The following is a 121,896-nucleotide window of genomic DNA, read 5'->3' as shown; positions in this document are numbered from 1 at the left end:
CAGAATTGCGCACTATTTCATTGATGGTGGTGACCCCACTGTTACCAGATGACTTATATGCCTGGATAGCTCGGCTGGCTACAGCGAGGGGCTGATAACGCCAAGGTTGCAGGTTCGATCCTCATATGGGATCCCCAAGCTACATATTCCTGCACTGCAGGGGGTTGGACTAGATCATCAAGATCCCTTCCATTCTGTGATCAGGACGTGCCACATTAGTGGGTCCTCCTAAACCAGCAGCTGAAGACAAGGAAAGATCGACCTCTCCGTGGCCATTTAAAGTACGGTGCCTGCGAGGGAATGAGGCAGGGGATCCTAGACGTGCGGCGGGAGAGGAAGCCGGGCTGGCTTTGAAGCTGGATAGACGGTCACGTCTGTATGGGGTGCGGAGAAGGACCTGGCATCGGTTGCGGAGGGGGGGAGGTCTCATCTCCCCACATACACGCTCTCTCCAGATCCTGGGAGCGCAAGAAGAGTTTCTCTCCCCTAACAGCCGCCTCCTCGCCCCTTCCGTCGAAGAAAACTGCCTCTCGGCAACGCTGCGCAGGGGCGCGCGGAGTGGGGCGTGAATCGCTTCTGAATAAACGTCTCTATTAATGACTTATTAGCTCGGCTCTCCTGACCTTAAAAGTGGGATGAAGAGGCGCCCAGGGCAAGAAAGGAAAGCTGCTGGAGCCTTTATCGGTCTCCTGTCAGAGGCGCCCGACCATTTGTCTTCCCCCTCAGATCGCGAGAATTAATTAATATGAAAGGAAACTTTTTTAATTGTGTGTCAAACGAAATCAGATAGGGTCTCCGCCCCTCCCAGATTCAATATATATTCTTTAGGGTCTTCGCTTCTTCCAGCTTATCCCCCCCCCCTTTCTTTCACAAGGAGAAAGTGTAAGAAGCAAAGGGGTGATGTCGGGGGCGGCGGGGGCGGTATGTATGTAATATTCCCAAGGAGGGAAAAAATGATGGATTTGGGGGTAGATAATTTATCGATCCTGGCTCCTCTTCCCGCTTGTTTTATTTTAGAGGTCATTAATCAATGAAGAAAAACACACCACCGCGTCTCACCTTTTTGCATGTAATACAAACACCTTCCCCTTCCTTATTTATTTCTCTGGGAATGGATTCCTAACAAATATTCGCGGATCGATCCGGTGGAGGGGGCGATGGATTTTTATCAAAGTTTGACCGCTCGCGAAACCGATCGATTTGATTTGTTTCCAGCGTTCGTCCTATAAATAATAATCTTTTTTTCTTTCTTTTAGGGGAGGGAAAAATCAGATGAGGAAGACAGCGCGAGGAGGCCAGGTGTGTGCGTTCGTGTGCGTGTTGTGGGCGGGTGTTCATAGGATATAAGCTTTTGCTGCCTCTTTAAACGCAGGAACTAGCGAGAAAGTAAGAGCACGCGCTGAGAAGAGGCACATTTAAAGGAAATCAAGAAGAGGAAAGCGAGGCACAACGCGGGCTGGCGCGCACCAAACAGTCTGGCGAGGCAAGCGCAGAGAGAAAGGGTCAAGCTCTTTGCTCGCGCGCCTGTCGCTGAGCATCCGGACGCAGAACCGGCCTCCTGTTAAAATGCGCGTGCACCGCCAGGCACTCTCGCTTCTGCGCTGACCCTAACAATCCTAAGCAGCAGTGTGTGTGTGTGTGTGTGTGTGTGTGTGTGTTTCACCTTGTCTCCCCAATTCTTGGGGTGGTAATTCTTGCGGATCTTATTTGGGCCATTATATTTCATGGCTATTCCTTGCCCACTTTTAAGAAACGTGGATCACCACACCGATTGAATTATGTACCTCTCTGTGCAAAGAAAGAGGAAAAGCAATCCCCTGGGTAAAGGGGAATCGATCTCCTTGTCCCTCGCTGCATGAATGACAGCGGGAAAGTAGGGAAGGTTGGCTCGGGAACCGAGAGACGTCATCGGGGTGCTGGAAGGGACACACGTGGCCGGTGCAGGACAGATCCAAAGCGGCCGCAAACTTTCGCGAGAGAGAGCGGAAAGACCTACACAAATCATAGTAAGCGCCGTCGGTTCCGCAACGTCCGAGGCCTTAATTCATAAGGAAATTGGGAGGAGGAGCGAAGGGTAGGTTTGCACTAATCCGGCATAAACCCCTATTTAAAGTTCGGGTTTAATGGTGCGGGATCTCCGCGGGAACCCTGATCTCCGGCTAGGAGAGCGGATTGCATCCCGAAAGGATCCGTTTGATTCGTTCTCGCAAATTGCCTCTCTCCCTCCTGCAAACAGCCTGTAAGACTAATGCAGCTATTGACAATGCATTTAAGCGCAAGGAAGGGAGGTGAACAATCCTAGTTGGTGGTTTGTTTCCCCCTCCCTCCTCCCGCTTTTTTCCCTTCGCATCTGAAGGGCTATTAGCAAAAAAAAAAAAAAAAAAGGTATTTATGGAAGGAGAAGGCCAATAGTTGGAATCAGAGAACTGGACCCGGACCTAGAGACCACCTAAGGGCCTGTCGCCATTCTTAACGCGTTAAATTATAAGTGATTGAAAGCGATACAGTTACAAAGGAAATTCAGGCAAAATAAAAGTTGCTGAGAGTTCAAACTTGCGCAAGAAGTCCCATCCTGCTTCTTCAGTCACTATGCCTAGGATCGTAGCCTAATAGCGGCGACAGAGTTTAGATCAACGCAGTAATTTTGCAGGAGCTCTTCGAATTGTATTCCTGGTTTTGTAGCGCATCATCGACCGTCTTACACTCAAGAGTTTTAGAAAACTTGTTTTCGCGGGTCCCCTCTCCCTTTCCTCCACCCGCGTGCTTAAAAGAGCAACAGAACTTTTTCTTTTTAGAAAATGACGACTTAGAAGGGTGGTAGGAGTGGAAATTCGTAATATTCGAGGCGATCGAATTGATCAAGGGCAGCGAAAGGACTTTGACAATCAGCCAGCTTTAAATTTCAGAAATCAGAGGCGCTGGTTCCTTCTCCGTCCCTCCCTCCGTCCGCCCCCCTTTAGTTGCGTGCTTGCCTTTAACTTAGGTGTTATCAATCTGTTCCGAAAAATGACGAATGACCTTGTCACAGTGACGCCAGTCAAAACATTCTCTCGCTCTGCCCCGCCGCCGCCTTTTGTCCTAGCAGTTCTGTTCAGATTTGTGTGAAAGTGTCTTGCCTTGGACGGAGACGAAAACTAAACAGCATCGGCGTTTCCCAGGCTCTCTAAAAAAAGCAAGGAGTGTGGAGCAGTGCGGGAAGGGTGGGGGGGCAGGAGGAGACACGGGCTCCGCAAACACTTGCCTGCGTGGGCTATTATTCATTGCTAAACGAGGAGCGTGGAACATGCGTCCTCGGACACGCGTGGCGCAGGGAAGCGGGTCTAGAAGCGGAACCATTCATTTCTGTCTGAGCAGAAGCGCTTTTTGACAGGCTGTGCGCGCTAAAGCAGATCAATGCCCCGCGCAATCTATCCGCCTTGCAAAGGAAGCACGGCAGAAGTTGGTTGGGGGAAGTTTGTCATATGTATTCTTTTTTTCCTGGGTTAGGTTTACACGCTACACGCAGTGTGCTCATGCTCCGAAAGGAAAGGAAAGCGCGGGCTGGTTGGGCTACAGCAAAATGGTTCAAACGTTGACCTCGCCTGAAGTCCCATCGTGTTTAATTTAGCCAATGAGACTTTAAGGGGGCAGAAGCTCGTTCGTCGGTGCACACGACCGCCAGTTCCTAACTGCTAGGCGTTTATGTGTCGTTTTGAGCAGAGGCCGGCGACTGCGCCTCAAACGCTCTGCACGAGTTATTCTGTAAAAACTGTTTCATCCTGGGGACAGGAGGAATGGATAAATGGATGAATAGATTAGCACCTTCCATTTGGAGCTGCTCTTGCCCAAGGGATAGAATAACAGAATTTCAGAGTTGGAAGGGACCTTGAGGATCATCTAGTCCAACCCCCTGCAACGTCAACATAATGACGGAATCCACAAGGCGCTTCCTTAGGTCTTGAAGCGGTTCCGTGCACGTTCTCCTGGCACCGACCCAAGTGGCTTGTGAATCGCAAAAAAAGAGCTACAAAGCGATTTGGCTTTGAAAGAGGACCGTGTTTAATTCCCTGTTTCCAACAAGGGGAAAGTTATGAGCCAATGGTTTTATTCGGCAGCTAAGACCTGGGGGATGGAGGGTGGAAGATGGGGAAAGGTGGGACGTGACGTCTAGAGGCCAGCAAGGCCGATCTGTGGGGTGGGAGGTGGGGACTCCGAAGCGTTTTGCTCGGTGGAGCCTGGGCTCGGAAGGGGCTCGCCTTGGCGGACTTTCAGGGGTGCCAACTTGAATCAAATACGGAGGGAGGGGCAAATAAGTCGCGCCCCACATAATCGATCACAAGACACGGCACACCATTTGAATGGACACTGACCATCCACTGGGGGACGGACGGACCACCCCCTCAAATATTTTATTGGGGGGCGAAGGGACCTCGACCCCTAGCAGTTGGCTCCTGGGGACGTTTCACCCTCTTCCGGAATCCAGAAGTCCACCAGTGACCCCCCAACCCTGCCCCTAAGGCAGATTCCGCCCCTTCCCTCCAGCCGTCTGGCAAACGACGGAATCAGCAGCAGCAGCCTTCTCGCCCTGTTCAAGAACCAGGCTGCTCTGAACTTAACCTACGCGAGGTTGCGCGCGGCGGGGAGGGCGGGGGTTGTGTTGCGAGTTTAAGCCTGCTCCGACCCGCCGCTCTTTCCCCCTCCCTCTCCTCCCTCTCCCTCCTGCCTCCCTCACACGCTTGTGTTTAGTGCTGTCGTAAAACCCACGTGTCTCGCCCGGAGGCTGCCAGAGCGCCGAGCGCAGCGGAGCCCCGCCGCTCCTGCCGTAGAGCGCCGCGGCGAGAGCCAGCGAGGAAGACGCTGGAGATCTCCACGCGGGACAGCCTCCCCACGTCCCTGCCGTCCGAAGCCCGCTCGGACGCCTCTCCCGCTGCTTGAGCGGAGCTTTCCGGGAGCATCATCTCTCCAGCCCCCCCCCTTCCCCACCGCCCCCATTTTCCTTCCCCTCCACGACCCTGGATCTCCTCGGGGAGAGAAGAGCCTTGCGCGCCTTCAGATCCGGGTAGCCCACAAAGAGATCCAGGTAAAGGAGAGGCGGGCGGGAGGATAGATCAGGGTAAGAGATCTGACGGGCTCCTTCGCCTCCTGCTCAAGTTGCCTCGCCGCGCGCCAACTTCTCTCCGGGACGCTGGGGAGAAAAGTGGCCTGGCGCGTTTTGCTGGCGGCGCGTTTCCCCTTTCGCTTTGCGATCTTCGGTCCCTGGAAGTCCGTGGGACTTCCCTCGGCCCAGAACTTGGCAGGATGGGACGGTCCGGGGTGGGGCGGCGGAAGGAGGTGGGTAGTTCAAACGCGATCCAGAATGTTACTCGCCTGGGAGCAATTTGGGAATGGGGTGGGGAGGCCAGAGGGGCCCTGGGTGCCCCGGGGTCGCGACCCCCCCCCGAAACTCAGGATTGCGGCAGACGCTGAGCCGTTGGGGGGCACCAAATGCGCCTCCTCTCCCTTGCGGAGCGGCTGCTGAGAGGGTCGAAGTCCGTCGGGTGTAGCATCCTTCAGACTCTGAGCCCCTCACCGCCGGACGCCTTGCGGAGCGCAAAGTCCCGACGCCACCTCTCACGGCTCTTTCTCTCCCTCTCCTCCTTCCTCTCCTCCAGGCTCGCAGAGATGCTGAAGCCCGGCGATCCCGGCGGATCGGCTTTCCTCAAGGTGGATCCCGCGTACCTCCAGCACTGGCAGCAGCTGTTCCCGCACAGCAGCCAGCAGCTCAAAGGCGGCGCCGGGCTGCTAGGGCACCTCCAGGCGCCCGAGAGAGCCGTCGAGCCCCAGGCTGACAGCCTCCGCCCGCTGCCGGCCTCTCTCTCGTCGGCGGCGTCCTCGTCCTCTTCCTTGTCCTCTTCTTCGTCGTCTTCCTCCTCCTCCTCCTCCACACCGTCGTCCGCCCCGTCTTCGTGCGCCGTCGCCTCCCTCGCCAGCTTGACTGCGCTGCCGGTGGCGCAGATCCCCGTCTTTGGACCGATTCAGAGCTCCGAGTCCCCGACGGGAGCCCCGGTCGCCCTCCTGCAGACCAAGGACCTGGGCGGAGGCAGCGGGGTGGCCAAGGGCGGCGAGAGGGCGCCGGCCCGGTTTCGCTGCACCGCCGAGGAGTTGGACTATTACCTGTATGGGCAGCAGCGCATGGAGATCATCCCGCTCAACCAGCACACCGGGGACCCCAACAACCGTATGTACCCCCACCCAACCTTCCCGACGCGCGGCAGGGCACAGCCACTTTGGCTAAAGTTTGGGGTGCAAATATTTAATATTGGGGGGGGGGGGAGAAAGAAGGACCCGCTCTCAAAAGTGAGAGAGCCACTGAACTCAGAGCTTATGGAAGAAGGAGCTTACGTCAAGGAGATGAGTAACCCTCTAACTTTTAGAAGGCAGCCCTATAGGGAAGTTTTTAACGTGCAATGTTTTATTATGTTTTTATATGTGCTGGAAGCCGCCCAGAGTGGCTGGGGCAACCCAGTCAGATGGGCGTGGTACGAATAATAATAATAAAATAATTAAGCCCTTGACTCAAAACTAAGCCCTGCAGTGGGGCTTAGTCCCAGAGATTTTGTGTGCGTGAGATTGCAGCCTAAATTAAGGGCACCCCGAGCAGAATTGGTCATCCAGCGCACGCAGACTCTCCTAGAATTACTACTTGGAACTAAATAAAACACTTCGAGATGCGGCCTTTAGACGCCTCCTCGTTGCAGAATGCCCCTAAATGATCGCTGGGAAACTTTGTAACTCCCCCCAAAGTCTCAAGAGCGCATACTCCGAAATAAGTCCCACTCCCAACAACGGGGCATTGCCAAGGCAGGACTTTGTGGTCGTCTGAAACACTTAGCGCTATAGCAGGACTGGAGAGTGACCGGCTGCATACCAAATGTTTTCTAGAACTTTACTGAAAATAGGGTGGTGGTTGTTGTTCTAAAAAAAATGAATATGTTTTATTTAAATATTGTATGGAAAGCTAAAATGTGTGGAAGATGTTTTTCCTACATTGAGAACAAACAAACAAAAGTTTTGCTTTTTATAAGGGAACTCCTTTTTTTTTGACCCTTTAAAAATACTGTATCCTTTCCCCTTCGGCCCTTGTTCATGCCAGTAGCACCACGCAGCTGGGTTTGCCTTCTCAGCGTCAAAGGCGAGGCACGTTCGTTCCATAGGAAGTTTGTTTTCAAAAGTATAAATGTCAAAAGCCTAATTGGGTGTCAAAACCAATATGCTATGGGGGATTTCAGAATTACTGAGACCGCCACATTGACCTTAAAACAAAACAAAACCGGGGAGTCGAAAAGCCCCCCTCCGTGAGATTTAGGCTGCAACCCCAGGCACACTTACACTGGTGTAAGTTTAAACGGAGTAGGGCTTACTTTTGAGTAGACACACCTAGGATTGCCCTTTTCTAGGATTACTTTTCTTTTCTGAAGTGTGGATTTGACCAAATACCCTTTTCTCAATTACAGCATGTTCCTTTACTTGCACGCCTTTGGAATTGCTTAAAATCTTTTCAGCTGTCTTAAATACATTATGTATTATTATTGGCATAGTTAGGAGCAATCAACCTTATCAATGGCACATGTGTAGCTTTTAAACGCTATTTCTCCTGTTGAAATAAGGGTTTTTTGTTTTTTAAGTATTTTTGTAGTTTCACGAACTACGGTTAAACAATATTTGCACTTGGGTGAATTTACAACCGATCCTCACAACATTTGCATGAAAACAAATGCTATCAAAACGAGGAGATTTGGAGTAAATGTGCTCTGGGCTGAAAGAGGCAAGCTCAGAGACTTTGCAAGGACTGGCGGAAAGAAGCCCGCAACTTGTTTAAGAAGAGTGCTTGCATTCTAAACCTTGCTGAATCTGGACGTAAATGGGATGGAAATCGGTTTAAACATAAATAGTCCGGTTTAACTGGTCAGTGGAGCAGGAAAAACGCAATTTCAATGTAACTTAGAAAGTTTGTATATATATTTTTTCCAACGAGTTGAGGAAACTTCCCAGTGCTGACGGTAACGCGGGTGGTTCTTTTTAATTAAAACAATGTCACGATACACACAGTTCCTTAGCAATAAGCCGCACTGAATTTACTTCAATGTATTTTGAATCTGGCGAGGATCCGTCCGATCCTATGCACTTTTACTCGGAAGTAAGCCCCACTGGTTTCAGTGCGGATTAAGCCCAGGTAAGTATTCATAGGACCGGAGCCCTGCATCAATATCCTCCTGCTTATTGGGCCCCAGGAACCATAAACGGTGCTACCAAGATCTAGCGGGTACAGGATTGCAACCTTACAGCGCAATCCTGTATGCATGTTTCCCCAGATGTGAGCCCCATGGGGTTCAATGGGGCTTACTCTCCAGTTGCAAGCGTGTTTAGGATTGCAGCCGGAACCTTGCACATTAAATGTGACGTTTTAACCGCAAAGTGGGTTTTCGGTTCGCGCCGGTGTCGCAAAGCGCACAGGTTTCGCGATCCCGATCATGGGCTGTGGGAAACCTGAGCATTTCAGCGCATCGTTTGCCTCCAGAGGCGACGCAGCCCGTGTTTTCTCGGGCGGAGAGAGAGAGAAAATCTGCTCCCATAAATTACAGACTCATAAATTAATGGGCTCTGAAACGCGCTTTTAATGGCCTACAGTACGCGGCTTACTTTTCAGAGACAGAGCTCGGTAAATCTAGAAGATAAAGGGCTTGCAAGAGAGAAGAAAGGTAAAACAAAGGGTGACCTCAGAAAGGGCAGGGCTGCTGAGCCAATTCGTGCTTCCCTCGCCAGCACTTAGAGAAAGAGCTTTGGAAAGGCCAGCGGTACTTGATGAAAAATACTCCACGTGGTCCACGCGGGATCGCGACGCGGCTCAGGAACCGTCGGATTTGCTGGCGAGCGCAGATCCGCGCGGGTTCAAGCCCTGGGCGTGCCAGGGAACTGGAGCGCGCCTAGTTCTAGGCTGGGTTCCCAATCCGCTCTCTAATCCAAATCCCAATGCGCTGATCCCTCTTTACTCATCCTTAACTATGAGCCCGTTCTGATTTCTTTGGAAGCAACTCCGAACTGAGATCCTTCCTAGTTTCAAACGCACAACCTCAGGGTTTGGCCAGACCATCTCGGGGCTGTGTCGAGGGGTGGTGGATCGAGCCCGTTGTTAGTGAGCCCGTCTGTTTCTCCCCCCCCCCCCCCCCGCCCAGTGTGCCACAAAACCCTCTTCCCACGCGCCTCGTGGTCTGGTATCTCTCGTTTCTGTCGAAGATCAGAAGTGGTGCCTTTCCAGAGTTCACAAATATGGAGAGGAGGACCTCCATTTTCAGAGGATATGGGGACGGTCAAAAGATAAAGGAATTTTCGGCACGGGAAGGTGGAGATCCTTGGCCAGAGAGCGGTGGACTGTCTTTGGTTTGGGACTAGTTTTGATTTGCAGCGGGGATCGCTGGGCTATGGAAGCAGTTGTTGGGCCAGGGAAGACTGCAGCAAAGGCTAAAGAGAATCACAGAACGGTAGTCCAGCCCACATTAATGCGCCTTTGGAGTTCTTTTCACAGGCTGCTGGTTGTGGAGAGTTGGTTTTGCTTTGCAATTTCGCGCGCCTCCCGTTTGGAATGTGCCCATTGGCTAGCTGTACACGCGACGTGCCCGCCGTAACAGCATGCACAAGTGACGCATTCCACACTAAAGCGAGCTCTTAGCCCTCATCTTGTGAAAGCCCACTGGTTTTTGGAACGGGTTCCCGAAATTCTGAAGTTCTGCGCCAGAAATATATAGCAGATCTGCAAGGATGGGCGGTCATCGTACGGAACACGATGACCTGTTGGAGTTGATTTTAGCTCTATTTATCCGACCTCGCCTCCCATTAATTTCATGTTGATTGACCAGAAACTCTCTTACATTCTTTAAAAAGTGGAGAGTCCAGTAAATTAAAAATGCAGAGTTTGCCCTTGTAATCGAATTACGGCAGGTTATTGGATTTTGCACTCTTATCTGAAGCACATTTACACATTTCGATGGGTCTCTTGTCCACTGGAGGTTTCAAGTAAGGATAGCAGACTCAGCCTCATTGAGTCCAAGTCGTTTGGCTTAACTGGGACACCTAACCCGATGCTGGTAAACCTTGTTCAGTCCAGATGCCCTGTGGTCCGAATATGTACCATAATTTTAAAGGATAATGAGGTTTGTGTCGGGGAAATAAAGCTTGCTGCATTGTATCTCACATAACCAGATTCCGTCAACCTTTGACTATGATTATGATTAATATCGACATATGCTAATTGCAAATGGCATAATGCAGAAGACTCTTAGTTTCACCTGAATATCTTTTATTGTATAGTACTGTTTTAAAAGTCATAAACTAGAGATGATGAGGATCCCAGTGTGAGAATACCTGTGGACATTCCGATATGTACCACGAATGGCTAATTTTTCTCAATTGAAATCGTGCCTAAATGTAAAGCAAAATATTCTACTTTTTCACTGTGTGTTCTGTTTGGGTAGATGAGGTTTAACAATCCTGGAGGCGCCAAACAACATTGAACTGAATGGGGCTTACTTCTGAGTAGACGTGCAAAGTATTGCCTCGTTAGAGCGCCATCATGCATACTCAGAAGTAAGTTCCACGGAGTTCGGTAGAACTTACTCCCAGGTAAATGGGAGGAGGTTTTAACTAATTTAGGGCTCCTCAATCACAGATATAGATTATTTGAGAGACTATTCAATAGGTACTAGCCAGGAGTCAATTTTCAAAGAGGATCTGTTTGAGGGTATTTTTTTAAGGGAAAAAAAAGGAAAAGTGATTTATGTTATTGTTTCAAGTGGAGACATTTCTAGCTAATAAATTGTCACAGTCTGCCTCATTACGATTGGAAATCAAATGGGATTTTGCTTAAATAAAGCGGCAGTTGTGCATTTTAATGTCTAGATTCACGCCCATGATCCTGAGCAACTTAGGGCGTTTTCACGCCTGAAGCTTGTATTGGTCTTAAAGGCGACTGCTAAATAAATCTGTCTTGGTCAGAAAGCGCCTTCCACTTGAAACCTCTTTTTAAGCTTCTATTTTGTATGAACAAACTTCACACGAGGCGCAAAAAGAGGCTCAAAAGGCTTTTTCTGGCCATGTGTGATATGCCAGAATTTTTTTTTTACTGAAGGCTGACATTCAAATCAAATAACTCCAGTTGGGATTTGACGTCAAAGTCTTTGAAATGTCCTCGCTCCTACTCACTTTAGGGGGGTAAATGTTTTGATGTTTCGATTCTTACCTATGGAAGAAACGGGGCTTTTAATTCATTTTTAATTATCGTGACGTGCAGAAGAAAGGATTAAAAACCTACTCCGCATTAATTAATCCCGAATGGAAGACAGTGATTTTGGGTTTGAGGCGACATGGTCTTTAGGATCGCAACAGAGATCTGTGTTTTATGTCCTTGCGTTGCAGCTTTCGGAACTGGAGGTGGCGCGGCTCTTCTTCCTCCCTTGCACTGAAACGCCGACAACAAAGAAAGGGATCTTTCTGACCCCAGCTGCTCTGAATCGTGTCAAACTAATGCAAGAGAGCAGTTGCATTGTCCGTCCTACTGGATCGAACGGCAGGAGCGTTTGCCCGCAGCAACGCTCTGCGGAATGTGGACCGTCCCCTGCCTTTTACGTTTTAAATCCGCATTTTCCCAAATTGCTACTAACGCCTCTGATTTAGCTACTTTCCATCATCATCCGTTTCGCCGGCGGCGGCGGCAGCAGCAGCAGCAGCAGCACCCTTAAAGAGAGTAGCTCGCGGCCCATATATTAGATTGAGGTTAGAAAAGGTGGTGACTGTTTATTTAAGGTGATAAAATGGTCCATCAGCAGTAATCTCCATCGATATGTGCCACAAGGAGATGAAGGATGAGGGGACAAGGCACAATTAATTGCCCTATAGTTTTGTAGGAGAGAGTGGAGGCAATGCGGCCCTCGCTTCGATCTCCTCTCCCAAAGCCCATTCATCATCTGCACATTGTATATGGGGCTCCCCCAGGGCCAAGGGGGTGGCAAGGTTTATCTACACACAATATTCTCCTAACCTTCTGATACCTGACACCGAAATTTAATTCATTCATACGCGCGATCGAAGGAGGCGAGATACACTCACACACACACAAAATACACACGCGCTCTATACACACGCATTTTCCCAGCATATCACATGGCTTCGCACAAAAGCCGCTTGAATCGTGGTCTCTCCTCTTCTCATTCATTTCCCTGCCCTCCCCCCATAAAACAACTAAGGTAAGAAACTCACCAGATGGTTCCGTATATATGCACACACTTAAACGGAGGCAGTGGCGTGGCAAGCGTGCAATGGACACCCCAACCCCCGCTAAGCATAATGATTTAATTTCCTGAAATGGAAAGGCTTAGCTATGTTAAAATGGCTCCTCTACATTGGAAATCATCAACATTTATTTTGATATGCATAACAGTGCCCACCAAAACTTCTCCCGAGTGAGCTGCACGGATTTGGAGAGAACCCGTCTAATCCCGCATCTGCTCAGATCCAGATGCCCCGGATTAACCGGTGTGCATGTACGGATCCTGGGGCTGCGAGAACTCGAGATGGGCAGCCCGATCCTGTGCGGGCTCTCCAAGCAGCGCGCAAGTCTGTCCGGCGGAGGAGGCTCATAATAAAACAGGTCCTCGGAGTGCAGATAACTTCCCGCTAGATAACCGATCTCTTCAGCTCAGGGATGCTAACTTGAATAAAATATTTGGGGGGTGGTAATAATCACATAATCAAATATGGGGGGGAGAGGGGATAATCGCTCCGCATAATCGATCACAAGAGGCGGCGCGTGCACACTATTTGAATCAACTTTTTCGAGGGGGGGGCTCACATATTTCATGGGGGGGGGCCTCCTATGGATCTCTTCCTCCTTTCCTGGGATCATTTGAGTTCTGCATCGCCCTTCAGATTTAGGGATCGCTTTAGGATTAGATCGCCACCTCCTGCGCTCTCCCCTCCCTTGCCTGCGCGCTGCTTCCGCGGAAGCACCTGGGACTCAGGTGGCCGAGAGCATCTTGACCAATAGGATCCCCTGCCGCCGCCTCGCGCGTGGTCTGAGGGAGACGCCGAGCCGCCTCCCAGGGTCGCTTCTTCGCCCACAGGCCGCTGAGCCGGGCGGCAGAGTTTCCCCTCTGAGGGCGTTTCTTCGGGCCGAGGGCACAAGGGCGTCCCCAAGAGGAGCCCGAAGGAAGGCCTGTTTCCCTCGAAAACGCGGGCCTTGCTTGCCTTTGGGCCTCGGAAGAGGCCTAGTCACTCGCTTTCCTGCCTGTGTTTCAGGTAATGGTTCCTTAGACGGGCCTCCCTGTCCTGGCTATGTGGGGCGACACATTGGGGTGCCTCTTTGCTCCCCCCAATCTTTTTATTATTTTTATTTCCCCTCGCCCTCTTTTTTCACATCAGTACAACAGCACCAGGCGCAAAATGGAGACGGCTTTTTAAACCACAGGTACATTTTCTTTGGAATAGACCTGTTCTAAGGTTTGTGTAGGATAATTGCTTTTTTTAGACGTTCAGGGGATGTTGGCCAACTTTGGGCCCCTTCAGAGTAACTTGAATATCGAATTATAAATAAATATCAAACCCACCCCAAGTGCAAAATATTAAAGAACAAGAACATTTTGGGTTCCTGTAGTTATTAGCTTGTAATGCATTATTGCATTGCCGTCTGACGGTATCCAAAAACTTTGGGTGGTTTGTAACTGCTAAAAACAAAATTTTGGTGTGTTCCTATTGTTTGTTGTTGTTGTATGTAGTTATTAGTCAAGTCATGTATAGGAAAAAGGGGGGGGAAAACCCACCCTGGATCACAAAATACTTTTGAAACTTCCTCAGTTTCAGAAGTTGGTTGGTGATAATGATATTCAGGGTGGGGACTCCTGTTTGAGAAATAATAATTTAAAAAAGAAGCTTCCTTGAAGGCTTGTTGTTGTTTTTTTTTTTCATTTACAAGTGATTCATTGTGATTTTTGGAGTCATGGTTTTTCAACCAAATATTAGCAAGTGAAAAATACCCTAGAGGTATGAATTGCAAATTAAAGCCCTATAATTGTCTTGCCGGTTTTGACTACAGTACACTTTTCTGGAGATAATTTTGAGTTAACACAGCTAGTACAGAAAACTATGTTGTTTATTAATAAATCAAAAGGCAGTCTAGCCTCAAAGTATACCTCTTATATAGGGCAGGACTTTGGGAGAGGGGGAAGTTTGGTTTAAGAATTGGACAGTTTGTGGCAAATTATTGTCAACTTGGCTGTTCAGAGGAGTTGTACCTACAATCAGGAGTATGTGTTTGAAGTTGGGGAGCGCTGAGTACAATTCGTAAAAAATAAATGAACTCATGACACTCTGGCTGCTATTTTTGGGTGGGGTTCAGTCACATTCAGGTTGTGAAGTTATAGTTGATGGTTATAGTCTCAGCAACAGCTTCCCCAAAGGATCAGACTTTAAGAATAAGGAAATTGACACCAAGGTTACAGGTTCGATCGCCGTATGGGACAGCTGCATATTCCTGCATTGCAGGGGGTCAGATTAGATGATGCTCAGGATCCCTTCCAACTCTACAATTCTATGACAAGAAAATATACTGGAGTAACACTTTTTGATTGCAACATCAGTTTACTGCCCTGCAAACTAGTCAGAACATATTCTCAATTAACAAGTTGTCAGTTGCATGAATATGAAGTGCTAGGTATTTGCTTTCTGTGACTAGTGAATGGCAACTTCTTCATCAACACATTTTAGCAAAATGATCCAGGCTAAAGGAATATGCATGCTATCAACAAGGGGAAAATGCACAAAAGAATACATTAGTGACCGTCGGTCAAAGATTTACGGTATCCTGGACCTAAGGCTACCTATGCATTTCTTACTTTTTAAAGACGTATTCAAATTTCTTTTGAGCAACATAACATGACACATTATCAGGAGGAAACTGGAACGCTGTTTTCTTGTTTTCATTTTTTATGGCTTTCACTTACCGTATTTTTCACCCCATAGGACACACTTTTTCCCCTCCAAAAATGAAGGGGAGATGTGTTTGCGTCCTATGGGGCGAATGCAGGCTTTCGCTGCAGCCTGGAGAGCGAGAGGCATCGGTGCGCACTGACCCCTCTCGCTCTCCAGGCTTCAGAAAGCTATCCGCAAGCCTTGCAAGCCCTGCGGGAGTTCCCGCGGGCTCACAAGGCTTGTGGGCAGCAGCCTGCAGCCCGAAGCACGGGGCGCCCTCCGGAGGGCGCCCCGTGCTTCAGGCGGGTGTCTGCAAGCCTTGCGCGCCCGGCGGGAGGTCCCGCCGGGCGTGCGAGGCTTGGAGTGGCAGCCGCAGCTGGGGGGGGGGGAATAATTTTTAAAAATTCATTTCCCCCCCCCCAAAAAAACGAGGTGCGTCCTATGGGCCGGTGCGCCCTATAGGACGAAAAATACGGTATTTGCTTTCACCCCTTAGTATTGTATTTATGTTTAGTATTGTGTTAAAGTTCAGCTAGTGAAAATCTGATTGCCCAATTCGGGCAGAGCTAGATGATACTTGAAATGTGTGGTTGCATTTCATATCTTGGTTTTTTTGTTAGCTTGTTTTGAAAAAGAAAGAATAGACAAGGGGTCAGATCAGCTGAAAAACTGTAGGAAGATAGGTCACCAAGAAAGAAACAGCTCAAGTGAGAAGGTCTAAATCTGGCATGGGGAACCTGTGAGCCCTCCAGATACTCCAACTCGCAGCCCAGCCAGGATGGCCAATGGTGAGGGATGATTGGAGTAGAAATCCAGTACTATCTGGGGGGAGGTTCTCCATCCTTACTCTATAGCGGGCATAGGCACACTCGGCCCTCCAGATGTTCTGGGACGACAACTCCCATCATCCCTAGTTAACAGGACCAGTGGTCAGGGATGATGGGAGCTGTAGTCCAAAAACATCTGGAGGGCCGCGTTTGCCTATGCTTGCTCTACGGCTATGTTAGGAACAGACACTTCTTGTCTAACACAGTTCACAATGCAGTTTTGTCTTACAAAAATGCATACTTGTGAAAACTAAAGGAGGAATGGCTGATTATCTGATCCTATTGATGCCTTATATAAAAATAACAAGGTTTTTTTGGGAGGCATGATTGAAGGTTTCATTTTGTTTCAGAAGCTCTCTTGCCTCAGACGTCTGACCCTGAATGTTTCCAAAAAGTTGTGTACCCTGTTTTATTAAAAGTAGGAATGTTCGTACCCCAAGATGTGACATTGTATTATTTGTATATCTCGTGTAGTTTTAGCTTCATATTTTATGTAGTTTTAAGAACTCCTGGCTTTTTTATGATGAAAAATCTTGACCATCTTTTGCTCAAGGTTTGTGTGAGTTAGAATTTAAGTAAATATATAGATTTCAACCAACCCTTTAGTGTCGAGCAGTTATACTAACTGTGCCAGTGTCTATTAAAAAGGTAGATATTTCTCCATAAAATTCACTTAAACTTCATGGATGGGACTAAATTGTATTTGCTTAAATCAATACGTAATATACCGTATATTCCCGTGTATAAGACACCCCCATGTATAAGATGCCCCCTACTTTTGGGGACCCCAAATTTAGAAATGGGCATATGCACTATCCGTGTATAAGACACCTCCAGATTTTTAACCTTATTTTAAAGTAAAAAAACCTAGTCTTTCACATGGAAAAGTATGGTAAATATAAAATACACACTTAGTAAAAATGTGTGTTTGATTTTGCTTGCTTTCTTACACTGGCAACATTCAAACATGGCACACATAGTATGAATGAAACTCGCCTTTTTTTGAAATTTTTGTGTAGTGTGTGAAAATGCTTGATTGTATGTTGCCATAGATTAGCTGACTTTTGTATGATGCAACCTTAGATGCCAAACTCTTTAAGATTTAGTGAGTGGTCGAGCCGGCTCGTTGCATAGCAGTATCACAAGTATTTTCCAAAGGCAGATTGGGTGCTGGTTTCCCCACACTGAACTGAGGGGTGACTGCAGGGCATCACAGCTATGATGTAGTGCACATGCAGAACAGAAGGCGAGAGGTCGGAGGGGAGGGCGCCTAATTTAGGCCTCGCACAGGGAGCTGCTGAAAATTAAGACCAAAGTCTGTCCCTGTATTTTCATTAGGTGTTTTTATTGTATGATGGTAGTGTTTATGTACTGTTGAAAATTGACTGTTGGATTTAAGACTATTATACTGCTATTTATTTGTGCAGGTATGTTCAAACAGTTAAATAACAGATGACACAAGGCATTCCTTGTTTGTAAAATTGGGACGGTAGATATAACCATGCACATTTTAAGACGGAAGGGATTAAACTGTTAATGGAAAAGAGAAGTTAACATATTTTATTAGTAGCCAATTCAGTGATTTCTAGTGTTGTTGGTTTTTTTTAAATAAAAAGCACTGGCCAACAATAATGACTTCTACAGTGTTGATGGTGTGATATATCTATTCTTATTGTAAAAACTTGCAGATGGGAAGCTCAGTGGAGAGCCTTGCGTGCAGAAGGTCTCAAATTCAATTCCTAGTATCTCTAGGTAAGGCTGGAAGAGAACCCTGCCTGAAACCCTGGAGAGCTACTGGCAGTTGGTGCAAACAGCACTGAGCTAGATGGACCAATGGGTCTGACTCATATTTATGTGGGGTCCAATCCACCTATTGCTTTTTATTCTGGCATAGTTGTTATGCTGCTTTTCCAAGCAGTAAAGTATGTTATATGTAGCACAAAAGTTTGTATGTTTACTCAGAAGTAACTTCCGCTGAGTTCAGTGAGACTTGGATTTGGTGGATTGCAGCAGTCCTAAGCACACTTTCTTAGAAGTAAAGCCTGCTGAACTCCATGGGATTTACTTCTGAGTAATCATGCTCGGAATCATTGTGTGTATCAAGAAAAAATGTTATTGTCATCAACTGCTATGATCTCTGTTGAGGAAGTGTAATGTTTACTGCATCCAGTTAATTAATTGATTAATTGGTAAAAAAACACGACACTTAATCGACTACAAACCTCTAATTCACTGACAACCCTAATGTATTTGGGGTTTTTTTGTTTTGTTTACAACTGATTCTTCCTAAGAGGATCATGTAAGAAACCTTTGTTAACAGTTCCCCCAGGAAATGATACATTTTCTCTCTCTTTTTCATTCTCCTGTTGACACAATGTGGGGATTTAAGGAAGAATGATGTGAATTCCTTTTGAACATTTTTGGATACTCCGCACCACCACCAAGTGATCCTCAATCAAAATCCCCATTTGTTTATGTCAGTAATGCCAATTCACACCAACAAAATTACTCTTGAATTAAATATATAGTGGCTCATGGCTTTAGTCAACCCTGCAATTCTATACACACTTACTCGGGAGTAAGCTCCATTGACCTCAGTGGGACTTACTTTTGAGTAGATATGAATAGAACTGTGCTGTAAGTGTAAATTCTTGCATGAGACTTTTGCAGTGCAATTCTGTACATGTCTACTCAAAAGTGAGTCTCATTCAGTTTAATGGGAACTTATCCCTAGGAAAGTATGTGTATAGGATCGCAGCCTTAAAATGCACCATGAACCCCATTCAAATGCTTTTACTGCAACTTATTTCTTAATTTACAGAATAAATTTTCCTTGAAATAAAAGTTGCCACTATTTTATTGTCTATCCAATATAGTGTGACAATCTTCTACAGTTTCCTCTTGCTGATTAGGAGCCTGTTCAAAAAGCCTACTGAAGTAAACAGAACAGCTCCTTCTAGTTTCAAGAGTTAATTCTGTGGTCAAAAATGTAGGGAAGAAGCAGTTCCTCATGTCTCCGACTCTTTGTTGCCCTTCATGACAGATCTTCTGAAAATATCAGACTTGTTCTGTTACTTATGTCAAAGTCACAGTAGTAGTTTCACATGCACCATAAGGAACCTCAATTAAAATCTTCTGGTTTCAAGATTCTTGGATTTCTCTACAGCAAGTTCGGACTACAGTATTAAAATTTTCTCTTGATAAATGCAGTAATCAGAATGTGGCCTATGTTGCAGTTTTCTCTTTATAACTGATTATTCATACAAATAGATTGCTGATCTCTTCCTTTGTATCACTTTGTTTGCTTTGAAATGTAGGTTCCCCCATTCCTATTCCTTGGAAATGAGTGGTTTCTCCCTTCTTCTTTTTTTAAAAAGGGAAATACTAATCTCTGTCCTGAGCAGTGTATAACATGTGTAAATTCTAGTTTCTTGTAAACGGACCAGGGAGCAGATAAATTGCACATCTTTCTGATCTGTATAGCTGTAGCCAAAAGGCTAATTGCACCATTTACATTTTATCAAGTTTTTTTATTATTTTTTTGAAACAAATATTCACATTGCGAAATGCAGCCTTTATACATCAGGTAACCAGACTGATTTCAGTGGAACAGACTTATACACTGTGTGCATTAGATTTAGATGCACATCTGTATAGTTTCAAAGTCCACACGGCTTAGAAGTAGTGTTAACTAAAATTAATACAATTTGTATCCATGTTATGAATTGTATGATGCAAATTCTACTGAAGCCAATAGGAGTTACTTCTTCACACTGAGTGGGACTGGGGCACCTTACATTTAGTTTTCAATTAATCTGAATAAAATTTATGTATAAACTCATTTAGAGGTATGCTTGACTCCTAAATACTTGAGCAGAACTATTTCAGTTACTTCCAAATAATGAGTTTAGGATTTGAATGGTACGCTTTTTTTAAAAAAATGGAACATTGTGGTCAGCATTTAAACAGCATTATAAATACTGGGGACACAATAAAAATATTGTAAAATTCAGTTTTACAGACCTACTCTGAAATCAAGGCAAACATATATTCAGAAGATAATTATGTACTCAGATAATCTTGTAATTCCTTTTGGACTATAATAGAATTCAGCAAATTGTAAAGTTGGGTTTATATTACATCATGAATAATGCTTGTAGCTTAGATAGTGTTCAGAGTAAACAGCCAAAACATTTATAATAATTTTATGACTATATACGCTAGCAGTTCTGGCTACAGAAACTGTTGTCAGTCTTTCTGGATATGCAGTTTCAGTATAAATAAGGAAAATGCATAAAGCAAGCACATTCTTTACATAAGTCAAGCAGATTGTTTATTTGTCTGTTAGCATAGTTTCCACAGGTGGAATCTACTCTTAGAGCTGGGAAACAATTGGCATTTATGTAGTCTACATCCCACCCCCCCAAATTTTTGTAGTACAGTACTCATTTTTATTTCTTGTACAGGAAAGGAGCACAGAGTCCCCCCCTCAAAAGCTATTGATTCCAGCATGTATGCCTATCTCATATTTTTATGTTTTATCAGAGGTTCTAAAACCCTCATGTATGTGTAAAAGTGAGTGATGTTACATATCTAGTGGCAGAGTGCAGAAGTTTGAGCTTAAAGCTGCCTGGCTGGAGTAAAAAAGATGCTTTGGCTTCATTTAATTGAAGCTGTTCAGTAGACATGGTGTCTCCAAGAGAGCCATTAATAATCAGGAAGCTGGGAGGAGGTTACACATCTAAAAGATTGTCAGCAGGGAACAAATTATTCCAGAATCAAGGGTCTGCTCTGAAAAGTAACTGAAATCTTGATCAGTCGTTTCCTAAATCTTAAGACTTTCCAACAAGATCCCCCCCCCCCCGATTCATACAGAAAAAGAAATCTTAAAGAGGCTATAATGAAAGGTTTGAGGGAGGGTTTTTTTTGGTGGGGGGGGAGAGAATGGTTGCAAGTTTAGTTTTGGGGCTAGCCAGCATGAGTTCATTCTTTATAAGAAACAATCAATTGGGTTTATTATTGATTTTGCTTAAAGAAGATTAGTATAAATCAAATGATAGTGCCAAGCTTTCCCTGACCCATGAAACCAGGCTCTGTTTTTATTTGTTTGAATTCCCTGAAACTCTGTTTATGTGCTTTTACTGGTTCTTTTATGTTCTTTTACTAGTTTTATGTTATATTTTTGTTTTAATGGTATTGTTTATTGCTCTTATGTTGTACACTGATTAGAGATTTTAAAAAAATACTCAGTGGTTCATAAATGCTTTCAAACAAATACTGTAAAATTGCACCCCCCCCCCATGGAGTAGGCTTCCTTGAATTTCCACCCCTTTGTAGTGGGAAACATGTTGTTGAGCTATTTTCCTATCTAGGATGGTGTCCACTCTAGGCTGCATCTTTCTCATCTCACATTTCAATTACAGTGCAGTCCACAAAACACTTAATTTTTTGCATGTGCTCCTCTGTCTTACACATACTTACTCAAAAGTAAATTGTATTGTTTTCAGAGATGTAAGGATTGACGTAACCAAGTGGTATAGTTTATAGAAGGTTATGGAACTAAACCAGGGTTCAAAGATCCTGGTTTAATTGATTTCAGGATTGTGGTCTGGCATGTAGTAATAATACCACTATCAAACAATTGTCCTTGGAACCAGGGCGGGTGATATCATTAGGCAAACTAGGCAGCTGAGTAGAGTACAGACCTCAGAGGAGCGCAGTACTGACCTTGCGGACACAGTTTTATACAGATTATTTTTTGTTATATAACAAAAAAAGGCTAACTTCAATTTTCAGAAACACATGGCTTGCAAAAATGATAAAATTATTCAAAATACAAAAATAAAATATTAGAAATTTATATTTTGAATAATGTTATCATTTCTACACGACATCAGTTTTTGAAAATTGTAGTTAGCAGTATTTTTTTGGTGGTGTAAGCCTTGCCTAGGGTGCAAAATAGCTTGGCACCGGCACTGCTTGGAACATTTCCATGTCCGTGTGCTTTTTCAAATATATTTGTGTCATACCTGAAAAGGGGTTTAACAAAAGCAATGCATATATGTAGTGTTTATATGATATTCTCCAAACCACATCCTATATAATAGGCTTCCAAAATAAAAGTAATGGTCCATAGTTTGAACGTGTATGCGAATATTCAGTAGTGAGAAATTTTAGTTTTACACCTGTAAAACCATATCTACTCTATGAAATGAAAGGAAAAGGGAAATAGGAAGAAAGTGTAGACAACAGCCTATCTCTTCTTCACAAAACATTAAAGAAATGCATGGAGCCTTTATGCCACTTTTATCAGCATTAGCTTCTGTAGTTTTCTACAGCACTAGGGAATATATCTGCCTGTATTAACAGGAATTATCATCCTGATCCAAAATAATTTCTGGGTACAAATAAAAGGATTTAAGTAAGCTTAAATTGCATTGAAGCCAACAGAATTAAAGTGATTTCAAGTATTTCATCTGAGGATGGGATAGGATTGTATATAGGATTTATAATCCTTTTGACCACAGCCAAAATGTCCTGTATCTTTGTGGGTTGGTTCATACATAATGTTTCTAGTCCAACAGATTATAGTTTGTTAGAGTGGGCGGAAAGCAATGAGTCTGAACGCTCTTTTTATCTTCCGCTTTCATACACCTGGCTGCAGAAGTGACTTCATGATTTGTTAAATCACAGTTCGCTCAGGGTGTCTTGACCAGGAATAGTGTTTAAGTGCTGCCTGCAATCCAAGATTGCAGAACAGTTTTAGCTGCAGGCAGTGCTTAAACTAGAGTTTGTCAGTTTGGATGCCTTGGGGAAATGATTGTTTCGTAAACCAGAAAAGTCTCCTCAGCTGGACATGAAAAGGAAGGAGGAAAGGAGGGAACACTTGAGCTCATCACTCATTCCTTCTTCAACTGACCATCGTTTGTTGGGTCAGCAATATTACACCTGAACCTGGCTTTTAGCAGGAATCCCTAACGTACTCACTTGTAAGTATGTAGCACTCCAAGAAGACCTAATACAGTACCAAGTGATTTTCCTGAATCTAAATAACTATGTCATAGAATCTTAGAATTGGAAGGTAACTAGTTGTTTGTGCCCAAGAATCATAGAATTGTAGAGTTGGAAGGGAACACAAAGGTGATCTAGTGTATCCCCTGCAATGCAGGAATCCTTTGCCCAACGTGGGGCTCAAACCCACAACCCTGAGATTAAGAGTCTTGTGCTCTACTAGCTGAGCTGTCCCAGCTTTGGGTTCACGTTTCTCAAACACTAGCATCCAGTGTTTCATGGCAAACTGCTGTTGAAACCTAGGACCTTAAAAAAGTAATATGTGTAGAGATCGGCTGTTCAAAGAAAAAGTCAAAAATCCCATTTTGTACGCTGCAGTGCACTTCAATCAGTTTTTTTGGCAAAGGTGCTTAACAGCTGGAGGATAACTGTTTTACTTTGCTGCTTAATGCTGTATTCCTTACAGCCTTGCATTTTTAAAGGAATCTTCAAATTAATTATATTTTAGTATATATATTCTGATTTACTGTTCATCTAGATGATTGTAAAAAAAGGCATGTACCGTATATACTCGAGTATAAGCTGACCCGAATATAAGCCGAGGCACCTAATTTTACCACAAAAAACTGGGAAAACTTATTGACTCAAGTATAAGCCTAGGGTGGGAAATGCTGACAGCGACAAGGCGGCAGCGGAGGAAGGAGCAGCGTGAAAGAGCTGCTTTCGGGTTGCTCGTTCTTCCTCCTCTGCCAACAACAGCCTCTGCCGCTCGCAAGGGCAGGCACAGGAGCTGTGCTTGGCAGAGCGGCGGTGGCATGAGTGGCGGCAGCAAACAGTAAGTGGGACCCTCACTCGAGTATCAGCCGAGGGGGCTTTTTCAGCATAAAAAATGTGCTGAAAAAATTGGCTTATACTCGAGTATATACGGTAATTAATTATGAGCCTTTGAACAGTGATAAATTAACCTGAGCAGTGATAAATTGCACCTAGGTGCCATAATATACGTGTGTAAGGTATCAACTGCAGAAATAAGAGGCTGCATTTTAGTTATGTGACTCATAATCACATTGAATAGGTAGAAACTTTTTGTGCTTCTCTGAAAGATTCTTACACAGTATACTGTATTGAAGTTTATCTAATATAGGAGGCAAGAAGGCCGTGACAGTCCTGCTGGGTTTATAACCTGTGGTTTTAGGCTGCTTACTTATTCCAGATTTGTGGTTTAGACCACCAAATCCCTAACCAACTGGTGAATATTTTTGTTTTATTTTTAGCTGCTGGATGTGTATGATGCAGAATTATCAGGGGGGAAGTAATTGCTGTGTAAATAATGTAGAACAAGTACTACTTTTTGAAAATATTTCTGGAAAAGAGTTGTCTGAAACCTTTAATTGTGTTACAATGTACAAAATGTGCCAGGAACTGTAATTGATTCAAAGGGTTTCATTTTTATTTTAGTTGCAAAACATATTTCTGAGCATGAACTGTTCTCTTGAAAGTCCAGAACCTTCATGTAAAGAATATGGAAACCATTAACATGAAACAGAATAAAATGAAAACTTCTGAAGTCCTTTTTATTCATATAAGGGGGGAAAATAGTAACATTTTAATGTATCATAAGGATGCTGTGCATTAGTTACTGTATGTACATAACGTTTTCTGCTGTCAGTAAAGATTAGAAACTTATTATAATACTGAACTGAAATTGAAGGGGCTGGTAATGGCACTATAAGTGGGGCATGCACATGGGGAACGAGCTCTGCTTGCACTACAAGACTTGTTCCTCACACTCCTCCCCATGTGTGCCCCCAAAACCTGTTATAGGGGTTCCCCGAGTCCTCCAGGGCAGGAAGAAACTCCCATTGCATGAGCAGGTCTCATTCCGTGCACACAGCTTAGTAGACTCCCACCCTGAAATAAGAACGGGCAAAGGTGTAGTTTCATGAATAGCTTGCCACTCATAAAGTTGGCATAAACATAACATGCATTTACATTTTACTGTGGAAACGAGTAAACATTTCTTCAGAAATAATTGTGTGAAAATTATTTGACTAAAAGCCTTAAGTGAAATCATGGCTAGCGAAAACTTGGGAGATTCGTATTTCTGTACCCTACCACAGTCACTACACATCTTATTTTCATGATAATTTCAATTAGTCATCATCGGTTTACTTTGTGCGCTACTTTTCCCACGGAAGACTGTGCCGAAAGTACCGTATTTTTCTGTGTATAAAACTAGGTTTTTCCCCTTTTAAAAAGTCCAAAATTTGGGGGTGTCTTATACATGGATAGACCCCCCATTTTCTTAAATCGGGGTCCCCAAAAATAGGGGGTGTCTTATACATGGGGGCGTCTTATAGATGGAAAAATACGGGATCTTACTTAGAATACATAAGAAGCAAACAAATAATGAAAACAAGCAGATAGTAAAATATAAATGTTGGCATATCAAGACAGTTTACTGTGTCTCATATCAGGACAAGAGTATAGCAACAACATATCAAACATATTAACAAATGCAAAAACACTTCTCATATCAACAACATATTTAAATATTTATGCGAAAGGATGCAGTGTAATCCAACACCCCCACAATATGGATTGCTGAGGGGATGTGTTGAATGGCATGTAGTTGCTTTCTCACAAGCCTTCATTGGTGTCAGGATTGGCACCAGTTGGAGTGGTGGAAGCACCAGCAGTGCCCATTCAAGTGAAAGCTACAATTTGTGGTCTCCTCAATGGCAGTAGCCAGTAGAAAACCCTAAAATGACACGTTTCAGTGTAGTGGCAGGGCACCAGTGGGTTTAGATCTGCTGGATCCAAAGTCATCAAGATCCCACAAGGGGCTGGGTCCTCAGCACCCTCAGGTACACCAGCCTGGAGCTAGTGTAGCGAAATATGAAGAAAATAAACAAATATCCTCCAACCTTCTGCTTTTGTTGGCGTGGTCCAGCATGCGTTTGAATGCGGTGGTGGGTCTACTGTTTGCCCCAGTTAGGATTCCTCTGTCCATGAACTGATAATAACAATAAGACAACAAAACATAGCAAACCCTAACAAATGTTTGAAACCATGTAAAAATAATGCATTTAAAGCATTATTAACTAATTTAACGAATTATAATTCGTTTATTTTTTTAAAAGGATAAAAATAGTTTCAAACATAAATGGATGAATACATAGCTTATAAAAAACGCAATGCTTATGTCATCAAAGACATCTGTAGTAAATGTAGCTAGAAATTGCCAAGCTGAAGGACAGTCCAGTGACTTCAGGATAATGCAGTTTATGCAGATAAAGGGAAATAGAATATGTATGTTAGATATTGAAGCAGTGATGAAGCAAAGTAAAATAGGGTGCTTTAAACAATTGTAGTAAAAAGTAGCACAAAATACTGCCATCACCAGAGAGCCAGTCCACAGGTATGAGAATAGCAGTGAGAGGGAAGATCAGGAAGGAACAACTGCTGCAGGGGGCCAGAGGATGCTTCAAGTCAGTATAGCATGGCCTGACTCATCCTTTTGCCTAATGGCAGGGCTGGCCCTGTGTCGATTGACGTCTTGGTCATTGTGAGCAACTGAACAGAACAGAAAAGTACCTTAAAGTGGCCAGAATGTGAACCTAAGCCAACTCTTTAAAATAATAGCTTTAAAAGCTTATAAATGCATGTGAATGGTTCAGGCTTCACCTGAATGAACCTTCTGTACACCTTCTAATGTCCCAAATAGGTTTACCTTGGGAATATGATGCTGTTTATGCATATATGTATTATAACAGTGGTTGAGATATGAAAGATGGGCATACAACAAGAGTATGTTTATGTTCCTATTTTAAAAAATGGTGGATTAATCCACATATCTCGACCATGAGATCTGATGGCAGTAACCTATCTGTGACCAGCTAAATCCTTTTTGTTTTTTGTCTTTGCTCTGTAGGATGTGACATGTGTGCAGATAATCGTAATGGAGAGTGCCCCATGCACGGCCCTTTGCACTCTTTACGCCGTCTGGTGGGCACTAGTAGTGCCGCCGCCGCCGCCCCTCCACCTGAGATTCCTGAGTGGCTTCGGGATCTGCCCCGGGAAGTGTGTCTGTGCACCAGCACTGTGCCTGGTTTGGCCTATGGCATCTGTGCTGCTCAAAGGATTCAGCAGGGCACCTGGATCGGGCCTTTCCAGGGAGTTCTCCTTCTGCCAGAAAAGGTGCAAGCAGGAGCAACCAGGAACACCCAGCACCTCTGGGAAGTAAGTCACAGTTCAAAGCATTTTGGTTTTTAATGTCTGATAATGCATTCAATATTTGTTTCATGAGATTTTCAAAAGACCTTTTTTTCACTATCAAAAGCTCCCGCTATAGATTTGAAAATATATACTGTATATATAGCAATGCAGGCATATAAATGTTCCTCACATCTTTTCTGTTTGGATATGTCATTAGTAGCAAGAAGCTGCAACTTCCAGTATATATATTTTTAATAAAACAGATGTTAAGAAAGATGTACAGTATTGTTTTTAGTTCTGCAAAACAGCTGGAAGTAAGTTTAGCTGAAATTAGTAGGACTCCAAACATGATTATAGGGATAACAATCCCTTAAATCCTAAAAGTCATAATTTTTGTAGAGTTTTGCAAATTATTTTGTTATTGGGCTGCTTTTTACTTTCTCTTCTGACATAGTGTGAACCATCTGCAGCTAATTCAAAAAGTGAAAAAAGAGAGCAATTTTTCTATTAGCTTCTGTATTAGCTGCCAAAGCAGGTACTAATCCTCTGTTGTTCGATGAAAGAAAAGTCAGCTTAGTTTATAAGCCTGTTTTAAATAACAAAGGGTTTTACAGGGCCTTTTAAAAATGTAACATTTCTAGCTTTGTAAAATATAAAGCTGTGAATCAGGCCAGCTCTTTCTTCCCCACCTCTCTAATATGCTGATTATGGTCTGGATTCCTCGGCTTTTAAAACCACAGTTTCCTGCTTCATTCCAAACAAATAACTGTGTATTAATGTTGGTTTATTAGGCAGCACAGGATCTTAAACCATGTTTTTTCCTGATTAGTAAACCAACATGAAACCACAGATCCCCCATTACAGTGGTGCCTCGCAAGACGAAATTAATTCGTTCTGCAAGTCTCTTCGTCTAGCGGTTTTTTCGTCTTGCAAAGCAACCCTATTAGCCGATTAGCACTATTAGCGGTTTAGCGGCTATTAGCGGCTATTAAAGGCTTAAGGGATTAGCGGATTAGCTGCTAAAAGGCTATTAGCGGTTTAGCGGCTTAGAAAAAGGGTGTGGGGAGCGAAAAAAAATCTCAAGACTCGCAAGACATTTTCGTCTTGCGAAGCAAGCCCATAGGGAAATTCGTCCTGCGAAGCGCATCGAAAAACGGAAAACCCTTTCGTCTAGCGGGTTTTCCGTCTTGCGAGGCATTCGTCTTGCGGGGTACCACTGTACTTTTGAAATGGAGAACCGTGGTTTAAAGAGCCTCTTGGAAAGCACACACTTAGTACTCTAATCAGTTGACTGGTGCAGAAAGCATGTTTCAAAGAAAGTTGCTGTAACCATTGATCAGCTGAATTGATCAGCTGATCAGCTGTTACAGCCACTGCCTATGAACTTTCACTGGTGTCAAACACTTGATGTTATTATCCCATCTGTTGATTGACAGGTCAGTGATCTGCCCACCTGTTAAGTTGTCCCACAAGGAGTGGGGAAGGATCTGGTGATCCATCTAAACCGAGTTCCCCACTTCTGCTGTTGCTGATTTGAAAGCTACTCAGTTATCTTAGGTGCTCACTAAGTGACAGAAAGTGTTGGGCCATGGTTCCCCACATGGGGTACCTCCCCCCCCCACAGGGGGGCAATTTGATTTTTAAGGGGGCAATTTGGGAACGAGTTATTAACAGTTAAGCCTTTTAGGCTTCCTCCACGTGAATAGGAGTTCACTTTTTGAGTAGTAAGAATTATATGTCACGGGGGGGAGGGGTGGATCAGGATTTTAGAGATGCTTAGGTGGAGCATGGCCAAAAAAAGGTTGGGAACCACTGGTGTAGGGGAAAAGACCTATGCACAGGGAACACTCCTGATTTGTCTTCACACATGTCACATCTTACGAAGTGCTAAGTACAGAAGCAAATAGGGAAGCAAATAGGAAGCCATTGTAGCAATTAAAAGAGGAGAGTCTCGTGATCTGAATTAAAAGAGTTGAATTTTTAAAAGGGAGTAGGCTGAGGTGTGACAACAAAATTAGAGAGACAATTGCAGTACTAAAGGCCAGGCAGTTTACCAAGGGGGAGGGGGTATAAGAGGAACAGCTGTATTTTCGCAATGTGGTATAGAAAGAATCACATGACTTCAAAATGGACTGTATGTAGCAAAGAAGAGGAGGCAACCAAAGATAAATTCAAAGCTTTGTGCCTGATTTACTAAATGGATTTTGAAGATGGCCAATGAATGTAGAGAGCAAGGGAAAAGAGGAAGAATTGGGAAGAAAAATGAAGGGTTTGTTCTTAAATGTACTAAGTTTGAGATGCCAATGCAAGAAATATTAGGCAGGCAGTTAATGTATTGGATGGAAAGAGAATGTTCTCAGTCAGAGAAATGGAGCTAGATACCATCAGCATAAAACACAAGATTTTTGTGTGTAGAGAGAATAGCAAAGAGCCAAGAATAGGTCCCTGAAGCCCCACAACAGGGAGGAGGAAGGCAGAGGAAAAAGGTGCCCTGGGTTGAAATACTGAATGAGTGATGTTGGAAAAGCGGTTGATGAGAACAGAATCGTGGACACCAAGGTATAAAGGGAGTTAACCAGAATAGAAGCAGCCCAAGGTAGACAAGCAGGATGAATATAGTTTCAGTGCAGTGCAGATGATGGAAGCCAGCTTGTAGTGGGTCTAAAGAGGATTTTGAGAAAATACAGGGGAAGCAGTCGGAGTTTGTGGCAGTGGTTTGGAGGCAAATGGAAGGAGTGAAATTCTAGAGTATAGGAAGGGACAGAATAGATCAAAGGCTATATTTTAAAAATGAGGGTCATTGTTTCAATACAGTACATGTAGAAGACACCAGAGGGGAGAAAATGGCAGCCCAGTTGTATTTATGCTATACAAACCGCTCTGTAGCAAAATCCGTTAAGATTCTCAGAATGAGGATGTTCAACATAATTGGCACACTAAATGCGCATCCAGCTTCCTAATCATAGTGCTGTTCATGCACTCTGAAAATGCTGATTCTGAATGGTCCCATAGTAGTTTCCAGCATGAATAAAAAACATTGAAGGACCATTGCAAAGACAATTAAACACCAGTCCAGATGTGGTGCTTTTTTATTTGCTTTGCTTTGGCAAACATCTGGATTATTGCATTTGATGTATAGTTGGACACTTTGGAGATATTTTTTGGCATGCCTGTGTTAGAGCTCCTGCCACACATTCAGTGTTTGCTTTGTATGTAATCCATACAGTTCAATGTACAGCAGTTTGAAGTAAATTAAACACCATTCCATTACCTCACGACATGGCCTGACACCTATGGGTGTTCATTGGGAAATTATACAGTTCTTTATCAATCAGCCAAGTCCTTTTTATAGCTTACAGAAAAGATCATCTCTTTTGAAAGCCAAACATATGAATCATTTTACTTGTGACTCCTTTAATTTTTCCTTTGGCCATTTTTTTTAACCAATGCAGAATTTGCTTGTGTATTATGAAAATACAATAAACACTGATTTATTTTAAAGCAAAAAAAATATTGCTGGGTTTAGCAAGTAAACACTGTTCTTTCTAAGACATAAATTGATTCCATCCGAATTCAATAATATTTCTAGAGTTTGTTCATTCCGAGTTAATGAAAACAATTCTTTCCTAACCTTGTTGCAAAGAAAGTAACCCTTTTAAAAAAGAAATTGGGGCTTATTGATGAGAATGAGATAATTTTCTCTTAATGTGTTTTCTAATAAAGAAGTGAAACTGCACTCGCTTCCAACATATATGAAAAGATTATCTCAGTTATTAATGTGTCTTTATTCCCAGGAGAAAAATTAATCTAGTTGCGTAAGGTTTCCACTTTCTGTTTAACATCAAATTGTAATAAGACTAGACTTAAGGAATGCGTAGAGGCCACACTTTAAATTCCATTGGAATATAATGCAGACATTTTAAAGGCTTGAATGTTCTTGTTATTGAAGTTTTTTAGACTTTAAGATTTTAGTAAAATAAAGGTCTGGAAAGCTGTGGACGGCAATTTGCCCCCCCCCCCCCCCCCCCAGTATTGAGGTAGGGAATTGTAACTGTTTAGAGCACAGAGATGAAAACGTTTGCTGAAGTTCCATTGACAGATCTATGGAAGTATAAGATTCTATCGACTCTTAATTTTTATCGTCATAAATTGTTCACCTAAGTCTTTGTGCACCAGAAATGAGTTAACGCTTTCCCTCTCTGTGAGATATTTAAGAATCTCTTGTAACGTGTGGCACTTTATTAGATTGCAAGTTTGCAGTCAAGATCTACGTTATATTTAGTCTTTGTACAGCTCCCAGGAAACTTGTTATAGTAGTAGTAGTTTTAGTAATTATAACAACAGCAGCAATAATTTGGAATGTTGGAAAGAACATTTTCCGATACGTTCTTTAAAAAGATTATATAGTATGTTTTGTCACCTAAAAAAAGGAAAGATGCCTTTACATGGCTGTCTCAGATTTTATAGCTTGGATCCCCAGATAGCTTGACTTACGTGAAAGTACACCTCTGCTTGCGTAAGGCAGCTTCACTGAATTATCCCAGTTTCCTAGTTGCTCTTCATTTCCATGCGTCCCATTAAATGTAATTCCAAAAGGTCCCTTAACTCAGGAGGTGGGTGGGGCAGCCAGGAAAGCTCTGCTGTGTGAGTAGAATTCCGCTTGTCTGTCTCTGGGTCCAACCAAATGGAAATTAAATCAGTGGAATTGTGTTTAAGATCTTAACCTGGCACTTGGAATTTAAAATTCAGAGGGAGCTCTCGTTATTTCTGCGACAATTAGTTGTGCTTAATCCCTGCTGAAATCCGTGAAGCTAGTTTTCACAACTAACAAATCTTTTCAATTTCAAAGGCACTTAAATACTATTAAAGGCGGACCCTTGTAGTCCCATCCAACAACTAGGGGGCGGGGGAGACACAGAGAACATTTTAAGCATATCAGTAGTAGCATGAACACAAATTTGTGTTCTCATTATCTCCACTACACTTAAAATATATACATATTTTATTTTTTATGTATTACATTAATATCCTAGCTTTCACTTTCTCCCCATTTTATCCTCACAACAACCCTGTGTGGTAGGTTAGGCTGAGAGACTTATGACGGGCCCAGGGTCACCCCGTGAGCTTCATGGCTGAGCAGCTTTTTCATCCACATTCTATACATGTGAATATTAAGAGAAGGTGCCTTATTTTGATCAGGGTGCATCGCTCATTTAATGAGTGAAAGCAGTTGAATACAATAGAAATAAGATCAGCTGAGGGCAGGGGTCATAAAAAGACACTTAAATTCTAGGGAGCCTACACATTTGACTGTACTGTAATTAAAATGGCCAAGGGTCCATTTACAGGAGACATTTTGAATCTGCTTATGGGAAATTTGAGGGCACGTTTCTCGTGGATACAAAAAAGAGCTACAATCTTTACCTTTTTCCCCTAGTAAGGAGCAAGTTCCAGTTGTACTGATAGATTTGCCTCAGGATTCCCTAAGCTGCATTTAAGTCTAGGTTTTTGATGCAGGAAAGCACAAGGGGATAAAATTATGTGCAAACCATAGCTTTATTAAGATGAAAATTATGTTTCTCAGCAATCCATCATCTAGAATTCTAGACTGCTTGTCAGCTCTGTTTCAAATATGTCATGTTCATGAAATTCAAATAATTTTGCCCTGAAAATAAACCTTAGTAATGTTATCATTACAGTTCTCAATATGGAGAGTAAAAGAGCTATACTTTATGCCTAATATAGTGGGAAAATATAGTCTTACACGAGACTCCTCTTTTATTACATTTTTTTTTTAAATGTCTGAGTATTTTGGACTTTTATGTAGATTGTAAAACTGATTCTGCTAGAAACATTTCTGTTCTCTAACTTGTTGGGAAATTAGTTAGAGTTGGGATGCAAATTTGGTCTAATCTATAGTCTTAACACTGTTTACTCAGAAGTAAGTCTCACAGAATTCAGTGGGGTTTATTCCCAAGAAAATGCATATAGGATTTCAGCTAAAGTACCATTTCCCGTTCAACGTCTCTGCAGGAAAGTAAGTGTAGAAGTAAATTTCTGTAACGCGGTTTGCTCCACAACCATTTTAGGGATTGTTGGAATTCTGTTGACTAGCTACGATGAGTATTGTAGTTCTCTTGCTTATCTGCTACTAAATGAACCCTATCTTATTAATAGTGCAATTTTATGCATGTTTACTCAGAAGTAACTCTTACTGGCTTGGATCCTAAGTTGCTGCTTGGTTCATGTAAAGGAGGATGTGATTTTTACCAACAACCCTCCATTGCCAGTCCTGTCTCCCACATTCCATATCATTTTTCATTGATCTGTATCACCAAGGAGCAGATTTTTAGGGGCACAAGGGACTGCAGAGGGGAGAGGGAAGGTCCTGCTCCATCTATGTAAACGGTTCAATTTGTGTAGGGAAAGCTACACTGCAAGCCCAATGTGTTGAATGGGACTTGCAAGTTCCCAAGTAAGCCTGTAAAGGATTGCCTGCTTCACTTGTTTGTGTACGTTTGTTGTTAGCATGCAGTTTGAGTTAACCATATTTCTGGTTCTAGTCCAGAAATATACATGTATCCATGAACAGCGCATCACTTTGTGCATACACCTGCACACACCCAGTTACTTAAAAGATGCTTGACACTGTCAACTGTACCAACAATGGTCACTCGTTGCAGAGGAATGGATCGGCCCCACTCCTGTTACCAGAGATCAGCTTTGAGAAAGTTTACTATTATCAGCCATATGCTCAGTACTCCATGTGCAGGGGCCAGTCCAGTTTGCTGCAACATATGGACCACCTTTGTTTGGATAAAATGTGTGTATAAGAGAATTCTATTTAATTAAGTTTAATGTTGAATTTAAATGAAAAAGAAAGCATTGATACATAAATTTATATTTGTGTTTTATTCGGATATTAATGTGATTTAAAATATAGGGTATTTTATTTGAAATAAGTAAAGTTATTTTCAGAGATAATGCACTGCCTCTGTATCTGAAAGAGACAGTACTAATTTATATTCACTTTATTTTTACTTCAGTTTCATCTCTATCAAACATCTAATTGCATTCTTTTAACAGTTGAAATATATAATACAACTGTGGATCTCTTTCATTTTTCATTCTAACCAGTGGGTGATCTTGCATCAGTCATGTAAACAGAAGCAAGATTGAGTCCCCCTAAAATCTATTTCCAAAATAAATAATTTATTTCTTCATTGAAATCCCATTTTTCGAACAAGCATGTTTTACTTATATGGGTACTGCAATGCTAATATACAATTCTGTATGTCATACAGTGGTACCTCGGGTTAAGAACTTAATTCGTTCCGGAGGTCCGTTCTTAACCTGAAACTGTTCTTAACCTGAGGTACCACTTTAGCTAATGGGGCCTCCCGCTGCCACTGTACCGCGACCGTGCGATTTCTGTTCTTACCCTGAAGCAAAGTTCTTAACCCGAGGTACTATTTCTGGGTTAGCGGAGTCTGTAACCTGAAGCGTCTGTAACCCAAGGTACCACTGTATAGGTGAACTGTCATCCCAAAATTATAATCAGTATTTCAGCAGCCCATGACTCCTCTCATTTATATACAATTCTCTTTTTGGCATATCTCTTTTAAAGTCTTGAAACAATGTTGTTCTGCAAAATATTATTGCTCATAAATATGAGTCTTTATACTGAATAAAACCTGGCTTCAAAAGCTTAGACTTATCCCCCACCCCCAAATACCTCATTGAATTTTTTTGATTTCATCTGAAAGACTAAAGGCGGCACTTTAATAAGATGTATTAATGCCTAAAATAGAGTGCACATCTGATGTCAGTATGATATTGATGCGATATGCTGATAAAAACCTGATTATTGTGCTGAAATGCCATATAAAACCTGCCATGCTGGAAACATTTCAGAGAGTTTTCTTGCTCATTTGTTATCCACTTTTACATCGTGGGATTTTATGGCCTGCAGATATTTCTTGCGTGGTGAATTTGAATGCATATGCTCTTGCAGAACAACTTACACACACACACACGTGTGCACACGCAGAAATACAGTCCAATATTTGCTTTGCTTCTAAGCCAATGCCACCTCCCATCCCCCCGATAAGTTACAGAATTCCATTATCCAAATTGTTACACATGTGTGACAGAGGTTGACCTTTAGTCATGTCAATCCTTTTTGTGTAGGCCTCAGGCTCCAGCTTAATAGCTCAAAGCCTGATTTACTCACTGTAATAGGGGCAGAAGGTCGAGCAATTGTCAGCCTGCCTGCTCATACCCTTCTCAGAGCCTGGTTGAAGGCTGTTAACACAAAGCTTTTCAAAGTGAATTTACAACCACCACCACTGACAGAGGCCAATCAGTACACCATAAATGTCAGGTTAGTGAGATTGAGCAGTAAGTAAAGTACTGACAGCCCACCATTGGCTGAAATCAATTGCTTAAGATTTAACTGAGAATAGCAATCTACGTATAACCATGTCTAAATATGTAGTGAGAGTTCAATAGCAGATTTACATATTGGCAATACAAAGGATACCATCAGCTGTAACCTACTTTACAGTTTTTGTCTTATTTCAAGGGAAATCTTCTCATTCCAAGGTATTGCACCTTTGCAGAACATAAAATGTGGGTGCCAGAATATATCAGATCTGTAGGACAAATGCCATAGTGTAGCTCCACGGTGCCTCTTAGATTTTTGTATTTTTATCTAGAAACCCTGTTTACTGAGCTTTTATAATAGCACCATCACCTGTTTGTGATGGGGAAACAGTTCATAGCTTGGCTGTTATATTTCCTCCCTGTACTCCTTCCACTTTTTCTTCTCCTCCTAATTTAGTACATGGCTGAAGAAGGGTGAAGGAAAACAGATACAGCACTGCCAGAGAAAATATATGATGGTTTTTATCTTGCATCAGTAAAGCTTAATAATTTTCATCTATTAAGTGATACACTCAAAGCCTGTAATTTAATTCACTGATTTGGTCTAAGCTTCATTTGGAAGGAAACTGTGACTCTTCATCCTGCTATTCTGTAATGGAAGACTATCATGAAAGTCACTAATGAGTGATTACATTCTGAGGGTTTGAATATCCATGAGATGTAGTAACTAACAAGACTGAATGTTTTTATCATTTTGTGCAATGACAGCTTGGACAACAATTCATTTAGCTTTGATGGCATCAGCATTAAAATGTAAGAATCCATTAAAATGCTGTATGCAAGGATTTATAAATTAGGCAATTTCCTTGATTATTGCAACCATTTACAAAATTGATTGTCCCAGTGTGGCATAGGCAGATTCCAACAATGATCATTGACAAGAGGCATGTACTTGAATATCTATATTCATTGTTCACTAAAATAGGATGCCTCTCTACTATTGCACTTCTCTCCATCTCAAGGTCAATCATGCACTGAAATAAGTCTCTTAATGTAAGAGATCACACATCTTTAAAGAAGGCTCACATGCTATTTATAGACTAGTCAAGATAGCTAGAAAGCTTTTTTTCTTTCACCCTTAATTTGCTTACAGTCTTAGACATTCGATACCATCTGTACTGAATATTCTCTTTGCAGCCTGTTATTGAGAGGTAAATAATTTTTGTAAATTGCAGTAGTAAATATTTATTTGATTAAAGATATAAAAGTCAATAAAGTGTTTTATTTGTTTCTTCCTAAAGTTCTAATTAACCAATAGATATACTGTATGGTAACTTGATCTCAGTCAATTTTTCCCGAGAAGACATAATAAGGATGTTATGTCACAAAGTGAATATGTTCTTGAGTTAAGTTCCCTATTTCAGAACCAGTAAAATAAATCATCTAACTGCATAGGCATTAACCACAAAACCACAATTTTCCTTTAAATATGAAAAATCAGATGTGTGCATAATAATATTTTCGGGTGGAAACAGTTTTTAAATATCAAACATAAAGTCAGGCTTTTTCCGAAAAAAAAAATATTATTTTCAGACACATGTGGCAGGCAGTAAATGAATATGAGCCAGACTCCAATCACCTTATGGTCATGATTTGGACCACTGTTGCAGCTGTGGTCTAGGCAAAATTCTTGTACAGGATGATGCTACGATCTGGAATGGGCGCTTACCCAGTCTCCAGGTGAGCTGCAGTTGTGGCCCATTGTGGCAGTCCCTTGGCTCCACAGAGCAAAAGACCTTCCCATCACGTGACCAGCATTTGGGGAATCCCCCCAGCTGGCCACAAGGGAGGGTGGTATAGCCCACTATCTGCTTGGTTGCAAACTGGCTAATAAGGGGCTAGAGGGCCTGGCTATAAAGGACAGCTGCACCCAAACTAATAACAGGTCAGGATGAAATGGTTCATCATCCCTAACTCAAACAGGTACGATCCCAAGGTACCCCGTTAGAGAGATCTATTGGGAAGACTCTGTCCAGAAGCAAAGTGTGAGGGCCGACAGGCCATAGAATTTCTGGCAGTGGCTTCAGGGGGCCACCAAGGCAGACGCGTGTCTTGAGGAGGTCCCCTAATCCCTTGAGATATTCCTGAACTCCTGACTCCCATTGTGCTGGACCATTGGCCCTGCTTAGCTGTGGCTGATGGGAGTTGTAGTCAGTCAACATCAGAAGGGTCACAGGTTCCCCACTCTTGATCTAGAGAGAGATCCTTTCAGGATATGGAGATGAATTTTTCTGCACTGCTTGAGCCACCTTAGCTTGTTTTTTTGACACTTCTCATGTGCTTAATTTTCAAAATCTGTGACTTGCTGGTGAAATTGGTAGAGCATTGAGCTTTAGTACTCTCTTTATCTTTTTACAAGTTTCACATTGCTTAATGCATTGCTCTTGAAAACACTGTATCGAAGGCGACTTAAATATACATGTATTGCAAAAAACGTTTCACTAAAGTTTGTGGATGCAAATAGTGTGTTTCAAAGGAAACACGTTATTTTGCCCAAATTTTACTTTTAAACATCCCCCTTCTCTCCCTGATGCTGATGAAATCTTTAACCAATGTCATGACAGCACATAACATAAGGGCTAAATTTTTTAAAAAGTTCATCATTTTAGCAGTTAATTCAATTTGAATTATGTCACCTTCAGAAAAATGACTCATGCAGGTATTATCAAATTTGTATTTTAAAGAATGATGGATGAGAGCTAATTCTCTAAACATGGTTTTGATAATGTTGAAAAGTTTTCATAACAGGAAGGTTGTTTTATATCTTGGCCACATCTTGTGTTCATCTCCAACAAGCCAGGTTCAGAATAGCAGATGATATTTAATTAGCCACTTAGAATGTTTGCTAAGATCTTGGGCCCTCTAAAGTGATTTTTTTAAAAGATGGAAATGCATATAAAATGCTCCAGCTATGTGTAAATGGTAATTAAAAATTACTGCACAATAAAGAAGATTAATTTGTATTTCAGCTTCTTTTTTTTGAAAACAGAAATAACATACGAAAGAGGCAATTCTGATCTGAGTACATAACTTCTGATCAAAGAAGTTCCTCTTGGTTGTCTCAGTCCTGAATATTTCATACAGGTGAAGCTTCTGTGTTCACATGGAATAACCCCATCAGATGTTAATGGAGAAACAGATCCAGATTTACATTATTTAGGGAGGTCATGCACAGAAGTCTCTGACTCTGGTGTTTAGAATCAGGCTGTGAAGCTTCAGCTTCTGGAAACATCATAACTCTCTGTGTGCTTTTTTACCCATGACTCTCTTTCTGTAAGTGCTACCCACATGAGTGTCACAAAAAGATATATACTGTCATATCAGATAGAAATTGAGTAACTTAAGTTCTGTTATCAGATAAGGGTTGACACTATTGCTTTCGTGCTTTCCAGTCTTAAATGTATTGTCCAAACCTGATCCAGAAATATTGTGTGTTTTTCTGAATATATGGTCCTGTAGTATATATGCTTCTGTGGCTTTCATGTACCTTGTTCAGTCTAAGAGCAATTCCATGTGCACATTCTTCCTCTATTAGAGTGAATGGAGAAGCTGTTGTGACCAAAGGAGCTATCCTAAAGTTTGTCCTACTCCTCTTCATATGAATCATTTGCAGAACGTGGAGATAATTACATTTGGGATAGAGATTTCATGTTGCAGTTTGTTGAGTATATTTGAGCATAGATTGTTCCTGCCATTAAAATTGATCTTCTTTTAACACAAAGTTTAGGGGTAGAACTTTTTTTTTAACTGGGATTTATTGGCATACATAATGCACCTCCCAAACACATTGCTCACCAATATAGAGTTCCCCCTTCCCCTGTTCTTCAGTCTTTCTATTTCCATTTCCTGAAACTTGGGAACAGTTCAGTTGAAACCAATGAGATTTGCTTCAAATAACGTAGTACAGACCTGGGGGTACACCTCTGTTGGAATTTTAATGATCCTCTTTTAATTTTTGTTTTCCATTTTGTACCTCTTTATTTTCCTACCATTGCTTTTAAAGCAAGCAATGATGCCCCCATTATTATGTTAATTCTACTGTTGTAGCTGTAAATTGGGTTGCAATTTTTAGTAGTTTGAGTGGTACTAGGAATAGTTGAAGTCTTTAACATTTGCGCATGCAGTCATAAAAGTGTCTGCTTCTTCTTCAGCCATGCAGGTATGGCTATAAGACTAATTATGGCACCAGGCCAGGTGGAATTACATTTGCTGCATGGCAGATCTACCAAAGTCAGTGGGAGTTTTAGTATACAGCAGGTGATTGACTTGTTCAATAACCATAAGAGAATTCATGGTTATCCGATACGCAACACAGTTTTGTATTTTGTCCAATAGATGGCAGTGACCCGTGTGCACATATGCCTGAACTCACCCACATATGGTCAAGTTGCCATTTAAATTTGATAAATCCATATGATTAATGAATGCTGGAAATTGGATACTGTGTCAAGAAATTGATTCCCAAAGTCCTAGTAACCACACTGTTTAAAACAATCAATGGCAGTACCAGCTTCTGATCAATAGGATTATCTTTCTCCGCTGCACATGAAAGATATAAATAGTATATGGATATGGCCTGATCTTATATAGAACCAGTGCCCCTTTCCTTGTGCTGAGCCTTTAGCTATTTCCATTGACTTCTGCTAGGCTCTTCATAGTAACTTACATACATTGTGCAGTTCTTAAGATTTAGATATTAATTCAGATTCTCACAGAGCTTTATATTACCACTGAAAAGCAGAAGTGCATTGCATTGAACAGTGCATATATTGGGAAACAATAAAACCAAAAACTATGCAAGGTCTTCATAGGCTGCCTTTCTGTACCCACTTCCCTGTGAGTAAGCACCATTGAATTCACTGGGTCTTACTTCTGAGTAGGCATGTATATGCTTGTGCTGTTAAGTGGGGAAGGGCCATGGCTCAGTGGTAGAACATCTACTTTGCATGCAGAAGACTCCAGGTTCAATCCCTGGCATGTCCAAATCGGGCTGAGAGAGATGCCCATCATTCAGCCATACTGAGCTAGGTGGCCCATCAGCTATGCAAGAGCACATTCATCAACTGTGCCATCTCTGCCACACCTCCGGCTCTTGCGAACCAGAGGAACAGAAGGACTTTGTTGACCAGGTGTTCCCCATTTCCAAGTACCTGGCACACGTAAATGTAGTGTTGCCTGTTAATTTTTTTTTTTTGTAATTTTCTAAGACTTTATTCAAAAGATAACATGCCCATCCACACATTTATGTTGCATTTGATACTAGTAATTTACAGCAGCTAATTAGGAAAAATACTGTTTTATTCTTAGTTCCTTCAAAACAGAGGCAACATATTTTGATATGTGAACAACTCACTGTATTATGTACAAATCTGAATAATGTCTCACTTGTGGTTTACTTGGCAGAGCACTGAGAAAGGAAGACAAGACTTGGAAGCCTGTTTTGGCTTCAGTTTTGTTTTGACTTAACTGTGTCAGTTTCCCAGTATCCTAATTGTATTTTACTGAGAAGGAGCTTACAGTTTTATGAAGGGCTTTACTGTAGGGTAGTAATCATAATAAAAAATGACTTGATTGCATTTCTTGAAGTTTGTTGTTGACTGTTTGTTGTTGATCATGCTTTAAGAACAATTAACGCATTGGAATGTCACTATCGCTTTTGATAACTGAAAGCTCACTTTTGATCACGATTTAAATGAAAAATGTGAAATATTTCAGAATGTGGAATCAGAGTATAGCAAAAATTATTTTATAAACAAGTGGGCAGATCTTTCTTATCCAATCTTCAGGTATTTGTAGCTCTGTAATAGAATTCACAGCATGTATCTAACAATTTGGATAAAATGCTTAAATTAACTAGAATTTATTTATTTATTTATCCACTTAAGAATTCTGTCCTGCTCTAATTGCCTCCTTATGGTAAAGAACATGTAATTTGATTTCATTTTATCACATTATTTTAAAGACTAGTTGATGCAATAATATATAACATTCCACCACTCCATGTCTTGTTATATATAAATAACATTCTAATCTCAGCAAACTTTAAAACAGGGGATAGTATATAAATAATGGTAGAGTTGTAAATTTAAATGTGTGTAACTGTCTTAATGGCCTAGAGGAAAGATAAGATAGTTCTGCAGCTATCTGCTAAAGGGATTACTCCTTAGGTTAAGTGATAAAGGTCCATGATTTTGGGATCAGTCTCTATGGATAACACATATGTACCCTTTAGAACATATTTAAGTTGTGTTACATGGAAATAATATAGGTTCCATATTAAATACATAACTGTTTTTAATAGGGAGAGGAATTCTGGGATCCATAAGTCAATATGGCAAAATAGATGTGTATTAAAATCAATAATATTAAAATGTTCAAAAGCAAATTCTCCAAAACTCTACCAGTGCAACCCAAATAGTAACAAATCAGCTTGAAGATATTTTGAGGGGTGGATCTTGTATTTCTGTACCTACAGATTCCTTTATGTAACATCACATTTGGATGGGGGGGGGGGATTAATTGATCAGTTTGAGTCCAAGGTTTCTACCTAGAATTAAGTTCCTTGTTAATGTTGTGTGTAAATACATATTTGGCTAGTAATAGTTGACCTTCAGTACCAGTATCAGAATAAAAAAATGCAATGCCTTTTTTAGAGCAGTAGTAAATTGTTCTTTTTATTACTATATTTCCATTGAAATAACAGTGTGAATGAACTGTGCAGCTATTATTCAGCAGCTGCCACAGCTGTCACTTTGGTGAACCACTTGATAAATTGGATCCTGATATTTACAAAATCTATTAAAATATGACCCATCATGTGTTTGTTTATATGTTGACAAGATGATATACACACTGCAGGTCAAGGGTGAGGTGAATTGTTATGGTGTACTTGTCAAGGCAGCTTTTAAAATAAAGAGCATTTAAATAATTTGTGGAGAATAGCTGCTCAGAAAACAGTTGAATGGCAACCTACCGAATACTTATTTAGAAAACAAAACACCTCTGCGGATCTGACACAAAAACCTGTGATAGTTATCAATCAGAATATTTCTATAATATGTTTGACAATTGGCATTTCAGATAGAGAAAATAAACAGCAATATTAAACAGAAGGTTATTGATTTAACTACCTGGGTGGTTTCCCCAGGACCACAAAGAACTTTCCATTCTGCCTTGTCACTTGCATTCCTTCCCTTATCTTTCTTTCACCAAACCTTTATTAGGCATTACAGATGTAGACCATCTTAAAACATCCATATACAAAAAGTTTAAAACATATACAAAGAAACAGCCATATAAGATATATAGTAACAGGAATTTGCATTGGAGTGCCTTCCCGCTAAACCGTGCCATTCACCACTGTAAGAGATACTATTGACAGGAACTCAGCCACCCTTGCAGCTATCTCTGGGGTAATGTCAGACAGGTAGAATCTGATATTTTCATTGCGCCATGATGTTAAAGGTAAAGGTCAAGGGACCCCTGACTGTTAAGTCCAGTCACCGACGACTCTGGGGTTGCGGTGCTCATCTCGCTTTACTGGCTGAGGGAGCTGGTGTTTGTCTGCAGACAGCTTCTGGGTCATGTGGCCAGCATGACTAAGTCGCTTCTGGCGAACCAGATCAGCACACAGAAACAGTGTTTACCTTCCTGCCAGAGTGGTACCTATTTATCTACTTGCACTTTGACATGCTTTTGAACTGCTAGGTTGGCAGGAGCAAGGACCAAGCTCACCCTGTTGCGGGAATTTGAACCACCGACCTTCTGATCGGCAAGCCCTAGGCTCTGTTGGTTAGACCACAGTGCCACCACGCCCCGCAAAGATGTTAAACTACCCCCCTAAAAGGGGGTTAACACGTGTTTACTTAGCTGGTTGTACAGTGGGCGGTAGAAAAGAATTTGTCTGTCACATGTGTCCGGCACATTCAGATAACATCTGCAATGTCTAACATTTCTAGGGATGTTTAACTATCTGCCCTTAACAAAAGCTGATGGGAAAACTTCATCCTGGCTAACATAAATGCCCTGCACTTTACACCTTCCCTTTTCAACTAGGCTTGTCAACAACACAAGTTTGAGATTAGTCTGCAATAGCAGCATCTAATTCAGAGTCAGTGTATCTGCTTATAAAGTAGGCTGGGTGGATGGATGGTTGTGTGCTCTTGATGGGCTTACCCTCACTCAGAAGGAGCGGGTACATAAGAGTACTTCTGTATCCTTTGCTGTCACTTGAGGATTTGGTGGCCTCAGTGCTGCAGTGTCTTTCATCCATTTCAGCTGGTGGCCCAGCTGTGTCCCTGTTTGGACAGGGACATGGGTGTAGCCTAACTTCTGTCATCGGTATTCTGGTAAACTCTGGGTTAAATTACTGCAATGTGTTATATGTAGAGCTGCCTCTGAAGACAGTTTGGAAACTTCAGCTGGTGCAGAATTCGGTGGACAGGCTGCTTTTGGGGGCTAGATGGTTTGAGCATTTCACATTAATCCTAGCCCAACTTCACTGACTGCCAGTTGGTTTCCAGGCCCGATTCAAAGAGCTGGTTTTGAGCTATAAATCCTTAAATGGCTAAGGACTGTAACATCTCAAGGACTGCCTCTCCTCATATGAACCAATTTGGATCATGCAATCATCATCTGAGGCCCTTCTGAGGCGGAAACACAAGAACTGGCCTTTTCTGCAGTAGCTCCCCGTTTGTGGAATGCTCTCCCCAAGGAGCCTTGCCTAGTACCTTCATTACATAATTTTAGGCACCAGGTGAAAATGACCAGGCTTTTGGCTGATAAACATGCCATGGCCTTTTAAATGTGTTTGTAGTGGGGGTTTATTGGTTTGTTTTTGTTTTTGTTTCATTTTGTATTTTGAGTTCTCATTGTGTATTTTTATGTTCTGAACAGCCCTGTGATCTATGGATGAAGGGCGGTGTGCAAATCTAATAAATAAAAATAATAAATAAAATGTATGTTTATACAGTGGTACCTCAGGTTACATACGCGTCAGATTACAGACTCCGCTAACCCAGAAATAGTGCTTCAGGTTAAGAACTTCGCTTCAGGATGAGAACAGAAATCGTGCTCCGGCGGCACGGCAGCAGCAGGAGGCCCCATTAGCTAAAGTGGTGCTTCAGGTTAAGAACAGTTTCAGGTTCAGAACGGACCTCCAGAACAAATTAAGTACTTAACCCCGAGGTACCACTGTATATATCTTATCCATTTGTGTGTGTGTGTTTGGTTTTAGTTTCCTTTAAAAGAGCAGCAAAGCTGTGAGATTTATATGTTAATGCACCAACTAGCTAACAATCAGTTAAGAGTCTTAACTGCCTATGAAGTTCTGTAGGATTTATAACTGAAGTATATACACCACAGAACAAAGAGCACATTTTAAGTAAAATGTCCTTGTTGGCACCAAATTCTCAGGGAATAGCACATGGTTAGAAGAAAACAACAAGGCAGCAGGACTAGTATAGTGGGTGTTAACCTTGTTCAACTGTATATGCTTTTTATGAAGAACACTTAGATAATGTTCAAAAAAGCACTAGTCATATATTTTGAAAAATTGATATTTAATCAATCTAGTAATATGATTTTACTCAAGAGGGGGAAAAATCATGTATAAACCAAACAGAAAACTAATTTTAGAAAAAACCTAAGTTCCACAAAGGTTTTTATCAAATGGAAAGAAGGTGGTGTGGAAAATCTCATGTTATCTGTGCCTAATTTTGCTGTTTTACTTTAGAAGCTAATCTCATTATCCTGAATAAGAATTGGACAGGGGATACAAACAAAGTGAGAAACAATGTTTATAAATGTTTTCTGGACTCTGGGCAAGAAGATGTATTGTGGGCAGGGATAAGGGATAAATTTCTTTGCATTTAAAGGTGAAACTATGAAATCTACACTCTCCAAACAAATACTCAAACTAGAACACCAAAATCCTTTAAAATATGCACTTTTCCTAATATTTTGATGCAGTTTCTTAACCAATAATTGTATACAGAAATATTAGTGTAAAGTGTGCATAAGAATGTGTATATTAGTGAAAATAACAAAAGCTGCCCAATATTAAGGAAAATGTGTACCGTAAATACTGCACAGTACAAAACTGTATTAAAAATGTGTATATTAGGAAAAATTCACACTAAAATGTGGAAGTTTCATGAGGATTCCTTTTTAAAAACAAAAAACAAAACCGTTGCAGTGGAAATGTGGAGAACTCAATTTAAGACTGAAGAAATGAGAATCAGAAAGAACCAAACTTGACAGATGCATTCATCCTTAGTTGCAAGTCAGGGTATTATGTTCCTAAAACTTTATTCTGGGTCCAGTCTCATGGTAGAATCACAGCACTTCAAAATTGAACTTGTAGTGAATACTGTGAATCTCATAGATCCAGAAAATTCAAAGTGGAGTTTTGGAGTGAAACATGACAGGAGATCTCCATTACCTTATTTAAATGGAAAATATTGTTCCAATTCTGCTATAATGTCAGTAAACTGAGTTCACATACCAGATTTCACTCCTTACTTAACAATTTCTCCCATGAGTTTCTCATACTTTGACTGTTTCTTGGACTTTGTATTTTGTGGTTTGGTAATAAATTATTATAATATGATACCGTGAGCAAGGCTTTGAATGTATTTTTTGGCAGGGGCAGTGCATTGTACAGAACTCTACAGCTCTGAAAGAAGAGAATACATGAATTTGATCTGTTGTTTAAAAAGTAACTTGAATGAAAAAAATTCAGGCTTCTTACATAGAAGTTTGGATGCAAAGGTTCTTTGCAGTAGTGGCAGGGCACTTATGCTCATGCAAGGTGCGGGCTGTATTCTCCCTGTTTCTCCCTTTCACTATAGCTTTCCCTGACCATCAAGACTAGGTTAGAATATTAAGTTCAAACCATTGCGGGATAATGGCTGTTTTCCCCTTTCCTGAGTGGGAGGCAGTTGGGGCCGCCCGCGATTGATTGCTATCCCCAGCAGCTGGAGCACACAGGCTCAGCTGACCATTGAGAATCTTTTCAGCTGGCTGTGCTGCAGGACGGGGTTGCCTGCCAAAAGATCTCCCATATCATTTTCTATAACCATAGCAGGCACTGTACCTCTCCAACTGAAGGTGCACCTCTTCCACTGTCTCCTGAGACAGACGGATGCAACCAACTTTCAGTTAAACGTATTTAGGACTGGTGTGTGATGGATCAATTATAACCACAAGTACTTGGAAGTAAGTTTGACAACTTTGAGAGGAACTTACTTCCAAGACAAGAGTACTTAGAAATGCAGATCCCTTTTTGTAACTTTAACATTTTTAGTATTGGTTGAACAATTGTCAGCAAGTTCTAAATAGTCTCAGTATCTCACTGCTTACACTTGAAGGGTCTTATAACTGAAATTAAAATATACATAGTATACATTTTAGGTTTTATTTGTGGTTTAAATAAAAGCACATGGCTAATGAATACGTTTTCCAGCACATATGCTCTTGTGAAGTGTATGTTTGTGTTATTTGAGATTACACTGCTGGAGTCTGTGTTGGCTTATTAAAGCAAAAACATCACTTCGGCACTTTGACTAACACATTAATTGTGGCTTAAGGTGGCAGACCTCAGCTACATTTTTAAAAATGTGACACAGGATCCTTTTAAGTTTGTACGGGCAATGAATTCCTGGGAGATGTCTCAGTCTAGTATATATACGTATTTTATTAAAATAATTTATATGCTTTCATTTGGAAAAGGCATACAAAGGTGTTTCACAAATAAATATAACACTGTCACAAAAACAGATCAATAAAATGGAAATTTTGTATGTAATCATATTTATATCCTGCTTTTCAGCCAAAATTGACTGAGGTTATACCAGTAAACATTCCATGAGCTTGTTTGAAGGTTCTAGCTATCATATAGTTTGACCAAAGAACAGTACCCTCCTTCTGTCTCCAGTGTCACCCTCCTTCATTGAGCAGTTTCATGAGGGATGCAAATGGAGTGGGCAAGCAGGGAGGGGACGCCCATCTTCCTACGCCCATCTGCCGAACCAGTGATAAATGGGGTAAACCAGAACTTTCCAAACTTTTCATTTTGGTGACACACGTTTTAGACATGCATCATTTTGCAACACAGTAATTCAGTTTTACTAGCAAACCAGAGGTTAAACTAACCCATTTCCAGCCCCAGGAGGAGCGTGGAGAGCGTTAGCATGACACACCTACACACTGCAGCTGACATGCCAACGTGTCGCAACAGACAGCTTTGAAAGCTCTGGGGTAAACAGTGTCTCAGCTACATGATACTGCCGGTTAAAATCCAACGCAAAGATATAAGATGTTAGAATCAACTTGGAGTTAACATGGGGTGAGGGTGGAGGGGGACACATACTTACATGAACTACAGAGCTCTTTGTATTAACAGAGTTGTGTTTTGTTACTTCGAAAGTGCTGGACAAGCAAGGTTTTGAAATGAGTATTTCTGTTGTATCAGAATCATCAGAGAATATGATAGCAAAATGACTACCACAGTCTCTGAATCTTGCTGCCGTCTAAATTTGAAGTGATGGCCTATGGTTATTCAGATTTAAACTAACGTACAAATAGCATTTTATGTTTTCTGATATTTCAGTGCTATCGTTGATGTGAGCCACACACTCCCGTCAGTTTGTGCTGGTATAAATAAAGAGTATTAATGTACAGCAACAATTAAAGTTGGTTTTACAGCAGCATATGCAAGAGTAGAATGAGGTCTGATATCTACCTTTGATGATGCATACAACATGTCCACTAGAATAAATTTGTATAATTTAAACAGTCTCTGTTTTACAAATCTGAAGTCACAAATATTTTCCTTACAAAACATTTGTTCCCAATTTTAGCCTTTTTTTATGCAATAAGGTCAGAAAAAGTTCAAAATGACATGATGGAGTATATCTGTCTATTTGGAAAAGCGATCTCGCCAATAATATAGGAAAGACACACTAAACTCTTTTTGCCTGTAGCAGTTTTTTTATTATTAGAATTCTTAAGGCAGCTACAGAATGCTTGAACTTTGATTTCCATTTTACAAGTCATGGGCTAGATCCTGATTTAAGTGTGCATATGGGGTTGGCACAAGTTGATTTTTCATATCAGTCCCCTACAAACATTCCTCCAAAGGTCAGGAACTCTGCTGAATGGAGTGGGCTGTGGTATGGCAATGGGGGGGGGGGAGAGATAAGGGGAGACCCCTGTAAATTGGGTAGAGGCAACTTCCAGCTTCACTTATGGAGGATGCTGCTACTGATTTTTGTGTTCTCCCTCAACGCCCATGCCACAGCTACTCCATTCAGCGGGGTCCCCTGACCTTTGGTAGAGTTTTTGCAGAGGACTGATATGGGAAAGTAGAAGTAGGAAAGTCAACTTGTACCAGCCCTACTATGTACACTTTCTTTAACACATGGATTGTAAAATGAAGTCCTCTGTCATTCAGTGGAGTATTGGGGGAGTATTTTTCCATGGAAATAAAGACCAAGGAAGGAAGCTTGCACCCCTCACATTATGCACGAAACTCTGGATCCAACCCTATATCGTTGTAGATTTTCATTTGATATACCAGCACATATTTAGTTGACGTTTTAAACTGAAAAAGTAGGAATAGATGGACTGTTCTCACAAAGCAGTGTGTACCACCAAGCTGTATGAGAAGTGGGATCCTCCAAGGATCTGTAATAGGGCTAGAGCTTCTTAACTTGTCCATAAATGGCCTAGAATCAGGGGTGAGCAGGGGTGGTGAAGTTTAGTGGCAGCAGGGAATTATTTAGAATGATGAAAACAAATAGTGAAGGGGCTCCAAAAGGATCTGTACAAAATGAATGGAAAAGAACATGGTAAATGTGGTTCAGTGTAAGTAACTATATAGTGATATACACTGTGAAAAAAATCCTCACATATATGATGCATGGATGGGATCTGAGCTGATGGTGACTGACTGTAGCATGTGGATTCAGGATGCTGAATTTCAGAAGTTTCTTTTTTGTGGGGATGGGGAAGAGAGTTCCTAATTTGTGTCCTCCCTCTACACAAATGAAAAATGAGTCATTGTATTTTTGTCATGAAATGTAACATACATAAAATAAGGTTGTGGGGAAAAGTAATCAATAATGTAAATATTATTAAAAGCAAATGTAGCTATGTTAGTCCATAAGAAAAAGATCCATAGTTCACAGCTGAGAAATACCTTTGTTGGAATTATACAAATTCTCACAAAATCATGGCAAGTTTTTGAGATGTTAGGCAAGATGTTAGCTCTTGGAATCATCTTTTAGGGGTTCTTGCTTTCCCCTGTTTGTTCCACAAATCAATACGATTATTTTGCAAAGGTTTAATTATTATTATTTCATTTTATAATTTACATGAAACAGAAGGGCAGTTATAACGACAGACAAACAGCAAAAGATGAAAAAAGGATCTAATAAAATAGGCATGCAGAATGAGTAGTTGCACATGAGTTAAAATGAGAAAGTCCAAGTAAAGACTATGAACATTCTCAGATCAAGTACAGTTCCAGATTGCCAAGCTTGTGATGAGGGTTGTCTTGAAAATGGTGGTTCCACTGCGTATGTCACAAAATAATTATGATATAAAAAGTGTCTGGAGGTTCTAGTCCTTGTTGAAATCTCAAATTTTGTGTCATTTTCTCTGTTCTAGCAAGATTCCAGGGTGAGCCGTAATAAGCACCCACAGTGTTAGATTTTGGGCTGTTTTCCATTGAGTTGCAATTACTATTCGGGCTGCCAAGATCGTGTATAAGACCAGTTCTTTTGACGATATATTTACATTGGTATCATCAAAAATATTCAGTAACATTAATTTTCTTTTGTAATATTTCTTATTTCTATCAATATTAAATTCCAAAAATATTGCACTAATTGACATTCCTATCTTAAATGATATTATGTACAAATTTTATTGCAACTCTTCCAACAATTAGGTTATATAGAAGAAAGCATTTTTGACTATTGCAAAGGAGTGAGATACTATCTGTGTAGTAATTTTAAGTTTCCCCTAAAAAAACTGGAAACAGATTTTTAAGATTGAGACTCCCAAATTTTATTCTAATCCTTAGGAAGAATTTATGTTCCAATATCTAGTTCCCATATCTTTTTAAGGGGTTCCATAAATCCATAAGCTACATCAAGCAATATAGAATAAAATTTAGAAACTAAACCTTCCCCTCCCTTACCCATAAATTTGTGTTAAGGGTCTCAAAGCTTGTGCTTTTACAAATAAAACAATGAATCTGATTAAAATGGATCCAGTTTGTGTTAAGATTTGACAAGGTCCATTTTATTTGGTTAATAGATATAGGTTGGCTATTGGTATAGAAATCTCATAATGGATTCCTGATGTTCAAATTGTTTCTATCTTTCTTGCTGGAAAAAATCTGGGTGATGTGATCTTCCCTCACCCATCAACATTGATGCAGTGGGGGGAGGGGGAAGGAAAACTAGGATTGCTACTTCAGGATCTGTTTAACCCCATGAAAAATTTGGGATGTGCTTTAGTCTTCTAGGCCACATTGGCTTTAAATGGAGAGGAATTTTTCACATGATTTTTGGAGTCTAGCACTATGCTTCATGTGAATTGCACTTGTAAACAAGCTGTAGCTCTGAGACAAAATAGGAAGAAGCAATAGGAGCCCTCCTGCTATAATTGGTTTTATTTCTGCATATTCATAAGTTGAGCTAAAAAGGTGGATATACTGTTAAAACCTAGATCAATTGCTAGTAAAACAGGCTAGGATTTTTACAAGTAGCTTAATGGGTTAATATCCCTAAATATTCATTTGAATAAATGAATAAAAAACAGAAAAATGCTACCCCATTAATAAGTTGATTTTGCCATCTTTTTTTTTTTGCTCTTATTTTGGATAATTGTATTGGGGGGGGGGAGATACAAAACATATTCCTGATATTTATTTATCAACATTAAAACTCCTTGCATCTATGTGTTATTGTATAGTCAATTGTTTTGGCAAAATAATTTACAGTGTACATCCTGTTTTACGTCATTTTGTTGCCATTTGATCAATTCATAAAACAAGCAAAGAGGATTAAGGGTTTGTTAATTTTTGTGGTAACAGTATAATGTATTACAATACATTATACAATACTATAAATTGGATTATAAGGAAAGATGTATTGCTACAAGATCACTTGCTTACATAATACAGTCGTACCTTGGAAGTCAAATGGAATCCGTTCTGGAAGTCTGTTCGACTTCCAAAACGTTTGGAAACCAAAGTGCGGCTTCTGATTGGCTGCAGGAAGCTCCTGCAGGCAATTGGAAGCCGCAAAAGCGCTGTCGGACGTTTGGGTTCTAAAGTATGTTCGCAAACGGGAACACTCACTACTGGGTTTGCGGCCAAAACGTCCGAGTACCAAGGCATTCGGGATCGAAGGTAAGACTATATTCAGCTATACAGAATACTACAGATATCGTGATACATTAATTTGATGCATTATTATTCAAGCAATGATAATTTTTTTGGGGAAAGGAACAAAGTGATTTCTATTGTGAAATGAAGTCATATCTACTCCATATAGGGCAACCCATGACATGCTGATCTACTATTTGTTCATTAGCACCCAAGTCTCTTAGACTGTGGTTAAACAAATTTTAGCTGTCCAAAACGATAGACTGGGGGGCAGCAGCAGCAGCAGCTGTGCAGTGGGCTGCTGTCCCAACAGTATCTTATCTAAGCTGGCTGTGACTCTTGTAATAATCAGGGACTCCTTGGGACTGGGACTTCTTCACAGTATCCTCTCGCCTTCTCTTGAGATCCTGACAGCTGTCTTTAGGTTTAGTTTATTCTTGCTGGATGGAGTAAGCTGAAAAGGCTACCAAAAATAAAGTTTACAAGTGTTTCTAGAATAACTTTCAAATGTTAAATTTATGCTATTCATAACCTATTGGAGGTCAGTTTGCCCCAGATACAACCCAATGTGCTTTGTAGGGGGTTAGAAAGAGAATGTAGTAGACTTAGGAAAACATCATAATTTTAAAAGTGACACATTTCAACAACGAAATAAAACTGTAGGCAGTACAGAAAAGAAGTAAGATCCTTGAAAACCATTACTTCATTAGGGCAAATGTTTAATGTGTGGTGGTGTGGGTTCCCCCCCATTTTTTTAAACAACTCCTTATTGAAAAAAGTTCCAGGACATTTCTCTAGGCTTCCTCCCCCCTTTTTGAAGCTATAAAAATGTTACTTAAGAACTAGAGGTGGCACATTATTTATGACCAGAATGATTTCTGTTTTGTTGGTCTTTGAAAAAAAAGAGATGGAGGGAGAGAAAGAGAGCAGTAGGCTTGTAAAAGGGGACCTTCTTCCATATTTGTTTATGAATCTGATTTGAAAGGATGAGTCTCATATCTATCCAGTGGACTTGAAAAAAGGTCTGAGCGATGTCTTTATATTATTGATGAGGATCATTTTGGAACATAAATTCATGGAAATGATTAACGCCAGTCATCTAGCCTGTATTGCATGGTAGACACATGTGAGAAAACAAGTCAAATGCTGATTGGTCAACATGCATTTAATTAATTTTTTACATTTCTAATTTTTGTAATATATGTATATTTAAACAGACTTGGTACACAAATCTGGTACAGACTCACATCCAGCGTGAATGAGAAGTTATTTGAAACTAAAATTCAAAAGGAATGCAAATACAGTTTGTATATCTAGTTGTTGCAAGTGAGCCCCCTACTGTGTTGTGTCTAGCACACATAAAAACAGATTAAAAATATCCATAGCTAGGGATGAAAGGATCTGTCAATTTTTCTCTCAGCTTCTCATTTTTGCAGATTTAAGTTCAGTTCTCTACATTTCTGCAGCAATTTGTGACTTTAAAAAAAACACCTCATGAAAATTCTTCAACATTTTCCTGCAAATTTCTCCTAATAAGCACATTTTGTATGTACTTTTGACTAATGTACACTTTTGAAGCAATTTCTCTTAATAACATACATTATTGTATGTTGCTTTCACTAAAATGCATGTTTTCCTGTAAAGACTCTCCTCCCTGGAAGGGAGGGGAGTGGTTGTGGGCGGGAGCCCGAGCACCGCCCCTAACAGGGGGCAGCCGCCCCCTGCTTTCCCTGTTACCTGGCTGGCGCCCCGCCCACTGATCGGCACCCAATCGGGAGCCGGCGGGGGGCGTGCCCAGGTAACTTCAAGTTACCGCGCCAGCCCTCTCCCCGGCCTCATTTTCTCTTCGTCCGCCGAGAGTTCTCTTAATAACATACATTGTTGTATGTTGCTTTCACTAAAATGCATGTTTTCCTGTAATATATGCATTTTGGAAAACCTCATCACAAGGTTTAAATAAGTGAGCATTTTGAAGGTTGGTTGTGTTTTGGTTCTCATTGTTTTGGAAAGTAAATGCAAACTGAATTGAATTTCTGAATTCAACTGTTTGTTTAAACCTTTATTTGTGTTAAACATAAAAGAAGAGTAGAAATAATAATACAACTATAGAAACAGGTCAATGCTGTTTTTTCAACTGCTCAAACCATTCATTAGTTATGTCTGATGCTTCTAAAAGTATGTGTAGCCAGTCCTACTCTTACTGCCACACCTTTCCTTAGTTCTGTCTAAAGTTGCTGGATTTTCTTCACCCCAGCTCTGCCCATGGAATCATCTCATATCAGTCATGATTTAAATCCCAATGTTTATCTCCCAGTTGCATATGCTTCTGACAAACAGAAGAACAGTGCTTTCCTCCTGCCCTTCTTTACGCTTTCTGGAGATATTTGGTTGATCACAGCTGGAAACAGAGTTCTAGACTAAATTGGAACCAGTCATTTATACAAGACCACAAACTTAAGTATAAGGCAGAGGTGGCGCTCTGAATTGTGGGAGTCTTTTAACAGATAAAAGGAAGCACTTATCCACACAGGGTGACTGAAATTTGTTCCTGAAGATGGCCACCACCAGCTTATTTTTAAAGGGAATCAGACAAATTATTCCTGCATTGCAGGGGGTTGAACTCGATGAGCCTTGGGGTACCTTCCAACTCTACAGTTGTATAAAATTCATGGAGGATAAAGTGACCAGTGACTACCAATCATGATGGTTATACTAACTCCAGCATCAGAGATGGTATAGCTCCAAATACCAGTTGTCAAATATCCAGGCCACCCCTGATTCCATTTTGGTTTTTTGCATTGTATTAGAAGAATGAGTACGAGAGAATTTATTCCGAATTGTTCTCATTACTCTTAAGATAAATTACAGGACAGAAATAAAGTGAATATCTCATGGCCTATGTAGCAGTGATCAATATGAGTAAACCTCAAAGCAAGAGGGAAGAGAGACAAATAAAGCTGAAAAAGAAATTGGAACCTGTTGTGTCTTCTTCACCTCAATAGATGGGAAAACACTGTAATGATGTGGCCTATCCTTAATTTACAGTATACACAACTTGTGACAGGAGTTTTTATAACTCTAAAAATTGCACTTAATAAATATGAGAAGATACAGGTTTTCTTGATTACTTAAACCTAAATGTTTACTCAAGCTTTCATGAGAAGTTCATCTTAATTTAAACAGAACTGGGTCCTGCTGAACTAGAGCCATTTTTTTGATGTGGACTCAAGTGCACATGAAACAGTCTTAATAACATCCAAACGCGTTTCATTTGTAAACGAAGTCTGCACAGGCTTCACTTTGTGGTTAGGGTACTGTAATCAGAACTAAAGTGTAGTTCATTTTTCTTAGGTAGATTTTTTTTTTTTAAACTCCTTATATTTCATTTCATGTAACATGAAATGTTCAAAACAGTTTCTGGTTTAGATATTTTCTAACAGCCTAACACACGCATTCACACAAGAGGAACATGTGTAAATATTTGTAGTACAGTCCGTGGATATAAAAAGTATTACTTGTATTTTCCTTTTTGTGTTGATGTTATATAGTGATGTTGGACACATTGTGGGCATCATTGCTGAGAAGAAGGGAAAAAGATAGATTTGAAACACAGCCTGAAAGGTGGCACTTAGCCAGGATACTGAAAAATGGCAAACATGTCACATTTTAACAGCTGGATGCAGAAATATTTCTCTTTAATTTGGACGGATAACATTTTTTTCACAGTAGGGCACTCTCAAAAGACTACAAGATCAAAGAGGGTGGGTCTCACCAGTCAAACATCATCTGGTTCCAGGATGGAGCAAAATGAATGAACTGTCAGACCTTTTTTCCTGGTGTATACACTTTGGCCAAGTAAAAAGTAAAATGTTCAGTGACTTATTCTAATCACAGACCAAATTCTAAAAATGGAAAGTGAATCTCCCAAAGTCTTACTCTGATGTCTGAAGAAGACTCTGGATTGATTGATGGTTTACATTGTATTGATGCCCTCTGCCACTTTTAGAGATTAGATAGGCCAATTGTTGAAAAACTCCTGCAGTTTGAGGATTCCTGCAGTTTGAGCATGGACTAATCTGACATTCTGCAGAAAAAAACAAAATCACCAGTCTTTATAAACTTTGCATGATGCTTAGCAATATGTAACCTAAATATATATTGATAAGGGATGGAGGGCGGGAAATCCTTTCATAGGTAAACATCATTAAGGGAATATGGACTTCTTTTTTAATGACAACTTTGGTTCTAAAAAACCCCAGGAAGCATATTTAAGGGTTAGCTGTATATGGAAACATTAGCATGCTGATTTTCTAGTCCTAAAATCTAATGAATGTGAACTGTTGAAACACTATGGCCATTTATCAGTATGAAAACATGACTCTAGCTTTTACAATCATTACTCATTTGTTTTATGGAGAATCTCAAGCATAGTTTGTCATACACTTTATTACTTGAACTTTTAATCATCAACTGGGGAACTTGGCATTTCACCCATTTCAAAATACTCAAAATGTTTTTTTTTTATGTGCTTCATTTTGGAACACTTGCATAAAGAAAGAAATATAATTCAATTCGTTGATGACTTAGCTGTTGATGCAGTGATACAATTGGGTAATTTTAGCTTCTTGAACTTCTAAATTCAAAGTGTGGTAAGCCAACTGTTCTGTGTTTGGAGGCCCTCCAACTCATTCTGGACTTCTCTCCCAAAGTTCTGTTTTGATGGAACACTGCTTGGATGACTAGAAATATGAATACTCCCTTCAAAATTATTGCCTAAAAGAGGCTTAAAATATTGAGTGATATCCAATGTTTGTTAGAGTTGTGGGCATCTATCTGTCTTGAGAGAAAATGGAAGAGTGCATCATTGGGGGATAAAGTCAGTCTGTTGGAAGTTACAGTGCCTGCTGTGGCTGTGGTGTCCATTTCAGAAGAGACATGTTTGATTGTAGCTGGGTCAGATGAAGGTGTCCTATTTTGCTGCTACAGATGCACCGTGATGTTTCTTCTCTCTGAGCTTCTCCCAGCGGTCATTTCTCCTCTGGATACATGGCCTGTCTGTCAGTTACTTAGAGTAGACCCATTGAAAACAGTGGACTTAGTCCATTGGATGTCACCCATGAATTATTAGAGTAAAGCAAAAGAAATCTAGGCTTCACTAGGCTGAATACTTCATAAGCCAAATAATATCATTTAAGATTTCAGATTAAATTATTTCACAATGTAGTGTATTCCGGAAGAGTTCAGAAAGTCTGTTCAGAAAATCTGCAGGCTGCTCATAGTTGACAGTAGTCCCCATTTGAGTGCTTTGGACTTGTGTGTGAACCCTAAGCTGTTCTCAAATAGAGATCCATTTGTGTGATCTGGTATCTCTGTATGCAGACTGTGTATGAGCTGCTGAAATTTGCATGATGATCCCAGCTTGAATAAGCTCTACAACAATGTAGGCTCCGAATGAAAGGGTCAGTACACACCAGTGTATTGCATTGTAGTGCTTATAAACATGAGCTACTGGATGGAAAGTTCTCAAGTCTGAAATTTCTGGGATGTCACAGGCAAGCTTCTTTCATCTTAGTCCACCTACTGCACCACAGTAATAAATACTGTTGGCTTAACTTTATTGTTAACTGTGTTATTATTTTATTGTTTAACTGTTTTAATACATTTTGAGCACTATGTAAATGTTGAGTATTACTATTATAGTAGCAATAATGCAAACTTCTGATCAAGTTAAAGGCTCACCTTTCCCAGTGATAGGTTGGTGGCAAAGGGAAGCTGAGCCACTCAGTCTCCATGCACTCCTAAAATGGCACTAGGGGATGAGTTGGGCTTCAAGGAAGTGCTTCCTTTGAGGCTGAACAAAACTGGTGAACTGATAAAGGGACAAAGCGTAGGTGAGCATGCTCTGATTAACTCTGTCCTCCTCCAGTCAGATGAGGTTTGTAGTAGTCATAGGGGAAGCATATTTCCCAGCATCCCAGCAAGATGGAGGCACAAACATGTCACATGTGCAATGAATCAGAATCAGTGTTAACCACAGCTAGCTCACAACTGTGTCAGAAGTCGTAAATTTTCCTCAGGAGGTTTACAACTGCTACCCTCTTTGTATTGAAACGTCTTAGACAGGAGGTGCCTCAGGAAATACAAGTTATCTTTGAGCCAAGGTGGAAGCAACTGAGGGCTGGAATTCCTTCTTCACCATAGGTGAACCTTGTCCTAGAGCCAGTGTGGTGGAGTGGTTAAGAGCGGTAGACTCGTAATCTGGTGAACCGGGTTTGCGTCTCCGCTCCTCCACATGCAGCTGCTGGGTGACCTTGGGCTAGTCACACTTCTCTGAAGTCTCTCAGCCTCACTCACCTCACAGAGTGTTTGTTGTGGGGGAGAAAGGGAAAGGAGAATGTTAGCCGCTTTGAGACTCCTTCGGGTAGTGATAAAGCGGGATATCAAATCCAAACTCTTCTTCTCTTCCTTGGCCTTTGTTTAAGTATTCCTCATGTGGAGCCAACAACCCTTGGACTGTCAAGCACTCCCCTGCCGTGTAAAAGTAAAATAAAAGCAGTGCTCATGTAGTCTTTAAGGGTCCGCTCCCTCTCCTCATCCCTACCTGAAGACACACAGCAGTGCCTCACTTTTGAGTTCCCAGGATTCTTTTGGGAATCCATCTGCTTTAAATGTATGGTGTGTCTGCAGTCAGCTATATATTTCATACTTACAAGCAGAGAATGCATGGGCCACTTCAAAAAACAATTGTTTTTCAGAGTCTTGAAATCTTGAATTTGGAAGGGGCAGAGTGATGAGCTACAAATTTGGAAGGAAGAAGCACGAAAGAGCTTACTGTCCAAGAGAAGGGAATCTTTCTATAGTCTGGCTGGTGGCACTACCTTTGGGGGCACAGCTTTGACACCTGTGCTTGAACCTGTTCTGCACTTATATACCCTTTACATATGGAAAATTATCAGTTGGCACCTTCCAAGTATCAAAGAAGGTGGGAATTAAATGTTGCTTTGTTTTCCTTCTGGTTTACAGATCAATTTGGAGGGAGGTTTCTGTCTCTGTATGGGGAGGAAAGAGTGCCTGTACATGCTTAAGGCAAGAAGGAAGATGGGAGCAAACAGGGCATCTGACAGGAAAATGGAAATTCTTAAATAGGCAGGCTCTGAGGCCAAGACGTTTTCTGTACATCTCAGACTTTAGTGGGTTTGCGAATATATTTGTAGGGGGGGGGTAGGGATGGGCATTTTACTCTTCCTGATCCCTGGTTTGTAATCCTGCATGTCCACATCTGAACATGCAGTTTCTTCCTGACATCAATAGATTTTAAATGGTGTTTGTAGGTAGCATCTTCACATGTAGTATAGCAGTTGAAGGACAGGTAGAGAAGGGGCCCAGACATATAAATGTGTCCTAATTAAACCCAAATATGTACAGACTGGAGATAAAAAAATCAGATTATTATGTCTCTCTGCTGGAAGTCCTTGTCATTGGGAATTACTTGAGATATATTATTTGAAAAAAATCAGATGTAAGTAGTTATGGGATTTCTGAACCTCCTTGCTATTGCCGTTGGCATCAATCACTAGTGAGAATATTTGTAAGACTATCAGAGAAGGATTACTCAGTAAGAAGCTGTTAAATAACCTCTGTCCTGCTCTTTAAGAGATGCGCAGCAAAAGACTGCCATAGTTTCCCTCTTTTAAAAAGACTTAGTTGAAGTCAAGTCTGAAATCAGTTGTGTTTCTAATGAATGAATGAATGAATGTGTAATGAATTGGTATAGTATAACTTATTTGTGTCAGTAGAGAGTAGCTAATTATCAGATGCATGACTATGCTGAAATAGAGAAAGATGGAAAAATTTCAGTAAAGACAGAAACTGGTATTAAATCATTTCCTGATGCAAGGGCCGTGCTTATAAAAATATGCATGTGTTGCTGTTTTTAAAAGTTAGGGAGCTGACTTTGGCCTATTTGTCTTCCTGTTGTGATTCTACTTATGTTAGAATCTCTGAACCATCCAGTTGTTAGCACTCTTCACACATTTGCTAAATATGTGGAGGGAAGGGAATGGGTTCATGCATGCTCTTCCTCTTCCTAATCTTTTATTCAGTGGATGATGTGAACAGGCTATCAAGCAGTTAGGAACCCTGCTTTTTCAGGTTCCTGCTAACTCAGAGCAAACCCTATATATTGCATGCAAATGTTGTACAAACATGCGCTAGTCTGCTGCCATGATCTCAGAGTCTCCAGTCTGCGTTATGTAGGCGGGGGGGGGGGGGGGGGAGCCTTAGAGCCATAGAGTAATGTGGCCCTCCAGGCCTCTCTGTCTGGCTCCAGCCACAGCTCTTTTCCCAGGCCATACCCTCCACTACCCCTGCTTTGCACCCTGCCGGTGTGTTTTTGCCTGGCTGGAATGTGTGTTTGAACTCTGATAATGGCTCTTGCTTGCCTAGATAGAGTATTTAGACGGGTATGTGAGTGTGTGTAGAAACTAGCTTACAAAGGGGAGTAAAAATAGCTCAGTTGGTTAGAGCAAGATGCTGATAATGCCACGGTTTCAGGTTCGATCCCTGTATGGGGCAGCTGCATATTCCTGCATTGCAGGGGGTTGGGATTGATGATCCTCAGGGTCCCTTCAAACTCTACAGTTCTATGATTCTAAAGCTAAAATTCACATTAGTTGGCTCTGCTTATTTTTGCCTCTAGGCCTGTCCACAACTGGAAAGTGGCCCCCAGAAGGCTGGCTACATATTAGAATAAGAACTTTTGAAATGCATTTTCTGGTAGGATTTGGTGTGCAACATTCTTGATATATTCTGGAACCTGCCTCTTCTACCAGGCTTCTCTTGGTAGTGTTACTGGATAGTTCATCTACTCTGTATCATCCTATTTTAGTATATTCAATTCCCCTAGAGACAGTGAACTTAATTTATATTTTTTTCCTATGTCGTGCACAGTTAACCTCTAGAACTCTCTTCAACAGCAGTAGCAATTGCCAATTGCTTAATGAAGTTCAAAAAAGCACTAGAAAATTTCTTAGACGACTGAAAGAATATCAACAGCTATTGCACAAGATGCTAAGGGCATCCATCGTAATACCTAAGGTGCTCCTAATACTATAATACTTTAAACAAAGTGACTTGTAACATACTACAGGGACTCTATTAACAGCCGATGTGGTTAAAACTTTCTGAAGCATCTGCATCTGGCCATTAGTGGAGACAGAATACTGGGCTAGATGGTCATTAGTTTGACCCAGAATAGCTGCATTTATATTCTCATTTAGTGTAGCTTAATATTTGCAGTGTGCAGTGGTTTAGATAAATGAAAGTGGGAAACAGCTTCCACAAGGATGTAACTGCCTCATCATACTCCATCCAAGTGCTCTTGTGACTGGTATGTAGGGTACATTACCATCTTCAAATAAATAAACTAAACTAGGAGCATCTTTCACTGCTCAGAGATTGGAATTACTGAGTCTGTGAACCACAAAGCCTGTTAAACCTATGGAAAAGGGAAAACATACAGGTGCAACAACCTTGCATTTGTTAGCCATTAACTAAAGACAAAAGCAATTTCCACAAACAGATCCTATGGTTTGAGCAGGTTAGAAAATTCTGTAAATCCCTCACCGCCAGGTGTTTTGTTGGTAGTAAGCCCCCAGAGAAGTTGTTTTGAGTGAGAGTAGGGCGGATCAGAGGAGGCCTAGTATCTGTGAGGCTCAAGCTCCTCCATTTCTCTGATAGATGCTGGAATCAGCTTTGTTAGGTATACCAGCCTGGAGCTGATATAGTTAATTGTCTCCACATTAAAGCAGATGAGAGGGAAAACAAAAACTTCCAAGATGAAGGAAAGACACCCTCCTAAATCTTGGTGTAACCCAGCAGGGCTGTGGAATTGGCATACACACACACCCCAATATAGGATTTCACAGTTAGTCTTCAACTGAAAAAGTCAACTTATTGCCCAAACAGTGATGATTCAGGAGACTGATAATCCTTTCCTTGTGTGCCATTTCCCTGTCAACCTCCACCCCCCCACCCCCAGTTCTGTTATCAGCCCCATTAGGAGGGGAAATCCAGGTACCTGCTTGGTTTATATCAGATAGGAGATGACACAGGGGTGGGAGAATTAAAAACCTCCTTCTCTATAGTAGCTTTACTGAGCAAACTAGAAGCTCCATAAAGCTGTTCAAAGTAAAGAAAAAGATGTGGAGAGATCTAATTTGATCTGTTTTGATCTCCATACTGGAAAGAATGGTTGTGTGAACTCACTGTAAATTAAAAACAAAGCATTTCTGAAAAACAAACATTTGTAGTGGTTAGCAATTTGTTTTGGTTGTGGAGTTTCTGATATATACTCTGAAACTGTTGCCCCATTTGTTCCAGTTCAGCTGACAACCTGCAGCTCTTTCAGCTGTAATGGATCGGTCAGCTTACACAATCAAATTCATTTATGATTTTGAGATGATAACAAAATCCATTACATTTTATTTTCTAGTACAAAAGGTAAGAAATTAAGAGTGCAATTGCATGCAGAATTATAATAACATAGTTTGTTTTCTATTTATTAAAATTCTATACTGCCCTAAATCTGATGATCACAGGCTGGTTTACAATATAAAAACGCAAAAACACATAACATGTAACAAAAAAACCCAACAGTAACCCCCCTCAGTTTCAAAGACCCTTTGCATTTTCCAAAAACAAAAAGCCCTAATAAAATTATCATTTTAGTATGGTTTTTTTCTAATATATACACATTTTTTGGAATACAAAAACCATGATTTAAAAAGTTTTTTCGCTAATATATACATTTTTGCGCACACTTCCAGTACAAGCATTTTTGTGTTTATTGCTTGGGTGGAGAATAGCATTAAGTTCATCAACGTGGCTTTTGAAGAATAGCTGTGTTTTAGTTCATATATATTTTTCAAACAGTGAATTATGTAGGTTTGCACTAAAATCCGAATTGAACTGAATTTCTGTTCTATCCCAAGTGATTTCCTATTATAAAACTAAGTTCTCTAAATTTTCAAGTGGAATAGCATCTGACGTGCTCTAAGAAACGTTAAAGGATTATTCAGTATAAAAGACTTCTTCATTCCCACAATCCTCATCATTTCAGTCATTGTGGCCTGTCATGTTTACATAAAATAGTAATTAAAAATATTTTAAACATTATTATTTTTTAATGTTTGGAAATATTTGGAGTACACTATTAAGAACAGGTTTTACTTAGCAGCGTAGCAAAACTTTTAATATAGTTGGAACCCACAATATTTATTCAAAAAGCATTAAACCTTAAAAGTGTTGAAATTAAGTAGTCCAGTACTCATGAAAGCACCAGGTCTGTATTCAGTTGCGCACAGTTAATTTAAAAGGGTTATAAGCACATGTAATTGGAGACAGAATTTAAGCCTAAGCATTTAAATTACATCTGTCAACCAATTACAGTTTGGTGTTTGCTTTTATTGTTAGTCCTTCAATATTTATGCATGATCTGATTAAAACAATTATACTAGCACTAGATTCTCTACAGAAATGAAAGGAGCATTTTCTGTGGATAAGCTGTGGTCCAATTCACATGTGATGTAGAAGTTCCATAACTGGATATCTTTTTAAAAAATACTCCAAAACAGGCATTGGGGTCTTCGATGCGGTCAAAGCAATGGCACTGATTAAAGTGATATTCAATTTTTCCCTCCCTGTACGAGTTTCCTGATTTACCAGTGCTTTGATCAAAAGTTGATAGATCTGTTGATGGATCTACCATGTCTTGTGTGGTTTGGCTAAGGATTTATAATTTCTGGAAATTTTGAAGCCATGGGCGGGGGTGGGGAAGGAAATTCTGCCTTTTCCCTATCCCGGGGTTTTGGAGGTAAATGGAATTTTGGGGGAGAATTGAAATACATCCCAACTTTATACTATTTGGCATGGTTAATTGGTATATTTAAAGAGCACCCCATTTCCTGAGAAATAAGACCTTACCCTGAGATTGGGGGGGGGGGGGACTCAGACAGGAACACTGAAACAACTATGAGATATCTCATACATTTTATGGTGTTAAAGTTAGATAACTTTAGGTTTGATAAGAAATCAAATATTGCATATGTTTCTTTTCTTCCCCTTACATAATAAGCATAGCACACATTATGAGAGAGTAAAAAGTATTTCTTTCATTCCAAAAGACCAAAATAATTCACAAGAGGGGTTTTTTCAGTATTTCCCAAAATTTTGAGTTTTTCCATTGGAAAAATGGGGCAGGGGGAGTCCTTGTGGAAATATTGGGTCCTCTCCCAGTTTGCCCTCACCCCTGGGCCTTCACATCTCTTTGTCTCATATTGCTGGACTAAAACTCCTGCCATCCTGCCCTTTGGCTAAGCTGGCCAGCTGGGGCTGATGTTAGTCCAAAAACGTGGAGGTCACAGGCTCCTCATCCCTGATTCATATGAGTATGAAGTTAAGCTTTCTTACTGATAACACGATAATATTAAGCTACACAGAGCTGTGTAGTTTCATTTTGTTGAATGCTCTAGATATTTTTCAACTGAGTATCAGGGGGCTTCACCATTGCTTTTTGAGTTAACTGTTGACCCAAAGCTACCACACGTAGCTTTTCAATGAACAGGCATGGTGTGGTCAGTTCTGAACAGGTTTGGGAGCTTTACTTTCTCTGATTTAAGGGATAAGTGCATTTTCCGCTTTTTCCAAACTGGAACAATGAGCCCTAAAGAATACTTTGGTTTTGTTTTTTTGTTTAGCTCTTCTGTTTCTAATTCCCTCGAGAACCAAAAGCACATGAAATAATCATGAGAGTCACAAAAAGAAAGTATGAAACATTCACAACCCTCATAAAGATTTGATTCTTTGACCTTGGTAAAAGAGCAAGGCTCAAAAGAAAAGGTGTTAGTTAAAAATATAGTAACCTTTAAACTGTGGTTCTCTTATCCCCATAAAGAATGTCTTATTTTAAAAAGTACACTTACTGTTAAATAGACTGTTCATTCTTCATTTGAAGAAAAATAAAGAAACCCCTGTACAGATGAAGGATCTAAAAATAGTTGTTTTTCATTCATTATAATTAACTTAGAAGTATGGATTTGCTCCCCACACACCACAATCTTGGGAACATGGTTTCAGTGTAATATCACATGTTTTGCATGCAGAAAACCCCAGCTTTAATCTCTGGGTTCTCTAGAGAGAAGTAAAAAAGACTTTTGCCTGAAACTCCGGAAAGCTGATGCCGGTTGATGTGTAGATAGACTAATGGACTGGTTTGGTATAAGACAACTTCCTATGTAGTAATGCTTAGTCCATCACAGAGGTATGTTGTTGTTTAGTCGTTTAGTCGTGTCCGACTCTTCGTGACCCCATGGACCAGAGCACGCCAGGCACCTCTGTCTTCCACTGCCTCCTGCAGTTTGGTCAAACTCATGCTGGTAGCTTCGAGAACACTGTCCAACCATCTCGTCCTCTGTCGTCCCCTTCTCCTTGTGCCCTCCATCTTTCCCAACATCAGGGTCTTTTCCAGGGAGTCTTCTCTTCTCATGAGGTGGCCAAAGTATTGGAGCCTCAGCTTCACGATCTGTCCTTTCAGTGAGCACTCCTTTTGTCAAGTTGATTTCTACATGAGTATCTTTGCCACCAGATAGTCGGGCTGAAAACCCAGTATAGTATAGTATTCAGCATTTCCTGCACAGATTGACATTCGATTTTTAAGTTGTCTGTTTTATTTACATGTTCAATTAGGTTTGCAGTTCTGTACAAAATGGCAAACATTTCTCCCAGCATGGTTGTTCCTTACATTCCTTTCCCATTTAGTATTATGCAAATAACTTTTTTGGGAAATATTTGGTCAGTGAGAGGTTTTGGTGCAACAACAACAACAGAAGAATACTTGCTTAGAGAATGTTGATCCTTGTCCAGCCGTTCCACTGCAGTTCTTGCATCCAGATTTCTTGATGTTTGTTTATCTCACAGTTCATTATTTAAGGCTGGTCTGTCAAAGTAGGTTAAATATTCTTTGGGAAACATGGTTACCTCTTTGATATACCAACAGTCTGTTAAATATAGGAAAGATTGGCCTGATAAGAGAGACATGATAAACTTCCATCACTAAAAATATTTTGTTCTTTGTTCCGTTTGGGTTTCTAAAAGCATCAATAAGCTGTGAAATCTCATTGCTATAAATTTCTGGAACACACGCACAGAAACACTGGCAAAGCAGTGAAAATGATTGCTGATGATTCATTCTAACTACTTGACCTTCTGACCTCTTTTACAGATATATGACCAAGATGGGACACTACAGCACTTTATTGATGGTGGGGAACCCAGTAAGTCAAGCTGGATGAGGTATATTCGATGTGCAAGGCACTGTGGGGAGCAGAACTTAACCGTAGTCCAGTACAGGTAAAGTGTGTTTCAGTTTATTCTCCGAATATCTGTTTATTTTACAAAACTGTAAGGAGCTGAACTTACTGGGGTGGATCTAAACATGCCCTTTGAAAAAGGGAGGGCTTCCTCTGATGTAGCACTAGATGGTTTTGTGAGAATAGGCAACTGAATCCCAGTGATGAGCTTCTGTTTGTAGAACACATTACAATATCTACAACCACAAGGGTTTGTACAACATTTCAAAATGGGAACTTCTGCTAAGTTGTGCCAAGTCTTCTGCTAGTTCCATTTTGCAGAGCAGTGCCCCTGCAATCAATTTCTTCTTTTGGTATATCTCTGGCATATGTCCATTGTCCACTTTACATAAAAAGGTCTGGCCTGGTCTTATTTAGACAGAGGAATTCACATTTAAGCCACAAGCATAACAACATAAAATGACCTAAAGTTCATTTAATCTAACTTCCTGTTTCCCACTGCGGCCCATCATATATTTCTAGGAAGCCCATAAGCCTAAAGGCAACTGATTTGCTCCTCATTACTAGCGGGAAGGTAAACGGCGTTTCCGTGTGCGGCTCTGGCTCGCCAGAGCAGCGATGTCATGCTGGCCACGTGACCCGGAAGTGTCTCCGGACAGCGCTGGCCCCTGGCCTCTTGAGTGAGATGGGCGCACAACCCTAGAGTCTGTCAAGACTGGCCCGTACGGGCAGGGGTACCTTTACCTTTAACTCTCTCAGAAACTGGAGCTAGCATTTAGCTATCATGGCTAATCCTTACTAAAGGATTTGTACCCCCAAAATGTGTCTCATTCCCTTTTATAGTCCTTTGTAAGAGTAACTCCTTGCCATCAACTAACTGGTTTCACATAATATGCTTTTCTTACTTGCTTTCTCAAAATGAATACAGTGAAGTGGCAAGAAAACAACATGTGTGACTTCTGAGACACATGTGTTCCTGAGCTCTCTTATTGCAAACTGACACCACACCCTCCAGAGTGCTGTGGATGTTGGAGGACTGATACCTGCAATATATGTCCCTTCTGTACAGCTTTTAAAGGCATAGTACCACTCACCCGGCTGCCAAAGTTTACCTTGAAATCTGGAGCCAAAAGCCCAATTTTCCAAAAACAGTGCATGCTGCTTATTCATCTTTCAAATGCTACGACCACTTTGGTCTGAAAATATTGGAGCAGTCAACTTTATCCACAGATAATCAGATATTTTGTGGGATAGCACCTGCCTGCAAAGAAGACCAGAGTCTATAGTCAGCTAAGGAACCAACATGAGAAGTTGATTTGGGATATATAAGGTGACTATGAGCTCACATTTACAGTCAAAACTGCTTATTAAATGTGCTGCGTAAATATAGGGGCTCTCAATGATAAATAACAGTTTGGCCCTACTGGACTTTTTAGCAGTATGAAGGAATGGCCAACTTGGAAACTGCTACATTAGCTTATTCTTTTAAAAAATAACCTCAAGCTTTAATCTTTTTTGTGTTATTTATTTTATTTTAAAAATCACATATGAAAAAGGGGGAAACATTGTAGTTTTTGTAGTATACACCCAGTTTCATAACTAGATAATCATCAAATTATATTTCTTTGGGTTAACCATCAAAATAGACAAAAGCAGTTCAAAGAGGGGGGGAAACACTTGTCAGTTTGTGTCACTAATCCAAGTGCAACAACAGAGACTTATATTTTTAAAAGAAGTCAACAACAATTGTTCTGAATGTCAGCAAAACAGTATTAAATTGGTAAATCAAAGAATTGTTTATGAGATCATAAAGAACACTTTGACTAGTAGTCAAATTTTTTTTCCTGTCATGAGCATTTACGTAAAGTCTTCATACTTAGATTTTGCCCTGATGCAGATTTGAAGGCCTGTATATGTTTATCCACGAGGCCTGTATATGCTCATCCATGTGACACTTCTACCTACCAAAAAGGATGCATGTGTAAAGTTGTCCTTTCCATTGAAGGGACCACAGATAGCCCTTGCAGACAAGGGAGGTATTTACATCCATTTACACCACTACGTCTGCAGCAAATCACTGGATCACTATGTGTGTGCATATTTGCGTACATGCAGATTAAAATCTCAAGCAAAATGAGACCATGAGAAAGTCATTACACATCTGTCAATATTAAGTGGATTTTACAATTCTCCTTTCATGATGGAGCTGTTCCTTAGAGTTCCCTCTGTTGATCTGTTTTCGATTACTTTAGATCTTTTAAAAATGAACTACAAAAACACAATTAAAAAAACAGCAATTGGCATCTATCACCAGGGACCACGTCCAAGTGTAAGAAAATAGAAAAGTTGGACACTGAAAAACCGTCTTAATTTTTTATTGTGCATGGACGTCTTCCTCACTGAAAGTCAGCTGTTTCAAATTCATTCTGTTATGATTTGTAATATCTAAATGGAATTTTCTTCAAAGCCCTCTTGATTGATTGACCCTTAGCTGAACGTTTTGTTTTTATTTTGAAGCTGACAATAATGTTTGTTGGCATGTGTTCTGCTTCAACTGCGTTGGGACGCCACAAAGCTATCTTTATGAGTCATCCAACCACAATACTAAATACATGTCAGCAAAGGAAATATTATCCGAAAGAGGAAAAATCCCTTTGATGTACTTCAGCATGCAGAGATTTCTGCAAGTTTTGGAAGCTCTATATGCTTGTAAGGAATCGTGTATGCTTACACTCCCCACCCCCCCTTTTTTGGCCTACTCCAAGCCTTAGAGACCACCCATTGCTTGAAAACAGTTCAGCTCTTTCAGCAGCAAAGTGTGTCATTGGGTTTTAGCACATTCATTTGCTGGGCTGCTATGTTTATGTTAGGTGAAGCCAAACAGAGAGATTAAAAGTTACAAGGGTGAAGTACAAAGTCGACTCATTTTTTATTTTTTTTTTAAAGTCAGGAGATGCGGGTGATTTATAGCACTGCCCTGATTTTGATTTTTATGTAATGGTGGAAAGAATTAATAAAATGTACAGCTTGGGTGGAAATAGATGGAGGGGTAGGGAGAGAGGGCAGGAAAGAGACGGAGGCAGGAGTTTTTGTCAGATATTCATAGAATGTTGGGAAAAAGCATTATGCTTAGCCAGCAGTGCCCTCCTGAGACAGGGTGGCAGTAAGCGAGGAAAATAACAAGATAAATGAAATTTTTGCAGCTGCTTGTAAAATATTGAGAATCTGCACTTTTTTATTGATCTTTATGATCCTGTTGCCAAGAGCCACTTTGCGGTGACAAAATATGTTGACAAGTGCATATCTCACTGCCATGAAAAATGTGGTTAAGGATTCTCCTTATGTCGGCAGTGTTATACAAGAAACAAATTGCACCGCTACAGCCAATTCTTTATAGAGAGGCTAAATTTAAGGCCTACCAACCCTGCACACTTTTATCTCAAACTTCAGGCTAATATTTGTAGCAATTCTTCATTGCAGAAACCAGTGGAGATTCAACTTTTTTAAAAGTCCATTTATGTCTCCACACTTTACACAAGATAATGTAAAAAATTGTCATTTCTTACCACAATGACTGTATAATTCGGGTAGGCAATATTTCAGCCAGAATGGAAAGCTTGTCTTGTATTTATTGAATTACTATCCATCTCATATAAGTATGTTTTACTTTACTATAACTGGCTTCAGCGACAGCCACTCCACAGTTATTTTTATTTTTATTATTTTATCTCCTAAAAGCCTGGTCTCACATTGGTTTTACCAGCATGTGGGGTTTCATATAATTGTTGACTGATTTTTATGTATCTGCTTAAACAAATTTTGAATCTCAGCTCCGTGATAAGATATTAGCTAAACAAAAATATGGATTTACTGGTGAATAGGTAAATGGGTAACTGTTACTACAACCATGGGTTTAGTGGTGAGCCATGCTTAAGCCAAGTACAGACATTAGGTGGTAATGCTAGGGAAATATACCCAGGAATAAGCTGCACTGAAATCAGTGGGAATTTCTTCTTAGTAAATATAGATAGGATTGTACTGCATGTACTTTCATTGTGTCTATTATTTTTTACAAAGGTGTATCAAAAGCAAAATAAGATTCCTAGATTTTTTTCCTTCTTTGGACTTAGTTGGTTGTCATTTATGTTCATCCAATATTTGTGATTCTTATGAAATAGCAATGCTTCCCCTATTCGTACTCTAGGGGTTGGGTGGGGAGAGATATGTTCCTTCATTCTTTTATTTACAATATTTCTATACCACCTTTCATCGAAAGATCTTAGGGCATGGGACAATAAATGCCAATAAAAAACAGAGTACATAAACCAGCAGTAAAACAGTCCGCCGTAATAAAATCAGTCACAGTTTCCAAACACCTATCTAAAAGTAACATCAACATAGATGCCTGTTGAATTTTGGGGTAGAAGGAACTCCAAAGCTGGGGCGTCACCAAGGAGAAGGCCTCACCCAGTGTAACTGCATATTAATTTATTAAAGTTATATACCACCTTTCAAACTTAAAAGGTTCATAAAAATTCACAGTAACCACAAATATCACAAAAGGATGCAATCCTATGCATACTTACAGAAAAGAAAGTTATTGAAGTAAGCCCCACTTTGGAGCTTACTTTGAGGAAACATTCCTAGAGTGGACTTCAATTTTCTATAGAACTGTATGTTCATATTCAGCAGAGGTTAGCTAAAGCTTTGAGAAATGTATTTCTGTTCTAGGATAAAAGCAGTGTAAAGAAATGTCAAGGTTCTTAGTAACATTTTTATTTTAGATCTAAATCGTTTGTTTACTGTTTTAGGGACAAAGAAAACTAGCTTGTCTATGGCAGAAGTAGACTTCAGGCTTGTGGGATCTACTTTAGATTTGGGGTTCTTTTTTAGGGGTGTTGGTGTTGGTTTTATATTATCAGAACCCAAAGTCCCCCAGGCATTTAAACATTTCATGGAAATGTGAAATATTCTTCCATCATGGCAATCATTTTCTCTACAAGCATATTTTAAGGATGCTGTGCCAAAATTATATATTTGTATTCATCTACATATTCAGAGTTCAGATGGCTTTTGCTTTGAAATACAATGCACTTTGTTTTTATGCTTTACATGGGCGCCACTTAGAATTCTTTCATCCATCTGTCCATTTATTCATTGTATTTGTGCATTGTCTTCTGACAAAAACAAACCAGGGCAACCTCTGTCTATGTAAAAATAAATACAAATACGTATATATTAGGGTTTTTAAAAAATGATTTATAGTAGCTACCTTCCACGCTTGTCACAGGCTAGCTGCTTATACCAGCTCTTTTCATACTTCTAGCTACAGTTAAAACGGCTTGTGCCTTTTCTCTTCTTCCCCTCAGGACAAGTTAGTTCTTCCTTAAGCAATCTTGAGATAGTAAGTGGGGTATAGAAGGGGCCAGCTCTGCTAGAACCACTAGGATCTGTATGGAGGGCAGCTTTCACTAGGCTTTTCTCTCTCTTCCACTGATGAGTGGATGCTCCTGAAGAATTATTGCCCAACCATTCATTCTTTCTCCCTTTGCTTGTTATGACCAGGTCAAATATATTCTACAGAGCTTGCATGGATATTCCCAGGGGCACAGAGTTGTTGGTCTGGTATAATGACAGCTACACATCTTTCTTTGGAATCCCGTTACAGTGCATTGCACAAGATGAGAACTGTAAGTATCTTATTTCATCTCCGTATACGTTGGTTTCACAGTTTGTTACTACAATTAGTTCTTTGTTCTCCTTAAAATATGTGCAGATTTAAATACGTGAACACTCAGTTTGCATTAAATTATTGTGAATTTTTCCAATTTAGAGATCCATTTTAAGACACTAAGAAAAAACTCTTGACTTGGTAGGGACAGAATTGAACTAAACATAGACTCCAGGAATGAAGCTCGGGCTGTTACTCAAAATGGCACTGCTCTGAAAACTGAAAAATGGAAAAGTAGTCTGTAGATTGAAATAATAGACAAAACAATTAAAGTGGCTACAGAAAAATGTTTTATGGAAATCTTTTGGAACCATGTTATGATGGATAATCCACATCAAGCAGAGTCCTTGAGTCCATAGCACAATGAAGGTTGTTAACCATCACCAGTTTCCCATGCCTTTGTTGAGAGCAGTGATCAGCAGAGGGTGCAGAATTTATGTCTTGGTCCAAAGTATACTAATTGCAGTATGGCACATACTTCACCCTCCATATAGCATTAAAATATATTACTTACCCCCTGTATTTCATGCAGAGTTATCACTGTCAGCATCTTTAAACCTCCACCATATGATTAGATAATTCACAGAGATTTTTTTTAAATTTTGAAACTGCTTATGGACCCACCTGTAGTGCTGCTGCCCCTCAGAGGGTGAAACCCAGGCAGCAACAGGTGCAAAACAAAACAGACAGCACAATGTTGTAGGATTAAAATTGGCTACAACTTTTATTGCTTTCAGATATAGGTTGGCTTTGACTCACGCATTGGGTAAATATCCATTTTCATCAGGCCTGTCCATACTGTCAAAAACTTAATTGCTGGGTGTGGGATAACATGGTCACCAAGGTGTTCCATTGCTCCACAACACTTATCTTCCAGAGGACATGATTAACACAGGCTGGTCCTTCCACACGCACAGCCACTGCTCACGTTTTAGGAGCTCTGACCTACAATGATGGTGATTGTTGGGGACTTTTTGTGTAGTCTCTTTACGTCAGAGACTAGGGTAATGTTGACGCTCTTCCAGGTGGTTGGATCATTTTACCCAACTGCAGGACCACACATCAGGGGAGCTGCATCTTGCTATTTCATGCTCCAGCTTGGCCACGTTGGCCCATCCATGTCATCTTGGCCCTGTCTGGAGACCCAGCTGTGCACTTGCGTAGACTTTTGCTCCTTGCCCACAAATCCAGGCGTTCTTGGAAGGGGTACCTGAAAGAGAGGAGTTACCGTATTTTTCGCCCTATAAGACGCACTTTTACCCCTACAAAAATGAAGGGGAAATGTGTGTGCGTCTTATGGGGCGAATGCAGGCTCCTTGGCTTCAGCGATAGCAACGCGAAGCCTCCAAAGCCTGTGCTCTGGAGGCTTCGCGTTGCTTCCGCTGAAGCCAGCAGAGTCTGCTCTTTGAGGCTGGCGGTGGGGAAAGCAGCACTTCCCCCATGGCCAGCCCCAGAGGATGGGGGGCAGCGACCCGGGTTGGAGGCTGGCGGGGGGGGGAGCAGTGCTTCCCCCATGGCCAGTCCCGCAAAAGCCCACAGGAGGGTTGGAGAGTAGCGGGATGGCGTCGCACGCCTTCCCGCTACTCTCCAACCCGGGTTGGAGGCTGGCGGTGGGGAAAGCAGCGCTTTCCCCATTGCCAGCCCCAGAGGATGGGGGGCAGCGGGAAGGCGTGCGATGCCATCCCGCTACACTCCAACCCTCCTGTGGGCTTTTGCGGGAGATGGGGGAATTCCCCCACCTTCCGCAAAAGCAGGCAAAAGCTGTGCGCTCTTTAAAGGGGCTCCACGGCTTCTGCTGGCTTTTCTAGGAGGTGGGGGAATTCCCCCACCTCGTAGAAAAGCCTGCAGGAGCCGCACACCCTTTGAAGAGCGCGCCCCTCTTGGGGGTTTTTGCCCGAGGAGGGAGAAGGGACTGACTGGCCGTTTCACTCCCTTTTCCCTACTGGTCGGAAAGCCCATAGGAATCGCGCACGGCTCCTGTGGGCTTTTGCGGGAGGTGGGGGAATTCCGCCACCTCCCGCAAAAGCAGGGAGAAGGTCTTGGAGTAGCGCACAGGATGCGTGCAGCCTGTCCGCTGCTCCCAGAGCTGCGGGGGGGGGGGGAATCATATTTTTTTCCTTGATTTCCCCCCCTGAAAACTAGGTGCGTCCTATGGGCTGGTGCGTCCAATAGGGCGAAAAATACGGTACATGGAAAGATTAAGTGAGGGTTATCCAGGGCAAATGTACCCTTTGTATGATTCTGAGTGCCACCTGCCTAATGCCTTTGTAAGTTCTGGCCTGAGACCCCATTCAAAGGCTGATGTGGCTGCACCTATGCGATAAGGATGCCCTGTGGATTCTCCCAGGCTCCACCCCTCAGCTTGCTCCTGATAGACAAATTTGAACTTCGGGATTGTGGCCGGCCACCATGGTGAAGTCATTTTGCCCTCTGGGGGGAGGGCTGGCATCGCTGCCCACCTTCTGACTAGGTAAGTGGCCATTGTGTGGCATATTGGGTGGTGTCTGTCTGCTGACAGTATACATCCATAACTAGACCAGGGATAAGACCAATTTTCAATTATTCATTCTGCCGCCTGTAGCTCCCCTGCCCCAAATTGCTCTGAAGGGTTGGGTGACACTCTGGAGCAGAATTAAGGGGGAAATGGAGGACTACAGGTGGCAAGGGGAACCACCAAAAATTGCCTTCCTATTCAGCTCATGGATGTCTTGCATATGACCTGTAAATTGATTCAAAGTGTAAGACCTGATCCAAATATATTTGTGTCTAGGAGCTGAAGCCCCAAGGTCCCTGTGTCAGGGCTAGCCCCCTGTTGTTGGATCAGGCTTCCATGCATAACTCTTAGATTATTGGTAGTCATGCCCTGCTGTAACTAAGCCTGAGCATAAGCAACTGAAACATGCAGTGCAGTGATGTATTCTTAATGGAAGGGCAAGCTATAACAAAACAACAACTTATTTCTTGTTCCTTGCCCATATGACTGGGTTGCCCCAGCCACTCTGTGCATCTTCCAACAAAATATGAAGGGACAAAACAGAACATCAAATAATAAAAGCTTCCCGAAACCGTCCTGCCTTCAGCTGTCTACGAAAGGTCATATAATTGTTTCACCCTTTGACATCTGAAGGGAGATGCAACTTCCAAGAAGGCCCTCTGCATGGTTCCCTGTAACTTCACTTCTCAGAAGGAGAGAACCGCCCGAAGGCCCTTGGAGCTGGACCTCAGTATCCGGGCTGAACCATTGGGGGGGGGGTGGAGACGCTCCTTCCTGTATAGACGGCTCTATGTACATATAGGACAGATGGCCACCTATGTTCTGGCTAAGGAAGTGTGAAAAGAACATTGATATTATTTTACAGGAACTGATTTTATATCACTTCCCCCCTTTTGACAGATTACATTTGAAGGGTCCGAGCTGATTAAGCCTGCCAAATTGTTGACAAACAGGGTTTTGTGGGGGAACTAAAAGAAATTAATTTACCTCCAGAATCCATTCTTACCTTCATCAGGCCAACTAAAACTCCAAAATCCATGTTAATTTCATATTTTGAAGCAGGGGAGAAGCAGGGGTTTGTCTCTTGTTCTTCCTTTCCTAAATAATTAAAATAATTAAGACATGGTCAATGTGTGTTCTTGCTTGTACATTTTCTTTACATATTTGCAGCTTCACTGGCCTTGTTATGCTGGCAGGTGATGTCATCCAGACAGGCATTACAAAATGAGGCTGTCCTTAATGCTGCCTGAGAAGTGTTGAAGATTCCCGCCCACCCGCCCCCCACTTTCAGGCAGAGCAGTGGACAATTTTTTAAACAAATAAGTGTTTTAATTTTTGGAAAAGAAACCCTTCCCTGCTCTGCTTTAACAAATAATAATAATAATAATAATAATAATAATAATAATAATAATAATTTATCAACCAGAGCTCTTCAGTGAGCAGCAAGTAGCCTCACTTCTTGCAAAGCCTGGAGTAGAGAAACATAGAGACACACAGAAAAAACAGTGACAGAGCAACACAAGGCTTTGTGGTGTCTATGATCCAACTTGACAGGATTTATTGACACTGTGGTTCAGGGAATAGTAAAATTACCCCAAATTGTTATTTGGCCATAGCAAAAAGTGGTTGCGCACCCCTAAAATATGGCAATTAAAAAATGACAACTCTAAGAACAGCAGCAAACAGCCATAAAACTGGAGACTATCTCTGACTCCTGAGAAATCATTGATGCTATTCACTGTTCTCTATACCTTATACATTGTTCAAATGTGAAACTAAGTGCAATACCATTTTGTATGGAATAAATTATAGTGAATATAAATTTGCAAAAGAAGAAATAATGAAGGATGTGAGGGGTTTTCCCCTTCAAAGTAACTTTTCCTTTAAGCTAAATTTTAATGATCCTAGGGCCAAACTGGACATCACATTATTTACACGATTGTTACCTGAGTGAATATTTCTTTAAGTAACAGCAGTCATGAAATAACCTGATCTGGACTGGGACAGCTTCTAAATGGAGGGACCTTTAACCCTTTGCCCCTGATGTGGTCCCAGTCTGAAACAACACCCTCGTGTACCTGCTACTTGCTTCCTGTTCTAGTAATGCAAAATTGAATCTCCCATCCGCTTGTCAGTGCATTCTACACCTTAGAGTTATGTCACCTCATTCAGCTGCATGAGTAGACCAGGCCTGAGATCATTACAGTGGTACCTTGGATCTCAAACGCCTTGGTACTCAAACAAATTGGAACTCAAACACTGCAAACCTGGAAATAAGCCGAACATGCTCCATTTTGAGTGTTACACTTCCGATTTGAGTGTTACGCTGAGGTCTGTCTGTTTTTGCTATTTATTTTGCATTTTTGTGGCTTTTTTGTGACTGTGTGGAACCCAGTTCAGCTACTGTTTGATTGAGTGTGTGACTGCAGTACATTGTTTATTGCTTTCATTTTATGGATCAATGGTCTCGTTAGATAGTAAAATTCATGGTAAATTGCTGTTTTAGGGGTTGTTTTTAAAAGTCTGGAATGGATTAATCCATTTTGCATTACTTTCTATGGAAAGCGCGCCTTGGTTTTGGAATGCTTTGGTTTTGGAACGGACTTCCGGAAACAGATTAAGTTTGAGAACCAAGGTACCACTGTACTAGGTTGGCCCATTTAATGTGCATCTTTAGTAATAAATGCTTGCTCTAGTCAATAGGCAGAAGGTAGATATTTCTTTAATGTTAACTCAAATTGTTTTGGTTTTTTCCCTATCTCTGAATACTTCGTTATAAGAAAAACTTTCTCTTCCCCCACCCTCTTCTCTTAGTGAATGTCCCTTCAACTGTAATGGAAGCCATGTCAAGACAAGATACCGTGCAGCCATTTAACAAAAGTAGCAAACTACCCTCTGCCACTCCACAGCGGTCCATTGTATTTCCACAGACTCCGTGTAACAGGAATTTCTCTCTTCTGGATAAATCAGGCTCTATCGAATCAGGATTTAACCAGATCAGTGTAAAAAACCAGCGAGTCCTTGCGAGCCCTACATCAACGAGCCAACTAAATTCAGAGTTCAGTGACTGGCATCTTTGGAAATGTGGGCAATGCTTTAAGACTTTCACCCAACGGATCCTCTTACAGATGCATGTGTGCACACAGAACCCTGACAGGTAAAACATGGGCACTCTTTATTTCTATATCTTCTGATAGTAAGATCCATTTCTTTTTGCTTTATCAGGCTGTTAGCCTTTCCACCACCAGAGCATTATTAGGAGGAACCTGCACAATGCAATTCATCTGCTGCTGTACAAAACACATAGATAATGGTGGACATAGCTTGGCTTTATTATTTGGGGAAAAAAACACGGGGTACCTAAACACAGAGATAAGAGAAAATGACTAAGAATATAATCTTGGCTTGGTACATCTGTTAGAAAGGGGGAACAAAGTAGAAGGGAAATGTATGGATATCACAGAAGGAAAAAAGAGGTCAAGATAATTAAAAGTCATTCTGTCTCTGAAAGATAATATAACTTGCTGCTCAGCAGCTGTCATAGTCATCTCAGGGTTCACCTATAGTGTGCAATGTGTATGAACTTAATTAAGTACTAAGAGGTAATGAATTGGAATTTTTTGCTTAGTACTATTTTTCTTCGGAGCATGCAAAGCCATAAATCGTGCAAAGCTGTCAAAAGGAAATACCTACCCCACCAGTGATGTGGAGGAAAACAGATGCCACTTATTCAATAAACTAATATCCACACAGAAGAAAAATGTTGACTAGATACCTCAGAGTCAAAGTTGGTTTGAAAGTTTGTCAATACAGAATTTTATGGCCATGAACTGAGGATGAAATTTAGCTGAACAAGTGAATTAAAATTTCAGGTACTCTGACCAGTGCCCCAGTAGAGATAATGGAACTATTATTTATAAATCAAATCTGGTTTATTTGACAATCTTGATAGCTGGCAGCACAAAAGACGAAAATCAGATTAATTCAATAAAAAGACTGCTTCTGTTTTTGTCTTTTCCTTTAGCAGCAAAGAGATGCTTTAATAAAACAACTAACACTCCCGGAATAATCATTCAGGCTGCAATCCACGAAGTATTGCTGTGCAGGATCTCAGTGATGAAAGGGGACATTAATGGACTAGAATGGAGCTCTGGAAGACATAAGAGTTGTGCCAAAACTCTTCATCCATGTTCACGGATAAACTCAGAGCTCTACTACAACATTTCAGGAACTGTGGAAAACATGTAACCCACTTTCATCACTCTGCATCCTCAGTACATTTCAATGCAAATTTCATGTTGCTCTTGTATCACAGTGGTGGGGCACATTTTAGGTTTGCAGGTCTATTTTATTTTTTACTAAAACCCCAAGCTCCTTCAGCCAAGGCCAGGTGGAAAATAGTGGTTGAGCCACGCAGACTTACACTAAAAATTAAGAACTGGGGTTCTTCTGAACACATGTACAGCTCTAGATTTGGTAATTCATATCAGTAATCAGCATCAGAACTAAGCTCTTAAACATTTTCATGCAAAAATCTAGTCCTGGTTTTCTGCCAAGCATCCTTCCCCACCCCCAGTCTCTTATTGTTTTGGCATGGGGCAGGGGAGAAGCTTTATAGATGGGAGTTAGAAACCCTTGCAGATGACCCAGAGATCCTCAAATAGATCCCAAACTACTTTTTGTTCATCCCTGCTGTTGAATGGGGTTGCAGAGTAGACCCATTGAAATCTATGTGACAGATTAGTAATGGCTAACTTAAGTCAACTGATTTCAGTGGTTCTAAGCGTTATTAAGTTTGACAGCACACTACAAGTTGGATTCAATTTCACTGCACTGAAAGATTGAAAATGCTAGAACACATCTAAAGGAATCCACAAAATTTCCAAAGATGAAAGATAGTAAGGTTTTAAGAGATGAAATGATGTCATATGTATTTCTCATCCTTTGGGGTTAATGTTGGTAGCTAGCAGGTTCCATTGTTGTTTACTGCTCTCATACTACAATTTAAAATGTACAATAGCGCTTCCTATATTTTCATGGCAAAAACTTGTAACAGCATTCTCACCAATAAATGTGCCAATAAAATGCAAGCTCTCAAAGTTCTCCAAACATTTAGAGGATCTTAATCACAAGAGCCCCATTAGTGCTCTTTAGCCTGAGGGTGAAAAACAAGGCTTGGTTTTCCGACTGAATCTGAATTAGAAAGATTTACTTAATTAAAATTTTTTAGAAATTCGAACCAAATTATCTTGCCTTGACATAGCACAGATTAATCATTGTGTTGGGCATAATCTGAAGTGACACGTGTACAAAAGTTCCTCTTCTGTGGAGGAACATTTTTTGTGTGTGTGTACATGGGGACTCCACACATACTGAACATCTTGCCCTCCTGCTCTCATCATAGGGAGGAATGAGGAAACTCTGTGATTCTCATAGTTCACTGGCATTAGCTGCAATCTGGCACAGCTATTTATATTCTATTTCTGACCCCTCCAATGTAGATGCCATTTTGAAGCACTGGCTGGTGCTCTAGGTATATGGGCGAGGTTTCAAATGAAAGTTCAAAGTCCTTCCATTTGCCAAAAATAAAATGGAACATATAGTAGGCAGGGAAATGGAGCATCTGAAAAATCTGAATTGTGTGAAGATTATCAGAATTCTTAGCAGCTGGTAGTTATGTCACACTCACAACTCTGCATTTTTCAGGGTCATGATAGTGTGTATCATCTGTGATCAAGTGGAAGGATGTGCCCTGCAAAATTTCCCTTGGCCTTAAAGAGGGCTACACTATCTGTTGCAGAGAGGTTGTGCCTTCTTTCAGTTAGATGCCTCCTCCACCCAACATATTGGTGCTAGGAATGCTTTTTTTGGGTGCTTCCAGATCAGTGTTCCTCATGCATGCGTGTTTCTTGCTGTGCCCACCTGATGTCATTAAGAGAACAGCTGAGTGTAGACAGTATTGATCTAGATAATCCAGTAGTCTGACTTGGTAAAACAGCATACTGTGTTGTATCTGGAAACAGAACCTTGAGCTCCTCTCTTTCTGAGTGCCTCATTACCATTGCCTGTGTAATTATCACAATGCTGGTCTCTTGGGGAAAGGGAACAAGTAGGATGTAGCTGAGTCTTAGGTCCCATCCTTCTTCTACACAGAAAGAAGGAATATAGGTAGTATTTTTCTCTCATGCTGCTTGGGGGAAAAACAGGATCTTAGCCACCTCCCTTTTGTGATATGTCATGTGCATAATTTCATGACTATACACAGTACTGTATGTATTTTTCGATTCAGTTAGTCCAGAGCACATAAATAAAGCATCTTTCCTGGATTCCCAGGAAGATCTTTGCTTTTTATGCGAAGTCTCTTATGGCAAAAGAAATGTAGTAGATTTTTAATAGGGCTGCTGCTTCTGTGCTAAAATTGGGGCTTTTGAAGCCACAGAGCTGAAACTAGATTTTGGGGCGGTTTGACAGTTTCTCCTCTATGGTAGGTCACAAGGCCTGAGTCAACACCTGTAGAATGATCCATGTTCATATAGACATGGTGTATACTGACAATGTGATCAACTCTCAGTGGCACTATGAGGCCGTTGCCAAAGCCCAGAGAAACATGGCTGCTATCTCTACTAAAGGTACCCCTGCCCGTACGGGCCAGTCTTGACAGACTCTAGGGTTGTGCGCCCATCTCACTCAAAGAGGCCAAGGGCCAGCGCTGTCCGAAGACACTTCCGGGTCACGTGGCCAGCGTGATATCGCTGCTCTGGCGAGCCAGAGCCGCACACGGAAACGCCGTTTACCTTCCCGCTAGTAAGCGGTCCCTATTTATCTACTTGCCCCCGGGGTGCTTTCGAACTGCTAGGTTGGCAGGCGCTGGGACCAAACAGTGGGAGCGCACCCCACCGCGGGGATTCAAACCGCCGACCTTTCGATCGGCAAGCCCTAGGCACTGAGGCTTTAACCCACAGCGCCACCCACTATCTCTACTACTCGGGAGTTAAATGTGGCTCTTGGTGACTTCTCTGACAACAAAAATGGCATCCCATTATCAATAGCCTTAGGCAGAGTCTCAAACACTAGCATAGATTTATAATCAATATAAAGTCTTGACCCCAACCCAGTGCCCAGTGATTCCTATTCACCAGCATCACTACTGCCATGACTTATTACAGAGAAAGAACAGGTTGTGTCTTTTCCTCTTCTACTGTGGTAGCAGTGGTGAGGATTCATGGGCAACAGTATCTGATCCCTATTAGTACAAGCCTTGGTTGCTTTTGTCTATGCAATTCACTTAGATGCACTGACTTAAGAATATTGTAAGTGACTGCTGCATCTAGAGTTGAATAAAGAATCAATTTGAGTGACTTGGGGATATGGAAAAGAAATTTGATTTAGTCAGCTTTTAAAGGCATCTCTACCTAATTCACATTTCCCCAAACACTGTGCAAATAGGAGTACAGCCATCCTTCAGAATTCACTCTTCTCCAAACTTTTGATGCATTCTTCAACTAAATAATGTATACAAAAATGCATACACTAAGGGTAAGTATGCATAATATTAGTGAAAATAACATACAAATATGCATTATATTAGGGAGAATTGTTTGTATAAATACGTGTATTAAGCAATGTGTAGATCAGTAAAATACTGATTCATTTTCATTAAGACTTTTTAAAAAAAGAACACTGATGCAGAAATGTGGAAAACTGAACCAAAGATTTGAAAAATTACAAACTGATTGAAACCAAAATTGACAGATTTGCCCATTCCTACTTGTGCATTTATGAAAGCATCCAGGGCTTGTATTAAAATTATACAGGCAAGTTACAGAAGCCTTTGTACAGGGTGAGTCCTTGAAAAGAGAAGAAGAAGAAGAAGAAGAAGAAGAAGAAGAGGAGGAGGAGTTTGGATTTGATATCCCACCTTTCACTCCCCTTCAGGAGTCTCAAAGCGGCTAACATTCTCCTTTCCCTTCCTCCCCCACAACAAACACTCTGTGAGGTGAGTGGGGCTGAGAGACTTCAGAGAAGTGTGACTGGCCCAAGGTCACCCAGCAGCTGCATGTGGAAGAGCGGAGACGCGAACCCAGTTCCCCAGATTACGAGACTACCGCTCTTAACCACTACACCACGCTGGCTCCTGTATCCCGTGGATACAGAGTACACATGTTCCATGGGGCCTCTTTTCAAAGACTCACCCTGTACGTAGACAATTCACCCAGTGCCAAATTTTGGGAATTGGGTTTGCAGATGTTTGGCACTCACTCAAGAAGCAAGGATATATAATCATAGAAATCCTCCACTGTCTGTTGCCTATTTTCTGTATTCAAAAGTGCACAGATAGATGCAATGTACAAAAAGAACCGTTCACCTTTTAAAACTTATACTTTATACAACTATTTTGGATTTTTTGCTCCCATTTAACCTAAAATTCATCTATTTTGTCTATAAATCTTATTAATCTATCGCCCAAGGATAATATGCAATATTGGTCATACTCAGAATAGACCTTAAATTCCTTTATTTCAGTGGTTATAGCTAACTGATATCACCCCAGTGGTTTCCTCTTCTTTTAAGAAATTATCTAAGATTACTTTGCCTTTTGAAGACCAAGGAGAGAATTGTACACAATCCTAGAGTGCAATGCACTATGCTGAAGCAACACATATAATCTGTTGTGTTCAATAAACTGTGAAGTCCCTGCATAAATTTGATTGCATGAAATGGTGATTATACAACAGCAGAGCATGGTCAACAGTGCTTGTTCATTATTTCATAATTTGAAATATGTACAGCAGTGTGTCCAAGAGTTGCATAGCATTAGGTTTTTTCAGGTTAAGAATGTTTAGTATTTTAATTAAAGCTACGGCAGTAATATTTAATACAATATAAAAGAGTCAGCCAGTGACACTAATATTAGATATTAATCCACCTGGATTAGGAATTGAGTACATCCAGGTTTGTATGCACATTTTGTTTGAATTTGAAATTAATTAGGGTTTTAAAAAAACACTTTTGACCATTTAGGTTACGTTTCCTCTTACCCTTCAATGTGATTTTTTTTGTTTGTTAAATCATTTCATGTTCCTCCTGGAAACAATCAAAGGATGACTATAACTCATCCAAAATTAATTGGCCAAAGGATGTTCCAAGATTTTTTTTGTTTGCTTGTTTTTTGCCCAGCCATTTACAAATTGACCCACTATTCCTTGATCCAGGAGTCAGAAATCCCTTTTCTCTTCTGTTTTTCTGCTGCAGAAATTCCCAACAATCCCATTTGGGGGGCTCCAGAAAGGGGTAAGCAGAAGCCTTCAATCACAGTGAATCATTTAAAAAACTATTTCATTATTTTTTAACTCAAAGCCAATTCTCATAAAGGACAATTTGTTTACGTTTATTTTTCTTTCTTTCCTTAATTGTCATGTGCAGTATGCAATGTTTAATAAATAGTATGTGTTTTGGGTTTCATGAATATTTCCCCTGACAGTTTCATATGCAGTTTTCTTTTTTCATTTTTAGCTTAGTTGTAAATAGTCATGTGCATAAGATGTTGTGAGGTGGTAGAGAGCATACCCAGAAGATATGTTAATCAGTGCTTAATCTTTCTATTTCCATGCTATATATAGATGTAGAAATAGTGATTTGATGTGCAGTTTAAGCAGTTATTTAGTAGTTTGGGACTTTTTATTGGTATATTGGCTTGCTTAAATCTCTGCTTTTCTTAAAACACTTCAATCTTCCTCAGTCTAATTTATAACCTGCAAACATTTAATCATAAATATTCACATCACACAACATACCAAAAAATAGCTTTTAGGGAAGTATTGTATCGAGATTTGTTTTCTCTCTGTTTATACAATAACTCTGGAATATTGAAACCAAATCAAAACCGCAAGCTGTATGCAACAAATTATTATTGCATAAAAATTTTCAGTAGTTTGCAGATTGTTTTGCTACTCTATCATAAATCAAGTAGTTTTAAAACAGTCTCTTCAGGACTCATGCAATTTTGCAGTGTTTGTATCTTTTAGCAGTATTTACAGATGCTTACATTTCTGTTGTGATACTAGTATGAATGACTAAGCTTAAGAAACCTATGAAATCACTTAAGTAAATACAACATCTGTGTTCTATATCTAAATGATGTGCAGGCTGCATTAATTGCATTGGGTTCAATGGAGCGTAGGATAGATTACAGCTAATGTAGCTGTGAGTGAATAAGGTCCCTGCCTTAAATCTTATCTCTACCATGGACTCACTAGGTGGTCCCATCTGCAGTAGAGGGTTAATAAAATGAAGTTACCTTACTATGCCAGTATATATGATGTACTTTAAATGTTCCAATATTTAGAACATTCAAAAAGTGCTATATAAGTACTTATTATACATGTTCAACCAACATCCCGGTACAATCCTTGTTTCAGATAACCGGCTCCAATTCTGAATGAATTAATGTTAAATGTCCAACACCTTAAATTCTGCCATGTGCCACCACAGAAATCTGTTTCATGGCCATTCCTTCATCTGTTGACCTTAAATTAACCCACTTGGGCACAAAGCAGAGAAAGAAGTACAAGCTTCATGGGATTTAAGTGATTAACTGAGTAGGAATTGAAAAGCATTAGCACTCTTATCTTTCCCTGAATTGTACTGATTGTACAGGAAAGAAAAAGTAGGAAGGCTCTAATTGCAAGGAAAAGGAAGTAGGGTATGCTGAGGTGCACAATATATATTTGTTACTGATTCCCATGTGTTTCGACCTCTGTTGTTCTTCAGAGTGTTGCCTCCAATAATAATTTACTGTCACAACGCAATTACGCCAACAGATTGTGAAAACTGGCAGACTTCAAGTTTGTGGATCTACTTTGTTCTTACTAGAACCCTGAAATCTACCAATTGGATCCAGGTTACAAAAGATGTCATGCACTTGGAATTAAACAATTTTGAGCCCAGAAATTTGTTCTGAATACCAGAACGAAATTAAGTTCACATTCCTTCCACACAAAAATCTACTTCTGGGGAGTCCTCTCTCTCCCTTTCCCTCACTTCAATTCAACAGTATAATTTAGATGAAGTAGCATAATTGATGGCATTGTTTAAAAACTGAGAGCCAGAAATCCCTGCCAGTCTACTTCAAATCATCCAGAGATCTACCACTGAATCCCAATCTATTTTCTGGCTGCCCCGGCATATTGTATGATGGTTGGTGTATGGTGTGTGAGAGACAAGACAGACAGAAGCAGAAGGAAAACATCTGCCACATATTTAGCACTTGACACAATTTCTACAAGGGATGGTTTTTATGTGAGTCATGTTAGGCCTTGGAATCAACACTATGTCTTGTACTTCAGGATTTTTGAGCTCTATATACTTCCTCAGATTATCTCATGCTACGTTTACATGCTTGCTCATGCATCTGCTTAGTGGCACTTCTTGAAACATTTGCTATGTTCTATCTCTTCTTCTCCAACCTCTACTGACTGTGTGCTAGCAGTCTGGTTTTGACTTCAGCTTCCCTGTAGTAATTAGGTTTCAAACTAGCCCTATTAAATATCTTCCAGAATAACACACACACACACGACAAAGAACTCATGAGTCACTTACTTGCAGCAGCTAGAAATATCGTAACAAGACAGTGGAAGGACCTATCAGGTGGGAAACCGCACTAGTAGAGAAGTTAACCAACAAACTCAAACTAGCACGAGGACACCTTCACCCCAGTATGGTTCCCCTTTATCACATACACAGCACAACAAGACAGTGACCTATCCCCCCCCCCATACCTGACCCAACAATCTACCCCCCCCCCCACAACAAACAAACAAGCCATACCTCAATCAACAAAATTCAACCAACCAAGCCCAGGACCCCCAACCTCTCGCTTCATCAATATAAAGAAATAATACATACACAACCTACCTACAGGATGCTGAAACAAACCCCATCACTAATAACAGGCAGTAGAACAAAAGAACCACACCCCATCTCTCCCCTTCCCTCTCCCCCTAATGCAAGATGTCTGTGACAAAAATGTCTCTCACTAAATGCAGTCGAACCGAAAAAGAATATGAACTGGAAGTGGAGACAACAGATATACGTACCTTTCCCCGTTTATCTGTTTTTATTGCAACAGAAAAAACTAATAAAAACCAATTTAAAAACCCTGCTAATTGGGAACCACTTTCATGCATAAACCCTATGAGGTACCAACTCACAAAAGACCTGCAACAGGCATTCATTTTTCTGATGCCACAAAGGCAATTTGCGTCATCATTACACATCAGTAGAGGGGTTGCCAATTACTTTAGGCCCATAAGCATAATTTGAATTTTTGAATAAATGCTGCAGGCACCACCATCTTACACACAGAACAGGAGTAGAGAAAAAGTGCACATGCACAAACTTCATTTTTACAAGAGATCTGGATAAATGTCATCCCGTGGAACTGATCTGAGCCTTAGAAAAAGCACATAGAAGTGGGAGGCAGAATGGGGAAAAGTGTCACACTTCGTATTTCCTTCTTCGGCTCTATGTATTTTTCTAGAGAGAAAAAGGTAATTACCCTCACCATGTCATGACCAAGGAGGGCGAGTGCTCAGACGCTTTATGGGCACCAAGAAAAGACTTCAAGGTTGCTGTGTTTTATGCCCATGTACCTGAGATTAAGCTCCATTGTATCTACTAGCCCTGTGTAGAAAAGTATACTTATTTCTTCATTACTTTTATTGAGCAAAATGTATAAACCGCTTGTTTGTAAAAAACACACCTCTAAGTGGTTTACAAAAATTCAAGGCAAAACATTACGATTATTGATAAAACACTCAAAAATATTCAAAGGACAATTAAAATCAAGTGTCGCTAGCAAGAAACAAAACACATGGAACCTTTAAGTCTGAATAGGCTTCCTTGAACAGAAATGCTTTATGCAGGTGCTGAAAAGAGTGCCTTGAAGATGCCTTCCTAATGTCGATAGCAGAGTCCCATAGTGTAGGTACTGCCACACTGATCTCTTGCAAATGCAAAATGAGTGTTATGTGGCACATGTTCCACAGATTGAAGTGGTTGCGTGGGCACATATGGGGTAATACAATCTTGCTGCTAAACTGGTTTCAAGCTGTTTGATTATACTATATTATTAATATAATTTATATACTAATAATACCACCTTGAACTTGGCCCGGTAGTAAACCAGTGCAGACCTCTGAGCGGAAGTGTTACTCCTGTTAGCAACCGTGCAACATCATTCTGCCCCAACGGCAGCTTCTGGGACAAGTGCAAGGAAGCCCCACCTAGAATATATTGCAGTAACCCAATCTCGGGATCACCAGTGCCTGAACTACTGTGGTCAAAGCTCTTTCCTATGTAGTCCTCAAACATCAGATCATTCTGCAATATTTCTGCATCATTAAGTACGATTGCTTCGTGTCCGCGTCTGTGCACTTACTCACAGTGATGCCATTAGGTCCAGGAGCAATAATGGCTCAGTCTGATACAGGTTTACACAAAGGCCACAATTTTATTTGGTCGCAGAGCTTAAGTTTGGTTAGGGCAGGACCTTCCATTGAGCTGCCTGAAAAGAGTAACCACTGAACTGATGAGGTGGTCAAGGGGTAGCCCATGTTTAAGCCCTGGGAATGGAGCAGACTGAAGCCTCTAATGTGTCTGGTCCACTCCTAGGTCCCACCTCTTAGAGAACCAACAAAAGCCTCCTATTGGCTCCCTTTCCTATGCACAGCCTGCAAAGTGCTATAGTTGTGATGATGCATGCTCCAAAAGCATGCTCCAAAAATGCATGCTCCAAAAATTTGTAGGGACACAAATCCAGGACCTTGGTTAGTCATTCCCTCCGCCCTCCATCCCAGGGGCTTCTACAAATTTGAAAATTATTTTGAGATGAAATCCTAGAATCAGGCTGTTCCTAACAATGGGAAGAGGTGAAATTACTCTTTAGAATTACAGGCGGTGAACATTTTCAACGGGGGTTCCGTTCCTGCCCCCCCCCCCGCGTGTGGGCGGAGCATACATAAGCCCACCTTGTTATGCTCCTGCTTCGTCTGGCCCTCTTTCGGGTCCAAAAGGACTCGCACATCAATTGGACACAAGGAAAATGGTCGCCGCCAAATTTTGTCCAATTTGAAGATGGTGGGACTGCATGTTCATCATCCCTAATGTAACAAGCTCTAGGAAGTAGATGCCCATGACATGCATGCAGCAGCATTCCATTGATCATTGAAAACTATAAATGACATGCATATTTTTACCAAAACAAATTACAGTTTGAATGATAAGAAAATACTACTTTTATTATTATCATCACAATTATTACCACAACTTAAGTACTACTGCAAGAAAAGGCAACTGTGCATTTCTTCTACTTTAAAAATGATGCATTGGAAAGGGTTATATTTGCCATTTTCATTGTAGTTTTTAATTATTTGTTCGTATTTTGTTCCACGTATTTCAGTTTGGTAACTATTTGCAAACAAAGAACAGCATGATTTTGCCGAATAAAAAATTAATCATGTTGACCTGTCTTTTTTTAAAAAAAAAGAGATTAATTGGTTTTATTTAGTGTCTTATTTGTTTGTTGTGGGAGCTGTTAAAATAGATAACCAGGGGCTAATAAATGTTAATGATCCCACTCACTCTTAGAAAATCAATTGGTCATGATTACAGCACATCTCAGTGTATTGTTTTTGACTAAAATAATTTAATTCTTAAGAATATTTTGAGAAGAAACTATCCTTACTCATCTTTGTTTTATCATTGCCAGAATTTTCGTGTCAATTTGATGAATGATTTCTGCTTAAGTGAACAATTCCTTTGAACGAAGAATAAAGCTGAAAAGCATATCCCTCTTGTCCCACAGTAATGACAGTAGTTATAGAGTAATTATTAGTGTGTGCCTTTGAGGTATAGGATTTCACATGCGCTCACATTGTAGAGGAAATATGTGGTCCCAAACTCTGCATGCTTTGAGCTCTGTGTTACACTGGAGTTCCCCCAGTTCATTCAAGGCTTTGGAACATGCTCTACATGTGCAATGAAGAATCCCCATTGTGAGTCTGGTAGAATATTTTTGGTTCACAGGGCAATGCTTCATCTGCAGCTGTATATGGCAGGTTTCCCACATGCTGCTGCTTGAATAGAGTGAAATAAAAACACTGTGTTCTCCATTTGATTATTAAATATATATATACACAATACTTCTATTGTGCAAGCAATCCAGTCTTTTTTTAAAAAAATGCTATGGATGTACATTCCAGAGAAGTATATAAGTTTAGCATATGCTCCTCAGGAGGAGAACAACAAAGCTCTCAGGATCTTCAGATCTCTCTAGATACTCCACAGTTATCAATACAGATCCAAGGTCTTATACCAGTGTAAATATACCAGTGTAAGCAGTAATTCACATGGGCAGGGGGAAGGCAAGTCAGCACAGGAGAACTAGAGGGGGAAACCTACGTTACAGGAAGATGAGAAGTTTCACTCATTCGTTTTGAACTGTATAATCTACATCTTCAGATACTCAAGGCAGCTAAGTCATCAGTACTAAAACGATTCAATCCAGTGATTTCTATAAAACCTTAATATCACACTACTGAACAAACTCAAAGATGGTCAGTGGCTTAATTGTTCATTTTACCAGCCTTAATAATCTTACCAATCACCTTCACCATAGTCCTTTCAGGGATGTCACAATGACTCTCATTTTACATGGAGATGGTGGTGGTTGGAGCTCACTAGGAATTTGGGGGATTAGACAAATTCAGGTAGAATAAGGCTATAAATGGTTACTAACCATGTCATCTATGTTCTGCCTACACCGTAGGTTGCTTCTGAATACGAGTTATTGAAAACTGCAGGAGGGGAGAGAGTGGTTGCACTTAGTTCCTTTCTTGTGTGCTTCCTGCAGGCATCTTGTGGTAATAGGATGTTGGCCCAGATGGGCCATGGGCCTGATCCAGCAAGCTCTTACGTTCTTATGAAAATTCGAGGTCCATGGCTAATGCCTGGGGCTTAATCAAGGTTCCATAAAGGGCTCCGTTGCAGTGGCATATTGCAGCTTTAGAACTTTTTCTTTGAAACTTGTTGGGAAACACTCATCAAATATTTTATAATGTGAGTAATTAAAATAATATAATATTGAAGTATTGACCAACGCTAGGCCATTAGTCAAGCTAAAAAATTCTACGATCATTGCTCTGAAGCACTGTGAAATAATAGTATTGGTGATCAGCGATGCAAGTAGTCACAATTAAGCAGTTCAGTTGACGAATGAGGGAGTACACTTTATTTTATGCTTAATTGAATTGCTGTACATGCTTGGTCACCATTGTCTCCTTTCCTTTAGAGCTTTGGATTCTAGCTATTTAGAGGCGCACATTTGTAAAAGGGAGAAAGCAATTAAGACTGTTGTATCGGCTCTAAAAATGCAGACAACATGAGCTGTGCCTTGGGCTGCTCCTCGCTATTAAAATCATTAATATGCCTAAAGGTACAATCTTAATTTTCTTAAAACACTAATAGGAAACTAAAAATGCATCTCCCTACATTAAAAATAGCCAGATGGGTGAGGAGGCTCAAGCGCCTTAGAATATTTGTAGTGCAATCCCGCTCATGTCTACTCATAAGTAAGTCCCATTGAGTTCGATAGGAGTTGCTTCCAGGAAAGCGGGTATAAAATTGCAGCCATCTGCAAAGCATAACACTGTATGTGGAAAATCTAAAACATAGAAGGGTGGAAGTCTATGATCATAAACCTCTAAGCATAAGTCTGTGATGGACAAGCACATGTTGGGGTCAGGGCTAGGAGGTAACGTCTTTTTCTTTCTTTTTTTTTGCATAATATCTGACAAGAGCTTTAAGCAACAGCAGTAAATGTTCTGATTCTTTCCATAGTAGTTTAGCTCAATATATTTGGGTGTCCCAGACAGAGTCTCTGTCTTGCAACTTACAGTGGGGGCCTGGTAGTGGGAACAGTCTTGCTCTTTGAATTAGCTTACCATACTTAACAAATAGATAAAATAAATAGAAGATTTCTTTTCTTGAATACATTTTTATGCTTTTCCATTCTATCCCTTTTTCAAAATTTAATTAGCCGAGTGTCTTTTGTGTTTTCCTCCCCTTCATTTTAATGCTCACACATTACAATTGTTGTTGGGGCTTGCAACATTATGAGCTGTTTCTAACGAACGGTAACATCATGCAAAATGGGGCAGGTGGCGGTGTAGGATTTTAGAATCAGACTATGTGAACCACTCAGGGATAGTGTCACTAATGGAAAGTATCTTCTTTGCCAAAAAATCTATTCCAAAGAGTTTGTCATTTTTGTCCTGGCTTTGCTATGTCACCAGTGTCTTTTTATGCAAACTAACTGAGAGTGCTTGGGAAAGTTACAGGTAGAATTTGGTTTCCATTGGTATAAAAACTAGTCCCACTGAGAATACATCTCCATCAGAACTGAGAGGATGAACATCACATTTCAGAAGTAGATACAATTAGGCCTTCTGCAAATAGCTGTGTTGTCTTCTTATATTTAATTATGACCTGGTTTGGACCAAATTTGGTTTGAGATATTAGTCTTGTGGTATTGGATTTTGCATGTGTACCCTTTATTTTAAATATTAACACCCACACATTGGGTGCCTCATAAGTGGATAACCTTCCTGTTCTGCCAAGCATAGAACATATATCAGGGTGACTGTAGTCTGAAATGGACCACTGAAGACCTTGACTATCCTCAGTTTAGGCTAGGCACTGTTGAACTGGTGGACACATAGCATACAAATGATTATCCAATAATCACAAGAAAGACAAAAGCTCGCTAGAAGGCCAAAGCTCACTAGACTTAATCTTGTATATCAAGCTCTTTCTTTGTTGATAGTTATAGAAAGCATTTATTTGATGTGGGTGGAAAAATAAAAGCATCTAGTAGCAGTTTTTAACATGCACTTACTACGTACAAAACAGTGTTTTGTTTTGTGTGTTGGTTTGTGTGTGTGGTTTAGTATCAGCCATGCATAGGTATTTCCAAAATGTGTGTCTGAGGGCCAAATTAAATTAAATTAATGTGTGTTTTTAAAAATTAAATAATGTGCAAGGGTGTAGGATTGTTATAAGATCACAGTACATAGGAAGGGGAGGGTTAAGCCTTCATACCCCAGCCACAACCTCTCTGAAATCACACACATACAGCAATTAGCATTAGAAAACAAGCTCCTATTGCTAAGGGGGGGGGGGGAATAAATTGTAGCTGGGAATCATGGGGGCAATTATCCCCCCCCCCGGTAGTTAATTCTTAAAATCATGTTAATATGCTTACTAAGACCCTGAGTCCTTACCATGCTGAAAGGCAACGCATCACTGAAAGGGGAGCTCAAGTAGGCACTCACATGCACATCACATAACAATAAAAAACCACCACAGCTCATAACATGTTAAATACATGCCCCAAGAGTCCTCTTAAATTAGTGAATAATAGAATTCAGAACTGTTAATCTAAATCTGCATTCCATCTAACGTTCTCCTTTTCAGTATAGAAAGGATATTGTATTTTAGGCATTGACAAAACTCAGCAGAAAAGAACAAATGAGGCCATCTCCCAAACCCCGATTTATCTGGAATGAGCTGCCTTGGGTACTCAGAACAAAAGAGGAAACACTGGGTGCGCCATCTTGGATTCTTTTGGGTACATGCAGCAGTTGTTCTGCACATCCTGAGAAGAATTAAAGACAGCGATGCTCATGTCGCTCATTTTAGCAAAGACCTCCCCAACTGGTCTTTCTGACCTGCAATATGTAAAACAGGATATGCTGGAGATTTGGAGATGCTTATAATTTGAGTCTGTTATCTTTTAACTTAATAAGCTGCTAGTGTATGAGGGAGTGGGCAGTGTTCTCCAAAAGAGCCCTTTATGATATATTTCTTTTCAAGGATGGGACTTTACAGAATATAGTACGGCGTTTTTATATGTTCATTTTTACTATTATTGTTTTTTCAAAAGACTAGAGAAAGAAAACAACTTAAGAAAGCCCACTACTATATTCCCTTGCAAAAATTAGCATTCCAAAGCTCAGCTGCACCACCCAAATTATTTTCCATTTGCTTCAGTAAAAATAAGTAGTGATCACATTGGGTGTTTCTATTTTCTGCAGGCCCTATCAGTGTGGACACTGCTCCCAATCCTTCTCCCAACCTTCAGAGCTACGGAACCACGTAGTCACCCATTCCAGTGACAGACCTTTCAAGTGTGGCTATTGCGGTCGTGCCTTTGCTGGTGCTACTACACTCAACAATCATATCCGGACACATACAGGGGAGAAGCCCTTTAAGTAAGTAATCAAAGGACCAGAGGAACAGGAAGGGAATTTAGACAAGAATCAGTAAATATCCTAGCCCTTGGAATAGGTCTCTTTGGAATTGAAGTTCAGAATACCCCCACAGTCCTCCAGGCACTGCTCTTGAGCAAGACCAAGTCGTTTCAATAGCATTTGTGCAGAATCAGATCTTTGTTGGTTGCAACCAACCCATTAAATGTCTCCTTAAAATCGTAAGATCATGCTCATATATATAGTGAACGTTTGTTGAATATCTGTAAGCAGTTCACTAGGGAGAGCTTGTTGTTAATGGGAAAGCAGTTTTCAATAGCAGCCCTTCCAGTGATTTTATCTGAAAGTATCAAAGGATGGCTTTATCTGAAATTTCAAGCTTAGGACGTCCAGATTGTTGAACATCAAAAGTAGGGAGAAGCCAAGACAACAATTGTAGTGCATGTGCTGATTACAAAGAGAATTTTCTTCTGATAGAGAAGATGTGGCGTGGGCAAAAAGCCATCATTTTACATTGTTGTAATAAGCAAAATTTGTGAGTGCTGGATAAGGACCAATAAACTGAAATTGAATCATAACAAGATTGTGGCACTGGGAATGGATGGTTCTTGGATGTAGGAAGTGCATGCTTTAGGCAGGGTTGTGTTCTTTCTAAAAGAGTACATGTGCAGTTTCAAGATGCTTATATTGTCTCTAGAGACCAGGTGGCCTCAATGGAATGAAATGCCTTTTATCAGCTTTGTTTCATTCACCAATGAACGAAGGGATAGTCTGGCCATGGTAATCTATGGTCTGGTAGCCTCATTAGATTATTGCAATGTGTTTTATATTCTGCTGCTCTTGAAGATGACTTAGAAGTATGAAATGATGTAGAAGGCAGCCTCAAAATTCTTGATTATGTCGTGTTGTAGGCACATCGTGCCAATTTTATAAGGGCTTCAATGGCTTCCTATTTGCTTCCATGCCTAATTTAAGTTGCTGATATTTACCTTTAAAACCCTAAATGGCTTGGAACCCAAATACCTAAAGGAGTGCCTTTCCCATAACCATCTGTCCATACTGTAAGATCTTCTGGCAGAGACCCTCTATCATAGGCATGGCCAAACTTGGCCCTCCAGCTGTTTTGGGACTACAACTCCCATCATCCCTAGCTAACAGGACCAGTGGTCAGGGGTGATGGGAGTTGTAGTCCAAAAACAGCTGGAGGGCCAAGTTTGGCCATGCCTGCTCTATCAGAATCAAGTTAATTAACAGCAAAAGAAAGGGCTTTCTTGGCAATAGCTATGGAGTGCCCGCCTTAAAGATGCTCTCCTAGTGCCTACATTGCAGTTCTTTTGGCACCAGGTGAAAATATTCTTATTCACCCAGGCATTTCAATCTATAGTTAATTTTAATTATTATTTTTTAATTACTGTATTTGTGCTGTAATATAATCCGCTGTACACAGCCCTGGAATCCTAAATAGGACAAAGGGCAGTAGGTGAATGTTTTAAATAAATAAACATAAAGATTCAATTTAATCAGTGGGGCTTTGGTTCAGCCCCTTGCTTCTGTGGCTGTTCATAAACCCTGGGCCAGAAACTAGTGGCCAGGTATTAGTAAGTCTCTGTAGAGAAGTCAAGACCAACAGAAAGAAGAAAGTGAACCTATCCCACTTTCAAAGTCTAGACCTCTACACTTGATCCTTAAATCCCATTTTCTACTGCACAGTCTTAGTGGGCAATGTGGAATTCCATTCTAAATTATAAGTGGTTTGACATTATGGTTGCCTTGCAAAATTTGGTGGTGGAATCTTTAATGCACTTCTCAGGCTAATATGAGGATGTAAACAAGGCAGTTTATTACCTATATTTTAAATGGGTTCAGGTAAATCAGGTAATTTTAAAAGATCACCAGTTTTCTAAACCCACATGACCACAAGTTAGTATCATATTCTGTTCCTATTTGGAGGAGGGTGACGTGTAGAGCAAAGAAGTCACTTAAACAGGTTTATGTTAGATAACAGCATCAGATCACTTCAAAGCCCATATTTTGCAGTAGAATCTGGCTTCAGACCCTGCTTCTAGAATGGGCATGCTGTATGGCTTTGGGTAAAAAATTATCTGTGGTGCTCAAGTCCCAGTCTATAAAATACTAATGGTATTAGCCCCTGTAGACACATACACACAAGGTTGCAGAAGAACAAAACACCATAAATCCAGTAATAACAGTTGCAGATTATAAGAATATAAATGTCTGGCAGCTGTCAAACTCTGTCCCATGTTTAAAAAAGATAAAAGTCTAACCTTAAACACTTCATATGCACCCCAATGCTATGCAAAATGATTTTCATTTAAGTAAAGCTAATTTGAGCTTTAAAAAAATTTACTTATTTCTCTGCTGTGATAGGGGCACAGGAAGAGGCCATTAAAAATGGTGTGTTCCATAACAATCATCAACTTCTTACAGAACTTGATTTTATTTACCAAGCATTTTATATTTGGCTAATGTAAGAGGATATCTGTCACTGTGAACTATCAGAGACCTTATGAACGAGCTGTTTATGCAAGAGATAACCACAATGGTTGCCTAGCCTCCATTCAAGACGTGTCTGGGCACCATGCTTGTAAGTGTAAGATAAGGCATGGAGGTGGGGAGAAAGAGCCCAAACTTTGCAAAGACCAGCACAGTCAGAATTCAAATAGGGACTGCCTGAAATGATACAGTTCTACTGTGTCTACTAATGGTGCCCACAGAGCCATTATGTTGGATTAATAGATCCAATGGAAAGCAGAGCCAAAACCAGTGCCAGCAATCAGATTGATTTTATGTAGTTGCTGTGTAAATAGATTTTAGTAATTAATTGTGGAGGTTTCCGGGTCAAAATGGAAAATAGATTTCTTTTAATGTTAAGGTGTTACTTATGTGTAACCTTGTTGACTCCACTTACATTCCCCCCTTAACATCCTGTTTTTGTCGTGTTTCCAATAAAGCTTCAGTTTGCCCCATTTAGAGGCATTACTACTCCCCCCTCTTTTTTGTATTGTTCTTTTCCTTTCTTCTTTTGTCTCTTGTTCCAAAACGTCTAGTGTAGTTACAACACAATTCCATTCAGAAAATAGAGCTATATCAAATGGTTGGCATGTTAGCTGCATATGAATCAAATTGATTTTGGTGTGATCTATGCACATTCACTGAATATATAGGATTATTACCTATAGCATAGAATTGTCCGATACCTAATGTCTGTATTGTAGCTTGTGCAAATACAGTGGTACCTTGGTTTACGAACTTAATCCGTTCCGGAAGTCCGTTCTTAAACCAAAGCATTCTTTGTGCTTTCCCATAGCAGCGGAGGACTCAATTTACAAATGGAACACACTCAACAGGAAGCTGAACATGTTCTGCTTCCAAGGCAAAGTTCTCAAACCAAAACACCTACTTCCGGGTTTGCAGCGTTCTTAATCCAAGTTGTTCATAAACTAAGCTGTTCTTAAACCAAGGTACCACTGTAAGAAGCAACTGCTAAGGATTGAAATATAAACTATGGTTATAATAGGGAATTTAGAATAGTTTGGTGAGATACAAAGATTTCGAGTAAACCAGTGAACAGTGAATTTGTTTTATGAGAAATGTGGGATTTGTTTTAATACAGGTGTGAACCCATGCATAGATAGGAGTGTGTATTTCATAAGATCATACACTGTGTTACAGAACAATCCTAACTCTCTACTGGGGAACAGCAGCAGAACAGAGTGGCAGAGTCACCACTGCCTTTGAAGTCCTGCGGCTTATGGCAGCCAGGGCACAGAAGGGCATGCAGTTACTTTGAGTCGCTTCAGAATAGTGAGGCCTGGGGGCCCAAATTAGGCCCTTCACCTGGCAGTGGGCTGGCTTTGGATCATACACTGTTTGCAGGGGTTATTCTGGTCACTGCCTGGGGGAACTCTGCCAGTGGTGTCTTTTACAGTCACAGTGGGGGCCTCCACAACTCATCTTATCCTAATCTTAGCTTTAATATAATTTAATATATTATATAATTACAACTGCCCATTACTATCCCTTCTCCAAAGTGACACCAACCCAAGATATATGCAGTGACATTTGTGTTTCCCTACATATGAAAGAAAAACGGAATGTTTCTATTGCCTGCAAGACTATAGGGCAGACCAGAAGGGCAGCGTGGGCACTTATATGGTCCGGGTATCACTGTAACTTATTTCCCTGGGTACCACTTCTTCAATAAGTTCTGAAATGTTTGACTAGCAATAGAGGAAGCTCTTTTATGGGCATCCCCTTAACTCTGATCTGTATGTTACGAGTATTTAATGGAAGCTTCTTGAAACACTTTCGTCATAACTCATAGACAAGCCCTTTCTCATTACCACCCATTTTTTGGTGGCTCGGGGTCCCTATGATGTAAACAGATTAAGTCATAATACTACTCTGTCTGTTAAGGCAGTGATGGTTAGGTACTTCTTGGATTTGAAATATATGTTTAGGATGCACAAATGGAATGTATTGGACATCTTTAGCTATATATGTAGGGAAAGGAAATTTCAACTCCAAGGATAGCTCAGTGCCTTATAAGCTAATCCAAGAATTGAATTGATTTCAAGGCCTTCATGATAAAAAAAATCATAATTTGCAAGTTTGTCAAGCAATGAAAGGTAGTATATTTTGACACACTAATCCAGTAACTAATCAGTTTTCTAATAAACAATCAGCAATACACTAATGTGTCATCAGCATTTCAGGAACTCTGGAGAGAGGAAGATCTGCACATAGACGTTAATGAATACACCAAAAATCATTAGGTGATCAATACTTCTGAGTTATTTTCATTGAGCTGATAGGTCTGATACATTAGAGCTGACATTTTACATTTGTCAAGATCACAGTGCAGTTTTTAACAGTAGAGCAGGCTGCTAAAATATTCCAAGAGAGACGATCAAAGAAACACAACTTAAAGATGTTGACATCCTAGGCAAGAACTAGAGGTGAGATGAATGAGTATGTAACATTCAGGTCAGAGGTTCCTCAAACCATAATTTCCTTTAAAAATAATTAACAGGCACTTTATAACATTCTGTAATTGTGTATGCATGTTTGCGAAAGGTGGTTCCTTTCCAATGCAATGATTACAATTGAAGAAGCAGGGGTACAGAGAGGGTTTGTACCTCTTATTTTTCATAGGCATACTTTTTTCCATAGGGATCTTTTCAGATGTTAGTAGGCATTACACAGCACCATTTAAAATCCAGATTATTCCTATTAGCATTACATTAAAGCTCTGCATAGCCTACAAGACTCTTCTTTGCAACGGGACCTTTGCAAGATGGGGGTGGGGTACTCTTGTTCAGCTTTTACTCATTTCAGTGGGCCCTATCCAGGGCATATTTCCTGTCACTTCCCTGGCTGACTTACATCCTATAAACTTGTCAGGCATCAGTGTCACGCATTCAAAATGATTATGAAGAAGTCACCTTCTGTTAAAGCACTAGAATTTGGTAGAGTACATTCTTATCTGGAATGGGCGCAGATTACACTCTCTGAACTACACACGCCCTGTGTCAGTCCCTGCAGAAGCCCTACATCTTAATGCATTCATTATCTTGCCATGTCATTTAAATCAATGGAGGGAAGGAGGGGTAGAGAGAAGCCTTTATATGACAATGAAAATGCACTCGTGAGTGTTTGACTTTTCCAATCAGCCATTTCTACTCAATATCAAATCCTGGGTAACATTAAAAAATATATATGCTTAAAACTATTACGAGTAGTAACTACAGCCTCCTTAACTCAACTGCTTAGTGATCTCAGCCAAGTATGGGGATTTATTCTGTTGCTGCAAAACAAAGTGATCATTGTTCCATGGCTTCACAATTGCTCCAGTAGGTAGGACTCCTGATTTTAAATTAGCAGGAGGTGAAATTCTATTTGTCATCAATTTCTCCGAGGGATTACAGAGCAGAAAACTGCAGACAAGCTGCTTCTTTGATGGCTCACTCCTAAAAATCTCTTTTTGTTCTTTATCTATTTGAACTGACAGTGATCAGAGCTGCAGCAGGACAGGCCTCTCTGGAGAAATCACCTTCCCCCTGTCTATTGACAGATTCCTCTGTTCTGAATCAGACAGGCCTTGTCCCATCATAGGCATCAAGGCCTTGGAAGTAGCCACCAATTAAACCTCTTGAGCCAGTAAAATCTGAAGCCACTTTTGAGTGTCTGTTCTGATTAGGCAGGATAAGACGAAGCCCGCCGCCTGCTCCCCCTTCCCCCAGAGCAGCTCCCCACTCTCAATTTTCTCTCTTGCCTTCTCCAGGTGCGAGAGGTGTGAGAGGAGCTTCACACAAGCCACCCAGCTGAGTCGACACCAGAGGATGCCCAATGAGTGCAAGCCAATAACAGAGAGCACAGAATCAATTGAAGTGGATTAACTGATTGACTGGTTGGAATTAAACTGCAAGGAAAGTCATGATTAAATGTCACGGACACTTAAGCAAAACCAAAGATTTCCTCTGAGCAACTTTCAATCAGTCCCAGAAAACCAAGAGCGGTAATAAAATAAGTAAGATGTTAAGAGATATTGATCCTGGCGTGGAAGTGAAACCAGGAAAGAGATTATTTATTTATGACTAGGAATGAGACTGATTTCCATGGACGAGGAACCCAGGCCTGCTAGCATCCTAGCCTCCCACCCCACCATGTATTGCTTTATTTCTAAAAAGCTTTTATAATTGTTATTTAATACCAAAGCAACAAAGATCAAGGGTTCTTCAGCCTATAGCTATGGCTATGAATGCACATGGACTTGTTTATGATTGCACCTTTTCCTCTAGCATGACTCAGTGGACCTAGAGGTATCTTGTTTCCTTGGTCCCGTTGGGTTGCATTGTTCTTGACTTGGCTGTTATTTTTATTTGTTAAAAAGTGGTCTCCGAATGACAAGCGAATGAAGACGATCCGGAACCATCTTTGCGTTGGGTGTCAGAACTCCTCCAACTAATGGACATTTTCATTCCCATGGTTTCAGAACTCACATTTTGTGCACTTTTTTTGTATAAATGTTTTCATTAGCCAGTGTTGCATTGGCCCAGGAGATCCCAGAAATGTTAAATAAACTTTGTCCTATATATATATAGATATATCTGTAGATGTATATGCTGTTAAAACAAAACAAAACCCTCCAATGCTGTAAGGAAAGCATTTGAAATACGTAGAATTTTCAGATACTATACCTCTTTTACGAACGTCATATTATTCACAGGTAATGAATAATAGTTTCAGTGAAACATTAACAGTCTTATCTAAAGGTATCATGCTTGAAAACATAAATGTTAAAATGGAATAGCAAGAGAAGCAGTCTTCAGTTTGATTGTAAAAGTTAGAAACCTTTAAAAAGAAAATGAAAAATCAACAGAAATCATCCAGGTTTAAAATTTTCAAAAGCACCCAGGCTTTCACACAACATAGAAGAAACTTCACATAATAGGGGTACGTCACATGAGTAACTCTGTTCCTATTTCATAATGTGCAATATCCTTTAATACAGGCAAAGTAGATACTGTAGTTGTTACGGGCTATATAGCAATAATATAGTTCCTGATTTTGCTAAAATGAACTCAGTAATTTGATTCCCCTCTCCCCCCAATTATCTCCTAACCCACACACTGGGCCTGGGAGCCTAAGCACTGTACTGATCAAAGACTCACCAGATCTAATGTATACACAGCGCTTTCAAGTAATTTCCCAGTTTTCTGCAATGCAGAGCACAACTCCAAGCCCCTTGGGAGTGTTTCAGCAGTGAGGTGCAGCCAATTCTATGCATATTTACTCAAAATAAAGTTTGTGCTCACTGGGGCTTGCTTCTGGGTATGCATGCATAGGATTGCAACTTTTAGGTATGCCAATTTTCAGTTGGCAAACAGGAAGTGTGGCGACACCAGTTAAATAGAATAAAATACACACTCTGAAATTAAAGTTGGAGGCAGTATTTTAAGCACCAGTTCCTCCTATATTTCTTCCTTGCCCTGTGTTTCTGTGTCTTTAGGACTAGTACAGTATTAAAGCTTTGACCTGCAATGCCAACTTATAAAAAACAACAACTTGTAACAACCACCTGGTATCCTTATGGGCTACTTCTTAAATTTTTTACCTTTACCTTCTTAATGAACCTTAAAGTGACATTGGGCAGGACTCTGAGTCCCGTCAGCGGAAGCCCTGTGCAAGGATTACTCTTGCGCAATGGAGCTTCTTCCCTCTCTCCTCCACCCCCCCCATGACCCCCAACATTGAGATAGAGGAATTCTAATGCCTAATTGAAATAAAATTGGTTGAAAACCAAGCACTTGAGATGGAATTCAATGTAGCGCTAAGGAGATTGCTCCTTCAACACAAGCATTTCTCTTGTCCGCTGGAACAATCTCTGCTCTCCCTTTCCACATGCTGTTCTGGTGGTTCTTCTGATTCCCACCCCCCAGTCAATTGGGGACAGGAGCAGAGGGAATCCCCACTTTGTTATTGGATGTTCTTCGATGGGCTTCCGATTAGTTGAATGCAACCCTTTTTAACAGCTTTGTGGAGAGTGACCTTGATGCTTCAGCAAAAGCCCCCCATCCACTCCAACTGCATCACCTTCACTTGAGGATAAGGCAACTTGATAGTTTGTTGTAAAGCCTCTCAGTGGCTATTCGGTACAAACCAATTGTGACAAGTCATTGGGACTGCATTGGGTTAAATCCTATCTCGCTGGCATACGTAGTCTGTGCATTGGGTAGTTTGTGCCATTTTTGCCTTTGAAAAACCTACCTCATTACTTCACTATTGGAAACTGATTGTAGCATTCATAGAACCATTCAAGCTGATGTACTTTTTGACTAGGCACCTATGGGCCATTAAATGCGTGGGATGACACAGTCAAAACCCTTTTATTTCTTCATCATTTCTGACTCTCTGAAATGCACTTGAAGCAGTATACAGAAACATAAATATTCTAATAACAAGAATAATTTAGGGCAGAGGCCATAACTGAGTGGTAGAGCATTTGCTTTGCGTTCAGAACGTTCTAGGTTCAATCCCTGACATCTCCACGTAGGTCGAACTGAGAAGGTCCTTCATCTGAAACCCTGGAGAGGTGCCCCAAGACAATGTCGACAATGCTGAGCTAGATGAACCAATAAAGGTTAAAAAAAAAAAAAAGGTAAAGGACCCCTGGACTGTTAAGTCCAGTCAAAGGCTACTATGGGGTATGGCGCTCATCTTGCTTTCAGGCCATGGGAGCCGGCATTTGTCCACAGACAACTTTCTGGGTCATGTGGCCAGCATGACTAAACCACTTCTGGCACAACAGAATACTGTGACAGAAACCAGAGTGCACGGAAACACTGTTTACCTTCCCGTCGCAGAGGTACTTAGTTATCTACTTGTACTGGTGTGCTTTCGAACTGCTAAGTAGGCAGGAGCTGGGACAGAGCAACAAGAGCTCACCCCATTGTGCAGATTCGAACCGCCAACCTTCTGATCGGCAAGCACCACCCGCATCCCAGCAGATGAACAATTCGCTGACTCAGTATCATGCATCATTCTTATGTTCCTGTTATAAAACACCAGTGCTAAAACAATAATGCAGTAACAAAATGTAAGCATGAAACAGCAAAAGGAGTTTTACGGTTAGGCTCTGCCTACAGTGAAAGAAGTACACAGTCTGATGACTCTGATCTGACACTCCTCTTGCGGTCTTGGTCACTGCGGGCCCAGGGAACTATGCTCAATCCTACACATTTTGAGAATGCGAGGGAAACTGCCCAATGCCTGGTTTTGCTATATTAAGGCCAGCCTATAGTATATGGACTTTCACACTTCTGTACTTTGGCACAGAGAGGAAAAGGAAACCTCACACAGTTAAATTGGCTGACTCCCAGGTAAGTGTCTTGCATCCAGTGGCGTGGGGGGTGCAGGGGGGGGCCGGCCGCACCGGGCGCAACATCTGGGGGTTAGGGTTAGGGGGCGCAAATCCATGGGTTAGGGGGGCGCAAATTACTTGCCTTGCCCCGGGTGCTGACAACCCACGCGACGCCACTGCTTGCATCCAAAGTGGGCCTTAGAAAGGTCTTGAGAGAGAGCTTGCATGAAGCGTTGCACAAACAGGCAAACTTCTCTGGGGTTGGGATCACTTTCTGCTAGTTTAAGGACACCTTTGGATCCAAGCCCAGGTAATGCAAGTTAAATGCATGCATGGAAGGAAACAAACCGAAGCGGTATGCTTTGGTGCATCCCCCCCTAAATATATGAATATTTATTGAATTTTATAATAATGGTACAAATCTCATTCATCATGTTATATACAATTCTCCCTTCCTCTGGACTTCCCTTTGCTGAGTTTGTTAGTTTTATTTATTGTATCCTGCTTTTCCTACACAAAAATAATATCCCTTATCATTTCTCTAAAATATCTGTTACTCAAATGAAATTGTGAATGTTTATTCAAATCCTGCCAGTGAATCCAGTCCATTCTGTTGTTTCTGTGGTGCACTTCCCCCTAAACATTTGCTTAAAGTTAAATCCTGTTGATTTCAACGAAACTGGTATTGGAAAGGAAGGAAGGAAGGAAGGAATCCACATTCCTTTATGGAAGTTGTTTGCTGTATGAATGACAGCAGCGTAAATCAAACTCACTTATTAACACCGCTGCTTGAATTGTTCCATGTTACCTAAAATTTGGCAGACTTTGCTTGCAGATTTTAGGGGAACTTCCAGTTAATAAATAAATAAATGGAATGTTGCAGCACCGGAGACACAAGACAAAGAATTCAAAATAACCGGCATTTAAGAAACACGATTGATTAAAGGGATAAAATAAACTGATATCCTAGTGGTTCTGCTTTGCTGATATGCCTCAAAAGTAGCCTGCTGGTTCACATCTGGTGGAGTAAGATTCAGTTGACTATTTAGTCATCTTCTGTTTGTGGAATGGGGAGAGGTGCCATCTTGTCCACTTCAAGCAGCAAAATTTAACGGGTCCTGCCAATCAACTGGAGTAACAGAAGGTAAGGAAGCTATGATTTCCTCCAGATCAGCTTGGTTCATGTTGCGGTTTGAAGGCACAAGTAAATGGGCAACTCTCTGCACTGCCAATTTATTCCTATGGTGTTAAACCATATGCAGGTGTGTCATGCAAGAAAAGTATCTAAACAGTATTTTAACAATGCTCCTCAATGTGGAATTACCATAATGTGCCCTGGAGGGTTTAAAGCAGGGGTCAGCAAACTTTTTCAGCAGGGGCCGGTCTATTGTCCCTCAGACCTTGTGGTATTGGGGGGGGGGGGGGGAGGGAAAGAATTCCTATGCCTCACAAATAACCCAGAGATGCATTTTAAATAAAAGCACACATTCTACTCATGTAAAAACACCAGGCAGGCCCCACAAATAACCCAGAGATGTATTTTAAATAAAAGGACACATTCTACTCATGTAAAAACATGCTGGTTCCTGGACCGGCCGCGGGCCGGATTTAGAAGGTGATTGGGCCAGATCCGGCCCCCTGGGCCTTAGTTTGCTTACCCATGGTTTAAAGTAAACTGAATGTAATACCAACTCACTAATGTGTCCTACAAGATGGGGAAAACTTTCCCTGATATAGTGCTGCCCAACAACATTAGTTGAAACTCTTACATATGATACCATGGAACATCTCACATTACTAGGAGAATTGGCCTACCTAAATTTCCCAGCAATCCAGGAATGAGTTAAGAAATATTGTAAACAGAGTTAAGAAATATAATTTTAAAAAGAGTCCATTATATGATATATGCCTCATATTTTTCAAGTGTTTGTGTGTGTATTTATATCATGAAGGGGGAATGACAGTATCTCCATTTTGATAACAGCACTACTTGTTTTGGGGAGGTTTTTTTTTTCTACAAATGCATTAAAAGCAACTGCTTGTCACTTAATAGCCATGTGCCCTTCATATCTTATCATAGTACTTGACAGTACATAGTACAGTTACTGAGGAAGTCGGTTTCTGTTTTTTCATTCATTGTGGCAGCACTGTTAAGTTTGGATTTTGGAGGGGAAAGCTCATTAAAGATCTGCAGCAACTTTAATTTTCAGAACCCTGGCCATTTTTCTGCATGAGGTGAGATGCAATCACATCCCATTAAAATGTGTTGTGCGGGATCCTGAAGCTTGTATATAGAGCTCAGAATCAAGACTCCCAGTACCCTTATTCACAGAAGCAGCCCCTGCACTAAATCTGTGGCAAAGGAGGCTTGGGGTATTTTTAGAGGGTAAGGAGAAGACGCCTAGCTGCCACTACCCTTTTGCAACCTCATTTAATGAGATGGGCTTCTACCTCTGGTGCTGCAACATGTTAGTAGTTAATTAAGCTCCACTGCACACTTTGTCATCAAGCAGTGGCATCTCCATGCCAGGGCTAGCTCCCTTGTTGGCATGGCGACGATGATGAGAGCTTAGATCCAAAAAATAATCCACCTGAGGTGCTCCCCAATGTGCTAGCGTTAGATTCATAGACAACAGTGGTACCTTGGTTCTCAAACTTAATCTGTTCTGGAAGTCCATTCCAAAACCAAAGCGTTCCAAAACCAAGGCACGCTTTCCCATAGAAAGTAATGCAAAACGGATTAATCCGTTCCAGACTTTTAAAAACAACCCCTAAAATAGCAATTTAACATGAATTTTACTTATCTGAGACCACTGATCCATAAAATGAATGCATTAATCAATGAACTGTACTATAAAATAAACAAGACGGTATTGTAGATGATAAAAATAAAAATATTTCCCCCCCTTACCCGCACTGATGCTAGTCATTGTTTGGATGGGGCTTTTATCCATTTCCACAGTCACACAATCAATCAATCAGTAGCTGAACTGGGTTCCACACAGCCACAAAAACAAATGAACCGAAAAAGCCTCAAAAACAAAAATGCAAAATTAAGAGCAAAAACAGAAGCGCCAAACTTTATCCATTCTGGAAATCCATTTGACTTCCAAAATGTTAAAAAACCAAAGCGCAGCTTCTGATTGGTGCTGGCGCCCCGGAAAGCATTGCATTTTCGGCTTCTGAAAACCGTTCACAAACCAGAACACTTACTTCCAGGTTTTCAGCATTTGGGAACCAAGATGTTTGAGTACCAAGGTAATCACTGTACTAGAATTGCAGCCTTGGATGGCACCCCAAGTGCCATCTAGTCCAACCCCCTGCAATGGTTCCCACAAGATGCACATAATGTGTCGGTCAGTGCTCAAAGACTCCGCTGTATGTTTGTCCGTTTGTGATGTCTGTTTGACATATGGAAGCCACTGCTTTGTGTTACAGTCACTTGATTGCACAGTCATGTTGACTCAGTGCTGTTTATTTCGTGCGATTTATTGTCATGTCATTGCCCAGCCTCAGTATGTGAACTTGTTAGGCTCAAACCTTGCATTTATGTTGTTATTTGGTAAAGTTTCTGTGAGGTTTCTAAGTGGGAACTTGGTAGCGGGAACTACCAGAGAGGTTTCCAAATAAAAAATATACCACAGCACCCCATAGGCAAACTACAAGGTACATGACATCATTTGATTCAGCCTGTTTATGTGTGTATATAAAACTGAAGAAAACCAGCTAAATGGGATTATCCTGCAAACAAACATCACATTAAAGGTATGTGGAACTGCATGGATGCATGGAACTACTGTATTTGGAAACGTTAAAGTTATGAGATTCATTCTCAGCAGTGAAAATTGGAAAGATTTTTCTTCTAGTAACTATTAAAAAAAAAGTTTATAACATTTCATTGTGTAGAAAATTTCCTGCAGTCAAATATCATGATGATTTGTTCCATTGATTAAAGTGATTTTTTTAATGGTGGGCTCAACTCTTCTAGTAACTTCTTCCACTTTCCAAATAAAATGGAAAGCGTCCAAGACTGGCTGTGGACAAATCCATGAGATGGCTCTTACTGCTTAAAGAAGTGACTTCTCTTTTTCTTAGTAGTGACGCATATGGTCACTTCTTATTTAAAATATATACTATCACATAAAATAAAGCAGCTTACAACAGTGGCACATAAAACCATGCAATAAAAGCCATATCAAAAAGGTAAAATGAGAGTACAGTGTTGCCTCACAAGACGAAATTAATTCGTTCTGCGAGTTTTTTCATTCTACGAGTTTTTTCGTCTTGCGAAGCACTGCTGCGTATTGACGGTTTCCCGTAGGAATGCATTGGCGGTTTTTTAAAAAAAAGGCGCAAGACGTTTCGTCTTGCGAAGCAAGCCCATAGGGAAATCCGTCTTGCGAAGCAACTCAGAAAACGAAAAACTCTTTCGTCTTGCGAGTTTTTCATCTTCCGAGGCATTCGTCTTGCGAGGTACCACTGTATCCTTCTTCAGTATTTGTATCAAACTAGCCGGCGATCTGTCTTGCTTATAAATTTGCGTAGTTTTATATGGTTTTTGCCTGCCTGAATTGGGGTAAGACAGTGGACAAATTGTGGGAAATGGATGTGGTAAATTGGTTATAGATTTCCTCCAGGGGAGGCTAACATGGCAGAAGACTGGAGTTCTTGCAGATAATCTGAGTGCTACTACAAACAGAACTGAATTAACTTGTTTTATGTGTTAGCAACCCCAGCACCCAACCTTTTAGTATTATGAGCACGTGTACTTGGATCAGGCCCATTGTGTGTTTTACTTACAGACAGAATTTTTATAATACAAAATGGCACCTTTAAATACAACACAGTGCGATAAATACTTACAAGTTATTTTTCTTAAACCATCACACCTTCCATTATAATATGGCACAGATGGAACTATCTGCTGAACCAATGCCTGAAATTCCTGCTCTGAATAATGAGTGAGCTTCTTTTCAAGTACAGATGGATTAATTCTACCTGCTTTTAACTCGCTACACTGAAGTCATAAATAAGGTGTGGTTCCTTCATTGTTTTGCTGGCTTTTTCTGATGCTATTGTCTCGCTCCCCCCAATTCTCTGAGCTATGAGAACTTCATATTTGCATTTATTTATAAATATACTGGCTGATCCTAGGTAGAGGCACCACTTTAACACTCCAGGAGTCGGCAGATGTCCAATGCTATCACAAAAGGTCTTCAGTCTAGGGTGCTGGCTTTTAACCTTTTTGGGATCACAAACCTATTTGAGACTCATGAAAACTATGGACCTCAAATTCCCCCTTCCCAACCCTTGGCCAAATGCACATAAATACATACACACAATTTTTTACTGCATTGAGGCAAGGGAAAATGTTTTTGCACCTGTCTCAAGGACCCCCTGCCAACCTAGCAGTTCGAAAGCACTCCCGGGTGCAAGTAGATAAATAGGGACCGCTTACTAGCGGGAAGGTAAACGGTGTTTCCGTTTGCGGCTCTGGCTTGCCAGAGCAGCGATGTCACGCTGACCCGGAAGTGTCTCCAGACAGCACTGGCCCCCGGCCTCTTGAGTGAGATGGGCGCACAACCTTATAGTCTGTCAAGACTGGCCCGTACGGGCAGGGGTACCTTTACCTTTTACAAGGACCCCCTAAAGCCAAAAAATGGATTTTCTAGCCATTTAGAGAGCCAATTACAAAGCACTGTCAACCACTAACAAAAGGAAGGAACCTGGCAATTGTAGATGCATATATATATATATATATATATATGCAGGTTTTGGTGTCCTCGGGTGTCTTCCCGTGTAAAAGTTGGGGTGTCTAGGCGACGTTTCGACGAGGTCTCACTCGTCATCTTCAGGCTGGTGCTTTCGGCTTCTTGTTACTGGAACAGAGCAGGATCTCAGTGTTTGAGTTCCTATAAATACTGTTGAGGAGGTGTGGTGTATAGCCTCCAATGTTCTGGGCAGAGAGGAGGTTCCCAGGCTAGTGTGCCTTTTCTTCTTTTGTTCCTTAATTACTTGAGGGATATCTTGAGTGATTTCTTGAGTGATTTCCTGAATCCCACTTAGGTGGGTCATTAGGTGTGGATTAGTTGCTAAAGCCTTCGTGTCTTGAACTCTTGAACTTTGTGGAGAGTTTTTCTGAGAAGATGGCTGTACTGCACTTGGTTGTGCTCTGGCTTGGCTTCGTGTATAGGGGCGAGCTGTGGTTTTGTGGCCTGTGCCAGCCAGATCTGTGTAGGGATTGCAGGGGAGTGCAGCATCCGGAGGTGCCACCCTGGTTTGGCTACTGGATGGTGTCTGTAGTTTATCTGTGGAGAGGGTCTGGGTTTGGGTCTGGACAAACAAACAGACGAATAAATGCACGTATCGCAGAACACAAGAATGCCGTCAAAAAAGAAGAAAAAACTTCCTCTCTTTTCCAACACATGAAAGAAACAGGACACGAAATTAATTTTGCAGATTCCAAATTGCTCTTTAACATGGAACATCACCACAAGAGAATAATCATGGAAGCCATCGAGATAGAGAAACACCCTCACAACATGAACAAGCGTGACGACACATCCCGCTTGCCAGACATCTGGAAATTAGCCCTCCCCACAAAATCTGACACCAGATCCAGAGGCACACAGAACGCCATCACCAATCAACCACACCAGACCCAAACCCAGACCCTCTCCACAGATAAACTACAGACACCATCCAGTAGCCAAACCAGGGTGGCACCTCCGGATGCTGCACTCCCCTGCAATCCCTACACAGATCTGGCTGGCACAGGCCACAAAACCACAGCTCGCCCCTATACACGAAGCCAAGCCAGAGCACAACCAAGTGCAGTACAGCCATCTTCTCAGAAAAACTCTCCACAAAGTTCAAGAGTTCAAGACACGAAGGCTTTAGCAACTAATCCACACCTAATGACCCACCTAAGTGGGATTCAGGAAATCACTCAAGAAATCACTCAAGATATCCCTCAAGTAATTAAGGAACAAAAGAAGAAAAGGCACACTAGCCTGGGAACCTCCTCTCTGCCCAGAACATTGGAGGCTATACACCACACCTCCTCAACAGTATTTATAGGAACTCAAACACTGAGATCCTGCTCTGTTCCAGTAACAAGAAGCCGAAAGCACCAGCCTGAAGATGACGAGTGAGACCTCGTCGAAACGTCGCCTAGACACCCCAACTTTTACACGGGAAGACACCCGAGGACACCAAAACCTGCATTCCTGTACCCGTGAAAATCTACGAAAGCATATATATATATATATATATATATAATACCTTAACGGCATATTCCAAGCACATCCTTTCCTTGAAAGAATTCTAGGCGCTGGATCTTACTGCCCACAGACTTACAATTCCCAGCAAACCATTATTTGAGGGAAATAATGTATTTTAAAGGTATAGTGGGCACAGACCCAAGCACTAGGACTAGGCAGACCCGTTACACCCACACAATATCAACTCACAGCTACTGGGATCTTGGTTAACTATATGTTTGGAGAATATATATGTTTTATCGTGCAGCAGAAAAGGGCATGGATTTGTATTTCCTCCTAGCACACACACACACATACATATAAAGGAGGGGAGAAGGAAAACCAGCATTCACTTGCAGAAGGGCTGAGGCCTAGACTTGCACCAAAATGGTGGTGGCAACTTGAGGTGAGATGGTGAACTGTACCACTTCAGGTTGGGCAGAGGAGGCAGAGAATGGCAACTTAGAAAAACACAAAAAACTACTTCTGTATAATTATTATTATTTTTAAAAAAAATTAAAATTCAGGGAGAAGAGCTTTAGCCCAGCTTGCTCTCTGGTTTTTTGGTTTTTTTTTAAAGCATTCAAAAATGTGATCCTTCACCTACAGCATGCCTGCCAACCTTTATCCAATGAAAATAGGGATGTCCCATTCCGTAATGATAATTTTACTATTTATACCCCACACATCTTATTGGGTTGCCCCAGCCACTCTGGGCAGCTTCCAACATATTTAAAAATGTAATAAAACGTTAAAAAACTTCCCTATACATGATTGCCTTCAGATGGCTTGGGGGTTGGATAACTCCATACCCTCCAACATTTGTCCAAAGCGGAACATTCTGGGATCAAATCAGAAACCGTGACGGCTTCTCTAAATCAGGGACGTCCCTGGAAAATGGGGACACTTGGAGGGTGTTATGTACTAAGTTGAATACGATCTAAAAGGCAGCAGTCTGATTGGCCCTAGAACAATAGGATCCAGAATGCAGCAGTTTGATTGGTCCACAGGAGCCACCCAATCCAGCTCCAAGTGGAAAGGAATCCACAACCTGATTTGCCTACAGGAGAATCTCAGAATTAGCCAATCACGTGCGACCCATTGTGTAAATAATGTATATAAGGCAGACATTCTGGGGTAACTTCCATTCCTCCTCACCACAATGAGCTGAATAAAGAGCATGAAATCCACTCTCAACTCCGAGTATATTTCAGAGGGTCTGCTGCAGTTAGAAGTGGGCGTACTGCCTGTTCTATCATTTCATTACCACCTGTTGCCTATGTAGTTTACACATCTTATGAGCTGCTCCTTATGAGCAGCAACACTGATTGCCCAATACCTGTATTGTAATGACTCTTGTTTAAAAGCAGCAACTCTCTTCCTCCAGTTAAGGTACCTTAGACTCTGCTTGCGGGGGGAGAGGGTTCACACTCTACACAACAAACGTGTTTTCCCGTTTGGCAGGTCCATGACGACATAGACATGGGGATTGCAATGAAGGGGAAACGTGTGGCTGCTACCTGCTGGAAACTGACATGGACTGAAATGATGGCATTTGCTGTGTGGACATGGTGAAACATAACTGCATCCAACATGAAGGAGCCCAGAGATGTGCTATGCAAACCTTCACATTTCTATTCAGAAGTAAAGGCCACGTCTGCACCATCAATTTAAAGCACTTCTATGTCACTTTATCAGTCGTGACTTCTCCCAAAGAATCCTGGGAACCAGAGGCTCCGAGTTCCACCCAACATGGGGGGGGGGTTGGCTTGTGTCATGTGTATGATGTCATGTGTGATGTCACACACATTGAGATGAGGTCACAAGGCCCACCGCTACTGTAGGGAGGCCTGGCGGGGCCCACCACTGTATGGAGGCCCAGCCCATCAATATTGGGGGGGAGTCAGCCCTGTTCCCACATACTTTGGGAGTGCTGAGCCCCATAGAGTTGGCCCCCATGCTGGGAACTGTAATTCCCTTAATGGTGCCAAGGAGAGACTTATTCTCCGTGGCAGGAGGAACAGATTGATAAAACTATTCTGATATGTTCAGCTCTGTGAGGGGAAGAGGGAACTCTCCTAACAACTCTCAGCACCCTTAAGAAACTACAGTTTTTAAGCAAGAAAATAATAATAAAATCAATTGAATAATTATTAAATTATAACAACACAACAAGATGGAAGAAGAAAAATATTGAGATCACACATGGGTGAAGGGGAGTGGGGGGTATATGGGAACGTATAATATCATCTAACTAAAGGAGGCACACTTTAAAAGGGAAAAAACGATGTGTTGATATATTAGATTAATAAAATATTTCAATTATTACAGTTCATGATTTCCTTATTTCTCATAAATGATTGTCTAACATTCACAAGTTTCAGGGGGAGAAATAAGATGACTATAGAAACAAGTATTAAATACCAGTAAATTACCGTACTTTTCCGTGTATAAGACTAAGTTGTGGGTTTTTTTTACTAAAAAATAATGTTAAAGGGGGAGGTAGTCTTATATATGGGGGCAATCTCCCCCCGTTTTTTAAATTTTGAGTCCCCCAAAATAGGAGGTGACTTATACACGGGGTGTGTTATACACGGAAAAATACGGTAATCGATGGCATGTGTGCAGAGGTGCATTTATTTTTTGGTCCTGCATCATTTCTTCTGGAGAAATGCAGCTGTTGGGGTAGCTATATATAGCTTTATCTTTTAGCTAAGAAGAAGTTCTGCTAAATTTTGCTTCTGCTTAACTAGAGTGATAGCAAATGTGTATAAATGGTAAAGAGAGATCATTTCCAAAACTAAGCATGGAAAGTTCCCTTATGCTGTCCCTTGGTCCACCTCACTAAATATTATCTGCACTAGGAACTATTCTGAGCAAAAAATTGGAGGCCCCTATGAGCTGATGGCGAGGCAGGGAACAAACCTGCTTTTTGCAGGCAGAGTGCCGAGCATCGGACTAGGGACTAGCAAAGCCTTCTTTCTCCCGTCAGCTGATGGGAAAAGAAAAGGAGTCTGCCTTTTGCAAGCACCGGGTGTGCAAAGAAGCCCCTCTTGCAGCTGAAGCCCGTGAAAGAACGAGACTCCTTGCTCTGGCTGCACATGCCTGTTTCCAGCAGGGGGAAAAGCACATGCAGCCAAACTGAGCAGGATTTAAACTCCTCTGCTGATTTGGGGGGGGGGGGGAGGCGGGGAATAGAGTTTAAACCCTGCTGCTGCCTTGGCTGCTGGAAACAGAAGTGCACAGCCAATGCAGAATTGAACCCCAGCCTCTTGCCCGTTATGAGTGATGACAGCTGGCTGGCAGGTGAGCATGGTTTGGGGAAAGTGGCCTCATGAACCAGACCGGATCGCTTGGCAGCCAAAGATGGGCATAGAATCATATACTTGGAAAGGATCCTGAGGATCATCTAGTCCAACCCCCTGCAAGGCAGGAATATGCAACTGTCCCATACGGGAAGTGAATCTGCAACCTTGGCATAATAAGCACCATGCTCCAACCTAGTGTTTCTCAACCTTTTCCCCACCTTGTTTCCTTCCTGTGGCACTCCTGCCCCAACGGTAGAAAGGTAGCCATTTTGTTCGTAAATAGAACATGTTTTAGTTATAATTTTGGGAGTGGCCACCAAGACCACATAACACCGGTCTTGAAAGACCTACACTGGCTCCCAGTACGTTTCTGAGCACAATTCAAAGTGTTGGTGCTGACCTTTAAAGCCCTAAACGGCCTTGGTTCAGTTTACCAGGAGCGTCTCCACCCCCATCATTCAGCCCGGGAACCAGGCAGACGGCCTTCTCAGTAGTGGCGCCCACGCCGTGGAACACCCTCCCATCAGATGTCAAGGAAATAAACAACTACCTGACTTTTTAGAAGACATCTGAAGACAGCCCTGTTTAGGGAAGTTTTTAATGTTTTGTTGTGTTTTTAATATTCTGTTGGGAGCTGCCCAGAGTGGCTGGGGAAACCCAGTGAGATGGGTGGGGTATAAATAATAAATTGTTATCATTATTATTTCACCCTTGGAATATCTTGGGGGGGGGGTGCCTAGGGGACCATGTGGCCCCCAATTGAGAAACACTGCTCTAACCAACTGAGCTGTTTCAAGAGTTTCCTAGGTTCAGGCAGCGGTTTCTCCCAGCCCTACCCAGAGATGCCAGGGACTGAACTTTTGCATTCTGTAACTTTTCAAATCTACATTCAGCTTCTTACAGCTCTTAATCTCTCCCATGCACCCTAATTTACAAGGATCCCCACCTAGTGGCCCAAGGCAGAATTTCACACAAAGCTGTGTTTGATATCTGATCGCAGACATTTTAAAAAACAAAACCCTGAAACCAAATCTGAAAGCTCCAGCCATGCTCCCGCGAGGGACCTTTGCCGCCTTACAGAACCTCATTTCACTGCAGCCATATATGTCAAGAAACAATGATTACCACATTAACTCACCTCTTATTCCACTTGAAAAAACACCACTTTAGCCTGTGAAAATTTTGTCATACCTCCCCCCCCCCCCCCCGGTTTTGTTTCTCATGTTATATGACCTTTTGTATAAGCAGCAGAATCACTGTGGTAGAATAATTGCGTAAAACTACTGTACTTGAGAAAATACCCAGGTAATTGGCCAACAGACTGCCTGCTGCTTTACAAGTAGCTTGGATAGTCAATCATCCCAAGGAAAGCAGCTTCCATTATGCCAGGAAAGTTCTTTAAAGCAAGAAATTGCATGGAGTCCGGCTGCATGAGATTATACCTCTCTCCCGCCAACCTGTGTAATCTGTCATGAACTAATGAGACACAAATGTTTCAAATAGGAAGAAAGAATCGAATCCTTTCGGGTCAGGAGCCTCGGGAGAACAGCGCAAAACGTAGATTCTTGACTTCACCTTCTCACCTTTTTAAAAGCAGGAAGGGGAATGGACCTCTTAATAGCAGTCGGCTAGCCACAGATCTTTGGGCTGAGGTCCACAGGTAGCTAATGTGCAACATGTGGATCTAAACTTGTTTAGGATGAAATCTTCGAGTGGCATTTTCCAGGGTGCCAGTGGGGCTATTGAAAAGGAAACAGGTTTAGTATTCCAACTTTAGCTTCATTGCTGAAGGTAGTTTAAGAGCGATCGTACTTCTGCTGTGACTTATAAGTGCAGGAAGTCTTCCTTTGCACGTAGCCATCTCAGTGCTTAATATTATAGCGTTTAAATAGCAAACATTTCTCTATTCCACTTAGTGCAGCTTTTAGCTTTTGCTTAGTTACCATGACACCACTAAATCATCGCATTTACTTTCTATTCTGTGCAGCGATGTGCGCGTTTAATTACTCATTTTTTTTCTTTGCAGTTAGAGGAATGCTTCATTTCTTTTCAGTTAGGAATTATTCATTCCTTTTTTATTATTGAAATTTAGCTGTGGGACTAGGGATTCATTTAAGTTTCCATTCTTATTTTCTTTTTTAAATTGAAGCTGATATACCAGCTCCGTTCCTTCAACTCATTCACGTTGCATTAAAGCATAAATCCAACACTTTAACTATAAGGAAACTTCCAAACAAAAGCTCCCCTACTGCTAGAAAATCCTTGTTTTTGCACTGTAAGCTACAAGCAGAATGGCAATGGACTTTTCACACATAAAGAAGCATAGCTCTTTTGCAAGTGGATAAGGAAATGGACAGGGACAGGACACAAGTGTATCAACAGGCACTTAATAAATGTTAACAACAACATAATATTATTATTGTAAGGATTATTATAATAATGATGATATAAACGTTACAGAGAAATTTTTGCCACAACTGGTCTTTTGACAGTTCTGAAAGTAACTATTCATTTCCGTTTCACTATGAAGTAATTATTTCTAAAGCAAATCCATCACAAAATTAACACATATTTCAGAAATAAATGACAGTGTGGTAATGGTTGCAGCAAAAACAATGCAGAGGAACCTATAGGCCCTATATATATGTTGAGGCTTTTACTGGCCAGAGTCCCAAATCCTGCACACGTTTAACACGTTTAAACTGCTTTTACACCACTCTGCTGGTTGCCTGTACATTGAGGTCGGCTCTAGCAGCTGTAGAGCAGGAGTTGTTAACATGGTGTCCTCTCAGTGCCTCTGGACTACAACTACCCATCATCCCTTACAGACGTGGGTGGCGCTGTGGTCTAAACCACTGAGCCTCTTGGGCTTGCCGATCAGGTGGTCAGCAGTTCGAGTCCCCGCAATGGAGTGAGCTCCCGTTGCTCTGTCCTAGCTCCTGCCAACCTAGCAGTTCAAAAGCATGTCAAAGTGCAAGTAGATAAATAGGTACCACTGCGGCGGGAAGGTAAATGGCATTTCCATGCACTCTGGTTTCCATCATGGCATTCCGTTGAGCCAGAAGCAGTTTAGTCATGCTGGCCACATTTCCCGGAAAGCTGTCTGTGGACAAACACCGGCTCCCTCGGCCTGAAAGCGAGATGAGCGCCACAACCCCATAGTCGCCCTTGACTGGACTTAACCATCCAGGGGTCCTTTACCTTTTACCTTACCATCCCTTACAATTGGCCACAGCAGGAGTTGGGATCAGGCTCCGCATAAAACCATATAAAATATGCATATAAAATTTACAGCATGTTATGTGCTAAGAAAAAATTACATGAAATTGTTATATCGATGGGACCTAACACTAAGTACAGTGGTGCCCCGCATGACGAATGCCTCGCAAGACGGAAAACCCGCAAGACGAAAGGGTTTTCCGTTTGCAGAGGCGCTTCGCAAGACGAATTTCCCTATGGGCTTGCTTCGCAAGACGAAAATTGGCGAAAATTTTTGATGTTTTTTTTCCGCTCCAAAACCCCTTTTTCTGAAGCGCTAAGCTGCTAAAAGCCTTTTAGCAGCAAAACCGCTAATCCCTTAAGCCTTAAAAAGCTGTTTTTAGCCCTTAAACTGCTAATAGCGCTAATAGCGCTAATCCGCTAATGGGCTTGCTTCGCAAGACGAAAAAACCGCAAGACGAAAAGACTCGCGGAACGGATTCTTTTCGTCTTGCGAGGCACCACTGTAAACTGGCAAAAATGTATAAATCAAAATCAAGTAAGTGTTGGAAATGTAAAGAGAAAGAAGGTTCTTTTTATCATATGTGGTGGTCTTTTAGGAAGGTTAAAGCTTACTGGGAAATGATATATAATGAATTGAAAAAGATGCTTAAAATAACGTTTGTAAAAAAAACCCCTGGAAGCTTTCCTTGGGAATTATAGGGACAGAACTACCCAAACTATACAGAAATTTATTCATGTATGCTACTACAGTGGCAAGAATGTTACTTGCCCCAAAATGGAATGAAGTAGTCCCAGTGAAAGAAGAATGGGTACAAAAACTTATGGAATATGTATGCGGAAATGGTGAAACTTATCAGAAAAATAAGAAATCAAGATAAACTTTTTTTTTTGAAAGAATGGAAATGGTTTATTGAATATTTACAAATAAATTGTAAACATATAAGAACATTGGCATGGTTATTGCAATAACCTGCAGTTTTATAAAAGTATATATTTAAAGTAGATGAATAAATGAGTAAATTAAGTTAATTTGGAATATGCAGAATATAACATATATATATATTTCAAATTCAGAATATATATATAACAAATTTAAGGAGCCACAGAAAGTAGATGAATAAATGAGTAAATTAAGTTAATTCAGAATATGCAGAAAATAAATATATATATATATATATATATATATATATATATGCAGGTTTTGGTGTCCTCGGGTGTCTTCCCGTGTAAAAGTTGGGGTGTCTAGGCGACGTTTCGACGAGGTCTCACTCGTCATCTTCAGGCTGGTGCTTTCGGCTTCTTGTTACTGGAACAGAGCAGGATCTCAGTGTTTGAGTTCCTATAAATACTGTAGGAACTCAAACACTGAGATCCTGCTCTGTTCCAGTAACAAGAAGCCGAAAGCACCAGCCTGAAGATGACGAGTGAGACCTCGTCGAAACGTCGCCTAGACACCCCAACTTTTACACGGGAAGACACCCGAGGACACCAAAACCTGCATTCCTGTACCCGTGAAAATCTACGAAAGCATATATATATATATATATATATATAAAACAAATTTAAGGAGCCACAGAAAGAGGGGGAAGGAAGTCAAGTTTTGAAATGTTTAAATGATTGTAAAATTATTGAAATATATAAAACTGAAAAATCATTAATAAAATAATAAAAAAGGAGTTGGAATCAGGCTGATAGGAGTTGGGACCCCGCATCAAATGAAGGATGCCACATTGACTACCCCTGCTGTAGAGTATTGTCCCTTTGCTTGACTCCTCCTGCAACCTACCCACCCGTTACTCTCACCACTGCCACCCATTCTATTTTGATTTTCCCCTTCATCCATCTCATGCTTCTCCCGGGCCTTCACTACCTTACACAATATCCCTCCCCATTTAGTTACATCAAATGAACTTTCCAAGAAAAGAATTCTCTTTTGTTTGCATTGGCACAGGAAGTGAGCAGAATAAATTTTCCTCTCCAAAATCTAGGCATTGATGGCCATGACTCATGCTATAATAGTCAACTAAAACCCGAACCTGGGTCTTTTTTCTTTTTCTTCCTTCCAGGGAGCACAGTATGATTTGGCCACCTTGGGTTAACAAAGTGATGGAGCTGTCATGTTGAATCTATTAAACAGTGTTCTTCTCCTGAATAAGTGGAAATTATTTGCAGGGGGTTTTTTGAGGGGGGGAAAAAAGAAGCCATGAGCCACTAGAAAGACAGGAAATTCAAAGTTAATGTTCCACTTAGAAAGTATAATGAAAGGAAAGAGAACACACAGCTATAGTCACCGAGCAACCTTTGCTGTGGCTTCTGTCCACCTTCAATGTTTTATTTCCATCACTCATCTTATATAAAGATGAAAGCGCTAAGCCAGATGCAGACAGTATGAAACTAAATAGCTCCACTGAGATCAAATAGTGGCCACCAAGCTAAATCCACAGCAATATGTTCCACAGTATGGGTTCCAGGACCTTACAATATTTCGTCAAATTAGTTACTCCAGAATGTTGCTGACTTGGACGAGATGCAGTGCTATGACAGTAAAGACCTGCATAACTGGTAGTTTCTATATCTATATATTTCCAGATATAAATAGATCTCCATCTCCTCAGAGTATTGCGAAAGAATGATGTCAATCAACATTGATGATTTCCTTCTACTGGTCCACAATAGAAAGTGTCCTTTCATACTGCACCACGGTGTGGTACGCTGCTTTGACATAATCTGATAGGAAGTGCCTACAGAGGGTGGTGAATACAGCACAAGATATTATGGGCTGTCCCGTGAATCCTCTGGATGAAATAACGGAAGAACATTGCCTCAGGAGAGTGAGGAAAATTCTCAGGGATGATTCACACCCTGGCCGGCACTTTCTTGATCTCCTGCCGTCAGGCAGAAGATATAGAAGCATGATTAGTCGCACCAACAGGGTAAAGAACAGCTTCTATCCGTGGGCTGTTAGGCTGCTGAATGAAAAGATAACAACAGGGCAACTGACTTTCGGGTTTGGTGGGAATACGTCAGTAAACAAGGGGAATTAAGACTAAGAGAGCTGAGTGGGGGGTGTTCATGTAATCTCACTGTATTCAAGTCGTACAGGTGACAAAGTATTTCAATATTTTTATATTTAGTGATGAGCAGCATGCCCCTTTCTGGTGACAGGTGGAGTCTTAAAGGTAGGTAGACCGCTCTTGTACAAGTTCTTTTCTTGCACATCTACCCAAAGATACAAGACACCATATTTGGGCTTCAATGGCCTGTAGATAATCCCCTCTTGGTCCCACACTCATTTGTTCATTCCTATTGCATGTTTCCTTGTGCCCTCTTTATCCAGCCATTGTGCCTCCCTAATTGAGCAGCAGAAGCCGTGTGCACCTTGCAACATCATCAGTCACTTGGGTCTCACAGTTGAGATCCCAACTGGAAGCTTTGTGAGACCTCCTCCTAGCAGCAGCTTGATGAAAACTTTCAGCTGGACACAATGCAACCCTTGTGTGCTCCTGCCAGAGATGCTCACGCACGTTACTGGCCAACGCAATGATGCCGCCCTTTGTTCCAAGCAAACCATGTTAGCATACAAATGAATAACCTAATGAAAACAACGTAGAGAGATGCATTATATTAGGAGGAAATGCTTTCAAATATGTGTACGTTCATGAAAACTGCATGCAAACAAGTGCTTATTGGGAGAATTTTGCACCAAAATGCTGAACAATTTTCACGAGGACTTTCAAAGAAAATTGAAAAATTGCTGAAGAGCGGAATATGAGATTGGGAAAATGAGAAAAGGAGAGAAACAAAATGGACAGATGCTTCCATCCTAGTATCCCCAGAGTAGAGGTCTGCTAAGAATTCTCCTCTTTGTGGAAATGGGAGGGGGGGGATTTTTGTCAATTTCCCTTTGCCGCTGAAGCCTCCAGAGCAGATTCTTTGTTGAAGGGGAGGGGTAATAGAGGAGAAACAATAAAAACCACCTCCTCCCCTATTCTGTCAGCAGGATTCCTCCACTGCATCAGAATGCTTCTGCAAATAGAATGGGCCCTTCCATGCACTGGAGGCAAAATCTGGATTCAACCCATTGTCTGGTGGTGGGTTGGGTTTTTTTTAAGTTTTATCTCAGGCAATTAAGAACTGGCTGCCTACAGGGAGTCACTAATCTTGTTTGAAGATAGGTTGGTCAGTGTTTATTTTCTCGAGCATGGTAGCGCTGAAAGATTTTTACAGTAATTGTGCAGTGCAAGTATTTACTTACACTCTTTAACTTCCAAATATTGTTTTAGGCAGAGCTAAATTAAATAAGTCCAAAATTTAAAGTCTGTTCAATAAAAACAAACAAACTAGGGGTCAGGACCTGAGTTCTCCTCCCCCGATTGTTCTCTCAATCAGCGTTTGCCTAGAAAAATCAGTTTTATAAACCTATAAATGCATC

The 121,896-nt window shown here is 41.0% G+C and overlaps 1 protein-coding gene across 9 annotated transcripts; it reads left to right on the top strand.

The window, feature by feature from the left end:
- The first annotated feature begins 1,256 nt into the window (after window positions 1-1,256).
- Window positions 1,257-100,912, top strand: PRDM6 (PR/SET domain 6). Of its 9 annotated transcripts, none has more exons than XM_083403996.1 (9): window positions 1,257-1,299; window positions 5,631-6,196; window positions 26,746-27,053; window positions 66,152-66,279; window positions 71,805-71,929; window positions 77,279-77,621; window positions 83,717-83,755; window positions 93,616-93,792; window positions 100,094-100,912. In XM_083403996.1, exons 2-9 carry the CDS (start codon window positions 5,641-5,643, stop codon window positions 100,206-100,208), a joined length of 1,791 nt encoding a protein of 596 aa, XP_083260122.1. In that variant the 5' UTR covers window positions 1,257-1,299; window positions 5,631-5,640; the 3' UTR covers window positions 100,209-100,912. The 9 variants fall into 9 exon arrangements, with proteins under 9 accessions (XP_083260122.1, XP_083260121.1, XP_083260124.1 ...); XM_083403995.1 differs by lacking the exon at window positions 1,257-1,299 and adding an exon at window positions 4,143-5,059; XM_083403998.1 differs by lacking the exons at window positions 1,257-1,299; window positions 83,717-83,755 and adding an exon at window positions 4,143-5,059.
- Window positions 100,913-121,896: the final 20,984 nt, after the last annotated feature.

This window comes from Podarcis tiliguerta (assembly GCF_965153285.1).
Source record: "Podarcis tiliguerta genome assembly, chromosome: 11".
NCBI lineage: Eukaryota > Metazoa > Chordata > Lepidosauria > Squamata > Lacertidae > Podarcis > Podarcis tiliguerta.
Note: the sequence above shows the minus strand (reverse complement) of the source record. Positions and strands in the feature narration are given on the sequence as shown.

Coding starts and splice junctions, on each gene's coding strand:
- PRDM6 (XM_083403993.1), top strand. CDS start 5,464: ATGCGCCTCCTCTCCCTTGCGGAGCGGCTGCTGAGAGGGTCGAAGTCC. Junction 71,930..77,278: donor CATTGCACAAGATGAGAACT/GTAAGTATCTTA, acceptor CTCTTCTCTTAG/TGAATGTCCCTTCAACTGTA. Junction 77,622..83,716: donor TGCACACAGAACCCTGACAG/GTAAAACATGGG, acceptor TTTCTGCTGCAG/AAATTCCCAACAATCCCATT.